This window comes from Oncorhynchus clarkii, chromosome 3 (genome assembly GCF_045791955.1).
Source record: "Oncorhynchus clarkii lewisi isolate Uvic-CL-2024 chromosome 3, UVic_Ocla_1.0, whole genome shotgun sequence".
Classification (NCBI taxonomy): Eukaryota; Metazoa; Chordata; class Actinopteri; order Salmoniformes; family Salmonidae; genus Oncorhynchus; species Oncorhynchus clarkii.
This window is the reverse complement of record NC_092149.1, coordinates 38,841,138-38,985,316: the sequence shown is the minus strand read 5'-3', so window position 1 is coordinate 38,985,316 and position 144,179 is coordinate 38,841,138. Positions and strand designations below refer to the sequence as shown.

Below are 144,179 nucleotides of genomic sequence, written 5' to 3'. Positions count from 1 at the left end.
CGGGAACAGTTAGCAACGCACAACGTCTCCCTCTCCCCACCAAATAAATGCCTCATCCTCTCCACCCCGCATTGAGTAAATAACACAGTTGCCCTCGTCCAGACCACAGTAAAAGAGGGGAGAAAAATAAAAATCAATAGCCCAGCCTACATATACCTCCCCAAGGGACATAGGGAACCCCAGGTAATAATAGCAACAACAACAAAAAACAGGGAAATAAAAGTAGGCTGAAACATTAGTAGGCCTAGGTTAGGCTATACAGCCCACCCCTCTCAGTTAAAGGACAATAAATATAAATTGGACGGCTATAATGACATTTAGGGGGTGGATCTCTGGATATCGGCTATATGTCGTCTTACCTCCTTTAGTAATGGCATTAATCGCATTTAGTCATTGGTCTGTTTCTCATTGGCCAGGATTGTCTTTCAAAAAACGTTTTGCCTCTTCGGGAGTTTTGAAGTGTCGCAAGGCTCCTTGGTGAAGAATCCTGAGCTCGTTTGGGTATTTGAATCCCCTGAAGATGCCTCGGTCAATGGAGTATTTCTTCACTTCGTCAAATTCTCGGCGCTTTCGGCGTATTCCAGCTGACAGGTCCTGGTGTAAAGCGAGTTTGGTGTTTCCCACTGTGATGGTGTTGTTTTTCGCCGCTTGTAGGACTCGTTCCTTGTCGGTGAATCTCAGGAAACGTATGGTGATTGGGCGCGGTGGTTGTCCGGCTGCTGGTGGGGGCCTCAGTGCTCGGTGAGCTCTCTCGAGTTCTATGGGCCTGTCGGTGGGCAGGTGGAGCCACTCGGGAAGTTTGTCTTGCAGGTAGCGGATCAGTGGCATGTTTCCCTCTTCTTTTTCGCCCAGATTGAATAGAACACAATTATTCCTTCGCCCACTGTTTTCCAGGTCCTCTGTTTTCTCTTCCAGATGCTCGATTTTCTTTTTAGCATATGCTATTGTTTCCATGGCATCTGTCAATAAGTTTTCCATGGATAGGATTCGCCCCTCTGCCTCGTCCAGGCGCCCCGCGTTTATGGTTATCTTGTTGTTGATGTCAGGCAAAGCGTTTTCCAGGATTGTCACCTTGCCCCCTATCGCACTGAGCTGAGAATTAATGGCATCTAATTTAGTGTTTAGTTCTGTACGTTGGGATCTCAACTCAGAAAGGATGTCTTCGACAGAGTGCGAGGTTGGCATTTGTTGTGCCTCGTGGCGGAGCGGGTTCTCTTGCTCCTGGCTAATGGCGCTAGTTTTTTCTGAAGCTAGCTTCTTCTTGGAGGCTTTTTCCGTCGCTAATACTCGAGTCCGGGTAAATATGTCACCTGTAGTGTCGCCTTTTGTAGCCGCCATGACTTTTTCTTGCTAAAGCTAAATGAGTGTGAACTTGGAGTGGAGGTAAGATTAGGGGGGCATAATTTTTAAGCATCAGGGTGGTGCATCATGTTATGGGTATGCTTGTCATCAGCAAGGACTAGGGAGTTTTTTAGGATAAAAAGAAATGGAACAGAGCTAAGCACAGGCAAAATCTTAGAGGAATACCTGGTTCAGTCTGCTTTCCTACAGACACTGGGAGACAAATTCACCTTTCAGCAGGACAAGGCCAAATCTACACTGGAGGTGCTTGCCAAGACGACATTGAATGTTCTTGAGTGGCCTAATTACAGTTTTGATTGAAATGTTTTTGAAAACCTATGGCAAGACTTAAAAATTGCTGTCTAGCAATGATCAACAACCAACTTGATGGCGCTTATAAATAATAATGTGCAACTATTGTACAGTCCAGGTGTGCAGAGCTCTTAGAGACTTACTTAGATAGACTTGCAGCTGTAATCTCTGCCAAAGGGGATTCTAACATGTATTGACTCAGGGGTGTGAATACTTATTTATGTAAATGAGATATGTCTGTATTTCATTTAACATTGTTTTACTAACATTGCCAGAAACATGTTTTCACTTTGTTGTTATGGGGTATTGTGTGTAGAATTCAGAATCCATTTTGAATTCAGGCTGTAACACAACATAATGTGGACTAAGTCAAGGGGTATTGTCACGGTCGTCCTCCTCTTCATCTGAAGAGGAGAGGCGAGATGGATCGGAGGACCAAAATGCGGCGTGGTATGTGTTCATCATTTATTTTAATACAGAAAACACTGAACACTGAAACCCTATACAAAAACAATAAACGAACTAACAACCGTGAAGCTAATGCAAACTGCGCTGAAACAAGCAATCAACATAGACAATCACCCACAAACAAACAGTGCAACCCAGGCTACCTAAGTATGATTCTCAATCAGAGACAACTAATGACACCTGCCTCTGATTGAGAACCATACTAGGCCGAAACATTGAAATCCCAAATCATAGAAAATCAAACATAGACTGCCCACCCAACTCACGCCCTGACCATACTAAATAAATACAAAACCAAGGAAATAAAAGGTCAGAGCGTGACAGTACCCCCCCCCCCCCCCCCCCCCCCAAAGGTGCGGACTCCGGCCGCAAAACCTTAACCTATAGGGGAGGGTCTGGGTGGGCGTCTGTCCGCGGTGGCGGCTCTGGCGCGGGACGCGGACCCCACTTTCCCATTTTCTTAGTCCGCCTCATTGTCTGCCTCCGTGGCTTCCTAACCATGGCAACTCTTCTCAATGGACAGAGGGGCAGCTCGGGACAGAGGGGCGGCAGCTCGGGACAGAGGGGCGGCAGCTCGGGACAGAGGGGCGGCAGCTCGGGACAGAGGGGCGGCAGCTCGGGACAGAGGGGCGGCTGCTCGGGACAGAGGGGCGGCAGCTCGGGACAGAGGGGCGGCAGCTCGGGACAGAGGGGCGGCTGCTCGGGACAGAGGGGCTCTGGCGCCTCTGGGCTGAGGGGCTCTGGCGCCTCTGGGCTGAGGGGCTCTGGCGCCTCTGGGCTGAGGGGCTCTGGCGCATTTGGGCTGAGGGGCTCTGGCGCCTCTGGGCTGAGGGGCTCTGGCGCCTCTGGGCTGAGGGGCTCTGGCGCCTCTGGGCTGAGGGGCTCTGGCAGCAGCGCCGGACAGGCGGGAGACTCCGGCAGCAGCGCCGGACAGGCGGGAGACTCCGGCAGCAGCGCCGGACAGGCGGGAGACTCCGGCAGCAGCGCCGGACAGACAGGACCACCTGCAGGGAGGAGACAGAGAGACAGCCTGGTGCGTGGGGCTGCCACAGGAACCACCAGGCTGGGGAGACCTTCAGGAGGCTTGGTGTTAGGAGGAGGCACCTGAAGGACCGGGCTGTGGGGGAGCACTGGAGCTCTGGTGCGCAACCTTGGCACCACTTCCCCAGGCTGGACAACCACTCTAGCCCGGACCCTCCAGAGTGCAGGCACAGGTTGAACCGGGCTGTGGGTAAGCACGGGAGATCTAGTGCTTACTACACGCACCTCTCCCTTAGGCTCCATTCCCACATTCGCCCGGCACGAGCGCAGCGCAGGCAGAGGACGCACTGCACCCTCCCAGCGCCCCGGAGACACAGCACGCAGAGCCGGCGCAGGATACGCTGGACCAAAACTGCGTACCGGCGACCAGACCCGCTGAGCAGGCACCATACGCCCTGGCTCGATGCCCGCACTCGCATGACACTCTCGGGGGGCTGTCCTATAGCGCACCGGGCTATGGGCACGTACTGGCGACCCCGTGCGCTTAACCGCATAACACGGTGCCTGACCAGTAACGCGCTGCTTATAATAAGCACGAGGAGTGAGCTCAGGTCTGCTACCTGGCTTAGCTCCACCCCTCGTGTGCCGCCCCCCAATTTTTTGGGGGGGCTGCCTCTCGTACCTGTCATACTACCGTGCTGCCTCCTCATATCGCCGCCGCTCAGCTTTCGCTGCCTCCAGCTCTGCTTTGGGGCGGCGATATTCCCCAGCCTGTGCCCAGGGTCCCTCTCCGTTCAGTATCTCCTCCCATGTCCAGGAGTCCTGTGATACCGGCCGCTGTTGTTGCTGCTGCTGCTGCCGTCGCTGTCTTTTACCACGCCGCTTGGTCCTTGGTTGGTGGGTGATTCTGTCACGGTCGTCCTCCTCTTCATCTGAAGAGGAGAGGCGAGATGGATCGGAGGACCAAAATGTGGCGTGGTATGTGTTCATCATTTATTTTAATACAGAAAACACTGAACACTGAAACCCTATACAAAAACAATAAACGAACTAACAACCGTGAAGCTAATGCAAACTGCGCTGAAACAAGCAATCAACAAAGACAATCACCCACAAACAAACAGTGCAACCCAGGCTACCTAAGTATGATTCTCAATCAGAGACAACTAATGACACCTGCCTCTGATTGAGAACCATACTAGGCCGAAACATAGAAATCCCAAATCATAGATAATCAAACATAGACTGCCCACCCAACTCACGCCCTGACCATACTAAATAAATACAAAACCAAGGAAATAAAAGGTCAGAACGTGACAGGTATGAATAGCACTGTATATAACTGCCCCTGAACAGGCAGTTAACCCACTGTTCCTAGGCCGTCATTGAAAATAAGAATTTGTTCTTAACTGACTTTCCTGGTTAAATAAAGGTAAAATAAAATAGGGCTGACCCTAGTTAGTCGACTGGTTGATTGTTTGGTCGATAGGCTATTGGTCGACCAAGATTTACTTAGTCGAGCTGTGGCAAATATACACTACATGGCCAAAACTATGTGAATACCTGCTCGTTGAACATCTCATTCAAAAATCATGGGTATTAATATGGAGTTGGTCCCCCCTTTGCTGCTATAACAGCCTCTTACACTTCTGGGAAGGCTTAGGGCTGGGTGATATGGCCTAAAACTCATATCTCGATTTTCTCAGCTTATGGGAGGTTCACAATATATACAGTTGAAGTCGGAAGTTTGCATACATCTTTGCCAAATACATTTAAACTCAGTCCTAGTAACAATTCCCTTTAAACTAATCCTAGTAACAATTCCCTGTCTTAGGTCAGTTAGGATCACCTCTATTTTAAGAATGTGAAATGTCGGAATAATAGTAGAGAGAAGGATTTATTTCAGCTTTTATTTCTTTCATCACATTCCCAGTGGGTTAGAAGTTTACATTCACTCAATTAGTATTTGGTATGTATGTGTATGTTAACTTCTGACCCACTGGAATTGTGATATGGTGAATTATAAATTAAATAATCTGTCTGTAAACAATTGTTAGACAAATTACTTGTGTCATGCACAAAGTAGATGTCCTAACCGACTTGCCAAAACTATAGTTTGTTGACAAGAAATTTGTGGAGTGGTTGAAAAACTAGTTTAATGACTCCAACCTAAGTGTATGTAAACTTCCGACTTCAACTGTATATATAGATTTTTTTTAAAATGTTTTCTCTAAATAAGCTTTGTTGTACAATTTAAAGAAAAATTACGCTGCATTTAAAACAGTCAGCAATAATCTAATGAATTCAGAGCTTGTGAAATTATACCTAGGCTAAATATATGCCTTCAACAGCCATAAGACCAGACCCACTAATAATTTAATTATTTTATCAAAATACTTGTACCTGCTTTTTTTTGTAATATTCACTGATCTGGCTTTCAGGCCTGTCTATGAAAATGATATTTTTGTTACAAATTTACCAGAACCATGCATAATGCACATCAACTAATAATGTATCAGGCATAGAAAATGAACACCGGTCTCATAAACAATCTCTCAAGCACAAGCACACGTGCTAGTAAGTAGCCAGCTAATGTTTATTTTTTAAGTTTAGCCAACTTGGATCTAGGTATAATTTCACAAGCTCTGAATTCAGCTAACAAAGCAAAACAGTTGCATTTTACCGAACACATTCTTTTGTCATTCTCCAACTGTTTGAACAGATGTTGAAATCAAGTGGCCTACCTTATTTCTCAGAATGAGAACGAGTTGCCAATTCCTTTATATAATTGTTTTATGCTTATTGCACATTTATAAAACACAGCCTAAACAGCTAGTATAACTATCTTTATTCAACAAAAATGCTGCCAACGATACATTGCGTGCACTACAAACTGATCATTCATTTTCCAGAATGAATGTTCATTGGGACATCCGTTTTAGTAGTGTCTGCTCTGCTTGAAATTTGAGGAGTTAAAACATAAACAGGGTATGGTTCGAAAGGTTAACTTCTCCTCTATTACAGTAAAATAATGTCTCCATGTGTTTCGGTGTCCATATGATCAATTCTGTTGGACCAAACCTCAAATGCAAATAGCAAATTGAAACCGTTTGTCAGAGAAGAAGAAGTGATCTCTCATCTTTTTTTTGTGAGTTGTAGGGGGAGGGTCTTGGGAGAAAGAGGCGGAGTGCGTTTCTATGTGCTTATTTTGAACCTAAGCTTGTTGCCTGCCTGCCCGCCTTTCGAACAACGACACCCGTTGTTATGGCGAAGACATGAGCACCTTGTCATTATATACAGATCTCTGGTGTAAATGGGAAGGTGCACAGCACAGAAGGAGCGAACGAGACGAGACCAAAAAGACAACATGAGAACAAGCAGACATACATGCGCATAAAAACGAACCTTGATTCTGCGATACAGGCATTTGGAATATTGTTCAAAAACATTCATTCAAATGAATTCTATATATCGCCCAGCCCTACTTTCCACTAGATGTTGGAACATTGCTGCAGGGACTTGCTTCCATTCAGCCACAAGAGCATTAGTGAGGTCGGGCGCTGATTTTGGGCGGTTAGGCCTGGCTCGCAGTCTGCATTCCAATTCATCCCAAAGGTGTTTACTGGGCTTGAGGTCAGGGCTCTGTTCAGGCCAGTAAAGTTATTCCAAACCGTTCTTAACCGACCGTTTCTGTATGGACCTTGGTTTGTGCATAGGGCATTGTCATGCTGAAACAGGGAATTGCCATCCCCAAACTGTTGCCACAAAGTTGGAAGCACATAATCATCTTGAACTGTATTGTATGCTGTAGCGTTAAGATTTCCCTTCACTGGAATTAAGGGGCCATTAAAAACAGCCCCAGACCATTATTCCTCCTCCACCGAACTTTACAGTTGGCACTATGCATTCGGGCAGGTAGCATTGTCCTGGCATCAGTCAAAACCAGATTCGTCTGTCGAACTGCCAGATGGTGAAGCATGATTCGTCACTCCAGAGTCCAATGGCAGCTAGCTTTACACTCCAGCCGATGCTTGGCATTGCGCATGGGGATCTTAAGCTTCTGTGCGGCTGCTCGGCCATGGAAACCCATTTACATGAAGCTCCCGATGAACAGTTCTGGTGCTGATGTTGCTTCCAGAGGCAGTTTGGAACTCGGTAGTGAGTGTTGCAACCCAAGACAGAGGATTTTTACGAGCTACGCACTTCAGCACTCAGCTGAGGCTTTGTTCACGGTTGTTCCTAGACATTTCCACTTCACTTACAGTTGACCGGGCAGCTCTAGCAGGGCAGAAATTTGACCAATTGACTTGTTGGAAAAGTGGCATGCTATAACGGTGCCACATTGAAAGTCACTGAGCTCTTCATTCTACTGTCAATGTTTATCTATGGAGATTGTATGGCTGTGTGCTCGATTTTATACACCTGTCAGCAACGGGTATGGCTGAAATAGCTGAATCCACTCATTTGAGGGGGTGTCCGCATACTATTGGCCATGTAGCGTGCATTAATAACTTATGTCACACAAGACACCTGTCTGATTCACGCTTGTCTGTGGACTAATCCATTGCGGAGGCCGCAGGGAAGGCACAGCAGTATCTCCAGTAGTACATTTAGTGTTAATTCCCATAAATTTGAATCTACAATGTTTGTTTGTTACGGTCATTTCTGTTAATGCACTCAATATATTATTATTACAGTCTTACTGTGTCACTGTAGGATCTGACACGTTTGCAGAGCACACAACCTAGGCTGTGAGAAAAAAAAGTTTTGGTTTATTTCATTCCATTTACAAGTTGTCAATTTATGAATTGTCTTTTGTTTGGAGCACTCCTGTCAATCTTGAGTAAAGGACACGCAACTGATTACGCATATAGAAGTAGGACTAGTCTACTTAGTCTGCGAGCAAATGTAGGCCTATAATTGTGCCCATTTGAGGATCTAATACTATTTATGATTGTCTTAATTTACCGTCACTGTGGAATTTCTGAAAGTTATTTTTTCTTCGCCTCAAGCAGCGAGTAGACAAAGTCTGTTTTTACATCCATTGAAAATGATAGTTGTTCCTCAACGGAGCCTATTTGAAAAATCTTTACAGCTCGCTCCCTTTTGATTAAACGCTCAGCATGAAAGGGGGAAGGAATGTCATGCGGGAAGGAATGTCATGCTCTGATCCGGTGGAAGCGTCATAAAATAGGTCTACCTGATTGCGTCTTATCCCTTGCAAAATAGCCTGCAGCTGTGTCTGTCTGTCTGTCTAGAGCTCACTGGAGCTGAAAACTCTGAGGATCCAGAATATTTTATACAATGTTGCAAGTTAGCTAGCAGGAGCTTCAGGCCAGACCAAGTTAATATAATAGTTTCTTGCAGACAGGTCATGCATAGACAATGTGATTTAGATTATATTTATTTTCTACCTGCAGGTTGCAATGTTCAAAATGTTTGGCTTTATGTAGTTATGTAGAGACTATTTTTACATATTGGCAATGAAAATAAAAGTTACTTTTAGATTTGTATAATTTTCATTTACATATCATTTAGATTTACCACATAACATTGATTTTGAGATATGAAGGCTTTATTATAAATTAAATTCAACTGTTCCATGAAAATGTGCATATGAAAATCATAACTGACATGCAGATCAGTAGAAATGGTATGATAACTTGGCACTCCAAATGGAAAAGGTTGCCATCCGCTGGTTTAGCCTATTACCTGCAAATTCAGGAGCTTAACAGCCGAGGCAAATCTGCGAAAGCCAGCAGCAGCGGGCAGCGGGATGAGGAAGGTCGGGAGCAGGTGTTTTTCTTCTGCTTAGGCTATATTGATCTCTGGCTCTCTCTTTAGTAATTTATGTGTCTTCATTTTTAATCGCAGTCCTTAAAGCATCAGACAAGCTCAGTAGCCTACATATAGGTGATTTTATTCAAACATAGGACGTGGAAAAATACAAGTACATTTTATGTGACCAATCAGAAGACTCTTGGTCAACTAAGATTAGTTTTATTCGGAGACAGCCCTACACTGTATGTAGAATAGATTTGTTTGTAGACCTACTGATAGCTAGCTTTAAGTCTAGCTAATAAATGAACTCTTTATTGCTAAAAGTACATTTCCTGAAGTAAATGTGGTTTGTTTGCTAACTTGTTTTAAAGTATGTATGGTTTTGAAATATGTTATAGTAGTGGTAGTGCCTGCAGTATTAATGGTGGTGACTGGTTATAGTTGAAAAAGTAGGTAGTTGAAAAGCTAAGATAGTCTGAAAATATGAAAGTTGGTTTGGAGTATCTAGCTTGAACGGTTCAAGAGTTACAATTATTGTTGGTGGGTATTATATGCTAACTTATGCTCATTTAAGTTTTTCAAATTTATAGTGCAGACCAAAGCTCGTGCGAACCAGAGTACACCCAGGGCCAGAGCTGTACCAGAGCTAGTGCAGACAAGAGCAGTAGTTGTGGTCAGTAGTTGTGTGGTTGTGGTCAGTGTCTAAACTACAGTTGTTGCATGTGAAAACTGAAAGAAGTGCAATGAGAAGCAGGGTTGCCAGGTCTAGCTTAAATTTCTAGCCCAATGACCTCTCAAAACCCGCCCAAAAGGCCTGAAAACTAGCCCAATTGTTTTTTTAAATCAGGCAAGAGAGGAGTTGCCATACATAGACAATAAAAAAAATTCCATAACGTTATCGAGACAAGAAGGAATATCATACTTACTTGTAAAATGCAGGTTTCCTCAAAATAATAATTATTGCAAGCTATGACATGACGTAATAAAGGAATAGGAATTTGTGACAAAAGAAAAGAAAAGTCTGTTAGCTGTGGTATAGTGGCCATATTGTCATTATAAACTGTTTACCAACGTAATTAGAACAGTACAAAGTAATGTTTTGTCATACCGTTGGTATATGGTCTGATATACCACGGCTTTCAGCCAATCAGCGTTCAGCCAATCAGCGTTCAGGGCTCAAATCAGGTTTATAATTGTAAATAAATCTCCTTTGTGCATGTGCATAACAATAGATAACTCCTACAGGAGAGTTTGAGTGATGAAAGTTGGACAGAGGATCTCGAAATCTCTGAGCAAGAAACACTTGGACAAACATGAAAAAACTAATGTTAGGCTCTTTTCCGGCAATTGGGCTGTTATTGTGTGACAGATGTTAAGACTACAATCTGTCATTGACTTGTCATTTCAATAGACATAGGCTTTAGACTAAAATCAGGGTTTTTGATTCTAATTCAATTTTACCATAGTTTGCTGAGATAAAGGCAGGTAGCCTATAGCACCTGATAGGCCTACATCTCATTTCAGATAGTCTACAGTATCCTAGACAAGATGTAGACAAGATGTAAACTGAATGATTGAGCAGCTCGCTTAGTTCAAATTAAGACACATTTATTCAACATGAATAGCGAGGCGATATCGCAATAAGAAGTAACTTGTTTCCCCAATAGCCGACTGGAATAAGGCTACTGAGAATGTGGTCATAATTTCCATCACTGAATTAAATATTAATAATATATATATGAACTTAATATGCTTGTCAACAACAGCCAGTGTTTATTTTTTTGAATGGGTTTTTACCTGTAGCCTAATCTGACGATAATAACACAAGGCTACACCAACAAAGTTATAGGCTATTTATTAAATTGGTTTGCCAGCTCCACACGCGGCACAAAGGCTATACAAGGCTACACAAGCGGCACAAATTAATTTGCAATGACTCCAGTGATATCGTCATTTCAACAACAATTATTGTATCAAATGGTAGCCTCCAATGTCATATACATGAATAGGTTTACTTGATGGCCAACAGAGGCACATGTATAATTCTCCACATTTAGCCTAATGTCAGTTTCATTGAGGACTTTTCCCCGTAAAAAAGAACCAGGCGAGGGAGTTCCATAACTTCCATTTAACATTTCTACTCGGGCAGCTCCTGAGACCCAAGAACTGGGCATGCATGAAGCACTTTGCTTGATACCTAAGCAGTCAACATTAGAATGCAGTTTAAACCACCTCCAAGCAGATTTATGTAATGCGTTCCAGTGCGTTCCCAAAGTCATTTTCCAGTGCTTTGTCTCAATTATTTATTGATGTGCATCAGTTCTAGAGTATTAATATGTTTTATGGAAAAAAATGTTTGGAAAAAGGTGTCTCCATAATGACATTCTAAATAGCCTACCTACAACTGGTGAAAAGTTGTCACAACGTACCCGTGTGCTGCTCTCGCTCCTCTCGCTCACCTGACTCAGCCAATAACTGTAGTGCTCTCTCAACACACACACACACACACACACACACACATACATACATACATACATACATACATACATACATACACCCCTCTGGCTCTCCCCACTACTCAATCACTCAGGACCAGTCTGTCTCACTGCCTGACAGTCAGGAGCAGGTCACAGTGAAATATATATGTTTTAAGAGAAATGCTATGGCGGTTGCGGTGCAACTTAGAAATAGCCCAAAAACCTGCAACCTGTGACCAGTACATTTTCACCCGCAACATCGTTTTCAAAGTAGCCCGATTTGGCCTGAAAACCGCGAACAGCAGGTGATGGGTTACTAAAACAGCTCTATCAATTGATTGGTAGAAGCTATTCATAATCCGTTGCCAGATTTGAATAGCAGAGAAGTAAACGAATATATCACACCCTCTTAACTTTTTGTCTAAAGTGGTACAAATTTCAGTTGTTTATAAAATGTTACAGAAAATGTTGTTGATGCTGTTACTAAAACAACTTTTCAGAACAAGATATTTTTGTTCCGCATTCAGATTTGAAAAGCAGAGAAGTAGAGGAAGATTTCATATGCTCTTTTTGTGATAGTTGTTGACCAAGTGGTTAAATTAGATGATTTGTGTAAAAAGTTGCATTGTTTCATTTACAGTGAATGGAATGTTGAGAAAATTGCCATGAAAGTGGATGGAGAACAAAAAAACATATTTAAAAAAGGTTGTCTACATGTAATGTTTCCACGGCGTTTCTAGCTTGAACGGTGCTAAATAATAATAACAACAAGTCTGAAGTATGACGAAGATTTAAAGTCTGGACTTTTGCTTTGCAAGTCCCACCTAAAAATGCTGATCCACCCAGCTTCACATTTCCATAAACTGAACAGAAATTACTTGCTGTCTTACCTCTCCATAGGATATGGCTACCAGTGAAGGTTTTCACACCCCTTGCACAGTTTTCTAAATGTTCTGCTGTAAAATGAAATGTAAATGCAAATTACATTAGATTTTTTCCCCCGACCAGTCTACACAACCTGCTACACAATTTCAATGTAAAGGAAAATTCTAGAAAATGTTCTTAATTAATTAGAACACAAAACAAAGATGCCTTGATTGCATATGTCTTCACACACCATAGTTAATACTTGGTGGAATAACTTTTTTGACAGCCATTGCATCTGTGAAAGGAGCATTTGTGTAAAGTTGGTAGGATCTCATTCAAAACGATTCACAGCTGTAATGGCTGCCAATGGTGGTTCCACCAGGTATTAACTATGGGGTGTGAAGACATATGCAATCAAGACTGTTTTTTTTATTAGTATTAATTTGTAAAATGTTCTATATTTCTTCTTTCACTTTGAAAATGTGGGATAGGCTGTGTAGATCAGTAGGAAAACAATATAACGTGTAATTGAATTAAGGCAGACAAATGTGAAAAAGTGTACAAGGGGTGTTTACACTATCACTAGGCACTGTACTTATACTCTCTCTCTTTTTCTCTGTTGTTTCTACCCCATGGTCTCTCTTAGTATCTGACCACAGTCATTCCATATGAGAAGAAAGGAGGCCCTCCATCGGTGGAAGATCTTCAGATCCTTACCCAAAGTAAGTGGCACCTTAGTAAGTGGCACCTCTCAGGTGCAGAGCATTTATCCCCCGCCCATCAAATGAGTCTTGAATAAATAAAAACATTTGTGCTACTTGAAGTACAGGGTACAGTTGTTTATCTGGTGTTATAGATGGTTGACATGCCGTGGTCAAATAAATTCCTGGAATAAATATATTTTTCTGATTGGTTTGTGTTTCTGTTGCAGTCCTGCAAGCTATGAGAGACGACAGTGACAAGGTGCCCAGGCTTCTGACAGACTACATTCTCAAAGGTGAATACACTCAGCCTCTCTCTATGTAAATTTTAACATTAGTAGGCTATATTACAGGGATGTATGTGTTATTGGCATACTGTTGTCTCTGCATTTTTGTAGAATTCAAGAGCACAACGGTTATTGATAACCGGCTATTTTAGGCTATTTTAAGCTAGGCTTTTCTACTGTTTAAGTTGTTGTGCCTTTTCTTTTGTGTGTATGGTACAGGACAATTTACAGTTGAGTGATCTCCTTTTTCATTTCTTTAAAAACATGTCTCTCCATTCTTCATTTTCTGTTCAATGTCTCGCTGCATTGTACTTGCCAGCTCTGGTGTGAGAGCTGTGGACAGAGAGGTTTGTGGCACACATTCACAGACACTGTACTGTGTAGTGTAGTTCACTCATTGCGGGGAGAGCTTTAGTGTAATGTAACCGTACCCTGCCTTTGTGTCCTGTTACTGCCCCCCCCCCACTGTCACACTGCTGCTGTTTAGGGTATGGTAGACCCCGTTGCTGCTCCCGTTGGTGTCACAAAGTTATCCCTGACCCATGACCTTGCATTGCGTATCCCTTCACATTCTCAAGTGATCCCAAATGGACCTGATGGGTTCCCCTGAAACGCTCCCTGGGAATCACTGCTCTTACAACCATTGGAACCTATCTCTCTTTCTGGGCTCACTGAATACTAAATGGCTGTATTGTCATATTGTGTATTTTTGCCGTTGCTGTTTCAAGTGTGTTTGGATTCCTTGAGACTGTTTTCCTGATCAAACCTAGATAGATACAGGTACTTGGTTATTTTAGTAGTTTTACTATTTCATTCCTTTTTCTCCACCCAAGCCTGTTCTATTTCTTACTTTGTATTTTCTCGTAGTTGCCTAACTGGCATTCACACATCGTCTCAGCCATACTCATTAATATGTGTTTTTTCCACAGTGCTTTGCCCAACATAGACTGGAAGGACGATAACGGACATTTTGGAAACGAGGTGAGGGATCTGGTTTCAATGTCAACAAGCAAAATGAAGAGGACTCACTCGGTGTATAAAAAGTAAAAACATAAGCACACTGAATTGATTCTTTAGGATGCATGGTATTTTACCTCAAGTTGCTCCTTTTTGTGTAACACCCCATAGATGTTTTATACCTCATTCAGTTTTATTTTCTCTGTGTTGAGCATGGTGATTTCACAAACCTTGTGTATTTGACAACTTCAGGTATTGTTTTATTGTTTTTACTTTAAGTGCAGTGTAAAATACAGTACTCAAAGTCATAAGAAATATACTCATACATTCTAGTGTAGCATCTACTATATGTGGCTGATTTCAACAGCCTTTTGGACGATAGGGGGCCTTACTTCTTTTGGCCCTGAAGTAAGATCGAAGCTACTCATATCCAAAGGGTTGTGTCTTAATATGATTAACCTAAATCTGAAGGTCTCAGAAACGACTGAGCACGTGTAATATCAGGGATATGAAACATTTTAGATTTGTTTAAAAGTGCTTAAATACATTTCATTAATAAAATAAACCTTGAACTAAATACTAACATTGACCTACACAACTCAGTCCACCATTTGGCCTCCCTAAAAGCGCTGCACATATATGTTTTAGTCATAGCTAAATACTGTAGTAGTACCATTGTTGTCATACTTAGAAGGAATTGCGAAGGTAATGTGAACAGAACTATAATTAATTACAGAGCACTGATGTGACTACTAGCTATGCATTTGAGTAAACAATGACTCACTGAATCAGAGGCACCATGCAGCCCAGACTTGGCCAGTCTATGAAGGCTGTGCACACAAGCTGGGCATTATTATATTTCTATAAACAAGAAATTAAGATGCCTTTTTATTTGCAAAAAACATTTGTACATTTGTAAATGACTTTTTATTTTTAACCAAATGTTATTATACTGAGCTACTTATCTGCTAAATGTATAAAGTCAATGGTAAACCCAATTTAATCTGTTTTTGTTTCATTACTGAGTCAACTCCCTTTTTTTCTCTCCTTGCTCACACAGCATACTCCAGCTATCCGTCAATGACAATGATATGGAACAACAACTTAATTAGTTATGCAAACTCAGCCCTGGTTTTAACAGGCAGCCATGCTCTGTCAATGCCACTTTACTCGAATCCTCATTGGAACATGGGGAAATCATGAAGCTATTGTTATATTGAACACAAAACATTGACAACTCATTTTTCCAACTCCAACTAGGAGAAAAACATTAGAGAGAGGAACAGCATATATGGATCCAATGGTTTGTGCAAATGTGAGAGAGATGGCTCCTTCGGTACCAGTGTCCTTCACTTCACCAGTAGGCTTATAGATATTTGAGGATAAGAGTAACTCGCACGTGCATATAATACACGTGAAATACAAAAACAAACACTCCAAAACACACTGTTGTTTTATAATCAGCTGACCACGTGTCAGCCGAACCATATCCAGCTAGGTGAGAGGAACCAGATGAACTAAATGAAAGGGTATTTTGGCAGCTAGGCCAAGCCAGTAGGTACATGTGGGAACAGTGGGAACATGATTGCATGATGAGTGAGATCATAAATGCCAAATCAGGCCATGTGACAACCAAACCAACACATGGCACCCCATGAAGAGCTTAGAGATACCACAAGAATATCACTCTTGTTTGGACTGAGAATGAAACACAAAGATCATGTCTAGAGATAATATCACTGCTTCATATTATATTCAAATGGAGTTACATTTCAAGATAGGAAACTGATATTGATATCTGAGATGATCAAATTCTCATCATGGACACACAACGTAAACTGAGATAAACTCATTCACCATTGCTAAATGGAGTATATAAATGGAGACATGTCAGGACAGAATATCTCATAGCGGCCTCATCTGCAAAAAGCATATGAAGAGTTTCATACCAAGATTATATACAGTTGAAGTCGGAAGTTTACATATACATAGGTTGGAGTCATTAAAACGAGTTTTTCAACCACTCCACAAATTTCTTGTTAACAAACTATAGTTTTGGCAAGTCGGTTAGGACATGTATTTTGTGCATGACACAAGTAATTTGTCCAACAATTGTTTACAGATGATTTCATTTATAATTCACTGTAACACAATTCCAGTGGGTCAGAAGTTTACATACACTAAATTGACTGTGCCTTTAAACAGCTTGGAAAACTCCAGAAAATGATGTCATGGCTTTAGAAGCTTCTGATAGGCTAATTGACATCATCTATCGTTGTCTCTGATTGAGAACCATGCTTAGGTACCTTTTTCCCCCACCTGTTTTGTGGGAAGTTAACTTTGTAGTTGTTCAGGGCACATAGCCCAAAGCTTCACGGTTTGTTTTTTTGTTCTTCGTTTTGTCGGCGTCATTTTTAAATAAAGTAAAAATGTACGCTTACCATGCTGCACCTTGGTCCAGTCCTTCAGCCAGCCGTGACAGAAGGTTTTCACACACCTTGACTTTTTCCACATTGTTGGTTTACAGCCTGAATTGACCTATACACAATACTCCATCGTGTCAAAGCGGAATAATGTTTTTATTTGATTTTTTACAAATCAATTCAAAATGACAAGCTGAAACGTCTTCGAGTCAATAAATATTCAACCACTGTTATGGAAAGCCTAAATAAGTTCAGGAGTGAAAATGTACTTAAACAAGTCACATAAGTTGCATGGACTCACTCTGTGTGCAATAATAGAGTTTAACAATACTTTTGAATGACTTCCTCATTTCTGTTCCCCACACACACAATTATCTGTAAGGTCCCTCAGTTGAGCAGTGAATTTCAAACACAGATACAACCACAAACACCAAGGAGGTTTTCCAATGCCTCGCAAAGAAGGGCACCTATTGATAGATGGGTACAAAAAAAACAACAAATATCCCTTTGAGCATGGTGAAGTTGTTAATTACACTTTGTATGGTGTAGAAATACACCCAGTCACTGTGGCTGTGATAGGATAAAACTGAGGATGTATCAACAACATTGTATTTACTCCACAATACTAGCCTAAGTGACAGAGTAAAAAGAAGGAAGCCTCTACAGAATATAAATATTCCTAACATGCATCCTTGTCCACATCAGACAAGAAGCCCTGCTGTTTCACCACTTCTGCAATGGCTGCATTCTTTGGTAATAACTGCTGTGTCACTGGTAGTAACCTTCTGAATGGTGTTCTGTGTAGATGTCAGTGCTTTGGGGGAAATGCAGGAAACGCCTCTCCTCAGTCTGAGTTAAACCTATAGTATATACTGCATGTCATTTATAAAAGGTAAAACAAATAGGATATACTATCATTCATACACTGTCAATAGAAAAAGTGTCAAACAATGTCCCAATCTAGTGTTCGTGAAATATGGATATGCATTTATATGCCATTATCCACCGCTCTCTCAGCTCATCTCTGTGCCGTGGTCCAGCTCCATGGTCTTTTGTCAGGGCAGTAGTCTCTGGTCATCACGCTCCACATACCTCTGCAGGGTGCTGTAGTACTGCTCACTCTTGGAGAAGGTGTAGAGGCCTGAGATCTCCTCCCAGGCCTTGTGGTTGGGGAAAGGGAATATTTCCGGTTCACGGTTCTCAAAAAAGCTCTTCAGGTTCCTCTCGGCCAGCTTGGATGCGTACTCCATAGAGAATGTGTCGAACTGCTCCTTCTCCTTTTCTACGTAGTGCTTCCAGAAGGTGAGCTGCAGGTAGCTGACCTTCGAGCGGCAGTTGGTGTAGCAGGTCCCGAGGAGCCCTAGAACGGCTGAAATGATGATGATACACCAGCCCAGTATCTGCGGATGTACAACCAGGAACCAAAACTCACGCTCACATAAAATGAATAAAGAATGCCAACAGTTTTTTTTAAAAATAATAATAATAATTGTTTAGAATAAACTTCAATAGTGTTGCTTACAACTGAATTACAGAGAGTAAAGTATATCAACGACTCGCACCAGGATTTGCAGCTGTACAATATGACATTGAAAAATATGACATTCCACCGTACAAAAGTCACAAACAGGGTCTGACTGCTGCTTGCACTCACCTGTGACTGAGCCCGGAACATAAGCAACAGTTCCATGTTCAAGTCGCTGGGCAGCTTGGACTTGCTGCAGGGCACACGGGCCAGCTCCTCCCGGCACATCAAAGTCCTGTTCTTACAGAACATATCCAGCACCAGGTTATTATCCAGCCCGCTGACGGCACACTCGTAGAAGGTCCCGTTCAACAGTGCCACACACAGCCACATGATAGGGGCCACACAGGCACCAAAGAAGATTTTGACAAACACTTTGAGGCAGGTGAAACAGTTGCCACCGGGGCAGAGCTTAACGGGGTTGAGGCAACAGCCAGTGTAGAGGCGCCACAGCCTGCTGCTGAAGAAAAGACCCAGCACCAGAAGCACCAGGCCTGGGCCCAACAGGAAGGTCAGGCCGTATGCAAAGTTCTGGTCGTGGTTGCAGGGGCACTGGAAGGAGACCATGGAAAAGATCCGCTCTCCCCCGATGGTCAGGATGGCCATGAAGCTGTAGCCAATGGTGGCCTTCTGGTTCATGAAAAAGCGCAGGACGGTCTGGAAGTTATCCATGGTGTCGACAAGGAGTTTTCACGCACGCTCAGCAAAAACCAAAATAACGCACAGAGAATGAAGATTTAGAAGAGGAAAAATAAGGCAGTGAAATAGTTGACGCAAAGGGTTGCGTCTCCAACACTCACTCCACTTCCTGTGCTGTCTGAGCACAAACACACTGAAGCTCTTCGGAGCCTATTTCTGCCCCTCCCTTTCCCTCCCTCCTGTTCTTTCTCTTTCAATCTTCCTCTCTCACCAACTCCTCCCTCTTTTCCTCACTTTATCTCTCTTTCCTACCCTTGTCCAAACTCTTAATCCAATGAGATTGTATTCTCCAACTCTCAAACCCCACCTTGATTCTTCCTTCTAAATTTCCTTCTCTCCCACTCCCCCCTCCTTTCCTAGGCGTAGGTAATAAAACAAAAGTGACTAAACTGGCTGAGATCCTGCAGATCTGGTTTTTTACTTCAGGCCATGCAGCTGCCTTTGTCCTCTCAGAGTGATGTCATATGACAAGCAGCCACAGGGTCATGCAGTCTGTCAAAAAAACAAAAACTTCACTTTAACCAGATTCCCTTGGATAGTTATTTGAGCAGTTCAGCACAGTGATTTCAGCACCATGATGTGTTGTCTGTATTAAATGCACATACAGCTTGACCCAGATACAACATTATACAGTATATGAAATCACTCTTTGCTCTCTCTCGCCCTCTTTTTCCCTTTCATGCACAAAACACCACACACGCCACGCAACGTGGTATTTCGGCACAAAAGCTGCAGTGCATTCATAAGCAGTTGCAAAAATGTTCATACTGAGCTATGCAAGCTCACGTAGATGCGTGTCGTGCAATACCCAAAAATATAACACGGAGCACGACAGTTTTATAGGCAATCATATAGCTAGCTAGACATTACATTAGACTTGCATAAGACCTACTAGTGTTTCAGAAAAAGGAGAAAAGGGCAGATCAAACATGTGTTCTGAGTTAGTGGTTGGTAAAGAGAAGGGTTTCCTCTCCCACTTCCTATAGAAGCCTGTGATGAGTTTCTGTGCTCTACAATTCACACAGGATGAAGCTATAGTCTCCTCACCCTAAAAGGCCTCTGAGTGCTATAAGGGCACAAGGCGAGACCCAAATGCAGGCGCAGGAGGCAAACGGCAGCGCTCCGATTTTTATTACAACAAAGGGTGTAGGCAAAGGCAGGTCGGGGACAGGCGGGTTCGGAGTCAGGACAGGCTAGGGTCGTAACCAGGAGGACTAGAAACAAACAGAGACGGGGGGGGGAATAGCAAGGAAAACCACTTGACAAACTTGACGAACTGGCACAGAGAGACAGGAAACACAGGGATATATACACCGGGGATAATAAGCGACAGCTGGAGGGGTGGTGGACACAATCACAAGGACAGGTGAACCAGATCAGGAAGTGCATTGATTTCTCCCACAGACAGGCTTGTAACAGGGCTGTACTAGCCACACCAGGCACATCAGGTACCTAATGACGTCAACTGCGTTTATTTTCAGCAAACTTAACAGGTGTAAATATGTGTACGAACATAACGAGATTCAACAACTGAGACATATAATTGAAGTTCCACAGACATGTGACTAACAGAAACTGAATAATATGTCCTCTTCATAGACTGCACCAGATTTGCCAGTTCTTGCTGTGAGATGTTACCCCACTCTTCCACCAAGGCATCTGCAAGTTCCCAGACATTTCTGGGGGGAATGGCCCTAGCCCTCACCCTCCGATCCAACAGGTCCCAGACGTGCTCAATGGGATTTAGATCCGGGCTCTTCGCTGGCCATGGCAGAACACTGACATTCCTGTCTTGCAGGAAATCACGCACAGAACGAGCAGTGAGGGAGGAGGATGTCTTCCCTGTAACGCACAGCGTTGAGATTGCCTGCAATGACAACAAGCTCAGTCCGATGATGCTGTGACACACCGCACCATGACGGACCCTCCACCTCCAAATCGATCCCGCTCCAGAGTACAGGCCTCGGCGTAACCTTTATTCCTTTGACGATAAACTCTAATCCGACCATCACCCCTGGTGAGACAAAACCGCGACTCGTCAGTGAAGAGCACTTTTTGCCAGTCCTGTCTGGTCCAGCGACAGTGGGTTTGTGCCCATAGGTGATGTTGTTGCCGGTGATGTTTGGGGGGGACCTGCCTTACAACAGGCCTACAAGCCCTCAGTCCAGCCTCTCTCAGCCCATTGCGGACAGTCTGAGCAACGACGGAGAGATTGTGCGTTCCTGGTGTAACTCGGCAGTTGTTGTTACCATCCTGTACCTGTCCCGCAGGTGTGATGTTCGGATGTAACAATCCTGTGCAGGTGTTGTTACACATGATCTGCCACTGCGAGGACAATCAGCTGTCCGCCCTGTCTCCCTGTAGCGCTGTCTTAAGCGTCTCACAGTACGGACATTGTAATTCATTGCCCTGGCCACATCTGCAGTCCTCATGACTCCTTGCAGCATACCTAAGGCCCGTTCACGCAGATGAGCAGGGACCCTGGGCATCTTTCTTCTGGTGTTTTTCAGAGTCAGTAGAAAGGCCTCTTTAGTGTCCTAAGTTTCATAACTGTAACCTTAATTGCATTTTGTCTGTAAGCTGTTAATGTCTTAACGACCGTTCCACAGGTGCATGTTCATTAATTGTTTATGGGTCATTGAACAAGCATGGGAAACAGTGTTTAAACCCTTTACAATGAAGATCTGAATCAAATCAAATCAAATTGTATTTGTCACATACACATGGTTAGCAGATGTTAATGCGAGTGTAGCGAAATGCTTGTGCCTCTAGTTCCGACAATGCAGTAATAACCAACAAGTAATCTAACTAACAATTCCAAAACTACTGTCTTATACACAGTGTAAGGGGATACAGAATATGTACATAAGGATATATGAATGAGTGATGGTACAGAGCAGCATAGGCAAGATACAGTAGATGGTATCGAGTACAGTATATACATATGAGATGAGTATGTAAACAAAGTGGCATAGTTAAAGTGGCTAGTGATACATGTATTACATAAAGATGCAGTAGATGATATAGAGTACAGTATATACGTATGCATATGAGATGAATAATGTAGGGTAAGTAACATTATATAAGGTAGCATTGTTTAAAGTGGCTAGTGATATATTTACATCATTTCCCATCAATTCCATTATTAAAGTGGCTGGAGTTGAGTCAGTGTCAGTGTGTTGGCAGCAGCCACTCAATGTTAGTGGTGGCTGTTTAACAGTCTGATGGCCTTGAGATAGAAGCTGTTTTTCAGTCTCTCGGTCCCAGCTTTGATGCACCTGTACTGACCTCGCCTTCTGGATGATAGCGGGGTGAACAGGCAGTGGCTCGGGTGGTTGATGTCCTTGATTATCTTTATGGCCTTCCTGTGACATCGGGTGGTGTAGGTGTCCTGGAGGGCAGGTAGTTTGCCCCCGGTGATGCGTTGTGCAGACCTCACTACCCTCTGGAGAGCCTTACGGTTGTGGGCGGAGCAGTTGCCGTACCAGGCGGTGATACAGCCCGCCAGGATGCTCTCGATTGTGCATCTGTAGAAGTTTGTGAGTGCTTTTGGTGACAAGCCGAATTTCTTCAGCCTCCTGAGGTTGAAGAGGCGCTGCTGCGCCTTCTTCACGATGCTGTCTGTGTGAGTGGACCAATTCAGTTTGTCTGTGATGTGTATGCCGAGGAACTTAAAACTTGCTACCCTCTCCACTACTGTTCCTATTCTGTGAAGTTATTTCAATTTTTCCGAATTATCTTCATAGTTTATATGTTTGTCTTCGGAACTTTGTGGCCCCGTTACCTCAATTACTGTGAGCGTGACGTAATCAGATGTGCTGGAGGAGGTGAAAAGGTGTTTGAAAGAAAGTCGAGACACAGGACCCACTTCCTGAATGAGAGTGAGTGCAGTGACAGTGTGGCAATAACATAGTGTGTTTGTTCCCTTTCAAAGTCAAGTTTACTATCCCCTTTTGGACCAAATTCACTGCATTATCCTCATACTTAAAGTGAATACTTGTGCTTCAACTTTCTTTCAAGTTCTTCCACTCATCCAACAACAGCTCCCATGGTCTCACACCATAAGACTTCTGATACCAATGCAGCAAATTTGGGGTGATATTGGGCCACAAAACTGTGAACCACTATAAAAAAAAAATTAGAAAAAAAAAAGTATTTGTATTATTTTGAAAATACAAAATACCATTCTATTAAGTATCTTGTTACAAATAAAAATGTATATACAGTGGGGCAAAAAAGTATTTAGTCAGCCACCAATTGTGCAAGTTCTCCAACTTAAAAAGATGAGAGAGGCCTGTAATTTTCATCATAGGTACACTTCAACTATGACAGACAAAATGAGATTTTTTTTCTCCAGAAAATCACATTGTAGGATTTTTTTATTAATTTATTTGCAAATTATGGTGGAAAATAAGTATTTGGTCACCTACAAACAAGCAAGATTTCTGGCTCTCACAGACCTGTAACTTCTTCTTTAAGAGGCTCCTCTGTCCTCCACTCGTTACCTGTATTAATGGCACCTGTTTGAACTTGTTATCAGTATAACAACAACCTCAAACAGTCACACTCCAAACTCCACTATGGCCAAGACCAAAGAGCTGTCAAAGGACACCAGAAACCAAAATTGTAGACCTGCACCAGGCTGGGAAGACTGAATCTGCAATAGGTAAGCAGCTTGGTTTGAAGAAATCAACTGTGGGAGCAATTATTAGGAAATGGAAGACATACAAGACCACTGATAATCTCCCTCAATCTGGGGCTCCACGCAAGATCTCACCCCGTGGGGTCAAAATTATCACAAGAACGGTGAGCAAAAATCCCAAAACCACACGGGGGGAATCTAGTGAATGACCTGCAGAGAGCTGGGACCAAAGTAACAAAGCCTACCATCAGTAACACACTACGCCGCCAGGGACTCAAATCCTACAGTGCCATACGTGTCCCCCTGCTTAAGCCAGTACATGTCCAGGCCCGTCTGAAGTTTGCTAGAGAGCATTTGGATGATCCAGAAGAAGATTGGGAGAATGTCATATGGTCAGATGAAACCAAAATAGAACTTTTGGTAAAAACTCAACTCTTCGTGTTTGGAGGACAAAGAATGCTGAGTTGCATCCAAAGAACACCATACCTAATGTGAAGCATGGGGGTGGAAACATCATGCTTTGGGGCTGTTTTTCTGCAAAGGGACCAGGACGACTGATCCGTGTAAAGGAAAGAATGAATGGGGCCATGTATCGTGAGATTTTGAGTGAAAACCTCCTTCCATCAACAATGGCATTGAAGATTAAACGTGGCTGTCAGGACCCGGTTACGAACCCGGGTCTCCGGTGTGAGAAACAGTCACTTAGCAAACTGAGCCACGAATAGTCGGCAGAACCCAGAAGCAGACACAGCAGTACTTGAGACAGTGTTTTAATAGAGTAAAAGGAAAGTTCTTCAGGCAAAAATAAAAATCCACAACATAAAAAGTAATTCCAAGAGAACAAAGGTAATCCTCCAAGTCAAAAAGGTAAATCCACAAGGTGGTAGGTACAGCAGAAAAAAGCCTCAAAAGCTAATCAACAAACAAACAAACAAACAAACAAACAAACAAACAAACAAACAAACAAACAAACAAACAAAAGAGCGTCCAACTGGAGCAACAAATGATCACAGCATCACTGGGCTGGGTGCTAACATTCAAACACAGAGCATAGAACTGAGGAAAACTAAGGGTTTAAATACAATCAAGGGAAACGAGGCACAGGTGCAAATAATAACTGGGAACAAGGGGAAAACAAAAGGGTCAAAAAGCACAATGGGGGCATCTAGTGACCAAAACCGGAACAACCCTGGCCAAATCCTGACAGTGGCTGGGTCTTTCAGCATGACAATGATCCCAAACACACTGCCCGGGCAACGAAGGAGTGGCTTCATAAGAAGCATTTCAAGGTCCTGGAGTGGCCTAGCCAGTCTCCTGATCTCAACCCCATAGAAAATCTTTGGAGGGAGTTGAAAGTCCGTGTTGCCCAGCAACAGCCCCAAAACATCATTGCTCTAGAGGAGATCTGCATGGAGAAATGGGCCAAAATACCAGCAACAGTGTGTGAAAACCTTGTGAAGACTACAGAAAACGTTTGACCTCTGTCATTGCCAACAAAGGGTATATAACAAAGTATTGAGATAAACTTTTGTTATTGACCAAATACTTACTTTCCAACATCATTTGCAAATAAATTACAATGTGATTTTCGGGATTTTTTTTTCTCATTTTGTCTGTCATAGTTGAAGTGTACCTATGATGAAAATTACAGGCCTCTCTCATCTTTTTAAGTGGGAGAACTTGCACAATTGGTGGCTGACTAAATACTTTTTTACCCCACTGTAATACACAAATGTAATTGAAATATGCATGTCAAATACATGAAACAGAAATACTGCCGATCTCTGACTAGTACTACTTAAGCTTTACACAGAGATACGAATCTAACAATTACGCTAAGTTTGCATTCAATTCAGAGCTGATGTTCATCGCAGTTCACTTGAGGCAACGGTCGGTCTACAGTGCAATAATATAAAGAACAATAACGCATAAATACTTTGGAGACCAAGCTTGTAAGGTCAAACTGAATATTATTGTGGGTTACCGTCATAAAGATGCTACATGTACACTGGTAACAGGCTTTTATTGAAAGTATTTTGCAGTGCACAAACTAGCTCCTTATTTAGTAGAACTAGACCATGCGTTTCCTGTCTAATGCCACAGACCACCTGTATGTCGGCCAAGTCTGAGGAGCATAAAAATACTAAACAGAAAAGTAAAAGAGAAAGAAAGTACGATCAACTATTTAAAAAATAAATAAAAATCCCTTCTGAGCACAATATAAAATTGGGAAGCATTTTTATTGAAGCAAAGACCTGAGAGTGGTTAATCAGATGTGATTGGTCTTTCTACTGAAAAATCCCCTGACGCACAGCGATAATCATGATGATGACGACGAAGAGCATAATCATGACAACAATCCTCTATAATGAGTCATAACTTTGACGCTAAAAGTAATGAGGATGGTTACAGATAGGGTCATGATAGTGATGCTGTCACCGCTGTTCCTATGATCATATGCATGCCCATTCACAGCATCATCTTGCCCTCATCCACAAAGGTGAGCACAGACGGATTAGCAGTGTCTGGACCGTCTGACCTGACAGATGACATCCTGTGGTCCCTGGCCTCTGCAGGGTCCTGGCACTTCTCCACGTACTTGTGCAGGATGCTGTAGTAGTGGTCTCTGGTGCTGAACCTGTAGAGGGACGAGATCTTCTCCCAGGCCTGGTTAGGTGGGGTCGTGACAGGCTCTGGAGGCATCTGCTGGAAGAAGCTCTTCAGGTTCCTCTCTGCAAGCTTTTCGGCGTGATCTGCCGTGCAGCTTTCCAGCAGGTCGCTCTCCCGCTGGGCATAGACCCTCCAGAACTTCAGCTGCAGGTAGCTGACTGGGGAGTTACACCGGGCAACACAGGTCAGCAGGAGGTTGAAGACCATGATGGAGGCGATCAGTAGCCAACCCAGGACCTGAAATCAAAACCAAAACATTCAACACAATATTCAACTATTCTGCTTAACCCCTTACCTGGAATACCTGAGTTAATGTCACAGTTATAATTGCCCACATACAGTATTCTGCTCAAACTCAAACCATATCTATAAATATAGCAGGAGAATGTATTTGGGAAGCATACTGGGGCGGCAGGGTAGCCTAGTGGTTAGAGTGTTGGACTGGAAGGTTGCAAGTTCAAACCCCCAAGCTGACAAGGTCACGACCCAGGCAGTTAACCTGCTGTTCCTAGGCTGTCATTGAAAATAAGAATTTGTTCTTAACTGACTTGCCTAGTTAAATAAAGGTCAAATAAAAAAATAAAAAATACTGTATAAGGAACGATAGATTCATTTCAGAGGTGTGTGTTGGTCAGCAATTCATCCATCACCTCTTTACATATAAGCAGTGTTTCGCTTAGGATTTTTTTCAGCAGCGGCAAAGTTAGCATAGGGGAGAGGGCGTGGTAGTGGGTGTGGCCAATGGTGAGATCTCCGACCATACATTTTAGAGGCCTCCTCTTGGCCACAGAGAAACAATTTAGCTGTTTTAAAGCTAATTTCGTGCAATTCTACACATTTTGTCATGGGGCTTGTGCCGTGTTCTTATGCTATCAGAGTGACTCAAACATTCTATCAAAATCAATGGGGGCTCCATTATCTTTTCTACATACTTTATATATGATTTACGCCTTTTGAATTTACACTGAAAACATTTTACCATGCCTGCCACTGCTAAATTAATATAGGGGAAACACTGGGAAGTTTTGTACATTAAGGAGAACAAGTCATACAGAAACTAAGTCAGACTGAAGAAGAACTGCTATTTTATAACAATGGAAGTAGCCTATGCTTTGGGGAACTTTTGCTTTGGGGAATTTTAATGTTGGAATTTCCAAATGAAATGTGATGCAACAAATGCCTTCAAAGCAAAAATGTGTACTTCATAATGTCAGAGGCTCAGTTTAAAAATAATAAACTCCCTTAGCTGGCAGAACACATCCAGGGGTGTCAATTACTGTTAGCAGAAACCTGATACCTGTCAGTCTAATCACCTACACTTCAACAGGCAGTCGACAAAAGCAAAGATAGCCCATTAAAACATATTGAAGTGTGTAAAGTGGGGCAAAGAAGATATGATCAAAAATGATAAATCAAACCATAACTTGGCTCTATTAGTGTGAATATTATCTCACCTGCGACTCAGCGTGGAGGGTTGCCAGCACATCATTGCTGTCAGATTGTGGCACGTGGGTGGCTCTCCCACAGGGGAATTTGTAAAGTTCATCCTGGCACTGCGGACTCTTCCCATCGCAAAGGTGGTTGGTGAAAACAGTTACATTGATACCAGTTATGGCGCATTCAAAGTAATTGCCATTGAGCAAAGCGACTGCAATCCAACTCACAGGTGCAACGACTGCTGTTGTGGTGATCTGAAAGAAGACCACCCCACAGGCGCAAAAATATTTAAAACGACACAATTTGGATTTGCGTAAACACAAACCTGTAAACAATTTCCATGTTTTATTGCTCATGACGTAACCTAACACCAACAGCGCCAGAGCAGGCACTAAGAGAAACACCATGCCGTAGGAAAAGTTCCAGCCACTGCAAGGACATTTGAACACCACTGACGAGAATATCTGTTCCCCGCCTGCAGTTAACAACGCAACTAAACCAAACCCGAGACTAGTCTGCTGTTTCTGAACAATTTTAAGAACAGTTTTGAACATATCCATCTTTCCAGACGCACAGGACTCACAGGCACTTCTGCTGATAGCAAGTCATGGGAACCATATAAATTGACGTGACAGCTATACTTTCAGTTCCCCTGTACTCTCTGGCGCGCCCCCAACTCAGGGTGTGACTCGCTTCACTAGGCTACAGTTTATTGATGGACGATACTGTTGCATCCTAAGATGGGGTCTTTTACTGAAGACTCCGAAGCGTACTTATAATAAACGGAACAGATTTACTTAATGTTCTCCTTAACACATTAGTCGACTACTCTCTACAGTGTCTTCAGCCCAACTCTCCAATACATCATTGAGTTTTTACCGTCCTTTCATCTCCTAATCCAAACACTTCAATGCAAGACCGGAAACCCCATTATCATTTGTTCATTCAAATAACTCAACCCCTGCATACAAATCCCATTGACTATTTGCAACCATTTTTACATCTAAACTCATTATTAAGCTATCAAAATAAAGAAATTCGCACACTCCACGTGCCATCTCCCAGCAATTTAATGGATATTTACCAACGTTTCAGGCATCACTGTGACTTCCTCTAAACTCATTAACACATTTCTCAATACACCACACTTCTCCACAAATTTTCACTTCCTCTGAAAACATCCTTGATGAACATCATGGGTTTTCTAAAACAGTTTTTCACTTATCAACTCATATACAACTTGTTTACAGATCCAAATTGGTCCGGAGGCCTTCTTACTCTTTTTGGCCTCTCGACGCTCTGGGCCCTCAGGCTCATGGCCTGGCACAATCGGTGTCTCTGTATGTGTTCCTGTCACAGTCGTAGTTCCCAAGTCCCAATCAGAAACGTTCCACTCTGACACATTCAGGTCTTATCTTTCATTGTGTTGCATCATCATTTGACCCACATGCGTCTTACACCGTTTCCCCTCAGTCTGCACTAAGTAGGTTACAGGACCAAGTACCCTTTTCACAACCCCGGGTACCCATTTCTCTCTACTCCCAAGTAATCTCGGACAAGCACTGTTTGTCCCAACAACTGCATGCCAGCTGAAAAACTGTGTTTAACCAGTGATAACCTTGTTCTAACCTGTCGTTTTAGGAACAACTCTGCTGGAATTTTTCCATTTGTGGCATGTGGCGTATTCCTGTAGGCAAACAGAAAGTTGTCCACACTATGCTGTACAGACCGTCCTGATGACTTGTCCTTCTCTAGAGCCTGTTTTAGACAAGTCTCACTGGGCGCCATCTGAAGCTGCATGATACAGAGCCTACTGGATGTGTTTCACCACATTCAACTGGAAGAATGTCTCCATCTCTTTTGAAACCAGCTGTGGCCCATTGTCTGAAACACACTCCTCAACTAACCCGTAGGTGAGAACATTCCCCGGAGTGTCTCTGCCGTGGCTGTAGCTGAAGTACCGTAATTTCGGAACTATTAAGTGCACCTGAATATAAGCTGCACCCACTGAACTTAAAAAATATGTGTTTTGTACATAAATAAGCCGCAGGTGCCTACTGTTAGTGTTTAAATACTGGAGAGTTGAGACCAAATCACGGACGCTGGACAGAGTGGATTTCAGTTGTAACAAAAGACAGTTTTAATGAGTCAGAGATATCTTGTCCCGCAGTTTTACGTGCACGGACCTAGTTCACATAACTCGGCAAGGAGCCAGGTGAAAAAGAGACCTTATACAACGGTTACATTCATTTTTATACATAGAATAAAGTAGGTGGAGTCTTGTCGTTTCGGTCTTCTTGACTGGTCGGAGGGTTGGAGGCGGGCCTTGCTCTAGCCAGAGCGGGCCCCATTGGTGCACAGCAAAAGTCCTTTGCTCTTGGGACCGGCCAGTTAGAGGGAGATGAGATGTGTGTTTATACAAGGAAGAGGGGGTCAGTCTTATGGCTGGGTGTATGTGTTCTTACGACGGAATGTCTTTGTTTATATGAGCTATGTGTATGAATATTTATATAACACTACCGGTACATTGAAACAAATTAACTTTACACAGCTTTTAAACGAAACACGGCTTGTTACAAAAATTAATAGGCCTTTAAACGAAACACGGCTTGTAACAAAAATTAATAGGCCTTTAAACGAAACACGGCTTGTTACAAAAATTAATAGGCCTTTAAAAGAAACGCGGCTTGTAACAAAAATAAATAGGCTTTTAAACGAAACACGGCTTGTAACAAAAATAAATAGGCTTTAACGAAACACGGTTTGTGACAAAAATAAATAGGCTTTTAAACGAAACACGGCTTGTAACAAAAATAAATAGGCTTTAACGAAACACGGCTTGTAACAAAAATGAAAAAAAATAGCAGTAAACAGTAGCCTACCAAGAAAGTCATTGGTCACTATCTTCCTACTCCTGTGCACTGAAACCACTGAAGTCATCTCCTTCGGTGTCGGAGTTGAATAGCCTCAGAATTTAAAATCCACCTTTAAAATCCTCAAACTTCATTGCGGTGTCGATTGTTTTGGCTTTCAGTCGGATCTGCACAGTTGAAACACCTCGGCCGTCTGCTCTCTGTGTGTTGACCCAGTCTTCAAGCTCATTTTCTAGTTCGGGCCATCTGCTTTTCTTCCCTCTGATAGCTTTTGTTATCAGAGGGAAGTCAGTTCCTCACGCTGCTGTTTCCAACGTCTTATCATCGACTCATTAAGGCCAAGCTCCCATGCAGCAGCTCTATTTCCTTTTCCAACAGCCAGATCGATCTCCTTCAACTTGAAAGCTGCATCATATGCATTTCTCTGTGTCTTTGCCATGATGAGGGTGACAAAATGACTACCGTAATCAAAATGATGGGAAGTTTGAGCGCGCTCGATTTACGTCACATTATGTGATGGTGCTCAGTTTTTTGGCGGCATGATTCTTGTGAAAGCGGGAAAAATCCATAAATTAGCCGTGTCATTGTATAAGCGTGGGAAAAAGTAGCGGCTTATAGTCCGGAAATTACGGTACTACTCATACACTTTACTTCTGGCCAGCGTGAGCATGCATCCGTAACTACTAAGAACGGGGTGGTTTTCCTTTTGAGAAAATATATATGGATGCGCTGCCAGGGCCCCTCTCAGGCCACTTCCAAGGATGCACTGGTGCAAAGTTCGGCATATGTCCATTAGACTGACACACCTGGCATCTCCTTACCATGTCTTCTATGTCGGAGTCTAACCTGGGCCACCAAAAGTGGCTCCTTGCAAGAGCTTTCATTTTGACCATGCACCAGTGGTTTTCATGTAGCTCCTTCAGTAGCTCCTTCAGTAGCCAGCACCACCTCTCTCATACCCCATAACCCACAATCTCTTTCTACAGTGAGCACATCCCTTCTCACCCAATAATGGTTAGGACACTCTGTAAGTGCGAAGTGCTTCACTTTTGCCAAACCCTTGTCCTTGGTAGTTTCCCTGGCTATGTCCTTAGCTAAAATGCAAAGTACATCTAAAAATGACACTTGATAGTTTGGATTGGTCTTATGACCATATAGGTAGTCAGGGAACTTCATTACCCCAAATATGATCCCTAAGGCCTTCTTCTCTATTTGGGCACACTTCAACTCTGTGTGTCGTGAACTTAGTGAGTGTCGTGTTCAACTTAGTGAGTGTCGTGAACATATGCAATAGGCCTCTCACACCGTCAGGCATTGTGTGTGAGATGACAGCACCCACCCCATATGGTGAGGCACCACAAGCCAATATTACTGGCATGTGTGGGTCGGAGTGCACTAACACTGGGGAGGAAGACAGCCGTGTCTTTGTTCTTTCAAATGCCTGCTGACATTGTTCTGATCACACCCAAGGTCTCTCTTTCTGTAAGAGCTCTGTCATAGGTTTGATGAGAGTAGAGAGATTCTCCTTGAACTTTCCATAGTGGGTAAGTAAAGGCAGATATGCTCTGAGCTGTGTCACGTTAGTTGGCACTAGGGATGAAACAGTTACCGGTTTCTAGATAAACCACAGAAAAATTCCCGACGATTAGTATTACCGTTTAAAATTTTAATTATCATTAAAATGTCATTAAAAGTCATGGTAAAAATACTGTCCAGCAGCAACCAAAGTTAGCAACAGTCTGATGCAGGCGCAGCATGCTACGTGCGTTTTGTTTTGTGTGAAAACATGGCAGTGACAGCGCTCAGGAGATTTTTCAGCCTTCTGAGAGGACCAAATCTGAAGTGTGGTCGTATTTTGGGTTTTACAAGAGTGCTGAGGGAAACTTAATCGAAGATGGTCACCCTGTCTGCAGAACATGCAAAAATACAAAAAATAATTTTCAAAAATCGCTGTGAAAGGGGGCAACACTTCAAATCTCTTGAGTCATCTTCGTGACCACCACCCACTACTTTATAGCGAATGCAAGGTAAGTGCATGATGTGGGAACTTCGGAATGGGGGAAAACGTCATGGTTTGACTGTCTTACTTGCTAATAGCTTGTCAGTAATGTAAACTGAGGCTTTCAGTGTTACCTACTCTTGTAAAAACACCACACGTTGTTCTGATGCTGTACTGTATGTGTCGTGTGTCTGCAGACTCTATTCGCCCATTGCACACGTTATGTAGTTTAGTCACACAACCAACATATTTTGTGTGTGTGTGTGTGTGTGTGTGTGTGTGAGTGAGAGAGAAATTATTCTAATGTAACACCACCAATAATAATAATAATAATAATACATTTGCTATTCCTTTGTTTACAGAGTGGGCGTGCAGCAGGCAAACCCAGTGATGCTACTGGTCCCTCCTCATCTACAGTTGTGACACAGACACTCCAGCAAGCATTTAAAAAGCCAGGCTACTTATGGACCCACATCAACACAAGCTGATGTAGGGGTGGACAACCCTACATCAGCTTCACTATCCATTTCCTCACCCCAAACTGGCAACTGGAATCAAACTGCTTGGAAACACAGTTCTTCCCAGAAGATCAATCGGCTCACAACATCAGAGAGTTTTTTGAGAATATGCTGGAAGAGTGGGGGATCAACAAGAAAGACCTGGTCTGCATAACCACAGACAACGCAACAAACATGATCAAGGCTTTTGAAGAGTTCCCAGATCTGTGCTTTGGCCATAATTTGATGATCGTACGGTATCCATTTATGTTTGTTGTATGCTATTTTAATATATGAGAATTAACCAATGATATCAGGCCACACCCGGCCATGATTACAGATACCTGTATGTGTCTTTGTTAAGGTTTTCTTCCGGTGAAGGAGAGGCGGACCAAAATGCAACGTGGTTATTTCGATACGTGTTTAATAAAAGATAAACATGAACAATACAAAACAAATAAACGTAACGTAAAAACCTAAACAGCCTTATCTTGTGCAAACAAACACTGAGACATGAACAATCACCCACGAAAAACTCAAAGAATATGGCTGCCTAAATATGGTTCCCAATCAGAGACAACGATAAACACCTGCCTCTTGATTGAGAACCACTCCAGGCAACCATAGACTTTTCTAGACAACTCTACTAACCACAATCCCATAACCTACAACAAACCCCTAGACAAAACACACCACATATATAACCCATGTCACACCCTGGCCTGACCAAAATAATAAAGAAAACACAAAATACTAAGACCAGGGCGTGACAGAACCCCCACCCCCCAAGGTGCGGACTCCCGGCCGCACACCCAAACCCATAGGGGAGGGTCCGGGTGGGCGTCTGTCCACGGTGGCGGCTCCGGCGCGGGACGTGGACCCCACTTCAACAAAGTCTTAGTCCGCTTAATACGCGTCCTTAGATATGCGACCCTCGCCGCCGACCTTGGCCTAGTAACCCTCACCAAGGGCCCCACTGGACTGAGGGGTAGCTCGGGACTGAGGGGTAGCTCGGGCCCGAGGGGTGGCTCGGGACTGAGACGAAGCTCAGGCAGGTTGATGGCTCTGGCAGATCCTGGCTGACTGGCGGATCCTGGCTGACTGGCGGCTCTGGCGGATCCTGGCAGACTGGCAGCTCTGGCGGATCCTGGCAGACTGGCGGATCCTGGCAGACTGGCGGATCCTGGCAGACTGGCGGCTCTGGCTGCTCCATGCTGACTGGCGGCTCTGGCTGCTCCATGCTGACTGGCGGCTCTGGCTGCTCCATGCAGACTGGCGGCTCTGGCTGCTCCATGCAGACTGGCGGCTCTGGCTGCTCCATGCAGACTGGCGGCTCTGGCTGCTCCATGCAGACGGGCGGCTCTGGCTGCTCCATGCAGACTGGCGGCTCTGGCTGCTCCATGCAGACTGGCGGCTCTGGCGGCTCCTTGCAGACTGGCGGCTCTGGCGGCTCCTTGCAGACTGGCGGCTCTGGCGGCTCCTTGCAGACTGGCGGCTCTGGCGGCTCCTTGCAGACTGGCGGCTCTGACGGCTCCTTGCAGACTGGCAGCTCTGGCGGCTCCTTGCAGACTGGCAGCTCTGGCGGCTCCTTGCAGCCTGGCAGCTCCTTGCAGACTGGCAGCTCCTTGCAGACTGGCAGCTCCTTGCAGACTGGCGGCTCCTTGCAGACTGGCAGCTCTGGCGGCTCCTTGCAGACTGGCAGCTCTGGCTGCTCCTTGCAGACTGGCAGCTCTGGCGGCTCCTTGCAGACTGGCAGCTCTGGCGGCTCCTTGCAGACTGGCAGCTCTGGCGGCTCCTTGCAGACTGGCAGCTCTGACAGCGCTGGACAGGCGGGAGACTCCGGCAGCGCTGAACAGGCGGGAGACTCCGGCAGCGTTGAACAGGCGGGAGACTCCAGCAGCGCTGAAGAGGAGGAAGGCTCTGACAGCGCTGGACAGGCGGGAGACTCCGGCAGCGCTGGAGATGAGGAAGGCTCTGGCAGCGCTGGATAGGCGAAGCGCACTGAAGGCCTGGTGCATGGTGCTGGCACTGGTGGTACTGGGCCGATGACACGCACAGGAAGCCTGGTGCGGGGAGCTGCCACCGGAGGGCTGGTGCGTGGAGGTGGTACTGGATAGACCGGACCGTGCAGGCGCACTGGAGCTCTTGAGCACCGAGCCTGCCCAACCTTACCTGGTTGAATACTCCCGGTCGCCCTGCCAGTGCGGCGAGGTGGAATAGCCCGCACTGGGCTATGCAGGCGAACCGGGGACACCATGCGCAAGGCTGGTGCCATGTAAGCCGGCCCAAGGAGACGCACTGGAGACCAGATGTGTAGAGCCGGCTTCATGACACTTGGCTCGATGCTTACTCTAGCCCGGCCGATACGAGGAGCTGGTATGTACCGCACCGGGCTATGCACCCGCACTGGAGACACCGTGCGCTCCACAGCATAACACGGTGCCTGCCCGGTCTCTCTAGCCCCCCGGTAAGCATAGCCGATATGTTCGTCAATAGAGAGATTAGGGTCCAGAGTAACGCCGAGGTCCTTCACAGTTTTATTTGAGACGACTGTACAACCATCAAGATTAATTGTCAGATTCAACAGAAGATCTCTTTGTTTCTTGGGACCTAAAACAAGCATCTCTGTTTTATCCGAGTTTAAAAGTAGAAAGTTTGCAGCCATCCACTTCCTTATGTCTGAAACACAGGCTTCTAGCGAGGGCAATTTTGGGGCTTCACCATGTTTCATTGAAATGTACAGCTGTGTGTCATCCGCATAGCAGTGAAAGTTAACATTATGTTTTCGAATGACATCCACAAGAGTTAAAATATATAGTGAAAACAATAGTGGTCCTAAAACAGAATCTTGAGGAACACCGAAATGTAGAGTTGATTTGTCAGAGGACAAACCATTCACAGAGACAAATTGATGTCTTTCCGACAGATGAGATCTAAACCAGGCCAGAACTTGTGTTCGTGTAGACCAATTTGAGTTTCCAATCTCTCCAAAAGAATGTGGTGATCAATGGTATCAAAAGCAGCACTAAGGTCTAGGAGCACGAGGACAGATGCAGAGCCTCTGTCTGACGCCATTAAAAGGTAATTTACCACCTTCACAAGTGCAGTCTCAGTGCTATGATGGGGTTTAAAACCAGACGGAAGCATTCCGTATCCATTGTTTAGCGCCCAGTATGCAGCTTGAAGGTTTAGAGGCCATGATTTTTTTCATCATTGTGTCAAGAGATATAGTACTAAAACACTTGAGTGTCTCTCTTGATCCTAGGTCCTGGCAGAGTTGTGCAGACTCAGGACAACTGAGCTTTGTAATTTGCTTTTTAATGATTATTATCTTTTCCTAAAAGAAGTTCATGAATTTATTACGGCTGAAGTGAAAGCCATCCTCACTTGGGGAATGCTGCTTTTTAGTTAGCTTTGCGACAGTATCAAAAATACATTTCGGATTGTTCTTATTTTCCTCAGCGAAGTTAGAAAAATAGGATGATCGAGCAGCAGTGAGGGCTCTTCGATACTGCACGGTATTGTCTTTCCAAGCTAGTCGGAAGACTTCCAGTTTGGTGTGGCGCCATTTCCGTTCCAATTTTCTGGAAGCTTGCTTCAGAGCTCGGGTATTTTCTGTATACCAGGGAGCTAGTTTCTTATGACAAATGTTTTTTGTTTTTTAGGGGTGCAACTGCATCTAGGGTATTGCGCAAGGTTAAATTGAGTTCCTCAGTTAGGTGGTTAACTGATTTTTGTCCTCTGACTTCCTTGGGTAGGCAGAGGGAGTCTGTAAGGGCATCAAGGAATCTTTGTGTTGCCTGAGAATTTATAGCACTTTTGATGCTCCTTGGTTGGGGTCTGAGCAGATTATGTGTTGCGATTGCAATCGTAATAAAATGGTGGTCCGATAGTCCAGGATTATGAGGAAAAACTTTAAGATCCACAAAATTCATTCCATGGGACAAAACTAGGTCCAGAGTATGACTGTGTCAGTGTGTAGGTCCAGAGACATGTTGGACAAAACCCACTGAGTCAGTGATGGCTCCGAAAGCCTTTTGGAGTGGGTCTGTGGACTTTTCCATGTGAATATTAAAATCACCAAAAATGTGAATATTATCTGCTATGATTAGAAGGTCCAATAGGATTTCATGCAACTCAGTGAGGAACGCTGTATATGGCCCAGGAGGCCTGTAAACAGCAGCTATAAAAAGTGATTGAGTAGGCTGCATAGATTTCATGACTAGAAGCACAAAAGACGGAAACGTCTTTTTTTTTTGTAAATTGAAATTTGCTATCGTAAATGTTAGCAACACCTCCGCTTTTGCGGGATGCACGGTGGATATGGTCACTAGTGTAACCAGGAGGTGAGGCCTCATTTAACACAGTAAATTCATCAGGCTTAAGCCATGTTTCAGTTAGGCCAATCACATCAAGATTATGATCAGTGATTAGTTCATCGACTATAACTGCCTTTGAAGTGAGGGATCTAACATTAAGTAGCCCTATTTTGAGGTGTGAGGTATCAAGACGGGGGCAGCAGGGTAGCCTAGTGGTTAGAGCGTTGGACTAGTAACCGGAAGGTTGCAAGTTCAAACCCCCGAGCTGAGAAGGTACAAATCTGTCGTTCTGCCCCTGAACAGGCAGCTAACCCACTGTTCCTAGGCCGTCATTGAAAATTGTTCTTAACTCTTAATCTCTTTCAATAATGTCAGGAATGGAGGAGGTCTTTATCCTAGTGAGATTGCTAAGGCGAGCACCGCCATGTTTAGTTTTAACCAACCTAGGTAAAAAATAAAATAAAATAAAAACATTTACACTGACAGCTGTGTCCAGGAGACCTTGAAGCTGGTAGCTGCACAAGTCAAGGAAGAACCACAAAGCACCAGCAGCACCTCCACCACCAACACCCCCACAGCGGCATCGGAAGGGAAAGGACTGGCTGGGTTGTTGAGAAAGATGACCTCAACAAGGCATCAGAGAGGTGAAGAGGGTCAGATTCCGACCACCCCAGAAGACAGAGTGAAAGAAGAGACAAGGTCTACCTGTCTCTGCCTCCCATTCCAGCAGAAGAGGATCCACTGGTGTGGTGGAGGGGCCATGCATCAGAGCTGCCTCACCTTGCCAGGGTTGCCAGGAAGCTTTTGTGCATCCCAGCAACCAGCGTGCCATCAGAGAGAGTGTTCAGTGCCAGCGGGCACATTGTCCCGCCTCGCAAATCACTACTTAAACCGGACAAAGTAAATATGATGACATTTTTACATTTATATCTCAAGTGAACAAAGATGCATCCATACAGGATGTTAGGCCAGCAGCACCTTGTTTCTTTATGAAGGAGAGAACGGACATACAATAAGTGCTGTTCATTTGATTTGTTTATATATTTAGTGTTGTTACTTTAATGGCAACACCTGCACTTTGGATTTGTTTACATATGGTTGGATTTAATTTTAATTTTTAATTTAATTTAATTTCACCTTTATTTAACCAGGTAGGCTGGTTGAGAACAAGTTCTCATTTGCAACTGCGACCTGGCCAAGATAAAGCAAAGCAGTTTGACACACAACAACACAGAGTTACACATAAACACATAAACAACAAACATACAGTCAATAACACAAAATAAAAAAATAGAAAAATCGATCTACAGTGTGTGCAAATGTATAAGAGCAGGGAGGTAGGCAATAAATAGGCCCTAGAGGCAAAAATAATTCCAATTTAGCATTAATACTGGAGTGATGTATGTGCAGATGATGATGTGCAAGTAGAGATACTGGGGTGCAAGAGGGTAAGTAATAATATGGGGATGAGGTAGTCGGTTGTGCTATTTACAGATAAGCTGTGTACAGGTACAGTGATCGGTAAGCTGCTCAGACAGCTAATGCTTAAAATTAGAGGGGGAGATATAAGACTCCAGCTTCAGAGATTTTTGCAATTCGTTCCAGTCATTGGCAGCAGAGAACTGGAAGGAAAGGAGGACAAAGGAAGTGTTGGCTTTGGGGATGACCAGTGCATTATACCTTTTGGAGTGAGTGCTACAGGTGGGTGTTGCTATGGTGACCAGTGAGCTGAGATAAGGCGGGGCTTTACCTAGCAAAGACATAGATGACCTGGAGCCAGTGGGTTTGGTGACGGACATGTAGTGAGGGCCAGCCAACGAGAGCATACAGGTCGCAGTGGTGGGTAATACAGTGCCTTGCGAAAGTATTCGGCCCCCTTGAACTTTGCAACCTTTTGCCACATTTCAGGCTTCAAACATAAAGATATAAAACTGTATTTTTTTGTGAAGAATCAACAACAAGTGGGACACAATCATGAAGTGGAACGACATTTATTGGATATTTCAAACTTTTTTAACAAATCAAAAACTGAAAAATTGGGCGTGCAAAATTATTCAGCCCCCTTAAGTTAATACTTTGTAGCGCCACCTTTTGCTGCGATTACAGCTGTAAGTCGCTTGGGGTATGTCTCTATCAGTTTTGCACATCGAGAGACATCGAATTTTTTCCCATTCCTCCTTGCAAAACACATCAAGCACATTGAGGTTGGATGGAGAGCATTTGTGAACAGCAGTTTTCAGTTCTTTCCACAGATTCTTGATTGGATTCAGGTCTGGACTTTGACTTGGCCATTCTAACACCTGGATATGTTTATTTTTGAACCATTCCATTGTAGATTTTGCTTTATGTTTTGGATCATTGTCTTGTTGGAAGACAAATCTCCGTCCCAGTCTCAGGTCTTTTGCAGACTCCATCAGGTTTTCTTCCAGAATGGTCCTGTATTTGGCTCCATCCATCTTCCCATAAATTTGAACCATCTTCCCTGTACCTGCTGAAGAAAAGCAGGCCCAAACCATGATGCTGCCACCACTATGTTTGACAGTGGGGATGGTGTGTTCAGCTGTGTTGCTTTTACGCCAAACATAACGTTTTGCATTGTTGCCAAAAAGTTCAATTTTGGCTTCATCTGACCAGAGCACCTTCTTCCACATGTTTGGTGTGTCTCCCAGGTGGCTTGTGACAAACTTTAAACAACACTTTTTATGGATATCTTTAAGAAATGGCTTTCTTCTTGCCACTCTTCCATAAAGGCCAGATTTGTGCAATATACGACTGATTGTTGTCCTATGGACAGAGTCTCCCACCTCAGCTGTAGATCTCTGCAGTTCATCCAGAGTGATCATGGGCCTCTTGGCTGCATCTCTGATCAGTCTTCTCCTTGTATGAGCTGAAAGTTTAGAGGGACGGCCAGGTCTTGGTAGATTTGCAGTGGTCTGATACTCCTTCCATTTCAATATTATCGCTTGCACAGTGCTCCTTGGGATGTTTAAAGCTTGGGAAATCTTTTTGTATCCCCAAATCCGGCTTTAAACTTCTTCACAACAGTATCTCGGACCTGCCTGGTGTGTTCCTTGTTCTTCATGATGCTCTCTGCGCTTTTAACGGACCTCTGAGACTATCACAGTGCAGGTGCATTTATACGGAGACTTGATTACACACAGGAGGATTGTATTTATCATCATTAGTCATTTAGGTCAACATTGGATCATTCAGAGATCCTCACTGAACTTCTGGAGAGAGTTTGCTGCACTGAAAGTAAAGGGGCTGAATAATTTTGCACGCCCAATTTTTCAGTTTTTGATTTGTTAAAAAAGTTTGAAATATCCAATAAATGTTGTTCCACTTCATGATTGTGTCCCACTTGTTGTTGATTCTTCACAAAAAAATACAGTTTTATATCTTTATGTTTGAAGCCTGAAATGTGGCAAAAGGTTGCAAAGTTCAAGGGGGCCGAATACTTTCGCAAGGCACTGTATATGGGGCTTTGGTGATAAAACAGATGGCACTGTGATAGACTACTTCCAGTTTGCTGAGTAGAGTGTTGGGGGCTATTTTGTAAATGACATTGCCGAAGTCAAGGATAGGTAGGATAGTCAGTTTTACGAGGGTATGTTTGGCAGCATGAGTGAAGGAGACTTTGTTGCAAAATAGGAAACTGATTCTAGATTTAACTTTGGATTGGAGATGCTTAATGTGAGTCTGGAAGGAGAGTTAACAGTCTAACCAGACACCTAGGTATTTGTAGCTGTCCACATATTCTAGGTCAGAACAGTCCAGAGTAGTGATGCTAGTCGGGCGGGAGGGTGTGGGCAGCAATCGGTTGAAGAGCATGCACTTAGTTTTAGCATTTAAAAGCAGTTGGAGGCCACGGAAGGAGTGTTGTATGGTGTTGAAGCTCATTTGGAGGTTTGTTAACACAGTGTCCAAAGAAGGGCCAGATGTATACAGAATGGTGTCGTCTGCATAGAGGTGGATCAGAGAATCACCAGCAGCAAGAGCAACATCATATTTATATACAAAGAAAAGAGTCGGCCCGAGAATTGAACCCTGTGGCACCCCCATAGAGACTGCTAGAGGTCCGGGCAACAGGCTTCCAATTTGACACACAACTCTATCTGAGAAGTAGTTGGTGAACCAGGTGAGGCAGTCATTTGAGAAGCCAAGGCTGTTGAGTCTGCCGATAAGAATGCGGTGATTGACAGAGTCGAAAGCTTTGGCTAGGTCGATGAAGACAACAGCACAGTGCTGTCTTTTATCGATGGCGGTTATGATATTGTTTAGGACTTTGAGCGTGGCTGAGGTGCACCCATGACCAGCTTGGAAACCAGATTGCATAGTGGAGAAGGTATGGTGGGATTCGAAATGGTCGGTGATCTGTTTATTAACTTGGCTTTAGAAGATTTTAGAAAGGCAGAGCAGGATGGATATAGGTCTACAACAGTTTGGGTCTAGAGTGTCTCCCCCTTCGAAGAGGCAGATGACCGCGGCAGTTCTCCAATCTTTGGGCATCTCAGACGATATGAGAGGTTGAATAGGCTAGTATTAGGGTTGCAACAATTTTGGCAGATAATTTCAGAAAGAGACGGTCCAGATTGTCTAGCCCAGCTGATTTGTAGGGTCCAGATTTTTTTTTGGGGGGGGTGATGAGATGTTGGCCAGGGTAGCCAGGTGGAAAGCATGGCCGGCCGTGGAAAAATGCTTATTGAATTGATCAATTATCGTAGATTTATCGGTGGTGACAGTGTTTCCTATCCTCAGTGCAGTGGGCAGCTGGGCGGAGGTGCTCTTATTCTCCATGGACTTTACAGTGTCCCAAAACATTTTGGAATTAGTGCTACAGGAAGCAAATTTCTGTTTGAAAAAGGTAGCCTTTGCTTTCCTAACTGACTGAGTATATTGGTTCCTGACTTTCCTGAAAAGTTGCATATCGCGGGGGCTATTCGATGCTAATGCAGAATGCCACAGGATGTTTTTGTGCTGGTCAAGGGCAGTCAAGTCTGGGGTGAACCAAGGGCTATATCCTTTTCCTAGTTCTACATTTTTTTAATGGGGCATGCTTATTTGGGAACCTATCTGAGTTAGCGAAAGCCAACTTCATAATATTGCTAGGTGGCTAGTAGTATTACAGAGAAACAAAACAATATATACAGTGTCTTCGGAAAGTATTCAGACCCCTTGACTTTTTCCACATCTTGTGGGAAAAAATTGACAATTCCTTCGACCTCTTTGTTTGGGTTTTGCTCTGACATGCACTGTCAACTGAGTAACCTTATATAGACAGGTGTGTGCCATTCAAATCATGTGGACTCATGGACTCATCAGACCAAAGGACAGATTTTTCCCCTGTTTAATGTCCATTCTTCGTGTTTCTTTGCCCAAGCAAGTCTCTTCTTATTATTGGTGTCCTTTAGTAGTTACTTCTTTGCAGCAATTCGCCCATGAAGGCCTGATTCCCCCTGTCTCCTCCGAACAGTTGATGTTGAGATGTGTCTGTTACTTGAACTCCGTGAAGCATTTATTTGGGCTGTAATTTCTGAGGCTGGTAACTCTTACGGACTTATCCTCTGCACCAGAGGTAACTCTGGGTCTTCCTTTTCCTGTGGTCATCCTCACAAGATGATGCGACTGAACTTGAAGAAACTTTCAAGTTCTTGAAATCTTCCGGATTGACTGACTTTCATGTCTTAAAGTAATGATGGGCTGTCGTTTCAATTTGCTTATTTGAGCTGTTCTTGCCATAATATGGACTTGGTCTTTTACCAAATAGGGATATCTTCTGTATACCACCCCTACCTTCTCGCAACACAAGCCAAACGCATTAAGAAGGAAAGAAATTCCACAAATTAACCTTTAACACGGTACACCTGTTAATTCAAATAACATTTTATTTGTCACATGCAAATAGTTAGCAGATGTTATTGTGAGTGGAGTGAAATGCTTATGCTTCAAGATCTGACAGTGCAGCAGTATCTAACAGGTAAGATCCTTATTATTCTCTGTTTGGTTAGATCAGAGTGTGACTCGGGTGGGAAAGTCTATGTGTTCTATTTCTTTGTTTTTGGCCGAGTATGGTTCCCAATCAGAGGCAGCTGCCTATCGTTGTCTCTGATTGGGGATCATATATAAGTTGTCATTTTCCTTTTGGGTTTTGTGGGATCTTGTTTTCTGTTTAGTGTTTTTCACCTGACAGAACTGTGCGCTTTCATTTTCACTTTTGTTATTTTGTTTAAGTGTTTTTGGATATTAAAATCATGAACACTTTCCACGCTGCGCCTTGGTATACTCATTCTACCACCAACGAGAGCCGTTACAGAAGATCCCACCAAAAACGGACCAAGCAGCGTGGCCAGGAGGAGTGGACATGGGAAGAAATCCTGGATGGAGAAGGACCCTGGACGCGGGCCGGGGAGAATCGCCGTTCAAGGAAGCAGATGGAGGCAGCGAGAGAGGAACAGCGACGATACGAGGAATTAAGTCATCGACGGAAGCCCGAGAGGCAGCTCCAAACATATTTTTGGGGGGAGGCACACGGGGAGATTAGCGGAGTCAGGGTTTAGACCTGAGCCAACTCCCCATGCTTACCGTGGGGAGCGTGTGACCGGTCATGCACCGTGATATGCGGTGATGCGGATATCCTGCGCCGGCTCTACGCACTATGCTTCCAGTGCGCCTTCATAGCCCAGTGCGTCCTTTGCCAGCTCTCCACACTCACCGAGCTAAAGTGGATATCCAGCCAGGATGCGTTGTTGCAGCTCCACGTACCAGGCTTCCAGTACGTCTTCTCAGTCCGGTGAGACCTGTTCCGGCTCCACGTACGAAGCCTCCAGTGATGATCCATGGCATGAAGCCTCCAGTGATGATCCATGGCACGAAGCCTCCAGTGATGATCCATGGCACAAAGCCTCCAGTGATGATCCATGGCACAAAGCCTTCAGTGATGATCCATGGCCCGGAGCCTGCAGTGATGATCCATGGCACGGAGCCTGCAGTGATGAGCCACGGAAAGAAGCCGCCAGCGACGGTCCCCAGTCCGGAGCCTCCAGCGACGGTCCCCAGTCTGGAGCCCCCAGCGACGGTCCCCAGTCCGGAGCCTCCAGCGACGGTCCCCAGTCAAGAGCCTCCAGCGACGATCTACAGTCCGGAGGTCCCGGAGACGATCACTGCACCAGAACGGGGTCTGCGTCCCGCACCGGAGCCCCCACCGAGAGTAGATGCCCACCCAGACCCTCCCCTACAGGTTCAGGTTTGTGGCCAGAGTTCGGGGGTACTGTCACACCCTGACATTAGAGATCCAACGAGAGCCGTTACACTAACAATTCCACAACAAAACCTGATATCTAACAAATTCCACAACAAAACCAAATACACACAATCTAGGGAATGGGATGAGAATATATATTGTATAAAATATATGGATGCGCAGTGATAGAGCGGCTAAGATGCAATAGATAGTGAAGGATACAGTATATGCATATGAGATGAGTAATGTGAGATATGTAAATGTTCTTTAAAGTAGCATTATTAAAGTGACTAGTGGTCCATTTATTAAAATGGCCAATGATCTTGTCATATCTGGAATATCATTAAATGTGAAGACTGTATATTATCAAATCAATAATCAATGTGTATTTTAATTACGCCATTAAACTAAACATGTAACTTTTATTAACTAGGAAGTCGGGGCACCACGGAAAATTTGTTTATAGTGACAATTTCCCAAAATATAACTCTTCAGATGTTCTTATCTTATCAAAACAGTTGCTTATTAATGAATTGTATTACCTCATCAGTGTCATTACTGAACGTCGCAAACCCTTGGATATCTGCACGAACCCTAGCATAAAATCATGAACCAGCAAAAAACAAATTGGCCTCATTTATTTATTTTCTAACTAACTTAATCAATCACGGAATTACTTAAAACGCACACAATTAGTTCATACATGGCTCACTTAACATGACGCAAAGAAAAAATCCCGTAGCGGACAAAACTGATATGACTGATATGACGACAAAGGAAAGGGGGTGTGGACCACTCAAGAGCGGGAAACTCATAGCCGATACAGTTGAAGTCGGAAGTTTACATACAGTTAGGTTGTAGTCATTAAAACTCGTTTTTCAACCACTCCACAAATTTCTTGTTAACAAACTATAGTTTTGGCAGGTCGGTTAGGACGTATACTTTGTGCATGACATGAGTAATTTTTTGAACAATTGTTTACAGACAGATTATTTCACTTACAATTCACTGTATCACAATTCCAGTGGGTCAGAAGTTTACATACACTAAGTTGATTGTACCTTTAAACATCTTGGAAAATTCCAGAAAATTATGTCATGGCTTTATAAGCTTCTGATAGGCTAACTGACATCATTTGAGTCAATTGGAGGTGTACCTGTGGATGTATTTCAAGGCCTACCTTCAAATTCAGTGCCTCTTTGCTTGACATCATGGGAAAATCAAAAGAAATCAGCCAAGACCTCAGACAAAAAATTGTAGACCTCCACAAGTCTGGTTCATCCTTGGGAGCAATTTCCAAACGCCTGAAGGTACCACGTTCATCTGTACAAACAATAGTACGCAAGTATAAACATTATGGGACGACACAGCCGTCATAACGCTCAGGAAGGAGATGTGTTCTGTCTCCTAGAGATGAATGTACTTTGGTGCGAAAAGTGCAAATCAATCCCAGAACAACAGCAAAGGACCTTGTGAAGAAGCTGGAGGAAACACCTGACAGCTGGGAAATGTACACATTAAGAGATATAGTTATGTGTGTTTCCTGTCCTTCATGAGATCACCAAATGAAACACACTCGACATGACTGTCCCTTAAGTGTCCACGGACCGTTCCCACATTCTCAAAAATATAAATATTGTTTAATTCTCCCATTTTTGGGGATTAGGAGACTCTCTCCCTCAATACTGCGACGAGACCCATAATCATCTGCGCAATACACTTGGCATGAAAGCCAAAACAACACAGCACCGGTACTCACACAACCAACGGGCATTGGAACAATAATCGACAACCCAATGGTGAAACAAAGGGCACATTTATGCAAATACATTCAGTGGGAATGGGGACCAGGTGTGCGTAATGACACAGTTCCGGAGGGATCCGTGATAGACATTTCTAAGTGACCCTAAACTTTTGAATGGTAGTGTATGTAAAGATGTGTAGTAAGCAAGGCTAGTATTACTAAAGCATAGTTTTAGGTGAACAAAAAAAACTCCATACCAGCAGTGTCCAACATGGCTCTATTGATGCCTGATCTACTGGGTGAGCAATCAATCAGTCAAATGTATTTATAAAGCCATTTCTTTAAATTTAACTAGACAAGTCAGTTAAGAACAAATTCTTGTTCACATCAGTAGATGTCACAAAGTGCTTTACAGAATCCCAGCCTAAAACCCAAACAGCAAGCAATGCAGATGTAGAAACACGGTGGCTAGAAAAAACTCCCTAGAAAGACAGGAACCTAGGAAGAAGCCTAGAGAGGAACCAGGCTCTGAGGGGTGGCCAGTCCTCTTCTGGCTGTGCCGGGTAGAGATTTAAAAGAGTACATAGCCATTAATTCCAGATTATTCTTCAATATGTTCAGAAGGTTAATAGATGACCAGCAGGGTCAATTAATAATCACAGTAGTTGTAGAGGATGCAACCTTAGTTGGCTTTTCATAGCCGAGCATGAAAGATGTTCGAGGCAGAAAGGAACGGTAGAGAGAGGGAGAGCGAGTCGAAAACAGCAGGTCAGGGACAAGGTAGCACGTCTGGTGAACAGGTCAGGGTTCCATAGCCGCAGGCAGACAATTGAAACTGGAGCAGCAGCACAAATGGGTGGACTGGGGACAGCCAGGAGTCATCAGGCCAGGTATTCATGAGGCATGGTCCTAGGTCTCAGGACCTCCGGGAGTGGAGGGAGAGAGGGAGAGAGAGAGAATTCAAGGGAGCATACTTACATTTACACAGGACACCAGATAAGACAGGAGAATTACACCAGATATAACAGACTGACTCTAGCCCCGGCACATAAACTATTGCAGCATAGTGGCTGAGACGGTGGCTGAGACGGGAGGATGGGGACACTGTGGCGCTATCCCGACGATACCCCCGTAAAGGGCCAACCAGGCATGATATAACCCCACCCACTTTGCCAAAGCACAGCCCCCATACCACTAGAGTGATATCAACAGACCACCAATTTACTACCTGAGACGAGGCTGAGAATAGCCCACAAAGATCTCCTCCACCGCACGAGCCCGATGGGTCGCAATACCAGACAGGAAGATCACATCAGTGACTCAACCCACTGAAGTGACGCACCCCTCCTAGGGACGGCATGGAAGAGCATTAGTAAGCCAGTGACTATGCCCTGTAATAGGGTCAGAGGCAGAGAATCCCAGTGGGGAGAGGGGCGCCAGCCAGTCAGAGACAGCAAGGGTGGTTTGTCACTCCAGTGCCTTGCCCTTCACCTTCGCACCCTAACAGGACAACGAGTCTCTCACATTGATGGGCAGACCATTCCATAAAAATGTAGCTCTATAGGAGAAAGCTCTGCCTCCAACTGTTTGCTTAGAAATTCTAGGGACAATAAGGAGCAGACTTATGTTCCACCCCAGCAATAGCACACTTGATTATAAACTCATTAGGTTTGATGAATTGAATCAGGTGTGTTATTGCTGGTCTAAAACAGAACCCTGCACACCCAGCAGATCTCCAGCAGGATTGGCCTGCTACAACTGTAATAGGTTTATACATTGTGTGATGTTTAACTGTATTTTTGTATACAACATGTGCTAACATGAAAGACTCAATCATGGACACTCTTACTGACAGTTGTGGCTGCTTCGCATGATCTATTGTTGTCTCTACCTTCTTGCCCTTGGTGCTGTTGTCTGTGCGCAATAATGTTTGTACCATGTTTTGTGCTGCTACCATATTGCAAAAGTATCTATATCCACAGTAAAATTAGTCCTATATCGACATAACCTGAAAGGCTGCTCAGCAAGGAAGAAGCCACTGCTCCAAAACCACCATAAAAAAGCCAGACTACGGTTTGCAACTGCACATGGGGACAAAGATCGTACTTTTTGGAGAAATGTCCTCTGTTCTGACGAAACAAAAATAGAACTGTTTGGCCATAATGACCATGGTTATGTTTGGAGGAAAAAGGGGGATGCTTGCAAGCTGAAGAACACCATCCCAACCATGAAGCACAGGGGTGGCAGCATCATGTTGTGGGGGTGCTTTGGTGCAGGAGGGACTGGTGCACTTCACAAAATAGATGGCATCATGAGGAATTGAAAAATTACGCTGATATATTGAAGCAACATCTCAAGACGTCAGTTAAAGTTAAAGCTTGGTCGCAAATGGGTCTTCCAAATGGACAATGACCCCAAGCATACTTCCAAAGTTGTGGCAAAATGGCTTAAGGACAACAAAGTCAAGGTATTGGAGTGGCCATCACAAAGCGCGTACCTCAAATCCTATAGAAAATATGTGGGCAGAACTGAAAAAGCGTGTGCGAGCAAGGAGGCTTACAAACCTGACTCAGTTACACCAGCTCTGTCAGGAGGAATGGGCCAAAATTCACCCAACTTATTGTAGGAAGCTTCTGGAAGTCTACCTGAAATGTTTGACCCAAGTTAAACTATTTAAAGGCAATGCTACCAACTACTAATTGAGTGTATGTAAACTTCTGACCCACTGGGAATGTGATGAAATAAATAAAAGCTGAAGTAAATCCTCCTCTCTACTATTATTCTGACATTTCACATTCTTAAAATAAAGTGGTGATCCTAACTGACTTAAGACAGGGAATTTTTACCAGGATTAAATGTCAGGAATTGTGAAAAACTGAGTTTAAATGTATTTGGCTAAGGTGTATGTAAACTTCCGACTTCAACTGTATGTACAAGAAATGTAATTAAATGCATTTCAAATGCAATGGAAAGTGGCAGGTTATGTTAATTAGGTTAGGGTAAAGCTACAATGCACACCGACCAAATCAGGTAGCCTAACCTATCAGGTCGTGACAAATAATCATGAAAATCAAATTGCTACTTACAATGCAGATTCCTTAACTTCCTGTGTCCAGACTCACAAATTGACAGTTACCCTGTGGATAATGCAGAGACAGAGTCAGTAAAACAATTCCACACCAGATGAAGAATAAGGTGTTAATGTTCAGGAACTAGCTAGCTAAATTATTTGAAAGACTAACTTACATTGGCTGGGGTCTGTCCATAGGGAGTTCATATTTTCCCTACTGTGGATCCTTATTATTTTTAACTATAAATAATCTAGCTAGCTAGCCTAGCTACAGTGCATTCTAAAAGTATTCAGACCACTTGACGTTTTCCATATTTTGTTAAGTTACAGCCTTATTTTAAAACGGATTAAATTGTTTTTCCCTCATCAATCTACACACAACACCCCATAATGACAAAGCAAAAACAGTTTTTTATACATTTTTGCAAATGTATTAAAATAAAAAAACTGATATCAGTTTACTTTGTTGAAGCACCTTTGGCAGGGATTACAGCCTTGAGTCTTCTTCGGTATGACTCTTCAAGCTTGGCACACCTGTATTTGGGGAGATTCTCCCATTCTTCTCTGCAGATCCTCTCAAGCTCTGTCAGGTTTAATGGGGAGCGTCGCTGCACAGCTATTTTCAGGTCTCTCCAGAGATGTCCAATCGGGTTCAAGTCCAGGCTCTGGCTGGGCCACTCAAGGACATTCAGAGGCTTGTCCCAAAGCCAAAGCCAATCCTGCATTGTCTTGGTTTTGTGCTTAGGGTTGTTATTTCCCCCCCTCTGAGGTCTTGAGCGCTCTGGAAAGGTTTTAATCAATGATCTCTCTGTACTTTGCTCTGTTCATCTTTCCCTCGATCCTGACTAGTCTCCCTGCTGCCACCACCGTGCTTTACTGTAGGAATGGTATTGGCCAGGTGATGAGTGGTGCCTGGTTTTCTCTGGACGTGACGCTTGGCATTTAGGCCAAAGAGTTCAATCTTGGTTTCATCAGACCAGGGAATCTTGTTTCTCATGGTCTGAGAGTCCAATAGGTGCCTTTTGGCAAACTCCAAGCAGGCTTTCATGTGCCTTTTACTGAGGGTGGCTTCCGTCTGGCCACTCTACCATAATGGCCTGATTGGTGGAGTGCTGCAGAGATGGTTGTCCTTCTGGAAGGTTCTTCCAACTCCACAGAGGAGCTTCGGAACTCTGTCAGAGTGACCATCAGGTTCTTGGTTACCTCCCTGACCAAGGCCCTTCTCCCCCGATTTCTCAGTTTGGCCAGGAGGCCAGTTCTAGGTTGGGCTGTCAGCTCATTCTCCAAACACAGAGTTCTAGGCTAAATAAGTAAATGGGTTGACATTATTTTGTAAACTGGTAATTAGCATAGGCCTTACTATTCAAACGCACTGCAGTGAATGTTGTATTGGACATAAAGACTTACCAATTTCGATAGGCCCCATTTCTTAGCCTGGTTTCCAGTCTGTTTCTGCTCTCTTGCCAACTCTGTATGGAATGTTTAGCTTCACAATGACAACAGAGTAGGCTAGAGGACCACAATGGAAACAACTTGACTAACCTGTTCCCCGCACATTGACTCGGTACCTGTACCCCCTGTACATAGCCTCCTTACTGTTATGTCATTTTCTTATTTTTTATTTTTTTTTGTTTATTTAGTAAATATTTTCTTAACTCTATTTCTTGAACTGCATTGTTGGTTAAGGGCTTGTAATGGGCATTCCACGGTAAGCTCTACTACACCTGTTGTATTCGGCACATTTGAAATGCCTGGTTTAACATTTTCATGTATTTTAAATGGTAAAATCAAATTAAAAAATCGATTCAAATCAAGAGCACAAACTGGGACCATTTCTCGATTGGGCCCATAGACTATCACTAGCCTATAAAATATAACGGCTAAACCCCATAACCTACTAGACGTACTCATACAGCAATTTCACCACTTGATGGCGCTGTATACCACATGACCGAATGCATGTGACCACATCAAGAGGAGGGGTTTGAATGTGACAATTTAGCTAATACAATGTAACCATCTCAAGTGTCCAAGACAACTGACTGTAAAACCGCAGACCAACTTGTTTACCAGCACTCGTTTCAACTGCTCACCACAAATGCAACACGAACGGATATCAAATGGGAGAAAACAGTTTGTCAACAAAACGGAACCGCTGAGGGGACAGGGCCAGAGAACAGTCGTATGAGGTGCGTAAACTCGTTGGGTGTGCATCATCAGGATAATCTTACTGCATACGTGGTTTGGGTGGTTATTAAATGCGAGAAGTGCATATTTATACCGGGAAATATGTTTTGGGTTCAATTCGGAGACTAGGTTTATGCGGTCTGGACACTTTGGTGAGACCGGGGTTTATCCCAAATACCCCGTGTTTTTTTCTTCTCTCTCGGCCGAACGATCCGCTGCCTTGTTGCTAGGAAACGTTTGACAGCTCTGATATTTAAGAGGGGATGACCAAGGCCTGCGGACTCCTCGGCTGAAACGGGCTCAAGCGGCACTGATTAAATACTCACCACCGCCGGCCTGCTTCTATTTAATCTACCAGCGCGTACTTTTCATGCGATGTCAATTGTAGGCTACGTTATCCATGTATAAACATGGCCATATCGTGTTAACCATCAAACATCGTTCAATTCGCGAGTCATGTATGGACATTATGTTTGGCAATAAAATATGGTACAGTAAAGTAGGTTAGCATATATCCAACCTAGGCTACTTGTCCAAAGCTTGAAAAACGAGAAGTGGCATTTTCACTGGAGCAGCATAAAAGGCAGGTATTGGACAGGACAGATGTGTAATGTGGTATCCCGTCACTCTCTCTCGTTCTCTTGATTCCTATGGTCATGCATCTGAAGGTCACTCCGTGAACCAGTGGTGTAGACAGAAATCTATTGGTGGCAGGGCCAGAAAAAAAATGTAGGTGGGCCAAAATTGAAGCACTCAGATAATCATTAAATTATCACAAATGTATAGCGTATCCTACCTTAATGTAATCGATCGCACACAACAAGCCATCTGACGTGATTTCACATTACAGGCCAAATAGTATTGTAGGCCTTTGTAAATCCATGACTCTTGCATTTTAACATGATTTATCAATGATTTGATGGCAATGCAAGGACATGTACCTCCTGCAATGCAGCATGTGGCAGCCAAAATTACTATGTCCACCCTGTTGCCACATGGAGATGTGCCCTTCCACATTATTCCGAGCAACAAAGCTGAGCTCTCTTTGACAATGTTTCCCTAAAGAACAATCCCTTTGATATTCACCCCCAGCTGATGTACGACCTAGTACACTTGAAAAAAACAGGTGTCAACATCTTTGCTAGGAAACTGAAAGAAACTGCTCTAGGACAAAGCAAAAACCAAAATAAGAGGAACTCTGCCATTATATGCTCCAAGATCATGACCATCAGCCACCCAGAGAGACCAGCACCACTCCACCCTACACCATTGGGCCCCTTCCAGAGTGGACAGCATTCCTTACCTCACTACCCACCCATGCTAACAGGAAAACACCCTAGTCAGAAGAGACCAACAGTCCAGCAAGACATCTATGCAGAAGTGTCACCCTGCTGCAGCTGAACTCAACCAGATAAGGCATCTGCTGAACATTATCTGCAATAAAAATCAGAAATATAATTTGTTATTATGAGAAATACAATGATTAGAAATACAGCGTATTATAATGATTTCAGTTTTATATAAGCTACCCAGGAAAGGGTTTTATATATATATATATATATATATATTACTACACAAACAACATAAGAGGATTAAAAACAAAAGAATAACAAGAAAAACGAGCAAACTGAATAATACAAATAAATAAAAAAGTACCCTAAGTATAAGCAAAGCTAAAAAGGTGTCTCTTTTAAATGTGTCCACAGTTTCAGCCCCCATCAGATTCTCTGGCAGGCTATTCCAGAGGCTGGGGGCATAGTAACTAAGGCCTACCTTTCCATGCCTCTTGGTCCTAGGCTTTCGGATAGCTAAAATGCCAGTGCCAGAGGACCTGAGCTACCTACTGGGTACATAACTCAAAAGCATGACTGATATGTATTGGGGTGCACAATTGTGGGATGATTTAAAAACCAATAGAATAATCTTAAAATGTATTCTAAAATGCACAGGCAGCCAGTGCAGAGACTTTGAAACCAGTGTAATGTGTGTAGCATTCTGTATGTTTTGCAGTTAACCAATGGCTTTCTTGGTTAGACCAGACAGGAAAGCATTAACGTAGTCAAGCCTGCTTGTAATAAAATCATGGATGGGTCAGAAATGGCTCTGGTGATACAGAAATGTAAAGCTGTGTATCGTCTAGGTGGCAGTGAAAATCAATGCCATGCTTTCTGATAACGCTGCCAAGGGGTAACATACAGTTGAAGTCAGAAGTTTACATACAGCTTAGCCAAATACATTTAAACTCAGTTTTTCTCAATTCCTGACATTTAATCCTAGTAAAAATTCCCTGTCTTAGGTCAGTTAGGATCACCACTTTATTTTAAGAAAGTGAAATGTCAGAATAATAGCAGATTGAATTATTTATTTCAGCTTTTATTTCATTCATCACATTCCCAGTGGGTCAGAAGTTTACAGACACTCAATTAGTATTTGGTAGAATTGCCTACAAATAGTTTGACTCAAACGTTTCAGGTAGCCTTCCACAAGCTTCCCACAATAAGTTGGGTGAATTTTGGCCCATTCCTCCTGATAGAGCTGGTGTAACTGAGTCAGGTTTGTAGGCCTCCTTGCTCGCTCACACTTTCTCAGTTCTGCCCACATATTTTCTATAGGATTGAGGTAAGCGCTTTGTGATGGCCACTCCAATAACTTGACTTTGTTGTCCTTAAGCCATTTTGCCACAACTTTGGAAGTATGCTTGGGGTCATTGTCCATTTGGAAGACCCATTTGCAACCAAGCTTTAACTTGTGCAGCTGGTTTCTGGGATTAGCGAGCAGGTGTTAAGAAGCGCAGTTTGGCAGGTCATATTTCGGAGGACGCATCACTCGACTTTCGCCTGTCCCGAGCCCATTGGGGAGTTGCAGCGACGTAATCGTAATCACGAAATTCCGATGGCGTCGGAAACACCAGGAAGGTTGAAGCAACCTCCTGAACTGTGGTGGCAATGGGGGAAGGGTGCCACTAGGTGGCCACGGGCTGGTGGTATACTCCCAGGATCTGTGCTGACTCCCGGGGCTGGTAGGTCCGTCTCAAGTGGGCCAAAACTTTGATAGCTAGATTGGATCTTCTCGGATAGATGAAGGGTGGCCAGACTGCCTTTACCTATCTCCTATGCCTTGAGTGTCCAGTCTCACATGAGCTGCAGAGTTGAGCTTAACATCTGTCCGTTGGATTGGGGCAGATCAACTCCACCCGACTCATGCTTGCTTGCTTTTACCCGCAAGCATTTATAACTGAGATTCGGTTTGCCTGGGCTCTCAAGGTTGTGTACTTAGAAAGCAGGTTATCCTTTTCTCGCAGCCCAGCGAGCAGTCGGAGGATCTCTTCCTTAAGCTGCTTGATGGTGGTGCATTTACCATCACCATTAATTTTGCTGATGACACAACAGTGGTAGGCCTGATTACCGACAACAATGAGACGGCCTATAGGGAGGAGGTCAGAGAACTGGCAGTGGGGTGCCAGGACAACAACCTCTCCCTCAACTTGATCAAGACAAAGGAGATGATTATGGACTACAGGAAAAAGAGGACCGAGCACGCCCCCATTCTCATCGACGAGGCTGCAGTGGAGCAGGTTGAGAGCTTCAAGTTCCTTGGTGTCCACATAACCAACAAACTAACATGGTCCAAGCACACCATGACAGTTGTGAAGAGGGCATGACAAAACCTTTTCCCCCTCAGGAGACTGAAAAGATTTGGCATGGGTCCTCAGATCCTCAAAAGGTTCTACAGCTGCACCATCGAGAGCATCTGGTTGCATCACCGACTGGTATGGCAACTGCTCGGCCTCAGACTGCAAAGCACCACAGAGGGTAATGTGTATGGCCCAGTACATAACTGGAGCTAAGCTTCCTGTCATCCAGGACCTCTATACCAGGTGGTGTCAGAGAAAGGCCCAAAAAATTGTCAGTCTCGAGCCACCCTAGTTATAGACTGTTCTTTCTGCTACCACACGGCAAGAGGTATCGTAGTGCCAAGTCTAGGTCCAAGAGGCTTCTAAACAGCTTTTACCCGCAAGCAATAAGATTCCTGAACAGCTAATCAAATGGCTACTATTTGCATTCCCCCCCCCCCCCCCTTCTACGCTGGTGCTACTCTCTGTTATTATCTATGCATAGTCACTTGAATAACTCTACCTACATGTACATATTACCTCAATTACATTGACTTTGTACCGGTACCCCCTGTATATAGCCCCGCTAGTGTTATTTACTGCTGCTCTTTAATTATTTGTTATTCTTATCTCTTACTTTTTTTGTGTTGGTTTTTTCTTAAAACTGCATTGTTGGTTAAGGGCTTGTAAGTAAGCATTTCACTGTTCACTGTTGTATTCAGCGCATGTGACAAATACAATTTGATTTGATTTAGTGCTGACAAATCCCTGTCCAGTTTTCAGTTACACCTCATCTCCATCTTGTGATTGTGTGGAAATCATCTCACACTAAAGCATTTGTGCCCAGCCGTGGATAAAAACACCAGTGGGCTAGCACTGCTAGCGTTAGCCTGCTTCGTTTTCATGATGGCTAGCAACTACCTGCTACTTAACAGGAATCCGGAACACAAACATGCAGTCCCAGCCTTAAAGGCTAACCGTGTCTCAGAATCCATAGCAATAACTTTAGCTATGATTTAAAAGAGAACTATTTCATAAAAACTACAAACCGAGTGTAGACAGTACACTGTTCTGTTGCGTGCACTGATTATGTATGTAGCCTCAAACAAAGTTAATGAAATTAGTCATTTGCTAATCTTAGATAATATCGATAATTAGTATGAGACATTTCCGGAACTCACTTTTACAGCACCTTCGATGATACAGCAGTAGGAATACAAGGATATAACATCTATAAAATCTCTACGGGGGAGGTGTTGCTGTATATATTCCGAGCCATATTCCTGTAAAGCTCAGAGGATCTCATGACAAAATTTAAGTAGAAGTGCTGTGGTTGCAGGTTCACCTGCCTCATCTGAAGCCTCTTCTTTCAGGGTGCTGCTATAGGCCACCAAGTGCACCAAGCGCTCAAGAGGAACTGTGACTAATACCTGTAACATGACCCAGGTTAATCACTCAACCAACTAGAGTCTATTCTAATATTGTTTTATCTGTGATGTGATCAAGCGGATATCTTCACCAATGCTACAGAGCTTTGCTCCAAAGTGTGTGATAGTGCACAAGTTCAAACACCACAGGGAACTGTTTCTGAGGAACAGGGGCATTCAGCAGCTCCAAGAGAGGGTGATGTACTCTCTTTCAAACACCCGACCCACTCCTGTGCCCTCAGAGCCAGCTCCACTGGGACACGCCTCACCTGTGTCTCGTGGGACACCAGGAGTACGGCGCAGATCCCAGCGTAGTCACATGGCTCCTGACAGACCGACGCTGTAGTTGAGACTCGGCGACTCATGGTGTTTTTGAAAAGCAGACATAGTTGAAAGAAAAAGGTCTTGTCTTTGTTTGTTTACAGTTGCAGTCAAACTAGCACAAGTTCTAAAGTATTGTGAGGAAAAGAAAAGGAAACACTGTTGTTGTTGACTTGTATGCTTAATTTCAATCCCCCTGCGAGTAAAAAATACATTAAGGGGAGAGTAGTGTTATGGTGTGGACACTATATAAATAATTCCTACTGAATAGGTGGTGTACTTAACTGAAGTATAGTAGTATTACTATTCATGGGAGCATGGCTATTATGGACATTGGTGTTTACCTGGCTGTGATGTCATCACCCAGAGTTGGCACAGCATTAACCTCATGTTGAGTTGGGTATATCGCTCTCCCGTTTTCTACCGTTTGTACACGGCTGTACCCCTTTATTTTGTAGTTTGCAAGAAAAGGCAATGAACATTGAAATGCGTGTGGATAATCCTTGCAATTTACCACAATTACTATCGGTTGGTTATATGGTCAGGTGCAGCAAAGGAAGACCTAGCAAAGATGCAGCTGTCTCAAAACAAAGCAGCACACCCTGCCCTTAATGGCACACACAGAACTAACATCAACTGCACACACAGAACTAACATCAACTGCACACACAGAACTAACATCAACATGCATGATAGTCTTTCATGGTTGTAGAGAAATTGACTACTTCTATTCTAGTCTTTTTAAGAAACATTTGTGAGTTCAAAATGCCTAACCACTTGTATAATCTATTTACGTACACTTCAAACATATTTACGTTGCATTCGGAAAGCATTTGTTACGTTACAGCCGTATTCTGAAATGTACTAAAACACTATTTTTCCCTTATCAATCTTCACACAATACCCCATAATGACAAAGCAAAACAAATGTTTGCTAATTTATTTAATAAAAAAAAAATGAAATATCACATTTACATAAGTATTCAGATCCTTTACTCAGTACTTTGTTGAAGCACCTTTACCAGTGATTACAGCCTCAAGTCTTCTTGGGTATGACGCTACAAGCTTGGCACACCTGTATTTGGGGAGTTTCTCTCATTCTTCTCATCAGATCCTCTCAAGCTCTGTCAGGTTGGATGGGGAGCATTGCTGCACAGCTATTTTCCGGTCTCTCCAGAGGTGTTCAAGTCCAGGCTCTGGCTGAGCCACTCAATGACATTCAGAGACTTGTACCAAAGCCACTCCTGCATTGTCTTGGCTGTGTGCTTAGGGTCATTGTCCTGTTGGAAGGTGAACCTTCACCCCCAGTCTGAGATCCTGCTTCAGAGAACTCAGGACTTCATCATAGATCTCTCTCTACTTTGCTCCGTTCATCTTTTCCTCGATCCTGACTAGACCCCCCGTCCCCGTCCCTGTCGCTGAAAAACATTCCCACAGCATGAATCTGCCACCACCATGCTTCATGGTGCCAGGTTTCCTCCAGATGTGACGCTTGGCATTCAGGCCAAAGAGCTCAATCTTGGTTTCATCAGACCAAATAATCTTGTTTCTCATGTTCTGAGTCCTTTAGGTGCATTTTGGCGATCTCCAAGCGGGCTGTCATGTGCTTTTTTTTCCCTGAGGAGTGGCTTCCGTCTGGCCACTCTACCATAAAGTTCTGATTGGTGGAGTGCTGCAGAGATAGTTGTTCTCCCATCTCCACAGAGGAACTCTGGAGCTCTGTCAGTGACCATCGGGTTCTTAGTCACCTCCCTGACCAAGGCCCTTCTCCCCCAATTGCTCAGTTTGGTAATGCGGCCAGCTCTAGGAAGATTCTTGGTGGTTCCAAACTTCTTCCATTTAAGAATGATGGAGGCCACTATGTTCTTGGGGACCTTCAATGCTGCAGACATTTTTTAGTGCCAATCCCCAGATCGGTAACCTTAAGCATTTTTTTGCTGATGATGATAGGTTATACTCTAAGGCTGGATTTATGTATTTTTTTCCAGTGCTATATTAATTTGTCAGACCTAACTTGATTGACCCTCTTTCTACAAGGCCTAGTCTGAGAGGCCTAATCATATTTGTATGAACATTTTGTTAACGCCTAGGCTATAGAGATGCATTCAGGTAATGAACTCTTTATTATGCGTCAACATTTGAATTTGATTACAATTATTTGTCAATCATTCTTGAATTTGTTAGGTTATACAATTTAAGTAGATTAATGAACTGATACATTCATACATTACTTTTATTTTCTAAATGTTTTAATATGATAGGATGTATAATAGAATGCAATTTCTATGTGAATGTTTATGACTGTTCATTTGTGTATTAATAATAATAAAAAATAATCTGAAAATCAGTCTGAAATCAAATATTTATCCTATTGTTCATGTCCATATAGCCTAGGACAATGTGGTAATGTACTGTTATTCCTTATCCACTTAATGTATTATTATTATTCATTTTTTTCGCCTCACTTTTCTGGGGGGGAAATACGTTAAACAGTGAATCAATTTTGTCTGGCCTTATTTAACTAGGCAAGTCACTTAAGAACAAATTCTTATTTACAAAGACTGCCTCCTCCGGCCAAACCCTAGTCCGGACGACGCTGGGGTAATTCTGTGCCCCCCTATGGTACTCCCAATCATGGACGGTGGTGATACAGCTTGGAATTGAACCAGGTTATGTAGTGACATAAGTCTCCGTATAAATGCACCTGCACTGTGATAGTCTCCGAGGTCCGTTAAAAGCGCAGAGAGCATAATGAAGAACAAGGAACACACCAGGCAGGTCCGAGATACTGTTGTGAAGAAGTTTAAAGCCGGATTTGGATACAAAAATATTTCCCAAGCTTTAAACATCCCAAGAAGCACTGTGCAAGCGATAATATTGAAATGGAAGGAGTATCAGACCACTGCAAATCTACCAAGACCTGGCCGTCCCTCTAAACTTTCAGCTCATACAAGGAGAAGACTGATCAGAGATGCAGCCAAGAGGCCCATGATCACTCTGGATGAACTGCAGAGATCTACAGCTGAGGTGGGAGACTCTGTCCATAGGACAACAATCAGTCGTATATTGCACAAATCTGGCCTTTATGGAAGAGTGGAAAGAAAGCCATTTCTTAAAGATATCCATAAAAAGTGTCGTTTAAAGTTTGCCACAAGCCACCTGGGAGACACACCAAACATGTGGAAGAAGGTGCTCTGGTCAGATGAAACCAAAATTTAACTTTTTGGCAACAATGCAAAACGTTATGTTTGGCGTAAAAGCAACACAGCTCATCACCCTGAACACACCATCCCCACTGTCAAACATGGTGGTGGCAGCATCATGGTTTGGGCCTGCTTTTCTTCAGCAGGGACAGGGAAGATGGTTCAAATTGATGGGAAGATGGATGGAGCCAAATACAGGACCATTCTGGAAGAACCTGATGGAGTCTGCAAAAGACCTGAGACTGGGACGGAGATTTGTCTTCCAACAAGACAATGATCCAAAACATAAAGCAAAATCTACAATGGAATGGTTCAAAAATAAACATATCCAGGTGTTAGAATGGCCAAGTCAAAGTCCAGACCTGAATCCAATCGAGAATCTGTGGAAAGAACTGAAAACTGCTGTTCACAAATGCTCTCCATCCAACCTCACTGAGCTCGAGCTGTTTTGCAAGGAGGAATGGGAAAAAAATTCAGTCTCTCGATGTGCAAAACTGATAGAGACATACCCCAAGCGACTTACAGCTGTAATCGCAGCAAAAGGTGGCGCTACAAAGTATTAACTTAAGGGGGCTGAATAATTTTGCACGCCCAATTTTTCAGTTTTTGATTTGTTAAAAAAGTTTGAAATATCCAATAAATGTCGTTCCACTTCATGATTGTGTCCCACTTGTTGTTGATTCTTCACAAAAAAATACAGTTTTATATCTTTATGTTTGAAGCCTGAAATGTGGCAAAAGGTCGCAAAGTTCAAGGGGGCCGAATACTTTCGCAAGGCACTGTATATACTGCTCAAAAAAATAAAGGGAACACTAAAATAACACATCCTAGATCTGAATGAATGAAATATTCTTATTAAATACTTTTTTCTTTACATAGTTGAATGTGCTGACAACAAAATCACACAAATTATCAATGGAAATCAAATTCATCAACCCATGGAGGTCTGGATTTGGAGTCACACTCAAAATTAAAGTGGAAAACCACACTACAGGCTGATCCAACTTTGACGTAATGTCCTTAAAACAAGTCAAAATGAGGCTCAGTAGTGTGTGTGTGGCCTCCACATGCCTGTATGACCTCCCTACAATGCCTGGGCATGCTCCTGATGAGGTGGTGGATGGTCTCCTGAGGGACCTCCTCCCAGACCTGGACTAAAGCATTCGCCAACTCCTGGACAGTCTGTGGTGCAACGTGGCGTTGGTGGATGGAGCGAGACATGATGTCCCAGATGTGCTCAATTGGATTCAGGTCTGGGGAACGGGAGGGCCAGTCCATAGCATCAATGCCTTCCTCTTGCAGGAACTGCTGACACACTCCAGCCACATGAGGTCTAGCATTGTCTTGCATTAGGAGGAACCCAGGGCCAACCGCACCAGCATATGGTCTCACAAGGGGTCTGAGGATCACATCTCGGTACCTAATGGCAGTCAGGATACCTCTGGCGAGCACATGGAGGGCCGTGCGGCCCCCCAAAGAAATGCCACCCCACACCATGACTGACCCACCGCCAAACCGTCATGCTGGAGGATGTTGCAGGCAGCAGAACGTTCTCCATGGCGTCTCCAGACTCTGTCACGTCTGTCACATGTGCTCAGTGTGAACCTGCTTTCATCTGTGAAGAGCACAGGGCGCCAGTGGCGAATTTGCAAATCTTGGTGTTCTCTGGCAAATGCCAAACGTCCTGCACGGTGTTGGGCTGTAAGCACAACCCCCACATGTGGACGTCGGGCCCTCATACCACCCTCATGGAGTCTGTTTCTGACAGTTTGAGCAGACACATGCACATTTGTGGCCTGCTGGAGGTCATTTTGCAGGGCTCTGGCAGTGCTCCTCCTGCTCATCCTTGCACAAAGGCGGAGGTAGCGGTCCTGCTGCTGGGTTGTTGCCCTCCTACGGCCTCCCCCACGTCTCCTGATGTACTGGCCTGTCTCCTGGTAGCGCCTCCATGCTCTGGACACTACGCTGACAGACACAGCAAACCTTCTTGCCACAGCTCGCATTGATGTGCCATCCTGGATGAGCTGCACTACCTAAGCCACTTGTGTGGGTTGTAGACTCCCTCTCATGCTACCACTAGAGTGAAAGCACTGCCAGCATTCAAAAGTGACCAAAACATCAGCCAGGAAGCATAGGAACTGAGAAGTGGTCTGTGGTCACCACCTGCAGAACCACTCCTTTATTGGGGGTGTCTTGCTAATTGCCTATAATTTCCACCTGTTGTCTATTCCATTTGCACAACAGCATGTGAAATTTATTGTCAATCAGTGTTGCTTCCTAAGTGGACAGTTTGATTTCACAGAAGTGTGATTGACTTGGAGTTACATTGTGTTGCTTAAGTGTTCCCTTTTATTTTTTTGAGTAGTGTGTGTTTATATATATATATATATATATATATATACATGAGACAGGTGGACTCCAAGTTGTAGAAACATCTCAAGGATGATCAATGGAAACAGGATGCACCTGAGCTCAATTTCGAGACTCATAGGAAAGTGTCTGAATACTTATTGTAAATAAGGTATTTCTGTTTTTTATTTTTGATAAATTTGGAAACATTTAAAAAAAAAATGTGCTTTGTCATTATGGGGTATTGTGTGTAGAATGCTTAGGATTTTTATTTAATCTATTTTAGAAAAGGGCTGTAAACGTAACAAAATGTGGAAAAAGTCTAGGGGTCTGAATACTTTCCGAAGGCACTGTACATACCTCACCAGACACGCCACTACAGGTTTCTTCACGGTCTCCAAAACAAAAACTGATATAATGCATCGCTTAGTTATGTATTGAGCCATATCATCGTGGAATGCTCTGTCACAAGAGGTTACTTGGGCAAAAAGCAAGTTTAGCTTAAAAACACTGATAAAAACATGTATCACAGTGCCTTTTTCTAAAGATCTAATTTAACTGTACTGCATATAAGAATGTGTGTATACACTGAGTGGACAAAATATTAAGACACCTTCCTAATTTTGAGTTTTTCCCTCAGAACAGCCTACATTCTTCGGAGCATGTACTCAACAAGGTGTCGAAACCATTCCACAGGGAATGGGATACTGGCCCATGTTGACTCCAATGCTTCCTACAGTTGTGCCAAGTTGGCTGGATGTCCTTTGGGTCGTGAACCATTCTTGATACACACAGGAAACTGTTGAGCATGAAAAACCTAGCAGCGTTGAAGTTCTTGACACAATCAAACAGGTGTGCCTGGCATTTTCTACCATACCTTGTTTAAAGGCAGTTAAATCTTTTGTCTTACCCATTCACCCTCTGAATGGCACACACACAATCCATGTCTCAATTGTCTCAAGGCTTAAAAATCCTTCTTTACCCTGTCTTCTCCCCTTCACCTACACTGATTGAAGTGTATTTAACAAGGGACATTAATAAGGGCTCATAGCTTTCACCTGGATTCACCTGGTCAGTCTAAGTCATGGTAAGAGCAGGTGTTCATAATGTTTTGCACACTCAGTGTATATGAGTAGTGTGTACATTGTATTTTTGTTGCCTCTTGGTGACTTTCTTGTAACTCTTTTTTTAAATTTAAATGTTTATCTCTTTTGTTCTTGTCCATTACTGCTCTGTAGTTTGTCATGTATTTGTATGTTTTATGTGGACCCCAGGAAGAGTAGCTGCTGCATGTGCAAGTAGCTCATGGGAGTCTTACTAAACTAATCTAAACATGCAACTAGACACATAATAAACCATAGGCCTAGTTTAATTAATGAGACTGAGACTAGAACATAATGCCCTGATATGACTTGGCAACCTATCAGATCACTGGCTCGGCGACCAGGAGATAGCAGGCTAGACGGCCACAAACGTAACCATTTAATCACTGTCACGGAGGCCAATCAAAGTAGATCAGGTTTGCGTTAGGTTACATGCTGCATATTAAACAACATCAAATGAACCCCTAATTAATATGTATAATAGGTCATACTGTATAGACTACAACAGTGGCCAACAACCTTTCCTTAGTTAAGATCACTTTCTTAGTCAAAATGCAAGACCAGTGCAATTCTCTGCTGGGCGCAGGAGATCAAGTGCGCCTACAATGTATTGTGTGATATCAATTAAATGATCAATGGCCTAACTATGGTGCATGGGCAGAGAACCACAGGGAAAAGTTATATTTCCAATCAAATTTGCTGTGGGCTTGTGGTAGCTGCTGTAGACACGGCGATCTAAGCTATCTGATTGGCCAGCGATATGCCTACAGGTGCACCTGATTTAGCTCTCTGGGGAGATGAAATGATTTTAAAAGAGATTTAAAGAGTTTGTATCTTCAGACAAAGAAAATGGTTCAAAATGGGAACACTTCACCTCCCCGGGATGCAGGGAAACTGAATCAAGTGCATCACATCGCATTTGGCGAATAGGCTACTAAAAACATTGTTTTATTTATTTTGAATCTAAAATAGCCCCGCCAGGCCCTGCAGTGGCTTTATTGGGACAGTAAATCATTTTAAAAATCCTTTGGCTCTATACTTGAAATCAAACAATGACTAAGTTAAAGTTCAGACTGTCAACTTTAATTTGAGGGTATTTTCATCCATTTCGTGTGAACCGTCTAGAAATTATAGTCCCCTCAAAGTAGTAAAAAGTGAAGTATTTGGTCCCATATTCTTAGCACCCATTGACTACATCAAGCTTGTGACCACACATTTGTTGGATGCATTTTCTGTTTGTTTTGGTTGTGTTTCAGATAATTTTGTACCCAATGGAAATGAATGGTAAATGATATATTGTGTGATTTTTGGAGTCACTTTTATTGTAAATAAGAATAGAATATGTTTGTAAACCCTTCTACATGAATGTGGACGCTACCATTGTTACAGGTAATGCTGAATGAATTGAATTGAAGTGAATAATGAGAAAGTTGGACAGCACAAATATTATACTGGCACACAGCTCGAACACCCATGCATACCCCACAAGACATGCCACAAGAGGTCTCTTCACTGTCCCCAAGTCCAGGACAGACTATGGGAGTCACGCAGTACTACATGGAACTCTATTCCATATCAAGTAACTGATGCAAGCAGTAAAATTTAGTAAAAAACTGATTTAAAAAACTCCTTATGGAACAGCGGGGACTGTGAAACAACACAAATATTGGCACAGACACACACACACACACATACGATAACATTCGCACTATACATAAACATGGATTTAGTAATGTAGATATGTGGTAGTGGATGGAGTAGGGGCCTGAGGGCACACAGTGTGTTGTGAAATCTGAATGTATTGTAATGTTTTAAAATTGTATAAACTGCCTTAATTTTGCTGGAACCCAGGAAGAGTAGCTGGGGATCCATAATAAATACAAATACAAAAACCTCTCACCATTGATATTTGTGCGTCTAACTTTCTCACTCATCCTTATTTACGATTCATTCAGGACTATCCGTAATCGTGGTAGCATCCACATTAACGTAGAAGTGTTTAGAAACATATTATATTCTTAGCCACAGAGTGTCAGTTGGAAGCCCAGGTTGTGGTCTTTCTTGGCCGATGGCTAATTCACGAAGCGTCTTCGTCAATCTATTCATTATGCTGAAGTGCCTCTCAGTTTCAGGTGGATTTTCAGTCTGCTTTGTATTAGGGGTTAGCAGTTAGTTGATTGAAATGTGCCTTCTCTGTTTCTCTTTCCAGGCTAATGCAGGAAGTAACTGCAGCCCTCAGGAATCACAGAATACTGTTCCACCTCTTCTCTCCTTTTCCGGGAGCATGCCATCTGAACCTTGTGTCAGGTAAATCTGTAAGCTGGTGAATCTGTACACACACATGACCACAAGTGAAACATACACACACACACGCACACACACAGCTCTACAACTGTTTCCAGCATTTTGTAATCGGGTGTGAGACTCATTTTGCCCTTCGAGAGTTTGCAATGCCATCTGCAGTGTTAGCTCACCCCATATACTACAGTTAACTAACCACTGACCAACCTTAGTTTGGCATGGCTGGTCTAAGCTTCAGTGGGGCAGCATGTTGGCAGGTGTGGTAAGAGCAGTCAACCCCCCCCCCCTCCCGCACACACACACACACTTCTCTGGCAGATTAGAATCGTGACTCTGCCTCTACCTGTTCCTCATTCCTGGGCTATTACTCTGTCAGGCCACACACACTGTAGGTAGAAGGGCAGGCTGTTCCTCTGGGCCTTGTCCAGCCTGGACAGAGAGTTAGGGAGGAGCAGCCCGTTGACAATCTTGAACTACAGCTGCTGGGCCTTAGAGGTGGCCAGCAGGGGGCTCCAGTGCTTCACCACGAACCCTGATAACACACACACACACACACACACACACACACACACACCAGACTTGTGTTTGCATACCTTCAGTAGTATTTAGTTATTTGTAGTGACAGACCAAACTGCAGACAGGCAGAAAAAAGGACTGACAGCTAGTTGACTAATAAACAGACATATGAAATGGATAGCTAGGAGAACAAGAGACACAAACAAGGAGATGCGGCAGGTAGCCTAGCGATTAAGAGTGTTGGGCCAGTAACGAAAGGTCGCTGGTTTGAATCCCTCACTTGAATAGGTGAAAAATCTGCCCATGTTCCCTTGAGCAAGGCACTTAACCCTAATTGCTCCTGTAAGTCGCTCTGGATAAGAGCATCTGCTAAATGACTAAAATGAGATGACCAGAGAGACGAGAGACAGAGATATTCCCACAGCCTTGACTGATATCCCTCCCTTTCCCTCACTCTCTCTCCCGCTCCTTTCTTCCCTCTGTCCCTCCCTCCCAGTGGGCAGGAGCTGGTAACAGACCAGAGGCTATGCCAGTCCAAGTCTCACCAGGACTCCGTCCTCTCCGCCCTCAACCAGCAGAGGAAGGATGGCCTACTCTGTGATGTCACCCTGGTCGCCGGCGACCAGAAGTTCCACGCCCATAAAGCAGTGCTGGCGGCGTGCAGCGATTACTTCCGGGTGAGTTTGGGCCTGGGGAGGACACTTCTCTCTTAGAAAAAAATGTTATTTGTCTGTCCCCATAGGGGAACCCTTTGAAGAACTCTTTAGCTTCTAGGTAGAACCTTTCCACAGAGGGTTCTACATGGAACCAAAAAGTGTTCTACCTGGAACCAAAAAGGGTTCTCCTATGGGGACAGACGAATAACCCTTTCTGGAACCCTGTTTTCTAAGAGTGTAGTTTCAAGTTGTATTGTCACGTGAACAAGTACAGTGAAATGCCTGTCTTGCAAGCTCTTTCGCAACAAAGAAATAATCAATATCACTAGTACTATAAATTAGAACAAAAACACACAAGAAATATAAATAATAAGAACAGGAGAAAGTGAGTAAGCTATATACAGGCTCAGTTCCAGGGTCAGTGCCAATACCATACAATGTACTGGATACTGGAGTTGTAGGGGTAGATATGTATAGTGTGTCAGGTGACTAGGCATCAGGATATATGATAAACAGAGTAGCAGCGGCGTATTTGATGATTGTTTGTGTGTGTAATGTGCACGTGTGTATGTGTGTGTGTGTGTGTGAGCAAATGAAGCGTGTGTGAGCAAATGAAGCGTGTGTGTGTGTGTGTGTGTGTGTGTGTGTGTGTGTGCATAGAGTCAGTGCAAAAATAAAAGGGTCAATGCAGAAAGTCCGTGTAGCCATTTTGTTAGCTATTTAGCAGTCTTATTGCTTGGAGATAGAAGCTGGTCAGGAGCCTGTTGAGGTCAGACTTCTTGCTCCAGTACCGATTGCCGTGCTGAAGCAGAGTGAACAGTCTATTGCTTGGGTATCTGGAGTCTCTATCAGTTTTCCGGGCCTCCCTTTCACACACCGCCTGATATAGAGGTCCTGAATCTCAGGGAGCTCGGCCCCTGAGTGATGTACTGGGTGTTCTGAACCACCCTATATAGCACCATGCGATCGAGGGTGGTGCAGTTGCCATAACAAGCAGTGATGCAGCCAGTCAAGATGCTCTCAGTTTCGCAGCTGTATAACTCTTTAAGGATTTGAGGGCCCACGCCAAACCTTTTCAACCTCCGGAGGGGGAGGTGGCACAGTCGTTCCATCTTCTTGACTGTGTGTGTGGACCATTTTAAGTCCTTTTGGACACAGAGGAACTTGTAGCTCTCGACCTGCTCCACTAGTGCCCTGTTGATGTGGATAGGAGCGTACTCGCTCCCTGTTTTCTGTAGTCCACGATCAACTCCTTGGTCTTACTGTCATTGAGGGAGAGGTTGTTCTGGCACCACACTGATCAGGCCTAACCCCGTCATGTCGTCAACCAACTTGATGTTGGAGTTGTGCATGACCACGCAGTTGTGGGTGAACATGGCGTACAGGAGGGGAGTAAGCACACACCCCCTCCTCTACTCCGTGTTCACCCACAACTGTTGTGGGTCAGCATGGCAGAGGTGATGTTGCCTACCCTCACCACCTGGGGTCAGCCCGTCAGAAAGTCCAGGATCCAGTTGCAGAGGGAGGTGTTCAGTCCTAGGGTCCCATGCTTGGTGATGAGCTTGAAGGGGACTATGGTGTTGAACGCTGTAGTCAATGAACAGCATTCTCACGTATTACTCTTATCTAGGTGGGTGTTGGCAGTGTGGAGTGCAGTTGAGGTTGTTGGGGCTTTATGCAAATTGGAGTGGGTTAGGGGTGTCTGGGATGATGGAGTTGATGCGTGCCATAACCAGCCTTTAAAAGTACTTAAATCAAATTGTATTGGTCACATACAAGTCTTTAGCAGATGTTATTGCAGGTGGTGATTGTGATACAGGGTGGTAGTCTTTGTGGCAGGTAGCCTTAGAGTTCTTAAGAACAGGAATATTGGCGGTCAGCTTGAGATGTGGGGGTTACAGACTGGGACAAGGAGAGGTTGAACATGACCGTAAATATGCCTGCCAGCTGTTCTGTGCATGCTCTGAGAACACGTCCTGCAATACTGTCTGGCCTGCGATCTCGGTGATCGAGATCACCTAGTCCTCTGGGTGGGCGGGGGCCCTCATGCACGGCTTGGTGTTTTGGTCGAAGTATGTATAATATGCATTGTGCTCGTCTGGTAAAGAGGCATCGTTGGGCAGATCCGTAATCCGTAATGGACTGTACAGTCGTGGCCAAAAGTTTTGAGAATGACAAATATAAATATACACAAATATACATTTTCACAAAGTCTGCTGCCTCAGTTTGGATGATGGCAATTTGCATATACTCCAGAATGTTATGAAGAGTGATCAGATGAATTGCAATTAATTGCAAAGTCCCTCTATGCCATGCAAATGAACTGTATCCCAAAAAAACATTTCCACTGCATTTCAACCCTGCCACAAAAGGACCAGCTGACATCATGTCAGTGATTCTCTCGTTAACACAGGTGTGAGTGTTAACGAGGACAAAGCTGGAGATCACCCTGTCATGCTGATTGAGTTCGAATAACAGACTGGAAGCTTCAAATGGAGGGTGGTGCATGGAATCATTGTTCTTCCTCTGTCAAACATGGTTACCTGCAAGGAAACACGTGCCGTCATCATTGCTTTGCACAAAAAGGGCTTCGTGTGCCGTAGAATTGGCGCCGATCCCTATGTTCAGTGTGCATAATAGCAAAATGAACCAGCATATTTGAATTGAGGACAATGGCAGAGGCGTCAGAGACGAGGAAACAGCCCTTGCCTTAAAGCCTATTCATATGGGATTAGTTTTACTGGGGGTGGTCGGGTAATGTAATTATGTACACAAGCACAAAACACCACATCTGTCATTTTCTTTGGTCTACAATAACTGATTTGATCAATTGAACAAAGTTGCTCTGCATAGCCTATATATGAAGGGCCCACATGTATCAACTTTCTCAGTGAATGCTTTTGTTAATATATTTTTTGTGCGTATGAATTGAATACTGCATCAATAAAAAAGATATAGCGCCTGTAGCGCCTATTTAATATCCTAATGATTATGCTGTTAATAGATCACAAATCAGCATACAACTGACTTAAACATTTGGAAATGATGAAAGTTCACTTTTGCATCCATAGCCTTAAAGCTCATCTCAAGTGCAAGTGCACTGTTTAGCTCACATCTGAAGGCTGGGGGGCATTTAGGACATCTACTGGGGGTCGCTAAAATATTTGAATGATTATCACATTTCCTCAATTCAAATATTTAGGCCACACTATACCGAAGATGGTTTGGTAGGGTTTAGATACTTGGGAACCAAGCTCGAGTTATCACTGTAGCTCTGTTATCGCCTGGACTTGTTGAAATATCTTAGTCTAGAAAAAAACCCTCCAGGGTATAATAATATGTAATGTCATTATCAATAGTAGGCTATGTATAGTAGCCTTGTATAACCACCATCGAGCTGTAGGCCTAAGAGCACGTCCTGTTTAGACGAAATACCGTAACTTACTTATTACTCTTATATTTCAATATATATAGGCTACTGTATTAATCAATCAGTAATTCGTTCATGGCATCACACAGCATAGGAGACATTCATGCTTTGAAATGCAATCGAGCATTTTAGTTTTCAATTTTAATATCAAAGGGAGCTTTGGATAATTAGCCTAGACAATGAATACTTTGCAATTCACGAATGCATGCAACTGTTTTTAGTCTACTGTAATAAAGCCGCACATATGCCCAGGCCTTGAGCAGAGCAACAGGCCCAACCCCCACTAATACACCCGCCCAAGCCCCATCCTAAGAGATATATATCAGATGCTCAACATGCTCTGCTCACACCTACTGTAATGGTCCGTGCCTAAACCACACGAAAACAACACTAGACACTGTTGAACACAAAGCTTTTACTATCTCATCCTGGAATATACAAGGTCTGAGGTCATCTCTTTTTGGCCTAAAGAGCAGGAACCCAGACTTCATCAAAGAAAATGGAAATACAGACATTGTCATCCTAAAAGAAACATGGTATTTTACATCTGGCTAAAAGAAAATTATCTCAACAGAGAAAAATCTCCTTGTGTGCTACCTATATCCCCCCAATAGAATCCCCATACTTTAACGACAACAGCTTCTCCATTTGCAGGCCCAGGTACTAGTCTGTGGCGACCTAAATACCAGAACTGGACAAGAGCCTGACACCCTCAACACACGGGGACAAACACCTCTCTCATATGCCCCCCTAGACACAACGACAACAACAAAAACGGGTCGCAACTCCTGCAGCTCTTTCAGACTCTGGGTATATACATAGTCAAAGGTAGGCTTCGAAGGGACTCCTATGGTAGGTACACATATAGCTCATCTCTTGGCAGTAGTACTGTAGACTACTTTATCACTGACCTCAGCCCAGAGTCTCTGACTGAACGCTCTCAGGTCACAGCAAAATCATACTCTACTTGAACAGAGCTTTGCTCAATCATGAGGCATCAAAGCCAAAGGAACTGAATAATATTAAGAAATGCTATAGATGGAAGGAAAGTTAGGCAACAACAAATTCAATCCCTTCTAGACAATTTCCTGGACAAAATGTTTTACTGTAATAGTGAAGGTGTTGACTTGGCAGTAGAAAATCTAAACAGTATGTTTGACCTCTCAGCTTTCCTATCAAATCTAAAAATGTCAAGCAGACATCCTGAGAAAATTAACAACAATGACAAATGGTTTGATGAAGAATGCAAAATCATAAGAAAGAAATTGAGAAACCTATCCAACCAAAAACAGAGACCCAGAAAAACTGAGCCTAGGCCTTCACTATGGTGAATCACTAAAACAATACAGAAATATACTACGGAAAAAGAAGGAACAGCACGTCAGAAATCAGCTCAACGTAATTGAAGAATCCATATAATCTAACCACCTCTGGGGAAAACTCTAAACAAAGAGTTATCTGTCTAAAACGGAGATGTATGGATAAACCACTTCTCCAATCTTTTTGGCTCTATAACAAAGAGCAAACATCAAACACATATACATGAACAAATACAAATCTTAGAATCAACTATTAAAGACTACCAGAACCAACTGGATTCTTCAATTACATGTTATGAACTACAGGACAAAATACCCTCCAACCCAAAAAGGCCTGTGGGGTGGATGGTATCCTGAATTAAATGATAAAACATAGAGACCACAAATTCCAATTGGCTATACTTAAACTCTCTAACATCAGCCTCAGCTCTGGCATATTTTGGAACCAAAGACTAATCATCCCAATCCACACAAGTGGAGACAAATTTGACCCCAATAACTTCTGTGGGATATGCGTCAACAGCAACCTTGGGAAAATCCATTGCATTATCATGAACAGCAGACTCGTACATTTCCTCAGCAAGAACAATGTAATGATCAAATGTCAAATTGGCTTTTTACCAAATTACCGTACAACAGACCACGTAGTCACCCTGTTCAACCTAATTGACAAACTAACAAAGCAAAACAAAGGCAAAGTCTTCTCATGCTTTGTTGATTTAAAAAAAGCTTTCAACTCAATTTGGCACGAGGGCCTGCTGTACAAATTGATGGAAAGTGGTGTTGGGGGAAAAACATACCTCACCCTACTAGAATCTGAAGTCAAATGTCTACTGTTTGCTAATGATCTGGTGCTTCTGTCTCCAACCAAGGAGGGCCTACAGAAGCACCTAGATCTTCTGCACAGATTCTGTCAGAACTGGGCAATGACAGTAAATATCAGTAAGACAAAAATAATAATGGTCTTCCAAAAAAGGTCCAGTTCCCAGAATCACAAATACAAATTCCATCTAGACACCGTTGCCCTAGAGCACATAAAAAACAAAACATACTGTCGCGGAAATTTCCTCTATTTACCAAATCATGAGAGCAAACCACAAGTCAGAGTTAGTTATCAAAGTCCATCTTTAATTATATGAGCTCTATCACAACCCTGTGACTCTCAGATCAGTTCAGTGTCTATCAATGAATTCTCTGAGAGCCCCCTACACATTGCAGCTGAGATCCTTTAATAGCAAAAAACACACATAGGCAGACAGCATAGACATAATAAATCGTTCAGCTTTGTCTCCTTACTCAAACCCAGAACCATAAACCAATCCTCCATATCAACAGGCATATATCAAATCCATCCTATCTTGACAAGATCACAGAGACACACTGACTGGCACACAGACATTATGGAGCCAAGAGATACACGCTTGACCTCTCCCCTCTCTCCAGCCCAAACAACTTAGTCTTGACATAGAACAGATACTGCAAACCCTGCCACAGTATTATACAAAAATAACATTCTGATGAGAAGTAATTTACAAACATATGATGAATATAAAACATCTTACCTATGTTACCACCTAATTCTGATTATTCCCCAACAATACCTCGGCCTAAACATCAGAGCCTCAGGTAACTTCCACAAAGCTGTGAATGATCTGAGAGACAAGGCAAGAACGGCCTTCTATGCCATCAAACGGAACATAAAATTTGACATGCCAATTAGGCTAAAGATACTTTTGAATCAGTTATAGAACCCATTGCCCTGTATGGTTATGAGGTCTGGGGTCTGCTCACCAACCAAGAATTCACAAAATGGGACAAACCCCACATTGACACTCTGCATGCAGAATTCTGCAAAAATATCCTCTGTATAACGTAAAACACCAAATAATACATGCAGATCAGAATTAGGCCGATACCCGCTAATTATCAAAATCCAGAAAAGAGCTGTTCAATTCTACAACCACCTAAAAGGAAGCAATTCCCAAAACTTCCATAACAAAGCAAACACCTACAGAGAAATACACCTGGAGAAGAGCAAGCAAGCTGGTCTTGGGGCTCTGTTCACAAATGGACCCTACAGAGCCCCGGGACAACAACACAATTATACTCAACCAAATCATAAGAAAACGCATAGATTTTCACAAAATGAAATCAACTCAAATCAAACTTTGTCACGTGCCGAATAAAACAAGTGTAGAATGTACCTTGAAATGCTTACTTACAAGCCCTTAACTCTTCTTGAACTGCACTGTTGGTTAAGATATTTACCAAGTAGACTAAAATAAAAAGTAACATAATAAAAATAACAATAAAGAGGCTATATACAGGGGGCACCAGTACAGAGTCAGTGTTTGGGGGTACAGGTTAGTTGAGGTAATTTGTACATGTAGATGGGGGTGAAGTGACTATGTAAATTGTCCGGCGGCGATTTTATTAATTGTTCAGCAGTCTTACAGCTTGGGGGTAGAAGCTGTTGAGGAGACTTTTGGGCCTAGACTTGGCACTCCGGTACCGCTTGCCGTGCGGTAGCAGAGAAAACAGTCTATATACTGAAGTCTCTGACAATTTTATGGGCTTTCATCTGACACCGCCTATTATATAGGTCCTGGATGTGAGGAAGCTTGGCCCCAGTGATGGGCCATTCACACCACTCTCTGTAGCGCCTTAGTCAGATTCCGAGCAGTTGCCGTACCAGGCGGTGATACAAACGTTCAGGATGCTCTCGATGGTGCAGCTGTAGAAACATTTGAGGATCTGGAAACCCATGCCAAGTCTTTTCTGTCCCCCGAGGGGGAAAAGGTTTTGTCGTGCCCTCTTCACGACTGTCTTGGTATGTTTGGACCATGACAGTTTGTTGGTGATGGACACCAAGTAACTTGAAACTCTCGACCCGCTCCACTACAGCCCCGTCGATGTTAATGGGGGCCTGTTCGGCCCACCTTTTCCTGTAGTCCACGATCAGCTCCTTTCTTTTGCTCACATTGAGGGAGAGGTTGTTGTCCTGGCACCACACTGCCAGTTCTCTGACCTCCTCCCTATATGAGCCTCGTTGTCGGTTATCAGCAAACTTAATGATGGTGTTGGAGTCGTGTTTGCCACTCAGTCGTGGGTGAACAGGGAATACAGGAGGGTCTACTGAGGGGCCCCAGTGTTAAGGATCAGCTTGGCAGATGTGTTGTTGCCTACTCTTACCACCTGGGGGCGGCCCATCAGGAAGTCCAGGATCCAGTTTGAGGGAGGTGTTTAGTCCCAGAGTCCTTAGCCTAGTGATGAGCTTCGTGGGCACTATGGTGTTGAACGCTGAGCTGTAGTCAATGAACAGCATTTTCACATAGATGTTCCTTTTGTCCAGGTTAGAAAGGGCAGTGTGGAGTGCGATTGAGATTGCTTCATCTGTTGGGGCGGTATGCGAATTGGAGTGGGCCTAGGGTGTCCAGGAGGATGCTGTTGATGTGAGCCATGACCAGCCTTTCAAGCACTTCATAGCTACCGACGTGAGTGCCACGGGGCGGTAATCATTTAGGCAGGTTACCTTCGCTTCTTTGGGCACAGGGACTATGGTGGTCTGCTTGAAACATGTAGATATTACAGACTCGGTCAGGGAGAGGTTGAAAATGTCAGTGAAGACACTTGACAGTTGTTCCGCGCATGCTTTGACGACACGTCCTGGTAATCCGTCTGGCCCAGCGGCTTTTGTACATGACAAGTGGTTGTCCCAATCCCCTATAGAGTAGAGACTGCGTTAGCTATGGAAACACAATTTACCTAGAACAACACTAGTGCTTACAACCAAAAAATACCAGTCCTAATAAAAAAAAGGGTCAGGAGTATCCTCTGCTCTGAGGTTGTAGTGGTGATGACTGTAGCCTGGTCCCATCATGTCAACTCCTTCGCATGACAAGATGTGGCATGAAGGTGCAAACAAATTGGTACCCAGGTTAGTGTGATTTAGGAGTCCTTGATTATTTTAGTTGTGAATTAAAGACATGACTAATCCACCACCCTGCCGCTTCCCCTGTTCCTCCATCCCTGATCAATTGCTCTGCCAACATCTCATACTGTGACACCAATCAATTGCTTTGATTGGGGAGCACCCGGCATCAGGCACAGCACAGCAGGCTCAGGGCCAGGCAACTGCTCTCTCTGGGGCTTCGATTTCACTTTGCCTTTGCCTTTGTGTGTGTGTTTGTGTGTGTGTGTGTGTGTGTGTGTTAATGCAGTGTTTCCCAGAAAAATATCAGGACCAGGAAGTAACCAGTCTGTGTGTCGGATAGTGATAAATATAGCTTGTAAAATGGGTGTCAAAGAAACACATGTTCTCTACGTAATCTCTATGTCCAATGAACTCTATGGATAGGCCAAGAGTGAGCTTTCAACTGGAGGGCAGTTGCTGTGTGAAATCACATGGTAGTCCTTGTGCTTTCAACCCCTTGGGGGGGGGTTGTCTCCTGTCTGTGTAACGGATGTGAAACGGCTAGCTTAGTAAATAGCATTTCAATCGGTGACGCCACTTGCTCTGAGACCTTGAAGTAGTAGTTCTCCTTGCTCTGCAAGGGCCGCGGCTTTTGTGGAGCGATGGGTAACGATGCTTCTTGGGTGACTGTTGTTGATGTGTGCATAGGGTCCCTGGTTCGCACCCGGGTATGGGCGAGGGGACGGTCTAAAGTTATACTGTTACATTGATGCTGTTGACCCGGATCACTGGTTGCTGCGGAAAAGGAGGAGGTCAAAAGGGGGGTGAGTGTAACGGATGTGAAACGGCTAGCTTAGTTAGCGGTGGTGCGCGCTAAATAGCGTTTCAATCGGTGACGCCACTTGCTCTGAGACCTTGAAGTAGTAGTTCCCCTTGCTCTGCAAGGGCCGCGGCTTTTGTGGAGCGATGGGTAACGATGCTTCGAGGGTGACTGTTGTTGATGTGTGCAGAGGGTCCCTGGTTCGCGCCCGGGTATGGGCGAGGGGACGGTCTAAAGTTATACTGTTACATCTGTCTCTCTGTTTGTTTGTGTGTGCTGATCAAGCAAAATAACTTCTGTTCTCTCTAAGACAATTGGCAATAAAAATTTTTTTTTTGCGGAACAGATGGGGGTGGTTCAGCACCCCTACTTCCCGCATCTATTTAGGCTGTTTTTGTAATTCCGTTGTGCTGTAGCCTATTTATAGCTCAGGTTTGCTGTGCCTATGTCTCAGAGGTGTGTGTGTGTGTGTCTCTCTCTCTCTGTCTGTCTGTGTGTGTTCTCAGGCCATGTTCAGTCTGTGCATGGTGGAGAGTGAGGCAGATGAGGTGACTCTTCAGGGAGTGACCAGTGTGGGACTGAAACATGCACTAGACTTCGCCTACACAGGACAGGTGAGTCTACAGTTGCACCTTCATCTACAGCTAGCCACCCCACACATGTCCTCAAGTCACACACAGGCACTGTACACACTGTACACACAAACATAACTGTACACACAAACATATCTCACAACTATCCAGGCTTACACTAACTAAGAGTGACAGTTTCCAGCTTTTCGTTAGCTGATTAAAGCTATAGCCCAGCCATACTGGAGGATCGCGGTCCTGATAATTGACCCCTAGGGTGCCCCCATTTTGATTTTGTTGAGTCACTCAGGTATCATATGAACGCGCATAAAACATGACAAAATGTGTAGAATTGCAGGAAATTTGCTTTAAAATGCTGAAGTTTTCTGTCCGCCAAGGAAAGTTGAGCATTTTGGGGTCATGTGAGTGGCGATGTGGGGGTTTGTTACTTATGCCGATAAATGACAATATCCTCCCGAACCGTTGCCATCTAGTACATTTGTGTGACTGGACCTTCTTAAATAGTGGTTGAGTCCACCTGCTATAGCCTATACATGGATGTGATATCTAACCTAGCCTGATCCTACAGTATGCCAGTGACCCCCCCCCCCCCCCCTCCACTCTTTCTCCCTCTCTCTCTTGCCTATCTCTCTTCCCCCCCCCCCCCCCATCTTTCTCTCCCTCTCTCTCTTTCTCTGCGGTGAGGAGTCAGGAGATCTATGCCCTGTGGCCCAGCAGTGAAAGGCTGGCTAGCTCGTAATTATTCCTAATTGCATTTCCACAGAGGAAATGAGCAGGGGGGAGTTGTGTTGATGTAGGTCAGCAGCCGGCTGCCGGTCCGTTTCAGTCTGCTGAGATGATGAGACGTGAGCAATATGCTTATTTCAGTAAACAACCACAGAGCTAGTTGCTGAAATCCACGGGCCACATATCAGGGACCATGGGGTTAGCAGACATGCTGTTGCTATATAGTCTACACTGAGAGGACGCACGCACGCATATTATAAATATTAGTCTTACTTTTTTATTTGATGTTGCTAAAATCATGTATTTTGCATGGCAATTACATGGAAATGTGGTATGTATCACAACTGTAAGAAGAATAACTGTGTGTGTGTGAATAACAATGTACCACTCTAACTGCAATGTAATGACCCTTTTTAAATTCATGTTTTATAGACATGGAATATAAAGTGGGACACACACATGTAGTCTATTGAAGAGCACACAGCGCAAAGAATGCCTCTCAAATTCTTTCAGTAGCACATGAGTGAAATCACATTAGTATGAAATGCTATTGCACACAAAAAAAACACGCCTGGCCCGAGACCACAGTCACACACCCACACACATGAATCAGCAGCATTATATAAAGTGACCACTGGTCCCTGAGGGCTTCTGTCATTTGGTTGCGTCCCAAATGGCACCCTATTCCATACATAGTGCACTACTTTTGACCAGAACCCTATGGGCACTATACAGGGAATATGGTGTCATTTGGGATGGGAACCTGTCTGTCTGGGGAGGTGAGCAGTGTGTGAGGTGGACAGGACGTGGTCTCACTCAGGTCCTCTCCTCAGATAATGCTGGAGCCAGGGGTGATTCAGGATGTTCTGTCGGCAGGAAGTCACCTTCAGCTGCTGGAGCTGCTCAGTCTTTGCTCACACTACCTCGTCCAGGTGAGGAGTCAAGACAGACATGGACACACACACACTCACATATATTACATACTCGCACATAGTCATATACAGTAGTACAGTCAAATAAGCACATACGTATCACACACCCACACCCACACTGGAATTTCTTGTGTATATGGAGGGTCTACTCTCCACATGTCCAAGGTACTTCCTAACAACACAAGACCACACATTAACCCCCCCCTGTCACTACCAGTAAGATACATTAGCATGGCAGTGGGCAAACTGTTACATCACCTTATGGTCAACAGTGCTCTCATACACCGTCTGCTGGTAGAGAGAGAAATGGACACTGTGTTGCACACCATTGATTTCACTGCACTGTCCCTATAGACATACTCCCTGCTCACTGTAAACACTGTATTATACAATTAGATAGCAGCTGAAGATGCAGAGAAAAGACCCAGGTTAACATAAAATATAGATTCACTAGCTTTCTATATGTATTTTGTCTGTATGAAATTGGGTATTGAACAGGTAATTTTTTTTGTGCGCGAGTGTTTGTTTGAGGCGATTACTCAGAGCCATGCAGTATATTGCACGTGGTCCTGCTTACTGCCAGCAGATGGCAGTCTTATTCCACTCTCGATCTCCATGTTCTGTTCTCTTGCCTCCTCTCCTGTTCTCTCTCTTACTCTCTTACTCTGTGTTCTGCTTGAATAGCAATGTGGTCTCATCTCCAATAGATTCAGTGGTATATAAACTGCAGTTCAAAAACACCCCAAGGAAAGTGTGTGACCCAGAGTGTGTGTGTGTGTGTGTGTGTGTGTGTGTGTGTGTGTGTGTGTGTGTGTGTGTGTGTGTGTGTGTGTGTGTGTGTGTGTGTGTGCGTGTGTGCGTGTGAGGGATACTCAACTGTATGTCTGTGTGTGTTACTGTATGTATTAACTTAAACTCTACACCCCAACCTCTGGTCTCTTGGCCCTCCCACCACTACTGGATGTCAGCTCCTGCTCAAAGCTCTTCTCTGTCCTGGCACCCCAACGGTGGAACATACTTCCACCTAATGTCAGGACAGCGGAGTCCCTGCTCATCTTCTGAAATCTTTTCAAACCCTTCCTCCTCAAAGAGTATCTTAAATATATCCCACGCCCCCCCCCAAAAAAATGTATAAATAAGTGAACAAAAAACCTGCACTTGTCTTTCCTGCTACTTTATTGTGGGAAGATCACGGTCCCACGGCTGCGATATGTTGTTGTCTCACCTAGCTATCCTTACAAAATTGTAAGTCGCTCTGGATAAGAGCGTCTGCTAAAATGACTAGCTGGGTTTCTCAACTCCACGACATGGAGATCTCGGAGTTGGGCTGCGCCGACTGTCAGTTGATACGAGGAAACAGTCGGTGGTTGTATTTGAAAAAAAGTTTTATTGAAAAGTATGGATTTCAGCAAAGAAAAGGCCCGCTTTTACACAGGACAAACATATGTTTAAGAAAAGTGTCGACTGACAGTGACTCGATGTAGTTGGAGGTTCAGTCCGCCCGCAGTCGTCTCTGCTCAACTCCACTGAGGTGGTATATATCTTGGCGTTTTAGAAACTCTGCTACGAAATGACTCAAATGTAAATGTATTTACCTTGTGAGTCTGTGCCTGCCGATGTGTCCACAACAGGAGCTGAACAGTGTTAACTACCTGGACCTGTACCGTGTGGCCGATCTGTTCCACCTCCCTGCTCTGGAGGAGGCTGTGGTCAGCTTCCTGGTAGAACACCTGTGTGAGCTGCAGCAGAGCCGCCAGGAGGAGGTGCTGCTGCTCCCCTACCGCCTCCTTAGGGAGGTGCTGAAGAGCGACCGCCTCACCTCCCTCAACGAGGAGGAGATCTGGCAGGTACACTGCACTGGCTCCTCACAGTCACACACGCGCGCACACAATGGAAGAAACACACATGTTCGCAAATGCATGCACATATACAGACACATGCACGCACGCACACACACACACTATATATGCACACCATAAACCCACGCAGACTTTGATATACTACATCACACAGTGTGTCGTAAAACGTCAACTGGGCAACCTTCATTGCTTTCACCAAAATACACTCTTTATATTTATGTATAGGAGTGAATAGGAAAGGAAGGCGTGTGTGTGTGTGTGTATATATATGGAGGGGGGGGGGGGGGGCGCTATGCGTTTTGACTGTTCATTTGCACCAATCAGGCCCCCCTCTCCACCTCTTCTCTCTCTCCCCCCTCTCTGATTAGGCCCACCGCGGCTTCATCAGCGCCCCAATCACCCAGCTGTCACTCCGGCCGCCCGTCTGATTGAAAACAATCAGGCCTCTGATGGCACAATTACCCTGACCCTTTAGCCGGGCGATGCTGCCATAATCAGACCCCGATTAGGCTGCTTTGGGCCTCCTTCACTCTGCCGAGGAAGGTTAATTTGGACATCCGCCCGAAAAAACGCGAGGGCGCCAATACACAGCCGATATAGTTTGCCCGTCAATCATCGTCACACCGACTTCTCTCCGAGTCTCACGCTCTGGAAATCACATTTTCTTGGGTCTTTGTTTTTTTTCTTCTCCCCCTTCTTTGCGCATTTGTCTTTTCTCTGGTTGCTCTCTCCCTCTCTCTCTATCTGTCTCCCTCTTTGGGGAAGAGGGGAGGGAGGGGAAGTTGATTTATTCTCTGCCCCGAGGAAGTTCTCTGATCCAGCGTGACCTTCACAGTCAGCCTACCGGAGCGCACACACACACCCCTCTGCCACTTCAGAGGTGGGAGGAGGAGGAGGGAGAGAGCGGAAGGAGGAGAGGGGTGTAGATAGCAAGACCGAGAATAGGACAAAGCAGAGAGTGGAAAGGTGGGGGGGGGGGGGGGGGGTGTAAATACTGTTGTGTTAATACTGTTGTGTTGGCATAATTTTAGGATGTATTTAAGAAGGAAGAGAAAAAGGAGTGGCATTGACAGTAGTAGGACAATATATACAGTGCATGTGGGAATATGTCTGCGTCTATGTAAATGGTGTTCTGGTGTGCTGTTTGTACAGAATATGGTTTGAACGCATCTACGAGCCAGTGTAATGTTTGAATAGGATTTCAGTGTGTATCCAGTGTGCCTGCGAGTCAGGAGGAGGTGCTGACAGTGAACCGCTCCAGCTCAGTAATCTTGCTGTGCTGTAATAAGTTCCCTGTCTCTGTACTGATTGTGTTGAAAGCCACTTTGTTTCCCTGATAATGGTATCAGTGATCTTCAGCCATCTCGCCCACATTCACACGCCACCGCCGCAGCTAAACAGCCTCCGATTGCTCTCAAGTTCAATTAAATCCCCCCTCTGCTTCTCTCCTCTCCCGGTCCTCAACAAAGGAATGTACCGGTGGATATTCATGATGTGTGTGCATTTGTATAAGTGTTTGTGTGTGTATGCGTTTTGTATACGTGTGTTTGTGTATACAGTAACACACTCGTCTTGATCTTGCAACACTGCTCTGTAGGCATTTAGAATACTAATAAGTATGAATCGCTTCCCTCTGTCTTCCTCTTCCCCCTCTCCTCTTTAGCTGGTGGTGTGCTGGTTAGAGCATGACTGTCGGTACCAGTACACCGAGGACCTGATACAGCACGTTCGTTACGGCCTTATGGACGTGGCCACCCTGCACCACGTGGCACAGTGCCACCCGCTGGTCCAGTCCAGTGCCACCGCCGCCGCCCTAGTGGACGAGGCTCTAGAGTACCACCATGCCACCTACGCCCAACCCCTCCGCCAGACCGCCCACACCAAGCCCCGCTTCCAGTCTCTCACCCTCTACATCGCCGGCGGGCGCAAGCGCGAGGTGAGCCGCGTACGGGAGCTGCGCTACTTCAACCCGGCCGCCCAGGAGACCGTGCGCGTGGCCGGGTGCTCCAACTGGAGCGAGCTGGCGCCCATGCCCGCCGGGCGCAGCCACCACTGCGTGGCCGTCATGGGTCACTTCCTGTTTGTGGCAGGCGGCGAGGTGGAGCATTCCACGGGGAGAACGTGTGCGGTGAGGACCGCTTGTCGGTACGACCCCCGGGGGAACCGCTGGACGGAGATAGCCTCCATGAAGGCGTGCAGGGAACACTTTGTCCTGGGGGCTCTGGGCCAGTACCTGTACGCGGTGGGGGGGAGGAACGAGCTGAGACAGGTGCTGCCCACCGTGGAACGCTACTGTCCGAAGAGGAACAAGTGGACCTTCGTCCAGTCCTTTGACCGCTCGCTGTCCTGCCACGCCGGCTGTGTGGCTGACGACCTGCTCTGGGTCTCAGGTACACACACACCCAGATGGAGAATAGAGCATAACAGATTGAACACACACACACACGCCCGCCCGCCACCTGTGTGTAATACTCTTCTCTGTTACAGGTGGAGTCACAAACACAGCTCAGTACCAGAATAGACTGATGGTGTACGACCCAGAACAGGTAACTGAAGAACAGATAGTACAGAGAAATAAGCCAAAAGCCAGACAAATGCCATCAAAACATTTAAAAGCGTGGTTTCAGAACAGTTTCTGTGATAGCTGAGTAATACGCTTGTTTACGGCAACTTTGAGGATGTGTGTTTGCGTGCACGCGAGACAGGGGGCCCGCACGCAAGGGGGAAGAGAAGGAGAGCAAGAGGGAGAGAAGGAGAGCGAGAGGGAGAGAAGGAGAGCGAGAGGGAGAGAAGGAGAGCGAGAGGGAGAGAAGGAGAGCGAGAGGGAGAGAAGGAGAGCGAGAAGGAGAGAGAGAAGGAGAGAGAGAAGGAGAGCGAGAAGGAGAGCGAGAAGGAGAGAGAGAAGGAGAGCAAGAGGGAGAGAAGGAGAGAAAGAGGGAGAGAAGGAGAGAAAGAGGGAGAGAAGGAGAGAGACGGAGAGGAGGAGAGGGAGAGAAGGAGAGCAAGAGGGAGAGAAGGAGAGCAAGAAGGAGAGCAAGAGGGAGAGAAGGAGAGAAAGAGTGAGGAAGGAAGGAAGGAAGGGAGAGCAAGAGAGAGTGAGCAGGAGACCGAGAAAGTCTCATTTGTATTCACCGTGGAGCTACATTCACCTGCCAGGAACACCAACCCCCCCACCCACACTACCCTCCTACCCTCAACAGATGGCCACCCGTCAGCTCCTACCAGACATACGCAACCGCGCACACACACACACACACGCACAATCGCTCACGTACACACACAAACATGGTCACGTATGCTCTCACCCCCCCACCCCCCACACACACACACACACACACACACACACATACATACAAAACAACCAGACACACTTAGTCAAATGTGCACAGTCGGATACATCCGCGTAAAATGGAGAGGGTGAAGTATATTATTAGGAAGGGGGGCGAAATCATGAGGAGAAATCATAGCCCTGGTGTCACATTATTTATCCAGCACTGAACATACATCAATTACCCAAGCAGGGATACGCTAAAATATTAATCCATCTATTCAACATCTTCCCACTGTCCTTTTCCCTCCCCACCTTCTCTTTCTCTCACTCTCTGCCCCCCCCCCCCCCCCCTCCCTTCCCCTCTCTCTCTGACAGAACCAGTGGCTGGCCCGCAGTCCCATGCTACAGAGGCGAGTGTACCATGTCATGGCCGTGGCGAGAAGGCAGCTGTATGTGCTGGGAGGAAATGACCTGGACTACAACAACGACCGCATTCTGGTCCGCCACATCGACTCCTACGACATAGACATGGACCAGTGGACCCGCTGCACCTTCAGCCTACTCACGGGTGGGTGGGCTGCGCATACACACGCTCATGCATACGCATGCACGTGCACATGCAGGCAGGCAGACACACACACACGTACTAGATAAGATCACTGTCCTCCTTTTTTTCCCTTGTGACTCTCCACCCCTCCCGACTTGATTCCCCGTGAAGTTGTCAAATAAGTTTAAGGTGAAGTCGGAAGTTATTTTCTGAACTTTCCCAACGCACCCTGTGTCTCAGATGACATCGAGTCATCTGGCCTCTCTTTGGCACAGTGAATCATTGTTTTCGCTCTCTCCTCTCTATCCTCCGCAGGTCAGAATGAATCTGGAGTGGCAGTCCATGATGACCGAATCTATGTTGTCGGTGGATATTCTATCTGGACCAATGAGCCCCTAGCGTGTATTCAGGTGAGTGACCTTGACCGATTTAAGTAACCTGAAAAATTGTCTTGTTAAACTGTTGTACATAAATCATTTATACATCATTTTTTAAAGGTATTTTGAATGCTCTTATAATCCATAGCAAATGTTATCTTACTAAAATCTCTTATTATTTCATGTATTTGACTTTTTTTTTTAAATTTCACTTCCTGTTGTCCAGGTGTTGGATGTGAGCACGGAGGGGAAGGAGGAAGTGTTCTATGGACCAACTCTACCGTTCGCCTCCAATGGAATAGCAACGTGTTTCCTCCCTGCCCCATACTTCACCTGCCCCAACCTCCAGACTCTACAAGTGCCCCATCACAGGATAGGGCCTGTCTAACACACTAATATAGACTACAGTAAATGTCTACATAGATATATCATGCAGCTCTTATGGACATACAACTATGTAACACAAAATAACTCATTTACAACACACCCCCCCCCCCCCCCCCCCTCTCTTCCTTCCTCTAAATTAATTCACACACTATTGCCACCCAGATAAGATTACCCACGTCTTCCCCAGTTTCAGGATCCCAACCTAACCACTCCCAAGTGCAGGTGTCACTGCCCATCCTTGACATTACCCATAAACTGAACAAAAACGTGGCCCTGTATGAAAGGAGGGTCCTCGAGGACATTGAGGAGGTTCCCTATTCAGCTACCCTGTGATGATGGACTGATCTTCCATCAGCTGCAGGGTTTGGGTCAATTCCATTTCAATTCAGTCAATTCAGGAAGTAAAACAGAAATTCTGATGACAATTTTGCTCCTTGAAAAGCATTGAGAATAATAGATATTCGATTGGAATAATATATCCCGAACTGCCATAGAATTGACCCCAAACCCTGCTCAGATGACTGGTTGAAATAAAGGGGCTGCACTAGTCAATGGTGCAGAACAGGAGATCGCAATGCTGGAGCACTCAAGGGGAGCAGAGCTCTCTACAGAGTGAAATGGCTCCCTCTTTTACTAATGCACTCTAGGGCTATTGGCACTCTAACTAGCTGTACTTACTTACTACTTACCATAACCCATCTACTCCATACAAAGCCAATGGACCCATCCAAGGTCATTTCAACTGAAACCGGTTATGTGTGAACTGTGGACCCAATCTTACTCTTTCTTGAGCGTGTGTTTTCTATTCAAGCTCAGGATTTAAGACTGTTTAACAGTTCAATGAATGTCTGACCACTGTTATCATACAGTGCATATACTCAACATACTGTGTGTAGGAGAACCTAAGCTATGTGTTGCCACTGTCTTATGCCATTTTCAAAACGTCTTGTTTTACTTTGAGCAAAAAAAATAGGACAAAAGTAATTCTGTAACTCCACCAGCCTCCAGCAGTGAGAGGAAGTGTGAGAAAAAAAAACATGTCTTGTTTTCAGAATAAAGAGGTACAGTACTGTATCAATAAAGCCCATAAATTGAATCGAGCAAGTTAATCCGCTGTATTTTCTTAGTATGAAATAGGGGAGTGTTGTCTAAAAAAATGTTTTGCTTTTGGGAGGGTTGTTTTTCTTTCTATTGGGCACAGGGGAGGGTAGTGTGCTTTTTCCCTGGTTTACATTCTCCCCTTTGCAGGATTTACTATATCATTTATTCTATCCTTAGGAAATTGTCTCATCTGCTTGCATGCACATCCCCTATTTCGAGATGTTTTGGTACTTCCCTTAAGCAGTACGCTTTTCCACACACTAACTATTATTATAAACTGGGTGGTTTGAGCCCTGAGTCTGTTTGACTGACAGCCATGGTATATCAGACCCTATACCACGAGTATGACAAAACATGTATTTGTATTGCTCTAATTACTTGGAAAGCGGTGTATAATAGCAGTACGGCACTTCGGGGTTTGTGGTATATGGCAAATATACCACGGCTAAGGGCTGTGTATCCAGGCACTCTGCGTTGTTGTGCGTAAGAACAGCCCTTAGCCGTGGTATATTTGCCATTTACCACACCCCTTATTGCTTAACTATACCACAGGTATACAAAACACTAAAGATACCTGCTCTTTCCATGACAGACTGACCATGTGAATCCAGGTGAAAGCTAGGATCTCTTATTGATGTCACTTGTTAAATCTACTTCAATCAGTGTACAGTGCCTTGCGAAAGTATTCGGCCCCCTTGAACTTTGCGACCTTTTGCCACATTTCAGGCTTCAAACATAAAGATATAAAACTGTATTTTTTTGTGAAGAATCAACAAGTGGGACACAATCATGAAGTGGAACGACATTTATTGGATATTTCAAACTTTTTTAACAAATCAAAAACTGAAAAATTGGGCGTGCAAAATTATTCAGCCCCCTTAAGTTAATACTTTGTAGCGCCACCTTTTGCTGCGATTACAGCTGTAAGTCGCTTGGGGTATGTCTCTATCAGTTTTGCACATCGAGAGACTGACATTTTTTCCCATTCCTCCTTGCAAAACAGCTCGAGCTCAGTGAGGTTGGATGGAGAGCATTTGTGAACAGCAGTTTTCAGTTCTTTCCACAGATTCTCGATTGGATTCAGGTCTGGACTTTGACTCATTGACTCATTCTAACACCTGGATATGTTTATTTTTGAACCATTCCATTGTAGATTTTGCTTTATGTTTTGGATCATTGTCTTGTTGGAAGACAAATCTCCATCCCAGTCTCAGGTCTTTTGCAGACTCCATCAGGTTTTCTTCCAGAATGGTCCTGTATTTGGCTCCATCCATCTTCCCATCAATTTTAACCATCTTCCTTGTCCCTGCTGAAGAAAAGCAGGCCCAAACCATGATGCTGCCACCACCATGTTTGACAGTGGGGATGGTGTGTTCAGCTGTGTTGCTTTTACGCCAAACATAACGTTTTGCATTTGACCAGAGCACCTTCTTCCACACTTTGGTGTGTCTCCCAGGTGGCTTGTGGCAAACTTTAAACAACACTTTTTATGGATATCTTTAAGAAATGGCTTTCTTCTTGCCACTCTTCCATAAAGGCCAGATTTGTGCAATATACGACTGATTGTTGTCCTATGGACAGAGTCTCCCACCTCAGCTGTAGATCTCTGCAGTTCATCCAGAGTGATCATGGGCCTCTTGGCTGCATCTCTGATCAGTCTTCTCCTTGTATGAGCTGAAAGTTGAGGGACGGCCAGGTCTTGGTAGATTTGCAGTGGTCTGATACTCCTTCCATTTCAATATTATCGCTTGCACAGTGCTCCTTGGGATGTTTAAAGCTTGGGAAATCTTTTTGTATCCAAATCTGGCTTTAAACTTCTTCACAACAGTATCTCGGACCTGCCTGGTGTGTTCCTTGTTCTTCATGATGCTCTCTGCGCTTTTAACGGACCTCTGAGACTATCACAGTGCAGGTGCATTTATACAGAGACTTGATTACACACAGGTGGATTGTATTTATCATCATTAGTCATTTAGGTCAACATTGGATCATTCAGAGATCCTCACTGAACTTCTGGAGAGAGTTTGCTGCACTGAAAGTAAAGGGGCTGAATAATTTTGCACGCCCAATTTTTCAGTTTTTGATTTGTTAAAAAAGTTTGAAATATCCAATAAATGTCGTTCCACTTCATGATTGTGTCCCACTTGTTGATTCTTCACAAAAAAATACAGTTTTATATCTTTATGTTTGAAGCCTGAAATGTGGCAAAAGGTCGCAAAGTTCAAGGGGGCCGAATACTTTCGCAAGGCACTGTAGATGAAGGGGAGGAGACAGGTTAAATAAGGATATTTAAGCCTTGAGACATGGATTATGTATGTGTGCGATTCAGATGGTGAATGGGCAAGACAAAAGATTTAAGTGCCTGTGAACGGGTTAGGTGCCAGGCGCAGCGGTTTGTGTCAAGAACTGTGATGCTGCTGGGTATGAACAATGGTCCCCTACCCAACTTGACAACTGTGAGAAGCACATAATACCCATTAAAAATGGAAACGTTTATTCCGCCATTTATTTGTCATATCGTGAAGTTTACAATTAAATGCAATTAATTGTGAGGTTTTGAGAGCCGTATAATTATCGGACAAGGAGAGATTTATCAATATATTCGCCTCAATCTAATTATTGATTAACGTGACCTCGGTCCGAGATTTGCGCGGTTATCAAAACGCCACGCCACGTCACGTCACGTAAGCCTACACGAAACAAAGACCTTATATGAAGTAGTTCTAAAATCCCAGATGGAAAAAGGGATGGTGAAAAAAACGATTGGAACCATTTCCTGGGATTTATGACTCATACTGTGGTACACAATAGGCTAACTAGCCATCATGGCACACATATAATCATTCAAAGCTGCACCAATATCCAATATAAATCCACATGAAGAGGAAGAGCTGATAGGAAGTGGATAGGCCAGGTGCATCAATAAGCATGAAAGACGAGACACGCAGCTCAAAAAGCACCCCTATTGATCTTGTTAAGGGACAATACAATTAGCCTACAACACCACAATGCAATGAATATTTGTTTTCAGGTAGGTACAAAATTCTACCCTAGGCTGCGGTGAAAATGTCATTTGAATAATGGCGCAAAAGCCCTGTGATTTGAATGTTTCATTCCATTTGGATAAGTTGTGAGTCTACTCTCGACAGTTTATAAGGTCGAAAGAGACTGACCTGCTACTTACTGTACGTCTGTATTTCTAATTCTGATACTGAGATGCGCTGTCTTGTTGCGGATCATCGTTCTCGCATATCGTCCTATAATAATGGGACTCTCAGCAGGCCCAGTTATTCAGGAAGGCTCAACACATGCTCTGCCTCCTCTCTGATCTGAGCAGCTATTCTAGGCTCGTCTAGAATCTTAACGCTTCAGTATAGCCTAAATGTTTGTCATTTTACTTTTAAAATTAATTAAATTACCTTTTATATGTGGCATGAACACACAACCACTGACAATGTTTCAATTTGATTACTTCAACGTGGTGCATTGGCACAGAAACCTGTTGGTGGATCATTCGTTGCATATATTTAATAGAATAATAGCATCACAATTTTTAAAAATCAGATTTCCAGGCCTCTCGAATGGCGCAGCGGTCTAAGCAGCGATCTTCGCAGTGCTTGAGGTGTCACTACAGACCCGGGTTTGATCACAGGATGTGTCACAGCCGAGCGTGACCGGGACACTCATGGAGGCAACGCACAATTGGCCCAGCGTCGCTCGGGTTAGGGAAGGGTTTGGCCCGTCGGAATTTCCTTCTCCCATCACGCTCTAGCGACTCCTCTGTTGGCGGACCGGGCGCCTGCAAGATGATTTAGATCGCCAGCTTGACAGTGTACAACAGACAGGGAGAATGAGTGGTCGGCGAACCCTCAACCTTCTGTCCCGTAGCCCTGCGTGGCATCAACTGTGCCACAAAAGCATGCTGAAATGGAAAAAGTCAATATGCACATTTATAAACACATGGTTGTTATAGTTATTTGATTTGTGGTTTCTAAACATTATTTTGAGTTAATTCTATGAGGGGGGAGGGTATCCAACAAGTAACCTACAGTACAAGGGGAGGGTCATGTGAAACTACAGTGCCTTGCGAAAGTATTCGGCCCCCTTGAACTTTGCGACCTTTTGCCACATTTCAGGCTTCAAACATAAAGATATAAAACTGTATTTTTTTGTGAAGAATCAACAACAAGTGGGACACAATCATGAAGTGGAACGACATTTATTGGATATTTCAAACTTTAACAAATCAAAAACTGAAATATTGGGCGTGCAAAATTATTCAGCCCCCTTAAGTTAATACTTTGTAGCGCCACCTTTTGCTGCGATTACAGCTGTAAGTCGCTTGGGGTATGTCTCTATCAGTTTTGCACATCGAGAGACTGAATTTTTTTCCCATTCCTCCTTGCAAAACAGCTCGAGCTCAGTGAGGTTGGATGGAGAGCATTTGTGAACAGCAGTTTTCAGTTCTTTCCACAGATTCTCAATTGGATTCAGGTCTGGACTTTGACTTGGCCATTCTAACACCTGGATATGTTTATTTTTGAACCATTCCATTGTAGATTTTGCTTTATGTTTTGGATCATTGTCTTGTTGGAAGACAAATCTCCGTCCCAGTCTCAGGTCTTTTGCAGACTCCATCAGGTTTTCTTCCAGAATGGTCCTGTATTTGGCTCCATCCATCTTCCCATCAATTTTAACCATCTTCCCTGTCCCTGCTGAAGAAAAGCAGGCCCAAACCATGATGCTGCCACCACCATGTTTGACAGTGGGGATGGTGTGTTCAAGGTGATGAGCTATGTTGCTTTTACGCCAAACATAACGTCTTGCATTGTTGCCAAAAAGTTCAATTTTGGTTTCATCTGACCAGAGCACCTTCTTCCACATGTTTGGCGTGTCTCCCAGGTGGCTTGTGGCAAACACTTTTTATGGATATCTTTAAGAAATGGCTTTCTTCTTGCCACTCTTCCATAAAGGACAGATTTGTGCAATATACGACTGATTGTTGTCCTATGGACAGTCTCCCACCTCAGCTGTAGATCTCTGTAGTTCATCCAGAGTGATCATTGGCCTCTTGGCTGCATCTCTGATCAGTCTTCTCCTTGTATGAGCTGAAAGTTTAGAGGGACGGCCAGGTCTTGGTAGATTTGCAGTGGTCTGATACTCCTTCCATTTCAATATTATCGCTTGCACAGTGCTCCTTGGGATGTTTAAAGCTTGGGAAATCTTTTTGTATCCAAATCCGGCTTTAAACTTCTTCACAACAGTATCTCGGACCTGCCTGGTGTGTTCCTTGTTCTTCATGATGCTCTCTGCGCTTTTAACGGACCTCTGAGACTATCATAGGGCAGGTGCATTTATACGGAGACTTGATTACACACAGGTGGATTGTATTTATCATCATTAGTCATTTAGGTCAACATTGGATCATTCAGAGATCCTCACTGAACTTCTGGAGAGTTTGCTGCACTGAAAGTAAAGGGGCTGAATAATTTTGCACGCCCAATTTTTCAGTTTTTGATTTGTTAAAAAAGTTAATATCCAATAAATGTCGTTCCACTTCATGATTGTGTCCCACTTGTTGTTGATTCTTCACAAAAAAATACAGTTTTATATCTTTATGTTTGAAGCCTGAAATGTGGCAAAAGGTCGCAAAGTTCAAGGGGGCCGAATACTTTCGCAAGGCACTGTATGTTTTATGTTGGGGGAGTGCATTTTTTTTGACAAGATCGACCAGGCGTGAAATTCTGACTGACAAAATGAAGCCTGATTGCATGAAGATTGCAAAGGAAAAAGGGAATGGAAAGAGCAGAAGTAATCTTTCGGACTCTGGCTGTATCTTGACGAGGGATACAGTGTCAGGAAAGGAGGCGGGTTTCTGCCTGTAAAGTTGGGCCAACAAAAGAGTGCATGAGCATAAAGAGATCCTATTTGTCTACTATCGGTAGTTACTATCACAACATGGAAGAACAAAATATTATACATTTATCTATATGCATCACACACTCGTTCCATGCCTGTGAAATTAGGAAACAGAAATACAACACTAGCACTTCCACATTATCTTATTTCATTACATTTACTTTATTTCGTAACACCTTTTTTGAAAAATATTTCAACATGAAGATGGAAACTTGACCATAAATTATGATCTCTATCACCAACAGGACAATTTCTATACATGATGTATATCTATCTATACATGAAGCCCAGTGGTGTTGAGGTCAACAGCATGGTGACCTGGTCCTGGGGGTCAACAGTCAGTCCTCCTCCAGGCTGATGATCTCCGCCTGACCACCGTCCCCCAGCAGAGTCAGCAAATTCCTGTATGCATTCCTGTCACACATGCAGAGACATTGAGTGAGTGATGTCACAGCACAAGATCTAGTATATTTCATACAGAGTTGACTGTGTCACTGAACACTGTATAAATACAGTGCATTCAGAAAGTATTCAGACCCCTTGACTTCTCCCCCCCAAAAATTACATTACAACCTTATTCTAAAATGGATTAAATCATTTTTTTTCCCTCATCAATGTACACACAATTCCCCGTAATGACTAAACAAAAACAGGTTTAGACATTTTTGTAGATAAAAAAAAGAAAAATATGAGTACTTTGTTGACACACCTGAGTGGGAGGCCCCGTGCACAATTGAGCAAGAGGACAAGTACAGTAGTGTCTAGTTTGAGAAACAGACGCCTCAAGTCCTCACAAGTGGCTTTTTCTTTGCAACTCTGCCTAGAAGGCCAGCATTCCGGAGTCGCCTCTTCACAGTTGACAAAACACAGAGACTGGTGTTTTGCTAGTACTATTTAATGAAGCTGCCAGTTGAGGACTTGTGAGGTGTCTTTCTCAAACTAGACTTTCTAATGTACATGTCCTCTTGCTCAGTTGTGCACCCACTCATCTTTCTATTCTGGTTAGGGACAGTTTGTGCTGTTCTGTGAAGGGAGAAGTACACAGCGTTGTACGAGATCTTCAGTTTCTTTGGCAATTTCTCACATGGAATATCCTTCATTTCTCAGAACAAGAACAGAAGAAACCCACAAATGCTGATGCTCCAGATACTCAACTAGTCTAAAGAAGGACAGTTTTGCTGCTTCTTTAATCAGACAACAATTGCAAAAGGGTTTTCTAATGATCAATTAGCCTTTTAAAATGATAAAATTGGATTAGCTAACACAATGTGCCATTGGAACACAGGAGTGATGGTTGCTGATAATGGGCCTATGTAGATATTCCATTTAAAAAATCTGCTGTTTCCAGCTACAATAGACATTTACAACATTAACACTATTTCTGACCAATTTGATGTTATTATAAAAATGGACAAAAAAAAGTTTCTTTCAAAAACAAGGACATTTCTAAGTGACCCCAAACTTTTGAATGGTACACACACACACACACACACACACACACACACACACTGCATTCAGAAAGTATCCAGACCCTTTCCCTTTTTCGACATTGTTACGTTACAGCCTTACTCTAAAATGGACTAAATTATTTTTGTGTTGGGGGGGGGGGGAGGTTTATTAGTGATGTGGTTTTATATCTGGCATGTCACACACTGGCTTCATGGTTTTATGACTACTGTAAAGCATTTCAATAGAATCAACATTTGGACGAAAGTCCCATTCCCTATACTTCAGATGTTTTCCCCACGTAGGCCAACACGCAATTTATACCGTGCGATAAAGATTCCTCGTGGTGTGTGTAGACGTAGCGTTATATCAGGTCGGGTGACAAGATTCTCTGAGGGGAAACTGATTTTTTTTAAAGGCATCCAAAAAAAGGCAACAGTACTTAGTTGTTCCGCATCTCTCCAAATATAAATGAACCTTAACAAATAGGATTATGTCTAGGTTAGGTTAGACTAGAGACTGGGATTACGGTGAGGTTTAAAACTCTACCTCAGTGTGGTGTTCTTGCCCAGTCCTCTCTTGTGTTCTGTGTTCCTCAGACTCAGCGACAGAACAGGGATCAGGACCTGGACCACATGACTGTCCAGAACAGCTATCGTCTCCAGAACACTGTACACCTGTCTGTCATACAACCCCTCGTTCTCCTCCACAAAGGACCTGAACACACAGAACACAGTAAGACAGAGATACTGTAACACCAATGTACATGCTTTATACACACAAAGCGTCGCAGGATATGTACATTTCTAACCGTGACGGTTCAAAAAAAGCATGGCTGCCCTAGAACAGCGTCGCGTTCAGCCGACACGAAGCGGAAGGAAATGTTCTGAACAGAGTGAAACAATGAAGCATTCCACGAACTTGTCCGACGTCTGAAAAACGGTTTTGCTACGGTGTACATTAATAGACACCACCCCAAGCGCTGAATGCAGAGAAAAGGAAGAGTAAAGACCACGGCAGTTGGTGTCGCTCACCGTAGGACAGTGACGGTCTGGTCACATGGTGCACCCCCTGCGGCGGCCGAACATCTCTCCACCACCAGCTGCAGGGCCTCTGTACTGGTCCTCCTCACTGTGAACACACAGCTGCTTTTAGACTGGTTACCACACGCACATTGCACACACGAAAAACCTAGAAGAACCCCCCCCCCCCATAGCAGCAAGCTCGTTCGGCATATTGTTCACAAATAGGATTACTGCGCGTACGCGTCTTTCTGTGTGTGGACTCTCACCGTGAGGCTCGTTGACCAGCTTCAGGCAGCGGAGCAGAGAGGGGAGGGGCATGGTGAGCAGGGCGGGGTCACTGTCATTGTTCCGTCTCAGCAGCTCCAATAGGAAGGCCAGGACCGTGACCAGGCGGGGAGGAGGGGCGTTGCCTTTGAAATGCAAGAAGTTCTCACTATGGAGACAGAGACAGACGAAGGTATGACACAGAGCCATATCATGTCTGGCCATTTGGTAGATGTTCTTAGGAGGCTGTCAAGGTGGATTAGGATGAAGTTATCCTGAGACACTGCTCCAAGGTCAGTTTGGCTTCGCATTCCCTTACCTAATTATGTGGGCAGGGTTAACTCCTCCTGGATCTGTGCCTAAGAGCAATCTCTACCCAGAGCGTCAGAACCCTACCTGATCACCTGCAGGATGCTCCTTCTCAGTGCCGCCCCACGCGGGGTGGGCGTGGCCTCGCAGGCCGCCAGCAGCACCGGGTGATTAGCTATGGCTCCAACCGATGGCGTGGCAGGCAGGAAATGGTCGAGGTACTTGGAGATGACATCCCGGAGCTGCTTCTTCAGGTAGGCACCCTGAGACTGAGACATACTGGTTGCTATAGACAGACCCTGGAGGGGAGGAAAGGAGAGACAGAGAGAGGTCAGTTCGTATACTTTTCTTTCTTCCCCTCCAACCCTGCTAGTACGTTCAGAAGTATCAAAACAATTATTTTTGTCAGAAGTATCAAAAGTGGAAGTGTGTGTGTGGGTGTCTGTGCATGCGGCCCACCTGCAGGTAGAGGGGCAGGCTGTCCCTCAAGGCCTTGTCCAGCCCGGACAGAGAGTTAGGGAGGAGCAGCCCGTTGACAATGTTGAAGAGCAGATGCTGGGCCTTGGAGGTGGCCAGCAGGGGACTCCAGTGCTTCACAATGTACCCTGAGAACACACACACACACACACACACACACACACACACACACACACACGTTTGAGGCGATAGGCTCGAAGCAAGTCGCTGGGCAGAATTGCTAACCCTGATCATATCCTGATCCTCGTAAACACGCCGATTCCTTCTCACCCAATACCAAATTGACCTCTAGCAAATATATCTTCTATGCACTTGTAGAGATCTGAAATGACTGCATAGATATAAGCAATATGGCCATAGCTCCACCTTACACCTATCCAGTCCTTAGAGATTCACACAACAGCCTAAGGGGATAGGGGCAGACCTCAGTGATGCAAACACCCACCCACAGCCCAGTAGGCCAGCAGCAGCCCCTCCTGAGGACTCTTATTGACCAGGTAGTGTTTGATATACTTCATGATGTCCCCTGTGTAGTCCAGAGCACGGGTGACCATGGCAGAACGCTCAGACAACACCTGCAGCCCACTGTACACACGCCCCACAGCCTGAGAGAGGAAAATAAAAAACGACAACGTATTTAAGCTGTATTTGTATGGAAATGCGGACTTGCCTTTCAGCGTATGCTGTTGATATACATGTTAATGCCAAAATAAAGGAAACACCAACATAAAATGTCTTAATAGGGCATTGGGCCACCACAAGCCAGAACAGCTTCAATACTTCTTGGCATAGATTCTACAAGTGTCTGGAATTCTATTGCAAGGATGCGACATCATTCTTCCATGAGAAATTCCATTTTGGAAAACGCTGTATCAAGCACCGCTCCAGAATCTCCAAAAAGTGTTCAAATGGATTGAGATCTGGTGAGTGAGACACACACACACCCTTTAAACCTCCTTCGCTCATTTGAGACCCCTCTTTCAAAGTCACTGAGATCTCTTCTAGACATGGTTGCCAAAATAATGGGCAACTGGGAATGTTTTATACATGGGATGAATTGCTTAAATAACTCCGGAACCACACAAGTGTGGAAGCACCTACTTTCAATATACAGTGGGGCAAAAAAGTATTTAGTCAGCCACCAACTGTGCAAGTTCTCCCACTTAAAAAGATGAGAGGCCTGTAATTTTCATCATAGGTACACTTCAACTATGACAGACAAAATGAGAAAAAAAAATCCAGAAAATCACATTGTAGGATTTTTAATGAATTTATTTGCAAATGATGGTGGAAAGTAAGTATTTGGTCACCTACAAACAAGCAAGATTTCTGGCTCTCACAGACCTGTAACTTCTTCTTTAAGAGGCTCCTCTGTCCTCCACTCGTTACCTGTATTAATGGCACCGGTTTGAACTTGTTATCAGTATAAAAGACCTGTCCACAACCTTAAACAGTCACACTGTCAAAGGACACCAGAAACAAAATTGTAGACCTGCACCAGGCTGGGAAGACTGAATCTGCAATAGGTAAGCAGCTTGGTTTGAAGAAATCAACTGTGGGAGCAATTATTAGGAAATGGAAGACATACAAGACCACTGATAATCTCCCTCGATCTGGGGATCCACGCAAGATCTCACCCGTGGGGTCAAAATTATCACAAGAGCGGTGAGCAAAAATCCCAGAACCACATGGGGGAACCTAGTGAATGACCTGCAGAGAGCTGGGACCAAAGTAACAAAGTCTACCATCAGTAACACACTACGCCGCCAGGGACTCAAATCCTGCAGTGCCAGACGTGTCCCCCTGCTTAAGCCAGTACATGTCCAGGCCCGTCTGAAGTTTGCTAGAGAGCATTTGGATGATCCAGAAGAAGATTGGGAGAATGTCATATGGTCAGATGAAACCAAAATATTACTTTTTGGTAAAAACTCAACTCGTCGTGTTTGGAGGACAAAGAATGCTTAGTTGCATCCAAATAACACCATATCTACTGTGAAGCATGGGGGTGGAAACATCATGCTTTGGGGCTGTTTTTCTGCAAAGGGACCAGGACGACTGATCCGTGTAAAGGAAAACATGAATGGGGCCATGTATCGTGAGATTTTGAGTGAAAACCTCCTTCCATCAGCAAGGGCATTGAAGATGAAACGTGGCTGGGTCTTTCAGTATGACAATGATCCCAAACACACCGCCCGGGCAACGAAGGAGTGGCTTCATAAGAAGCATTTCAAGGTCCTGGAGTGGCCTAGCCAGTCTCCAGATCTCAACCCCATAGAAAATATTTGGAGGGAGTTGAAACACTTATTTTCCACCATAATTTTGCAAATAAATTCATTAAAAATCCTACATTTTGATTTTCTGGATTTTTTTTCTCATTTTGTCTGTCATAGTTGAGATGAGGCCTGTAATTTAAGTGGGAGAACTTGCACAATTGGTGGCTGACTAAATACTTTTTTGCCCCACTGTACTTTCTATCCCTCATTTACTAAAGTGTTTCCTTTATTTTGGCAGTTACCTGTATGTATCGTGCATGTTGCAAATATCTTTGTGCACATGCGTGTGTGAGATGACAAGCTACCCTGTGTGTGTGACGAGGTGTGTGTAGTACCTTGATGAACATCTCCAGAGCAGACCTGGGCACTAGCTTGCTGCCGGCTCCAGGCTGCAGCCCGGCCTTCTGCAGTAGGGAGTCCACCTCAGGGAGCCTTAATACGAGCCTAGTGAGCTCCGACAACTGCTCCTCCAGAGCCCTGCCTGGAAAAAGTCATAAATAATCATAAATAATCACACATGCCACTTAGCAGACGTGTAAATGCAGTCTTTGGATAAACATGTTTCCCAATTCTGATCTTTTGCCCGATTTATTGGCAAAATATCTGATCTGATTGGGCAAAATATCAAAATTGGGCTGCCTGTGTAAATGCTGGCCATTTTTAGAATGTGTATTAGTTCCTTATGGGAACTGAACCCACGACCTTAAGTGTTTCTAGCGCCACTCTTTCCAACTGAGCCACACATATACACACTTACATCTCCATAACAAAACACATAACAAAACACTGAAATAAACTTACAGAAAAACACATACTTAAAGGGGAAACTAATGGGAAATTATCATAATATGGTAATAGACAAGAAGTGTAAGTGTAGTGTTTTAATGTGGCCTAACTTACTGAGGATGTCTTTCCATTGCTGACTGCTGAACAGAAACCAGTGAGGCCTGGCCAGTGTGTGCACGCATGACTACGTATCTTCGCATAAGAACGTTTGATAAATGGTTGGATGTCCAGGGTTCTAGGTTGAGGTTCTGTACCTGCTCTGCTGTCCGTGCCATCTGGGTTCTTGTGGATGTGCTGCTGCAGAACACAGCGGAACCAGGCTCTCACAGACAGGGTCTGGGCTGAGCCCGACACGGAACCTCCACAGCCGGAGCTCACTGAATACACCAGCTCACTGTGGAAGAGAGGTCAGCTTGACATAGACATATTTGTTGTTTGTTCTAAGGGAATCACAAGTTAGAGAAAGGTGAGGCACAGAATTTATAATCTTGATTGAATAATTAGTTATTGTTTGGGATGCGAGGTGATTTGAGGATCAGTGATTCTGTGCAGTCTGACCGCAATGTAGCGGATCTCAATCTCTACAGTCGTGGCCAAAAGTTGAATTACACAAATATTAATTTTCACAAAGTCTGCTGCCTCAATTTGTATGATGGCAATTTGCATATACTCCAAATGTTATCAAGAGTGATCAGATGAACTGCAATGCAATTAATTGCAAAGTCCCTCTTTGCCATGCAAATGAAATGAATCCCCAAAAAACATTTCCACTGCATTTCAGCCCTGCCACAAAAGGACCAGCTGACATGTCAGTGATTATCTCGTTAACACAGGTGTAAGTGTTGACGAGGACAAGGCTGGAGATCACTCTGTCATGCTGATTTGAGTTCAAATAACAGACTGGAAGCTTCAAAAGGAGGGTGGTGCTTGGAATCATTGTTCTTCCTCTGTCAAACATGGTTATCTGCAAGGAAACACGTGCCGTCATCAGTGCTTTGCACAAAAAGGGCTTCCCAGGCAAGGATATTGCTGCCAGTGAGATTGCACCTAAATCAACCATTTATCGGATCATCAAGAACTTCAAGGAGAGCGGTTCAATTGTTGTGAAGGCGGCTTCAGGGCACCCAAGAAAGTCCAGCAAGCGCAAGGACCGTCTCCTAAAGTTGATTCAGCTGCGGGATCGGGGCACCACCAATACAGAGCTTGCTCAGGAATGGCTGCAGGCAGGTGTGCGTTCATCTGCACGCACAGTGAGGCGAAGACTTTTGGAGGATGGCCTGGTGTAAAGAAGGGCAGCAGAGAAGCCACTTCTCTCTAGGAAAAACATAAGGGACAGACTGATATTCTGCAAAAGGTACAGGGATTGGACTGCTGAGGACTGGGGTAAAGTCATTTTCTCTGGTGAATCCCCTTTCCGATTGTTTGGGGCATCCGGAAAAAAGCTTGTCCGGAGAAAATAAGGTCAGCGCTAGCCTCAGTCCTGTGTCATGCCAACAGTAAAGAATCCTGAGACCATTCATGTGTGGGGTTGCTTCGCAGCCAAGGGAGTGGGCTCACTCACAATTTTGCCTAAGGACACAGAATGGTATCAACACATCCTCTGAGAGCAACTTCTCCCAACCTTCCAGGAACAGTTTGGTGACAAACAATGCATTTTCCAGCATGATGGAACACCTTGCCATAAGGCAAAAGTGATAACTAAGTGGCTCGGGGAACAAAACATCGATATTTTGGGTCCATGGCCAGGAAACTCCACAGACCTTAATCCCATTGAGAATTTGTGATCAACCCTCAAGGAGGCGGGTGGACAAACAAAAACCCACAAATTCTGACAAACTCCAAGCATTGATTGTGCAAGAATGGGCTGCCATCAGTCAGGATGTGGCCCAGAAGTTAATTGACAGCATGCCAGGGCGGATTGCAGAGGTATTGAAAAAGAAGGGTCAACACTGCAAATATTGACTCTTTGCATCAACTTCATGTAATTGTCAATAAAAGCCTTTGATACTTATGAAATGCTTGTAATTATACTTCAATATTCCATAGTAACATCTGACAAAAATATCTAAAGACACCGAAGCAGCAAACTTTGTGAAAATGTATATTTGTGTCATTCTCAAAACTTTTGGCCACGACTGTATGTTCCACCGGAGCAAGGCTCTGCACAGATGTGCTAATCTGAATAAAGGGAGGCTCACATGATGGATAGTAGCTTGGAATGCAAAGGTGATTTGTAGATCCATGATTTTGTGCAGCACCTTGCTCAGAATGATCCTTTCGGATGTGCCACCACACATGGTTCATATTCATTAGTGCACTCCGTAGCAAAGTGTTTTGCAACAGAAAATAAAAACAAGCATTCCTATTGGACAAGTTCAGACCCTGCTTACTAGGGTAATGTACTGGAGTAATGTTACCTGTTCTGGAGCAGGTGGGGTAGGTAGCGAGTCACTAGCAGGGGGTGAAGCATGTCGTCCCAGCTGAAGCACTGCATGATGGACTGGATGGGGTTGGGCTGGAGGTCTTGGGGGGCAGAGCTAGGAAGGTCAAAGGCCAGCAGTGTAAATCCTGGAAAAGAGAGTCAACATTCATACCATGTTACGGTAACTACCATGGAAAATACATTTGAGAGAGTCATACTATAATGGAAAGATTTTTCACTGCATGCTCAAGACAAAGCAAAGATGCAAGATTTTGAGAGTAAAAGAGCTGACAAGAGGAGCGCGAGAGAGAGAAACAGTGAGACAAAGGCAGACAGTGTAGATTATCTTATGAGAAAGACAACTGTTCGTGTGTGCAACCCACAGTGTGAAATTGTTGTACACAGTGAACATTTATCCTCCTCCCTCCCACTCTCTCCCTCTCTGTGTGAGCCTCTGACCTGCGGCAGCATCAGCCAGTTGGGCAGGAGGGGTGTTGGAAAGGCGCAGGCTGCGGAGGAAGGGGAAAAAGTGGGCCCAGAGAGCTGCTGCAACCGCTAGGTGGCGGTCTTTACCCATGCTGGCACTGGGAGGAGGCAGCCAGACACCGGGGGGACATGCCGAGTGGCCAGGCTGGACATTGCGCTGATGGACCCTCCTGTAGGACATACATACACCAATAACATCATTATTCAACAGAACCACAGCATCTCCCTCTCTTTCACACCACCTCTCCACCTCCATCCCTATCTATACTCCACTTCCTTCCTCTTTCACATTCTCTCCTCCCTCTTCTTCGCTCTCTCACTCTTCCCATCTCTGGGGGGATTAGGTCATGCGGTGCAGTGCCGGGTAGAGAGGAGCAGGGCAGGGCAGATCCCCTGTACACAGACTGGGCTCTGGCTGCTGTGTCTGCCTGGCCCCACGGCGGCTGGCATTAGCCCAGATAAGCAGCTGAAGGAGCTGTAATCTCATTTAGACTGAAGATGATCCTCCTGTCCCCTCATTCGCCCGGATGGAGCGAGGGAGAGAGGGATGGAGGGGAGGGAGGCAGGGGTGAGTACTGGCACTCCCTCAGCTCCCCACTCGTCTCTCTCACACACACAGACACACACCTCTGCCTGCGCCTTCCAGCAAGGTTGTATCTAATCCAGAGAGAGCCGAGACAATCGATTAGAGTCTGAATTCATTAGCCTCGTTACTACGGCGGAATGGGCCTTTCACACCCATCAAGGCTCATTGTACAAGACATAGTCAGAGACCCCACTTAATCCTCCCCACTGCCGCTTCTTATAGCTGTACACACACACCATTAGAGACCCCACTTAACCCCTCTCCCAAATGCAGCCACTATCACACACACACAGACTGACTTGCCACTCGGACAGCTGATGAAACTGTGGGTTTGCACAACCAATGAATGTCTGCACAAACTCTCAGAAACCGTCTCAGGGAAGCCCATCTACATGCTCGTCGTCCTCACCAGGGTCTTGACCCGACTACAGTTTGGAGTCGTAACCGACTTCAGTGGGCAAATGCTCACCTTCGATGGCCACTGGCACGCTGGAGTGTTCTTCACGGATGAATCCCGGTTTCAACTGTACCGGGCAGATGGCAAACAGCGTGTATGGCGTCGTGCAGGCGAGCGGTTTGCTGATGTCAATGTTGTAAACAGATTGCCACATGGTGGCGGTGGGGTTATGGTATGGGGTTATGGCAATTTGAATGCACAGAGATACCGTGTCGAGATCCTATGGCCCGTTGTTGTGCCATTACTTCATATTTCAGCATGATAAAGCACGCCCCTATGTCGCAAGGATCTGTACACAATTCCTGGAAACGGAAAATGTCCCAGTTCTTCCATGGCCTGCAAACTCAGACATTGAGCATGTTTGGGATGCTCTGGATCAACGTTTATCACAGCGTATTCCAGTTCCCGACAACAACCTCTGGCAGTCTATGGGGGTGCCACAGGGTTCAATTCTTGGGCCGACTTTTCTCTGTATATATCAATGATGTCGCTCTTGCTGCGGGTGATTCTTTGATTAACCTCTACGCAGACGACACCATTCTGTATACATCTGGCCCTTCTTTGGACACTGTGTTAACAAACTTCCAAACGAGCTTCAATGCCATACAACACTCCTTCCGTGGCCTCTAACTGCTCTTAAATGCTAGTAGAATGAAATGCATGCTCTTCAACCAATCACTGCCCGCACCCGTCCGCCCGACTAACATCACTACTCTGGAAGGTTCCGACTTAGAATATGCGGACAACTATAAATACCTAGGTGTCTGGCTAGACTGTAAACTCTCCTTCCAGACTCACATTAAGCATCTCCAATCCAAAGTTAAATCTAGAATCGGCTTGAATATTTCGCAACAAAGCCTCCTTCACTCATGCTGCCAAACATACCCTCATAAAACTGACTATCCTACCGATCCTTAACTTCAGCAATGTCATTAAAAAATAGCCTCCAACACTCTACTCAGCAAATTGGATGCAGTCTAACACAGTGCCATCCGTTTTGTCTCCAAAGCCCCATATACTACCCAACACTGCGACCTGTATGCTCTCATTGGATGGTCCTCGCTACATATTTGTCGCCAAACCCACTGGCTTCAGGTCATCTTTAAGTCTTTGCAAGGTAAAGCTCCGCCTTATCTCAGCTCACTGGTCACAATAGCAACACCCACCCGTAGCACGCGCTCCAGCAGGTATATTTCACTGGTCATCCCCAAAGCCGCCTTTCCTTCCAGGTCTCTGCTACCAATGACTGAATCACTGAAGTTGGAGACTTATATCTCCCTCACTAACTTTAAGAGTCAGCTGTCAGAGCAGCTTACCGATCGCTGCAGCTGTACACAGCCAATCTGTAAATAGCCCATGCAACCAACCACCTACCTACCTCATCCCCATATTTGTTTTTCTGCACACCAGTATTTCTACTTGCACATCCTCATCTGCACATATACAGTTGAAGTCAGAACTTTACATACACCTTAGCCAAATACATTTAAACTCAGTTTATCACAATTCCTGACATTTAATCCTAGTAATAATTGCCTGTCTTAGGTCAGTTAGGATCACCACTATATTTTAAGAATATAAAATGTCAGAATAATAGTAGAGAGAATTACTTATTTCAGCTTTAATTTCTTTCATCACATTCCCAGTGGGTCAGAAGTTTAGATACACTCAATTAGTATTTGGTAGCATTGCCTTTAATTTGTTTAACTTGGGTCAAACGTTTCAGGTAGCCTTCCACAAGCTTCCCACAATAAGTTGGGTGAATTTTGGCCCATTCCTCCTGACAGAGCTGGTGTAACTGAGTCAGGTTTGTAGGCCTCCTTGCTCACACACGCATTTTCAGTTCTGTAGGATTGAGGTCAGGGCTTTGTGATGGCCACTCCAATACCTTGACTTTGTTGTGCTTAAGCCTTTTTGCCACAACGTTGGAAATATGCTTCAGGTCATTGTCCATTTAGAAGACCCATTTGCAACCAAGCTGATGTCTTGAGATGTTGCTTCAATATATCCACATCATTTTCCTTTCATCTCTAGGAGACAGAACGTGTCTCCTTACTGAGCTGTATGAGATCAGGTCTTGGCTGATTTCTCTTGATTTTCCCATGATGTCAAGCAAAAAGGCGCTGAGTTTGAAGGTAGGCCTTGAAATACATCCACAGGTACATCTTCAATTGACTCAAATGATCTCAATTAGCCTAACAGAAGCTTCTAAAACCATTACATCATTTTCTGGATTTTTCAAGCTGTTTAAAGGCCCACTCAACTTAGTGTATGTAAACTTCTGACCCACTGGAATTGTGATACAGTGAAATAAGTGAAATAATCTGTATGCAAACAATTGTTGGAAAAATGACTTGTGTCATGCACAAAGTAGATGTCCTTACAGACTTGCCAAAACTATAGTTTGTTAACAAGACATTTGTGGAGTGGTTGAAAAAAATAGTTTTAATGACTCCAACCTAAGTGTATGTAAACTTCCGACTTCAACCGTATCACTCCAGTGTAAATTGCTAAATTGTAATTACTTTGCCACTATTGGCCTATTTATTGCTTTACCTCCTTACTTCATTTGCACACACTGTATACAGATTTTTCAATTGTGTTATTGACTGTAAGAATGTTTATCCCATGTGTAACTCTGTTGTTTTTGTCGCACTGCTTTGCTTCGTCTTCACCAGATCGCAGTTGTAAATGAGAACTTGTTCTCAACTGGCCTACCTGGTTAAATAAAGGTGAAATAAATAAAAAAAACATAAAAAAAATATCCAGCAACTTTGCACAGCCATTGAATGAGAGTAGGACAACATTTCACAGCCTGATCAACTATATGTGAAGGAGATGTGTTGCACTGCATGAGGCAAATGGTGGTCACACCAGATACTGACTGGTTTTCTGATCCAGCCCCCACTTTTTTAAAGACATCCGTGAGAAACACATGCATATCTGTATTCCCAGTCATGTGAAATCCATAGATTAGGGTCTAATGAATTTAAATAAATTAACTGATTTCCTTATTTGAACTGTAACTCAGTAAAAATCCTTTAAAATGTTTGCATGTCGCGTTTCTATTTTTGTTCGGTGTAGTTCAGGCATACCGTAACCTACACCGGTTGAATGTGTTTGTTGTTATTGTCGGCTAATCAAAGGGGCACTGTCTACACTGGCTCCATGTGTAGCAAACAACGCAGATCTTTAAATCAATGCAAAGTTGAATTAAAATGATGGAATTAAGTTAGTTAAATGATAAGGAGTAGGCTACAATGAGGAACCATCAGGTAGGCTGTTGTTTAATCTAAATGGAGTTGAAGACAGCAAGCCAGTTCAAGTTTTTTCTCCCCAATTCCGTGGTATCCAATTGGTAGTTATAGTCTTGTCCCATCGCTGCAACTCCCGTACGGATTCGGGAGAGGCGAACGTCGAGAGCCGCACATCCTACGAAACCCAACCCAGCCAAGCCACACTGCTTCGACACAATTCCCGCTTAACGCGGAAGCCAGTCGCACCAATGTGTCAGAGGGTACACCTGACGACCGTGTCAGTGTGCATCGCGCCCAGCCGGCCACAAGAGTCGCTAGTGCGCGATGGGACAAGAACATCCCTGCCGGCCAAACCCTCCTCTAACCCGGACGACGCTGGGCCAATTGTACGCCGCCCCATGGGTCTCCCGGTCGCGGCCGGCAGCGACAGACTCGAACCAGGATCTCTAGTGGCACAGCTAGCACTGTGATACAGTGCCTTAGACCACTGCACCACTTGGGAGGCCCAGTTAACAAGTGTTTTAAACATTTTTAGATATTTTAAATACTATACTATACTAATACTAAAAAAATGTCATATTATTGTAATAGTGAAAATATTTAAAATACCCATCCATAAAAATAAACAAAAATTGCTTCTCAGCAAAGAGCTATTTCTCAAGCAACAATTTTGCAAGGACTGTCTGAGTGGGTCTGAGTGAAGAGGGAAAAACTGAAAACTAGCAGTTATTGCCTGAGAGGTTTGGAACTCTCTTTCTTATTGGTCTATTAACTAAATGTAATTAGGCAGGCCAAAACGGGCTGAAATTTCAGGTGGTATCTTCAAACAGCTCTTACACTAAACGGGCATTTTCATTCTTTTCACAATGACACAGTATTTTCAAACCTCGGTGTGGAAATACATATAAAACACAGGAAAATGATGTTTATGATTGCACTGGGCCTTAAATAATGACAAGGGGAAAACAACTATTGCCTCCCACCACCTCCATAATGCCCATCCACTGCTCCTTAAAAGAGCAACTCAAGGTCCAATGGAGGGCCAAGGTGTAGGGGCGTAGGGTCTAGATACGGAGGAGAGCACTTCATTAAGATCTCAGATAATTGTCCACCACCCGCCCCCCAATATAATACTGAATGTGTACCACTGAGACCTCACACACCCCCTCTGGCGACACAGGGGTCTCAAGCTCCCACGCGCAGGATCATGGGAAGGAATGAAATGTGAGGAATTAGCCTCCTGATTGGCTGTTGGGCGGGCGGCTGGCCTTGGCGATGGCCATCCGAGTCAGTGGTTGTCACACACACACCTCTCTCGGTCGCAGCCTCTGGGAGGATAATTCTCTTAATGTGTGCAGATTCCACTCTGCTCTTAATAAACATAATGACGGCGAGGCACAATTTGCCGGACTACATAATTACCTGTTAATTGTGTCACTGAAAACGCATTAAATCACAGAGATACCAAGTACTGCCAGGAAGTAGAATTAAGCTTCATTTGGCAGGACGAATTCGAGAAAGCGCTTTTTTATTTAGTTAAATGGGTCAGCATGATCTCAGCCATAACACTGTCCCCTTTGGGATTTTGTGCAAATGAGTGCCCTCCAACCCCGAGATATGAGATGGGGAAGTTTTTTGAATTAGTGAAGCTAACAAGATATGCCGCGTTACGGGAGCCTGGACTGAAATAAGAGAAGAGCACACTTTAGTGATGGTGGAATAATCTAGTTACATATCAGGATTTTTAAAAACGATATATATCGCATCGACAATATCGCAATATTACTTATACATCGTATATGCACTTAATTATCGTGAAACCGTATCGTGAGGCCCCTGGCAATTCCCAGCACTAGTGCACTTAGTGTTTATGGGAATGTGTGCATGCATACACAGGAGAGTCAAAGCAAGCACACACTCATATAAGTTATGAGTGAGGATTGTTGCAGGCTGGCAGCTTACTGCTACATTAGCGCTGACTCAGGGTAATCCAACCTCAACACTAACACAACACTGTAGTGGTCCGGTCCATTCAGACAGCACCAGACACCCTCTCCCTCCTGACGCCACTGTCCTACCCTTTCACTTCTTCTCTCACCAGACAGACACCTGTTACACCTGTGCCTTTCTCTCTAAACCTTTGACCTCTGATCGGGTTGTCCGTGTAACACACACCCGTGTCCCGCTGATGAACTCACCCAGACTCGTCTCCACTCCACAAACTCACGACCTGCCGCTATACCCATGGTGACCGCACTGGGGCCCCTAGAGGCCGTAACTATACTCAAGCCTCTGCCAACACCTGCTGAAGGTGACCTGGGGGCCACGGGGTCCCAAGAGACAGAGAGGGGCCTCCATACACAATGGATGGGCTGGGTTTACCATAGGGATGGAGGGGGGACAGAGGACCGCACAATCCTGCCTTTGTAGGTGTCAGTACAGGGGCCTGACTGGCCCGTTTACTGCTTCTAGATCTCAGCATTGATAGGTAGGGCCAGGAGTTTTTTCACGTGATCATGCCAGCAAAAACTCCAGGCTCTAGTTGTAGGGTCTAAGGCCAATGCCTGAAAACATGTCAGTCTGTCCGTCACTCCATCTGTCTGCTCGTCAATGTGTAGAGTGTGGGCATTTGTGTTAAGGGTGTCTCAGTGAGTTGCTGAGTGTTTGTCCCCCCTCCCTTACCGTAACTCCCTCAGCACGATCTGCAGAAAGCCCAGGGTAGAGCTCAGCTCCGACTGGCGGCAGGCAGGCAGCAGCAGACCGAACCCCTCGTTGAGTAGCTTCTCCTCCGACAGACCGAGACTTGCGCTCGTCTCAAAAACCTCGGCCACGCCCTCTAGGTAGGACCCCAGGGGGCCCCAGAGGGCCAGGCGGCGAGACGGTTCTGTGGTCTTCAGGTAGAACTCCCTGGCTGTCTGAGAGAAGGAGGCGGCCAGCCAGCTAGCTTGGGCCCCCACGTCAAGGCCCCTCTCCTGGAAGAGCATTAAGAGAGCCAGTTGGCCCCTCCACACCAGGCTCCGCTGGGCAGGGGGGGAGTCCGGAGGGAGCAGGCCCAGCAACTCACAGGCCCGGCCGGCCACGTCCTCCAGCTCGGCCTGCCGGGCCACCACTACGAACAGCAGCAGGAAGTTCATCAGCCCAGCCTCGGATAGTTCCTGCATCCGCCGCTGGTGGAACTTGGAGTACACCCTGGAGAGGCGCGAGAGAGATGGATGAGAAATAAGGGACATGAGTTCCCATTGGTCATAGTAAGATGAAGAGATAGTAGTGTCACAGTTCAAATTGAGTGTGTGACATATTATTAATCTTTCACTGAGACTTTGCATTGCTCTAGACAAAATCAGACTGCACCGCCCAAACCAAAATTCAAGTCTTCAAATGTTTATTGGTAGATCTCCCCACCCGCACCTTTCTCCATCACTCCTTCTCTGGTGCTGATGAGAGGCATGCCAGGTGTGTGTGTGTGTATGAGGAAAAACACCCAGCGCATAGTTGTTAGATCCTACAGGCACCGTGAACAAATGCCTTTAGAGATCATGTTAAATGTCAGACACTCAGCAGTAGGCACGCAGTCACCCACTCTGCAGTCAAACCAATCTACTGCAACACCAGTTAGAGATCAATAACTATCACACACACACCACCCGGGGCTGTGGCGGTCATGAAATTTTGGCAGCCGGTGGTTGTCAAGCAAATAACTGCCGGGCTCACGGTAATTGACCGTTAATTTAAATAAACACATTTAGCATCTCCTGGCTTTCATGCATAGCCTACAAGCCACTGATGCAGACCTTTGGAAAATCTACAGTACCAGTCAAAAGTGTGGACACACCTACTCATTCATTTCTACATTGTAGAATAATAGTGAAAACATCAAAACTATGAAATAACACATATGGAATCATGTAGTAACCAAAAAAAGTGTTAAACAAATCAAAATGTATTTTATATTTGAGATTCTTCAAAGTAGCCACCCTTTGCCTTGATGACAGCTCTGCAAACTCTTGGCATTCTCTCAACCAGCATTTAAAAAAATGTATTGTACCTTTATTTAACTAGGCAAGTCAGTTACAACCTGTTTGGGATAGGAGGCAGTATTTTCATGTTCGGATGAAAAGCGTGCCCAGAGTAAACTGCCTGCTACTCAGGCCCAGAAGCTAATATATGCATATTATTAGTAGATTTGGATAGAAAACACTGAAGTTTCTAAAACTGTTTGAATGTCTGTGAGTATAACAGAACTCATATGGCAGGTGAAAACCTGAGAAAAGTTTTTCCAAGTCATTGCCTTTCGAATATACAGTGTAAATGGGGTCATTTTGCACTTCCTAAGGCTACCACTAGATGTCAACAGTATTTGGAACCTTGTTTCAGGCTTCTACTATGACGGGGGAGCAAAAAAGAGCTGTTTGACTAAGAGGTCTGGCAGAATGCCTTGAGCTAAGTCACGCTCGCAGCCGTGAGCGGCGTTCCTTTTCATTTCTAAAGACAAAGGAATTGTCCGGTTGAAACATGATTGAAGATTTATGACAAAAAGATCCTAAAGAAAGATTGATTCTATACATCGTTTGACATGTTTCTACGAACTGTAATAGAACCTTTTTGACTTTTCGTCTGGACTTTCGTCTTGCCCGCGCCTTGTGAATTTCGATTGGTGAACTAAACGCGCTAACAAAAGGGAGGTTTTTGGACTTAAAGATTAACTTTATCGAACAAAAACATTTATTGTGGAACTGGGATACTTGGGAGTGCATTCTGATGAAGATCATCAAAGGGAAGTGAATATTTATAACGCTATTTCTGACTTTTACTGACTCCATAACATGGCGGGTATCTGTATGGCTTGTTTTTGTGGCTTAGCGCTGTACTCAGATTATTGCATGATGTGCCTTTTCCGTAAAGCTTTTTTGAAATCTGACACAGCGGTTGCATTAAGGAGAAGTATATCTTTAATTCTATGCATAACACATATCTTTTATCAAAGTTTATGAGTATTTCTGTAAATTGATGTTTTCGAGGCACAACATTACTGAACAGAATTCGCCAATGTAAACAGATTTTTGGATATAAATATGAACTTTATCGAACAAAACATACATGTACTGTGTAACATGAAGTCCTATGAGTGCCATCTGATAAAGATCAAAGTTTAGTGATTCATTTTAATCTCTATTTCTGCCTTTGTGACTCCTCTCTTTGGCTGGAAAATGGCTGTATAATTTTCTGTGACTAGGCACTGACCTAACATAATCGTATGGTGTGCTTTTGCTGTAAAGCCTTTTAGAAATCGGACACGATGGCTAGATTAACAAGAAGTTAAGCTTTAATTTGGTGTATTGCACTTGTGGAAAATAAGTATTTGGTCACCTACAAACAAGCAAGATTTCTGGCTCTCACAGACCTGTAACTTCTTCTTTAAGAGGCTCCTCTGTCCTCCATTCGTTACCTGTATTAACGGCACCTGTTTGAACTTGTTATCAGTATAAAAGACACCTGTCCACAACCTCAAACAGTCACACTCCAAACTCCACTATGGACCTAGTGAATGACCTGCAGAGAGCTAACAGTGCCAGACGTGTCCCCCTGCTTAAGCCAGTACATGTCCAGGCCCGTCTGAAGTTTGCTAGAGAGCATTTGGATGATCCAGAAGAAGATTGGGAGAATGTCATATGGTCAGATGAAACCAAAATATAACTTTTTGGTAAAAACTCAACTCGTTGTGTTTGGAGGACAAAGAATGCTGAGTTGCATCCAAAGAATACCATACCTACTGTGAAGCATGGGGTGGAAACATCATGCTTGGGGGCTGTTTTTCTGCAAAGGGACCAGGACGACTGATCCGTGTAAGGAAAAAATGAATGGGGCCATGTATCGTGAGATTTTGAGTGAAAACCTCCTTCCGTCAGCAAGGGCATTGAAGATGAAACGTGGAAACGTGGGTCTTTCAGCATGACAATGATCCCAAACACACCGCCCGGGCAACGAAGGAGTGGCTTCGTAAGAAGCATTTCAAGGTCCTGGAGTGGCCTAGCCAGTCTCCAGATCTCAACCCCATAGAAATGTTTTGGAGGGAGTTGAAAGTCCGTGTTGCCCAGCAACAGCCCCAAAACATCACTGCTCTAGAGGAGATCTGCATGGAGGAATGGGCCAAAATACCAGCAACAGTGTGTGAAAACCTTGTGAAGACTTACAGAAAACAAAGGGTATATAACAAAGTATTGAGATAAACTTTTGTTATTGACCAAATACTTATTTTCCACCATAATTTGCAAATAAATTCATTAAAAATCCTACAATGTGATTTTCTGGATTTTTTTTCTTATTTTGTCTGTCGTAGTTGAAGTGTACCTATGATGAAAATTACAGGCCTCTCTCATCCTTTTAAGTGGGAGAACTTGCACAATTGGTGGCTGACTAAATACTTTGTGTTATTTCAAAGTTTTGATGTCTTCACTATTATTCTACAATGTAGAAAATAGCAAAAATAAATAAAACGCTTGAATGAGTAGGTGTGTACAAACTTGACTGGTACTGTACATTTAAAAAAAAAGTCTAATAAATTCATGGAATATAGCCTACACCATCACAAGTATCCATTATTTATTTTAGACAGGTCTAACACGATATGAAGAAAATTTAGTCTATTTCAGAACAGAATAGCATACTCCGAATTGTCCTTATGTTAGGCCCTGATATGGCTGTGTGCTACACTAGTTTATTTAGCAGACATGATTTGCTTAGAATTCCGTGGCATTATTTTATAGTATGAAGAATAAAATGTAACATATCCTTACTATTTTATTCAGCTATTTACATAAGTATTCAGACCCTTTACTTAGTACTTTGTTGAAGCACCTTTGGCAGCAATTGACAGCCTAGAGTCTTCTTGGGGATGATACTACAAGCTTGGCACACCTGTATTTGAGGAGTTTTCCCATTCTTCTCTGCAGATCGTTGTCCTGTTGGAAGGTGAACCTTCGCCCCAGTCTGAGGTTGTTAGCACTCTAGAGCAAGTTTTCATCAAGGATCTCTCTGTACATTGCTCTGTCCATCTTCCCGTTGATCCCTTCTAGTCTCTCAGTCCCTACAGCTGAAAAACATCCCCAAAGCATGATGCTGCCACCACCATGCTTCACCATTGGGATGGTGCCAAGTTTCCTCCAGAAGTGATGCTTGGCATTCAGGCCAAAGAGTTCAATCTTGGTTTCATCAGGCCAGAGAATCTTGTTTCTCATGGTCTGAGAGTCCTTTAAGTGCCTTTTGGCAAACTCCAAGCAGGCTGTCATGTGCCTTTTACTGAGGAGTGGCTTCCAAACTACCATAAAAGGCCTGATTGGTGGAGTGCTGCAGAGATGGTTGTTCTTCTGGAAGGTTCTCCCATCTCCACAGAGGAACTCTGGAGCTCTGTAAGAGTGACCATCGGGTTCTTGGTCACCTCCCTGACCAAGGCCCTTCTCCCACGATTGTTCAGTTTGGCTGGGCGGCCAGCTCTAGGAAGAGTCTTGGTGGTTCCAAACTTCTTGCATTTAAGAATGATGGAGTCCACTGTGTTCCTGGGGACCTTCAATGCTACAGAAATGTTTTACAGACAACTCTATGCTACATAAATGTTTTATAGACAACTCTATGCTACAGAAATGTTTTATAGACAACTCCTTCGACCTCACGGCTTTGTTTTTGCTCTGACATGACTTGCTTGGGCCAAGAAACGCGAGCAATGGACATTAGACCAGTGGAAATCTGTCCTTTGGTCTCATGAGTCCAAATTTTAGATTTTTGGTTCCAAAAATGAGATGGGATGAGTTGGACCGCAGAGTGAAGGAAAAGCAGCCAACAAGTGCTCAGCATATGTGGGAACTCCTTCAAGACTGGTGGAAAAGCATTCCTCATGAAGCTGGTTGAGAGAATGCCAAGAGTGTGCAAAGCTGTCATCAAGGCAAATGGTGACTATGTTGAAGGAGACTGGTACTGTATAAGTTTGATTTGTTTGACACTTTTCTGGTTACTACATGATTCCATGTGTGTTATTTCATAGTTTTGATGTCTTCACTATAATTCTACAGTGTAGAAAATAGTAAGAATAAAGAAAATCCTTGAATGAGTAGGTGTGTCCAAACCTTTGACTGGTACTGTATGTGTGAAATTAGTTTTGAATGACTATTATCACGCACCGGTCATCTATGCACTTAAATAGCGAATGGAGGACGCTTTTCCCATGGTTCATTTTCATGCCAGCAAGGTTGGCTATATTCCTGTTGTAAAGTGAAGCGATGTGCTAAATATTAGGATAAGTTGAGAAATAAATAGAGGCCAAGCCTATAGAAAGCTGATGAGATCCTCCTTTTAAGAGGCCATCAAAACAATGTCCTCACGCAATTGCATAGCCTATTTTGAGCAACATGAGCTCTCATTAAGTGTTTGATTTGATTTTCAATCACTTTTGCATTGATGTCAGAGTGAATCGAGGTACAATAGAGTGCTGACGACCAGGCTGTTAGTAGCCTACCAAACTTGCTAATGACCATCAGAGCTTGGAGAAGCTTAGTTACCGTGACCGGAATTTGACTGCGGTCATGACTCGTGACGGTAATATGGTCACCGTAACAGCCCTAACCATGACTGGTTCTAAAGTTCTGCTACATGTTACACGGAGAGAGAGTGAGAGGAGAAGGAAAAAGGTGAGGAAGAGAGGTGTATGGATGGTATACATGTGGCAAAAACCTAAGGCAGGAAGAGAGTGAGAAGAAGGGAAAGATGAGAAAGAGACAGAAGGTACATTTCAAATTTTTTATTTAACTAGGCAAGTCAGTTAAGATCAATTTCCTATTTACAACGATGACCTAGGAACAGTGGGTTAACTGCCTTGGAGCAGCACGACAGATTTTTACCGTGTCAGCTCGGGGATTCGATCTAGCAACCTTTTGGTTTACTGGCCCAACGCTCTAACCACTAGCCTAGTGGTTAGAGAAAAGAAAAACAGCAGTGGGAAATGGATTTATAGTTTGTCTGTAACAGGTTGGGAGGCTTTTTCCTGTGTTTTCTGTCTGTCAGACAAACAGTCCGTCTGTGTGTTTGTTTATCCTGGACAGCTTTTTCCGGAGGCGAGCAGATGCTCAAGACTCCCGGCATAAGAGATCAGCGCTCTCCCAGTCGATCCCATTAATGCAGCCACCACAGGCCTCCCATGGAGCCAGCGGGAACGCTGCCGGAACGCCGTAAGCACGCCCGGCTCTTCTCGAGGGAACTGGAGCAGAGAGAGAGGGAGAGGGGGTGTTCTAATCTGGACCAGGCCCAGCCCAGTCCGGTCCCTGCCAGCAACCTTCCTGCCGCTGCCCACCCCCATCCGTGCTGGAAACCAACACGGCTTCGTTAAGGGGAATTAACCGCCATGCTCGTTAGCTAATTAGCCTTCATGTCTGCGGAGCGGCTGAGCACGTTCCAGACAGAGGGAAGTCATTAGGCGGACTTATCCTCCTCGCTAGTGCCCAGCCGGGCTCGTCCCAGGCCACGTTCTGATGTTGGGACCATGGGCTTGGATGGGCTTATTGTCTTTGGTCTCCCCCAGAAAGAGGAGCCATAACTGGGGGAGTTTGGGAAACAGCTGTGGGTTTTATGTGGGGCTCAGTGGGACTAGGCTGGTCTCCACTGGGAGGAGAGGCAGGTGGAGGTTCCTCCTGAGACACCTGCTCTCCCTGGGAGTCTGAGCAAATAGCAAAGCCTCAGAGAGGGGCTGTGCCACACCTGGCAGGCACACACACATGCACAGACACGTCAAGATCAAGGCACAGAGAGTCGTGTCTGTGAATGTGGACTCACCTGTATTTCATATCAACATAATATTGAAGTAAACTAATTTAGCTCCATTTAAAGAGTACCTTAGGGGTTTAACTGGCCTCCTTTTCTGTACCCCATCCCTACAAACACACGCGCGCCTCACCTGCCCTTGATCTGCCTCCAAGGGGCGCCGCCTGCGTTCTCCTGGGCCAGGTAGAGAGCCAGCACTCTGAGGAAGATCTGAAAGGAGTTGGCTGAGCGGTACAGCTGGGTGTGGCCGGAGGAACGAAGGGGGGAGGGGGAGCAGCAGCTTCGGGCCTGGTCCAACAGGGCCAGGGGGGTTCTGCTCACGCTGCCGAGCCCCGACACCCCTAACCAGGGCACTGTGAACAAACCGCTCTGAAGGGAAGGGGAGACAGAGGGGAGAATGTAATTGGGATATTTGGGGGGGATTAATGGGCACATAACTCTGCTGTATATAATAGACATAACATCTCATAACATCAAACATACTGTACATGACATATAGTCCATGTTTTAGAGTGGTGTGTTAGAGGTATTCTTTACCAGGTTTTTGCTGTAGTACTCCCAGAGTGTGGCGACAGTGCCATTGTTAGGTTTCCATAGCAGAGACAGACTCAGGCAGCAGTGGACGTGCATTCTGATCTGGTCCTCCTGTAGCGCTCTCTGCAACACACACAGATCAATCAACAAAACAAATGATAACTGTACACAGAAACCATGCGCCCGTCCATAACCCATATCCCCTTTGCGCGAGAGCCTACCTTGGGGTTACAGGTGGACTTGAGCAGCTCACACACAAAACTCCAGTTGTCCTCCAGCTGTTTCTGTGAGACCAGAGCATACATTATATTACCAACAAAAACATACAGTCTAATACGCTTGGGCAAGAAGTTTATATTGCAAGGGGATACGATCGGGACAAATCAGGATTTTGACCATTTCAACTATAAATGGAAGACACATTTCAGAAATTCAGCCATATCTGATTAATCAGGGGGGGGGGGGGGGGGGGGGGGAAATCACACGCCTTTACAGTTTAGGACATCCCTCCTTATAGCCCCCTAATCTCAGGTAGATTACCCCGTTTTGGAAGGCCCCGTTGCGGCTGTATTGTCCCAGCTCAGCCAAGTGAGTGACAAGCCACCAGGTGAAGCCCAGAGGGTCTTTACAATGTGTAGGGAGCACACCGTACTGCTCTGCTGCAGGCTGGCCACTGATCAGAGACTGCAGCAGTGTGTTCATGTAGTTCCAGAAAGACTGGGGGAAACACACACACGTGCACACACATACAGTTGTAAATACAAACACTATGTCAAATTTGATTAATTGCAGATAAAATCCAAATGGTCACCGAATCATAGAGTTACACCAAGTGTGAACGTGTGTATGTTCACCTGTGTGTGTAACACTTTGCTCCTGTGTTCCAGTAAGTGTATAAGTAGTATCCACAGCTCTTTGGTGCAGGTGCAGTAGTAGTGATGGCTGGTCAGGGCCTCAGTAGGCCTTACCTAGAACAGAGGAAAGAGTTAGGAATACCATCGGAAGAGGCTACCAACTCTTACGGAGATGTAAAATGCTGCCTGTAGGTTTTAAATTACCTGTAGGTTTTAAATTACCTATCGATTTCACCCTTTCCAGGCAGTATTATAACCATATGAAAAGTTGTTAGGAATTTTCTTTTTTTGTTTTTCTTCACACCCAACTCTTAGACACAACCACATTGCTTACATCCGCCATGACAGGCTCATTGTCCACCCTTCCTCACAGAAGCCTGGAAGGGATGAGAGAGCCAAGCCTATGGGTTCGTAGCTTCAACCCCGCAGCACCCACACCAATTGATTAATGGACTGCTGAATGTATTTTTATTTTTTTGTACCTTGCTTTGTTTGCTCTTTTCACTATTATGTCCATCTCTGATAAGCTACCAAGGAAAGGGCTGAAAATAGCCTATATTATTATATGTAGCCTTAGGAATAAGGTTCAAGAAATCAATAACTTGCTAACATCAGATAACATTCATATACTAGCTATTTCTGAGAGTCACTTGGATAATTCATTTGATGATACAACAGTAGCAATACAGGATATAATATCTATAGAAGAGGCAGAAATGCTTATGGGGGAGGTGTTGCTGTATATTCAGAGCCATATCCCTGTAATGCTTACATATCTCATGTCAAGTGTTATTGAAGTGTTGTGCCAAGTGAACCTGCAACCACATCTAAAACCTTTTACTTTGGGGTGTTGCTATAGGCCACCAAGTGTGAACAGTCAGTATCTAAATAATATGTGTGAAATTCTTGATCGTGTATGTCATGGGTGTCAAACTCTGGCCCGTGGGCCAAATTTGGCCCGCGGGGTAATTATATTTGGCCCGCGAGACAATACCAAATTACTACTAGAGCTGGCCCGCCGGTATTATACAGCGCATTCACCACTAATACTACGAATCCCATAATGCTCTGCTGTTTTCGCGCGCCAATCAGGACAGGACCCAGAAACGCTCTCTCCTCTGTGACAGTAGTCATAGCAACATAGACGCTACAACTGTCAGCGAGCTAACCCTTCCCAAAAATGGCGAAAAGAAAGGCAGAAAACAGGAGCTTTCTGGACAAGTGGGAGGCAGAATATCTGTTTACATATGTAAAAGACAAACCTGTTTGTCTTGTTTGTGGAGTCAACGTGGCTGTAAGTAATGAGTACAACATTAGACGACACTATGAAACGAAACACCATGACAAATACAAGGACCTGGACATGACTCAAAGGAGCCAGAAAGTAGAGGAGATGAAAAGAAGTTTGGTTTCACAACAGAATATGTTTAAAAAAGCCACATCACAAAGCGAGGCTGCTGTAAAGGCTAGTTATATAGTGGCAGCAGAGATCGCAAAATCAGCCCGGCCCTTTAATGAGGGAGAGTTCATGAAAAAGTGCATGATGAAGGTTTGTGACCTCGTATGCCCAGAGAAAAAACAAGCATTTTCAAACGTGAGCCTGAGCAGGAACACAGTAGCTGATCGCACATGTGATCTTGCCACCAATCTGTATGACCAGCTGATGGAAAAGGGAAAAGATTTTGTTGCGTTCTCCCTCGCTGTGGATGAGAGCTGCGACGCATCTGATACTGCTCAGCTGTCAGTCTTCATCCGTGGAGTGGACTCAAATCTGTGTGTTACGGAGGAGCTATTAGGATTCAAATCAATGCATGGCACAACCACAGGAAAGGAAATCTTTGAGGAGGTTTCCAAATGTGTAACTGAAATAAAGCTGCCGTGGGATAAACTCGTTGGATTAACGACAGATGGTGCGCCAGCGATGTGCGGTAAAAAGAGTGGACTGGTGGGCATGGTTCGGGAGAAGATGCGGAAAGAGAACTGTGCAGGTGAGCTAACTGTTTGTGTGGTTCGGAATACGCAGACGTGCCGTATCACACAGAGGTGAGATGGCCAAGCAGAGGAAAAGTACTGAACAGATGTTTCGAGCTGCGTGAGGAAATATGTCAATTCCTGGAAACCAAAGGGAAGGATACAGCAGAGCTCCGGGAGCAAAAGTTCCTGTGTGAGCTGGCCTTTCTCTGTGACATCTCGAGCCATCTCGATGCGCTGAACCTGCAGCTTCAGGGGCGGATCATCACAGACATGTACGCTGCAGTGAGGGCCTTCAAAACTAAACTGTGCCTGTGGGAGAATCAGATGCTGCAAGGAAACCCTTGCCATTTTCCCTGCTGCCAATCCATAAAAGCGCAGATCTCTACCGCCGTGTTCCCATGCGCACAGTTTGCTGAAAAACTCAGTGTTCTCGCCGCTGAGTTTAGCCGGCGATTTGCCGACTTCGATGCCCAGAAATGCAAGTTTGAACTGCTTAGTAATCCCTTCGCAGTTGATGTGGAAAATGCACCAACCAACATCCAAATGGAGCTGATTGAACTCCAGTGCAACGACACGCTGAAGTCAAAGTATGATGCTGTGGGCGCCGCACAGTTTCCACGGTTCATCCCTGACACAATGCCTCAGCTCCGCACCCAAGCTGCTCAGATGCTCTCCATGTTCGGCAGCACTTATCTATGCGAGCAACTTTTCTCCTCGATGAAGATGACCAAAACAACTCACAGGAGACGTCTGACTGATGAACATCTTCGCTCGATACTGAGGATTTCTTCAGCTCAGAGCTTGAGCCCAGACATTGATGAACTAGCATCCAAGAAGAGATGCCAGGTATCTGGCTTGGGCACATCAGATTAGACCAGTGTGCAATAATTAACATTTTCTTTATGCACTTTTTCTTGCTACAAGGCATGGGCTTGAATGGTTGATTGATTTATTATCATTTTACTTGTAAAATTATTAGCCAGTGGAAAAAGTTTATTTTGGTATTTAAATCAGAAGGCTGCAAATAGAAAAGAGGCATACAATTTTTATTTAAATTTTATTTATTTAATAAATGAATGCCATTGATGTGTTTTTTCATTTGAAATTCGATTTTGCATGTCTCCACTATTAAATTATATATTGTATGGTAATAAGCGATGCTTGTTCCATATTCAATGTTAAAGCAAAACTTGTTTGGGTCCATATTAAAAGGTTAATTTGTTCAATGTTGGCCCGTGACTTTGTTCAGGTTTTACATTTTGGCCCACTGGGTATTTGAGTTTGACACCCCTGGTGTATGTGATGTACACAGAGTGGTCTACCTTCTTGGGGACTTGAGTATTGACTGGTTTTCATCAAGCTGTCCGCTCAAGAGGAAGCTTCTTACTGTAACCAGTGCCTGTAATTTAGTTCAGGTTGTTAATCAACCTACCAGGGTGTTTACAAACACTACAGGAACAAGATCATCCACATGTATCGATCACATCTTTACTAATACCGTAGAACTTTGTTCTAAAGTTGTATCCGTACCCATTGGATGCAGTGATCACAGTATAGTAGCTATATTCAGGAAGCCAAAGTTCCAACAGCTGGGCCTAAAATAGTGTATAAGAGATCATACAAAAGATTTTGCTGTGACTCTTATGTGGATGATGTTAAAAAATAGTTGTTGGTCTGATGTGATTAATAAGGAGCATCCAGACCCTGCACTTGATGAATTTATGAAATGTCTTCTTCCAATTATTGATAAACAGGCACATGTTAAAAAACTGACTGTTAGAACTGTTAAGGCTCCGTAGATTGATGAGGAATTGGTTCAAAGAGATGGGGCAAAAGGAGTGGCTAATAAGTCTGGATATACATCCGACTGGCAGACTTACTGCATATTGAATACTTAATTGGCAAAGTGGTCAACAACGAACTGTGAGCCAAGAAAACAATTAATGAAAGAAAATAATTGCATGTTTTAATTTTGTAAAGTTAGTGTGGGAGAGGTGGACAAATTATTGTTATCGATCAATAATGACAAAACCTGGCATTGACAACTTAGATGGAAAGCTCCTGAGGATGGTAGCTGACTCTATAGACACTGTCTGTCATGTATTTAATCTGAACCTAGAGGAAAGTCTGTCCTCAGGCCTGGAGGGAAGCCAAAGTAATTCAACTACCCAAGAGTAGTAAAGCAGCCTTTACTGGTTCTAACAGCAGACCTATAAACTTTCTGCCAGCTCTTAGCAAACTGTTGGAAAAAATTGTGTTTGACCAAATACAGTGCTATTTCTCTGTAAACAAATTAACAACAGACTTTGAGAATGCTTATAGAGAAGAAGGGCACTCAACATGTACTGCACTGACACAAATGACGATTGAAAGAAATTGATAATAAGAAGATTATGGGAGCTGCACTGTTAGATTTCAAGCAGCCTTTGATATTATTGACCATAACCTGTTGTTGAAAAAAAAACTTAAGTTATGGCTTTTCAACCTCTGTCATATCGTGGATTCAGAGCTATCTATCTAACAGAACTCAAATGGAAGCTTATCTAATGTCAAACATGTAACGTGTGGTGTACTGCAGGGCAGCTCTCTAAGCCCTCTACTCTTTTCTATTTCTACAAATGACCTGCCACTAAACAAAGCATGCATGTCCATGTATGCTGATGATCCAACCATATAAGCATCAGCAACCCCAGCTAATAAAGTCACTGAAACCCTTAAAGAGTTGCAGTCTGTTTTGGAATGGGTGGCCAGTAATGAACTGGTCTTGAACACTTCTAAAACTAAGAGTATTGTATTTGGTAAAAAAATAATTCCCTACGTTCTAGACCTCAGCTGAATCTGGTAATGAATGGTGTGGCTGTTGAACAAGATAAGGAAACTAAATTACTTGGCATTAACTGTCATGGTCAAAACATATAGATGCAATGGTTGTAAAGATGGGGTGAGGTCTGTCCGAAAAAAAGAGATGCTCTGCTTTTTTGACACCACACAGAAAAAAGAAAGTTCTGAGGCTCTAGTTTTGTCTAATCTTGATTATTGTCCAGTCGTGTGGTCCAGTGCTGCACGGAAATACCTAGTTAAGCTGCAGCTGGCCCAGAACAGAGCGGTACGTCTTGCTCGTAATCATTGTAATCAGAGGGCACAGTCCCCAAATCCAGAACAATATAAGAAAGCATACAGTATTATAGAGAGCCATTATTGCATGGAACTCTGTTCAATCTCATATTGCTCAAATAAACAGAAAACATGGTTTCAAAAAACAGATGAAGCAACACTTCACGGCACAACGCCTCTCCCCTACTTGACCTAGATAGCTTGCGTGTATGCATTGATATGTAGGCTACATGTGCCTTAAACATTTTTTTTTTTACGTAGTTTTGTCCTTGAGCTGCTCTTGTCTATTAATGTTCTGTATTATGTCATGTTTCATGTGTACCCCAGGAAGAGCAGCTGCTGCTTTTGTAACAGCTAATGGGGATCCTAATAAAATACAACAATACACCACCCACCCACAGAGAGATGGGAGCACAGCGTCAGCCATAGTGTGGTGCCCCTGTAACATTCTTAAGGGGTTTGCCTCAAGGCTTACTCAATGGTTAGTGTTGTTAAGGAACACAACACACACGTATAACCCCATGCACAGTACCTTGCTGTATTTGCCCATGGCCATGCCCGTGAGGTCAGAGAGCAGGTTGCAGAGATGCTCCTCAAACAGGCTGTTGTTGGTCAGGTTCTCCCCTGTCAGGTTCACAAACTGGTGGGCGTACACCACCTGACCTGCAAAGGTCAAACAGACAAATAAGAATGCAGTAGACCTACAATACACTGACAATACCAGCCTGACAACACCAGCCTCAACTTATTTTATTTTTCTCTCTCTTCATATTGTGTATTTCAGATCCGTTTTCGATTTTTACAGTACTGCATATGCAATTTGTTTTGCCTTGGAAGATTACCCTACGATAGGTTAGACGAGATCCTAAATAACAACAAGAAAATCAACACATACCTTGCATCCTCTGCCCCAGCAGGTGGAGAATCTCCAATACTGACCAGTGGATGTCCAGGTGGAGGTGTAACAAATGCCAGGAGGGAGGAAACAGCTGAGGGGAGATATACAGTAAAAGCATACCAGGGTGTATTCACCAGACCTGGGTTCAAATACTTTCAAATATCTAAATGACTTTCACATACTTACGAAATGTAAAGGAACATTTTATGTATGTGCTTTTCTAATAATGTAACTAATTGAATGAATCCTCACTATCTGCAAGTTGGCAGTACGCCCAGGCCCTTGATTTGAGAACGAAAGATATCTCAGTTTCAAGGTTTCCGCCTAGACAAGAAGCCTCCTGGTGTGTTGGGTGTTGCCTCGTAGGGTCTGTCACATGCATGACCCAGTATTGGTCAGTCACATGAATGAAGCAAATGTTAATGATGAATTCATTATGAATGATGAATAAGCTAAATCATGCAAATATAACTTGTCTGCAGTATATTAGAGAACTAACGGGACTTCCCCAGGTAGAGCTCCTGATCGACATGTATACTTGGTGAATTGAGTTGGTTGGAACCTCTCCAGGGCGCTGATGATAAAAAATTATTAATTTAAGATTGACTTTGAGTGCCCCTGTGTAGAATTTCCACAACAGAAGTAAGTATTGAGATATATTTTCTTTGACAAGACAAGTAGTTGAATATTTTCATGTATTTGGAAATACACTTGGAAAGTATTTAAAAAACTTAAATCCACTGACTCAAATACACTCTCACGCATTTAACCCAGGTATTTGAAAATAGCCTTTGAAATAAGTATTTGAACATACTGTCAAATACAATTTGGCAGACTATTTGTTTTTTACATTCAAATACTCAAATAAAAATAATTGTTTTTTTGGCTGTGTATTTGAATATTCTGTGTATTTGAATATTGAAACACACAGAAAAAGTATATTAAATACCAGATACTCAAATACACATATTTGAACCCAGGTCTGGTATTCACTCACAATATTCATGCTTTTTGTGTGTGTGTGTGTGGGGGGGGGGGGGGGGCTACCTTGCCCTGGTGCTGTATGGTGAGGGCACTCTGGATGTTGGCTGGCAGGTCTTTGAGACGCCCTATGAGGAGGGTGACCCCAAAGAGCTCCTCCAGCAGAGCAGAGGGTAGTTGAGCCTCCAGCTCCACATAGGGGTGACAGGGGCCCTCCTCCAGGGAACAGGTGGGCTCCAGGTACCTGCAGGGTGCAGAGGTCACATAGGGAATCACAGAAAAGTCAGGTGTCAGACCTGAATGCTGATCCTTTGACCTTTTAAACAAAAAACAAATCCTTACACTGTTTTACTGGAACTAGATATGTATATGCCTAGTAAATATAGCCTATGCCCTAGGCCAGGAACAGTCAGTGAGAATCAGTAATAACTGACCAGCAGCATTACCTGTATAGGAAGACTTTGACATATTGGAGAAACAGCACACATTGTTGCCTAAGGTCTTCTGCCTCATAATGGAGGCTGCTGGCTTGGCCTGAAACATAGCATTGTCAAGTACATACAGTACAATGAAAACAGTAAAAGATTTCCCCATTACAACAACCCAGAAAAAAAAAATCCAACCACCACCATACCAAATCTAATCACTTCATACTTGGTTATCACCACAAAGCTTTATCAAATGTCAACTTATGAACTCCTCACAAAACCATGAGCAGCAAGGTACACATTAAGTTAGCTTACCAAAGTCATGAGAGCTGGACTGCACCAGGGTCTCTAATTTAAGAAGCTTTTGCCTGAAAGGTGACAACAAATTGTGACATACTGACCTCAAAACCCTAAGAATGAGAGACAGTGAGGCAGTTCTACATAGTCTGAAATAAATGAATGACACTCCACACTATCTGGCTGTATTCCCACCTGAACAGGCCAAACAAAAGCTTGGTCGATTCCACCAGAGCGGTCTCTGTCACCCATGGGAAACCAAAGATATCCACTGTGTCATCTTCGTAGTCTGCAGGGGCTGGGGCCAGACGTAACAGCAGCCTATGGAAGACAATAGTAACTTAGATCTGCTGCAGCCTAAAAGACACTGAAGACAGGGAGTTTTCCCTCAAACAATATTGTTGGTAATGATTCTGTTGTATTATAACAAGGTCAACATGTTATTATTTCTGTCCACTGTTGTCAGCTGTCCAATCTGACGATCGTTTGAGTTACTATGCGTCACATTCGGTATGCAAGTCCCACCTATTTCCTGGATCATGTCCTGTTATTGAATGGCCTTCAAGATTATATTGTCAAATTCATGAAAACGCAGTAATTTAAGATATATATTATATTTGTATTCTTGGAATAATTTACTCAATCAATCACAAATCTTCATGAAAGGCATCAGGTAGAAGTCAATTAATCCACAAATACTAATATAATTTTACATATCTTAAATTACTGTGTTTTCATGAATTTGACAATATAATCTTGACAATATAAATGCAACATGCAACAATTTCAAATATTTTACTGGGTACCAGTTCATACAGTGCCTTGCGAAAGTATTCGGCCCCCTTGAACTTTGCGACCTTTTGCCACATTTCAGGCTTCAAACATAAAGATATAAAACTGTATTTTTTTGAGAAGAATCAACAACAAGTGGGACACAATCATGAAGTGGAACGACATTTATTGGATATTTCAATTTCAAATTGGGCGTGCACAATTATTCAGCCCCTTTACTTTCAGTGCAGCAAACTCTCTCCAGAAGTTCAGTGAGGATCTCTGAATGATCCAATGTTGACCTAAATGACTAATGATGATAAATACAATCCACCTGTGTGTAATCAAGTCTCCGTATAAATGCACCTGCACTGTGATAGTCTCAGAGGTCCGTTAAAAGCGCAGAGAGCATCATGAAGAACAAGGAACACACCAGGCAGGTCCGAGATACTGTTGTGAAGAAGTTTAAAGCCGGATTTGGATACAAAAAGATTTCCCAAGCTTTAACATCCCAAGGAGCACTGTGCAAGCGATAATATTGAAATGGAAGGAGTATCAGACCACTGCAAATCTACCAAGACCTGGCCGTCCCTCTAAACTTTCAGCTCATACAAGGAGAAGACTGATCAGAGATGCAGCCAAGAGGCCCATGATCACTCTGGATGAACTGCAGAGATCTACAGCTGAGGTGGGAGACTCTGTCCATAGGACAACAATCAGTCGTATATTGCACAAATCTGGCCTTTATGGAAGAGTGGCAAGAAGAAAGCCATTTCTTAAAGATATCCATAAAAAGTGTTGTTTAAAGTTTGCCACAAGCCACCTGGGAGACACCCCAAACATGTGGAAGAAGGTGCTCTGGTCAGATGAAACCAAAATTGAACTTTTTGGCAACAATGCAAAACGTTATGTTTGGCGTAAAAGCAACACAGCTGTACACACCATCCCCACTGTCAAACATGGTGGTGGCAGCATCATGGTTTGGGCCTGCTTTTCTTCAGCAGGGACAGGGAAGATGGTTAAAATTGATGGGAAGATGGATGGAGCCAAATACAGGACCATTCTGGAAGAAAACCTGATGGAGTCTGCAAAAGACCTGAGACTGGGACGGAGATTTGTCTTCCAACAAGACAATGATCCAAAACATAAAGCAAAATCTACAATGGAATGGTTCAAAAATAAACATATCCAGGTGTTAGAATGGCCAAGTCAAAGTCCAGACCTGAATCCAATCGAGAATCTGTGGAAAGAACTGAAAACTGCTGTTCACATATGCTCTCCATCCAACCTCACTGAGCTCGAGCTGTTTTGCAAGGAGGAATGGGAAAACATTTCAGTCTCTCGATGTGCAAAACTGATAGACATACCCCAAGCGACTTACAGCTGTAATCGCAGCAAAAGGTGGCGCTACAAAGTATTAACTTAAGGGGGCTGAATCATTTTGCACGCCCAATTTTTCAGTTTTTGATTTGTTAAAAAAGTTTGAAATATCCAATAAATGTCGTTCCACTTCATGATTGTGTCCCACTTGTTGATTCTTCACAAAAAAATACAGTTTTATATCTTTATGTTTGAAGCCTGAAATGTGGCAAAAGGTCGCAAAGTTCAAGGGGGCCAAATACTTTCGCAAGGCACTGTATAAGGAAATCAGTCAATTTAAATAAATTATTACAGACAGAAATACTACTCAGTACTTTTTTTATTCAGTGTATAATCCACTCTACTGTATAAGAGTAGAGACATTACATTAGGCACTTGCCATGACACATGACAAAACACCGATCGCCATGGTAAATACAGTATGAAAGTCCCGCATAATTCATGTATCATGTCCCAGTGTTTTTGAATGGCCTTCAAGAATACATAATACATTTTTAAAAAGCAGTCATTTAAGATATGTAAAAAATTATATTTGTATTAGTGGATTAATTTACTCAATCAAACATAAATCTTCATAAAAGGCATCAGGTAGAAAGAAGTCAATTAATCCACAAATACTAATATAATTTTACATACATCTTAAACAACCACTTTTTTATTAATTCGATTTTATATTCTTGAAGTCCATTCAAAAACACTGTGGGACACAATCCATGAAGTAGGCGGGACTTTCCTTCTGTATTTACCATGACAAGTACCTAATGTAATGTCTCTGTACTCTTATACAGTAGATTATACACTGAATAAAGGAGTACTGAGGAGTATTTCTGAATGTAATAATTCATTTAAATTGACTGATTTCCTTATATGAACTGGTACTCTGTAAAATATTTTAAATTGTTGCATGTTGCATTTATATTTTTGTTCAGTATAATATTAGCCTGCCAAGATATGCCTTAGCAGTGTGCTCATTGAGACGTTACCGTTTCAGGGAGCCCCTGCCAATATAACCGTCAGATGACAGTGGCCAGGTGTCATCCCGACCCGGGTCAGATGCACAGGAGAAACAGGGTGGCAGGGCTGGGGTCAGCTCACACTGGCTTTCCCCTGCGAAGGGTGACACCGGCGGGGTCAGCGACTGGCTGATGTCCTCTTCCATTGTCTTCACTTTAGAGAAGCGACATTAAAGACACAATCTGTCATTTCAACAGTCTGGCCATGGCACTTTGGTTGGGAAGATGAGAAATAGGGCTGGGGAAGTGTACAATTCATAGTTAGAGCTTACTGTTAGTAAGTTACGTGCAGGGAATGACAATCAATGTTTTATCAATATAATCGTTTTTGAAACGATACAAATGACAACATAAACAATTAAACAACACATCTATAAAAACGTACACGTAGTTAGCCAAGTTAACCTTGTAATCTTACAGGGCTAATGTTGGCCAACTTCTAACGTTACTTAGCTAGCTAGCTAACGTTACAGTTCCCTGAAATACTAACGTTTGATTTGTATAACTAACTCCTTGTTCTATCTGCGCCGTGGTTCACTACCAGTAGCAGTTACTCTGAGTCTTGACTTTATGCCCTGCCGAGAATAACATCGTCAAAAACACCTACATTAGCAGCACTGTTGAATAAACTGCAGTTACACCATTAAATGAAACGCCAAGTAAAAAAAAACAGCTTGGTGTGGTTAACGAGCTAGCTTAAATCCAGATGAAATCCTGGAATCCTTTCTGAACGCTCTGTCTGGTGTTTTCACTTCCGCCTGTCTCTCCCGCGCAAAAGGAGCACACGAGCTACGCATGCGCAAAGTCGGCACTGCGACCGAAATCTCCGGGATAATTGGTCCGAAGTTCTGTCGAGAGGAGTGACGTAGCTGTTAAATTGTAGCAAATACGTTACAGTTATCATTCAATTGTTTTAAAAAAACAAGATTACAAAATAATGATACGCCTTTATTTTTTTACATTTTATTTCACCTTTATTTAACCAGGTAGGCAAGTTGAGGACAAGTTCTCGTTTACAATTGCGACCTGGCCAAGATAAAGCAAAGCAGTTCGACACATACAACAACACAGAGTTACACATGGAGTAAAACAAACATGCATTAGAAAACTAAGTCTATATACAATGTGAGCAAATAAGGTGAGATAAGGGAGGTAAAGGCAAAAAAAGGCCATGGTGGCGAAGTAAATACAATATAGCAAGTAAAACAATGGTAGATTTGCAGTGGAAGAATGTGCAAGGTAGAGATAGAAATAATGGGGTGCAAAGGGGCAAGATAAATTAATACATTATGGGGGGAGGTAGTTGTTTGGGCAAAATTATAGATGGGCTATGTACAGGTGCAGTAATCTGTGAGCTGCTCTGACAGCTGGTGCTTAAAGCTAGTGAGGGAGATGTGTTTCCAGTTTAAGAGATTTTTGTAGTTCGTTCCAGTCATTGGCAGCAGAGAACTGGAAGGAGAGGCGGCCAAAGGAAGAATTGGCTTTTGGGGGTGACCAGAGAGATATACCTGCTGGAGCATGTGTCACAGGTGGGTGCTGCTATGGTGACCAGCGAGCTGAGATAAGGGGGGACTTTACCTCGCAGGGTCTTGTAGATGACCTGGAGCCAGTGGGTTTGGCGACGAGTATGAAGCGAGGGCCAGCCAACGAGAGCATACAGGTCGCAGTAGTATATGGGGCTTTGGTGACAAAATGGATGGCACTGTGATAGACTGCATCCAATTTATTGAGTAGGGTATTTGAGGCTATTTTGTGAATGACATTGCTGAAGTTGAGGATTGGTAGGATCGTCAGTTTTACAAGGGTATGTTTGGCAGCATGCGTGAAGGATGCTTTGTTGCGACATGGGAAGCTAATTCTAGATTTATCTTTGGATTGGAGATGTTTGATGTGAGTCTGTGTAACAGTATAACTTTAAACCGTCCCCTCGCCCATACCCGGCCGCGAACCAGGGACCCTCTGCACACATCAACAACAGTCACCCACGATGCATCGTTACCCATCGCTCCACAAAAGCAACGGCCCTTACAGAGCAAGGGGAACCACTACTTCAAGGTCTCAGAGCAAGTGACGTCACCGATTGAAACGCTATTTAGCGCGCACCACCGCTAACTAGCTAGCCAAGAGTTTACAGTCTGTCAGCTCAGATTTAAATTTGCAACCTTTCAGTTACTAGTCTAACGCTCTAACCACTAGGCTGCCCTGCTGCCCCAGCACTGAATTAGCCCATGTCATCTAACATTTTTATATTGGTAAATTAGTATAGTGGCCAGCTATCTAAATGTAGTAATCATGGTCGAATTACCATCCGAGGACCCCCATTGATTTTGTTAGTCAAACTCACTCAGATATCATTTTAAAAACAACAAATATTTCTCTCCACCCTATGACAAAATGTGTAGAATTGCAGAGAAATGGCAAAAACATATCTGTCCCATGGCAAAATGAGTAGAATTGCACAAAATTAACTAAAACTTAAAAAACAACAACAGGGGGATGGTAATTGTTTTCTCACAATGTGGTTTGGTGTGGTGGGGTCGGGGGTTATGCAGATGTGGATACACACATCCTCGAGCAACTGCGGCCCCTCATGATGAGTTCATGTTTTTCTGGCCCCCACCTCCATCAAAGTTGACAATATCCCTGGTATAGTTGATGTAATGCATTTTATTTGTATGTCATTTGTAGCCTTGTATGAAAGTCACGTCCTATGCCCTTCCTTCCCCGACAGTCCGTCTCTTGGTGTCCCCATCTCATTAAAAACAGTACAACAGTGAAATAAAACTGGACCCAGGTTAACCCTAATTTCCATATGCAGATCTGCCTGTGCGAAATGGTGTCTCGCCATCTCACCACGCTTGCATTCAAATGCATATTCACATATTTTCTAAAATAATTTTTGACAGGAGCAGAATGTTGTTGTTTGCTGGAGTAGTTTGTGACGGGATTTAATTCGCTTTCGTTTGGATACATGCTCGAGAACTAGGGAATCTATAGGCTAGATAAATCTACATACAACCGTGTGTTTATACCACTGGGCGAATTTGTATGAATATCCCCCTATACACCACAGGTAGAGACAATAAAGAAGACCGAGAGACATTGAATTGGTTTTGTTTGCTTTGTGAGGCAACGAATATGTTTTACATAACATCAAGAGATCCAGACCCAAAAGCAAGCACACAGAGTTGTCTTGGATGTGAAGGTAGGTTCCATCATTTCTGCTAACCTTTCTTTGGAGAGAGGGGAGGGCAATTTCAACGTGTGTATATTAATAAATCCCCTTCCTACAAGGGAGTGGGTAACTTAAGTCTTTCCAAATGGTCCATTATGTTGTGAGATGCTCAGTTGTGAGATGAATTCTGTAGTTTTATTGTGAGATCAATTCTGTCATTTTATTCAGGAACATTTCTGGCTATTTTTGTTAAGGGAAGCCAAATTTGTTAAGGGGGGCCCACTTTCCGGGAAAAACATTTGGCAGCAAAAGGAACATTTTACAGTTTTATTAAAGCAAATGTATGCAATTCCACACCTTTTTCCATGGGACAGAGAGAAAATGTTGCAGTTTTAATACTAATTTCCTGCAATTCTACACATTTTTTTCTATGGGGTTGAGATAATTCTTTTCAGTTTTTCATCAAATGTCTTGCAGTTCTATACGTTTTGCCATTGGATGGAGAAAACATGTTGCCATTTTAAAGCTAATTTCCTGCAGTTCTACATATTTTGCCATGACTTATGCCATGTTCATATGATGTCTGAGTGAGAATAACTAACACAATCAATGGGGGCCCCCTTGAGTTCAGGGCTCCTGGGCACATGCGTGCCTTGCGTGCCCAGACAGTAATTTGGCGATGATTACTACAAGATTTTCATAGCTGGCTAGACTAACTTACCTAGCAATCTATCAAATGTTAGCTGACATGGACTAATTGAGTGACAGTGACTGACATAACTGCCCCCTAGCTGCCTCTTATTAACCCACCATAATATTGGCCTGGAAACGGCATTGATTTGATTATTATTAGTTATTATTATTGCATTATGTAGTGCAATTTATTATATAGGGCTACTGTATTGCCCCCTTGGTGCAGGTCAGGGGAAGCTGGGAGGGTTGCTGGAGGCCTGGTGATGAGGCTGAGGCTGGAGCGAGAGGGGTTGAGACAGGGTAAGCAGGTCCGGAGGGAATCCAAGGGAGTAGTAGAGTGGGGAATCCAGGACAGAGTAGCAGGATGATGAGACATGGGACAGGAGACAGGGACCAGAGTCAGATCGGGCAGAACTGTAGCGGAGAAGATATCAGCGTCAGGAAGGGAAACAGGATCTGAAAAGTAACAAATAGCTAGAAGCGTATACTGACTGAGCAGAGATTACGATCTGGCAGCGTGGAAGTGGCAGGGCTGAGTATTTGTAGAGGTCTTGATTATGGAACAGGTTGCAGCTGGTGGGTGTCTGCTCTGACTCCAGCACACCTGTCTCTGCCCACACAATCACACACACACACACAGAGAGAGAGGGAGAGGGAGAGAGTACTGGGGGATGCATAGAGAAAATGCGTATTGATGTGGAAATTAGTTGAGGCAACTGATAAGAGTGTCTCCTGAGTGGAGGAAGCTAAACTGTTAGCAGCACGCTGACCCCCATTACGGCGCTGCTAACAGCTTAGCTTCCTCCACTGTTTAACTACCCTATGCTGGACTCGAACCAAGTAGCCTCTGTTTTACAAAACAGGTAACCGTCCTCCTTGACACTGTGCAAACCAATTGAGCCATACAAAAGGGACCCCTTGGATGGCTCCATTGACGACATTTCAAGACAGGTGTGGAGGGAGCTTACGGTACATTCTTAACTCCGTTACATTCACACCTTCTAAACTCGCTAGACAGCGAGCAACCCCGACCGTTGAGAGAAGGCCAACTGTCGATCCGGGTCATGTCACCACCGTAACGGGGCTCAGCGTGCTGCTAAAAGCATAGCTGCCGCCACTGTCTGACTGCCCCATACTGGGCTCGGTATCAGGTTTAAAGGTAAGACCCAGATGCAGACTGTGTCGGAGTAACAATGTTTATTACAGCAACAGGGCAGGCAAACAACTGGTCAAGGCAGGCAGAGGTCAGTAACCAGAGTAATGGGGGAAAGGTACTGGATGTGATGAGGCCTGGGTCCAGGATGTTCCTGGCGGGCCATAACCCTCCCAGTCAACCAGGTACTGGAACCCCCTGCCCCGAGGTCGAACCTTCAAGGGACGCCTCACCGTGTAAGCCGGTTGGCCCTCGATGAGATGAAAGAGAGGGGTGGACCTGGAAACAGGAGACAAAGGGCTGTGAGACATGGGTTTAACTCTGGACACATGAAAGGTGGGATGTATACAAAGGGTACGGGGCAACAGAAGATGAACAGCAGAGGGGCTAATCATTTTGGCAATGGGCAATGGGCCGATAAACCTGGGGAAGAGCTTGCGGGATTCCACCCGGAGGGGCAGATCCTGGGTGGATAGCCATACCATCTGCCCTTGTCGTCGATACCAGGAGGTGGTCTTGAGGAGGGCCGACCGGGCTCCTGGGCAAAAGGAACATCTGGGCAGAAGGAATGCCAACCTCTTCCTCCTGCTCGGGGAAGAGCAGGGGCTGGTACCCCAGGGAACACCCAAAAGGAGACAGGCCCGTGGCAGATCAGGGAAGGGTGTTGCGGGAGTATTCCGACCCACACTAGCGTTCCATAGATCCAGCTTGGAAAACACAGTGTCCCCCTGGAGCAGCTCGGAGGCCGAGGAGATGAGTGAGAACGGGTAGCGGTTCTTCACCGTTATGTCATTGAGTCCCTGGTAGTCGATGCACGGGCGCAGGGTCTTGTCCTTCTTCTCCACAAAGATGAACCCTGCGCCGGAGGGAGAGGACAAAGGACGTATAAATCCTGCAGCTAAGGAGTCCACAATGTAGGTGTCCATGGCCTTGGTCTCCGGTCCTGACAGCAAGTACAGTCGTCCCCGGTCGGAGTGTTGAACACCTCCTGAAGGTCCTGGTACTCCGCGGGAATGGCGGAGAGGTCCGGGGCACCTTCCGAGCCCCCAGGAAGACGCCCCAGGGCAGGTTGAGCTGACTTCAGACACTGGGCGTGGCAGAACGGCCTCCAGCCCATGATGGCACCAGTAGACCAGTTGATGAGGGGACTTGATGAGCAGGAATTGAATAGTCTCACTGTGATTCCCTGACATCGTAGTTTGATGGGAGTGGTAATATGAGTGACCAGGCATATTGAGCGCCTGTCCAGTGCTCTAACATCCATGGGAGTGGAGAGGTGCCAAGTGGGGATGTTCAGCTCGGAAGCCAGGATAGCATCCAAAAAACTCTCATCGGCCCCAGAGTCAATGAGAACCCAGAGAGATTTAGACTGGCTTCCCCACAGCAGAATGGCATGAACAGGGGTGTGAGCAAGGGAAGCATATGGCCCACCAGAGTACTCGCTCCTACCAGTGAGCCTGATCTCTTTAAAGGACAAGAGGACACAAAATGACCAAGAGTCCCGCAATACAGACAACTCTTTGTGTTGATCCTGTATTGCCATTCCCCTGGCAATAGCACAGCTCTACCTAGTTGCATAGGCTCCGGAAGCGGTGACTCAGCCGTCTTCGGCGACTCTCAGGGAAGGTCGGGAAGCCTCGGGTTCTCTTGGCAACTGGGACTTCCCGGGATGACTCCTTGGGAGGAGATGGCGTCGCGTATCTGGCCCGGGTCTGCTGGGTCAGGCATGGCTCATACTATCAGGTTTGAAGGTAAGACCCAGATGCAGACTGTGTCGGAGTAACAATGTTTATTACGGCAAAAGGGCCGTAATACAGATACTGTTTGTCATGCTCAAGGAATGAGCAGCATTGTTTTTTTTAAATGTTTACAGCAACAAGTCTGATGTCTACAGTAACAAGTCTGGTCTACAAGTTAACACCCTGGCAGTGCTGTGTGACCTATAGCCTGACCTGTGAAAATCATGTCCAATTCTACCATGAACTCTCTTTTTAAAAAAATGCTTTAAAAAAAGAGAGTCCCGTGTAGTTCGTACCTTATAATGAATGACTTAGCATAATGAGCTATATTTTCCTTAATTTGGTCTCCTCCAAAGAATATCTCCTCATTGTGTTGAGCATAGTGGTAGTCACTTTTATCTCTACTTGATCAATTAACCTGGAATTTTGTGGAACTCTGCTTGATCAACTAACCTGGAATTGTGTCATGTTAAAGGGAAACAGTAACTGTTTCTTGGAAATAAAGTACTTTTTCACTTGTTAGTGAACTGACGTCATCCTGCAACCAACATGGGAGACATGTGGACGCAAACGCATGTTGACGGAGAAATGAGTTGGGGCAACTGATGAGTGCGTTCTAATATAACCCTGTTTGTCTGCGTGACACATCTTACACAGGCTATGAAAACAACCTCATGCTATAGATAGAACTGTGTGGGTGTGAGTGTGAATCCCAATATCCACAGTCATTTATGTGATCAGCATAAGCATAAAATAGAAAATTAACCCACCATCATTTTGGCTTAATCCTCACCTTACCAAACAGTTATGTCAAACTGATGTGTAACAACACAACACCCCTGCCAAATACTCTCTCTTCTACTTTCAACGGAGAAGGAAGTGTTTGCAATGGAAGTCTGATTTAAATATCATGCCCAAATCATCTCAAAAATATTTTTGGGCATGAAAGCAATTTTAATGAATCAATCAAGCCTATTTATAAAGCTCTTTTTACATCAGCCCGATGTCACAAAGTGCTATACAGAAACCCAGCCTAAAACCTCAAACAGCAAGCAATGCAGATGTAGAAACACGGTGGCTAGGAAAAACTCCCTAGAAAGGTAGGAACCTAGGAAGAAACCTAGAGAGGAACCAGGCTCTGAGAGGTGGCCAGTCCTCTTCTGGCTGTGCCGGGTGGAGATTATAACAGAACATGGCCAAGATATTGAAACGTTCATAGATGACCTGCAGGGTCAAATAATAATAATCACATTGGTTGTAGAGGGTGCAACAGGTCAGCACTTCAGGAGTAAATGTCAGTTGGTTTTTCACAGCCGATCATTCAGAGTTAGAGACAGCAGGTGCGGTAGAGAGAGAGAGTCGAAACAGCAGGTCTGGGACAAGGTAGCACGTCCGGTGAACAGGTCAGGGTTCCATAGCCGGAGGCAGAACAGTTGAAACTGGAGCAGCAGCACGACCAAGTGGACTGGGGACAGCCAGGAGTCATCAGGCCAGGTAGTCCTGATGCATGGTCCTAGGGCTCAGGTACTCTGAGAGAAGAGAAAGAGAAAGAGAATGAGAGAGATAATTAGGAGCCTACTTAAATTCACACAGGACACCGGATAAGACAGGTGAAATACTCCAGATATAACAGACTGACACTAGCCCCCTGACACAAACTATTGCAGCATAATTACTGGAGGCTGAGACAGGATGGGTCGGGAGACACTGTGGCCCCGTCCGACTATACCTACTTTGCCAAAGCACAGCCCCCACACCACTAGAGAGATATCTTCAACCACCAACTTATTACCCTTCAACAAGGCCGAGTATAGCCCACGAAGATCTTCCCCACGGCACGAACCAGAGGGGGGCGCCAACCCGGACAGGAAGATCACGTCAGAGACTCAAGTGACGCATCCCTCCTAGGGATGGAATGGAAGAGCACCAGTCAGCCAGAATCCCAGTGGAGAGAGGGGAACAGGCCAGGCAGAGACAGCAAGGGTGATTCGTTGCTCCAGTGCCTTTCCGTTCACCTTCACACCCCTGGGCCAGACTACACTCAATCATAGGACCTACCGAAGAGATGAGTCTTCAATAAAGACTTAAAGGTCGAGACCGAGTCTGCTTCTCTGACATAGATAGGCAGACCATTCCATAAAAATGTAGCTCTATAGGAGAAAGCCCTGCCTCCAGCTGTTTGCCTAGGAGGCCTGCGTCTTGTGACCGTAGCGTACGTGTACTGTAGGTACGTACGACAGGACCAAATATTAATATATTTAAACATGATTTTAAGCTTTACAAAAACATAAACAATGCGTACATGTCCTTTGTTTTCTGGGGTGGTTATTGTAATTTAGTACTGTTGTGCTAATCTCAATAAGGTATTTATATGTCAGATTTGCCTTATCAAGGGGAATATTTCAATAGTTGAAATTACTAATGAGTGACCTGAAATCTTACAGATTGTGACTACTCTTGGTCACTACCTGACTGTCACTTCTCTGTGCTCTCTGGGTGTTTCTGGGGGCAAAGGCATAGAGGAATGGATCCAAGCTGCTGTTGATGAAGACCAGAGATCCATCAATCCTACAATTGTCCTCCCAGAACACTCTCAGAGCCTTATTCTTTGCCAAGATGGCCGTCACTCCCAGCACATTCATGACACGGTGAGGAGTCCATAGAACGATGAAGGACCCATCGATGAGGCTCACTAATCGGGTCGTCCTGGGGCTTCTGAAGAAAGCAGTTTGGTTCCCCCTTTGCCGGAGGCGGATATAGGCTGTGGCCATGATGAAGAAAGGAACTACAAACGCCAGGAGAGTCTACAGGAGCAACACAGCCACCAGCTCAGCGTCTGATGCAAAATCATACTTGCATCGGACCCATCCATTTATCACCCTCCTTCTCATCCTGCACCATTACCCCATAAGGGATGGACCCCAGCTGCCCCAACACAGTACAACCAGTAGCCCCCTCTCCTTTGCCACTCCCAGTCTGGCCCAGCTGTAGAAATGCACTACCTGGAGGTAGCGCTGGATGCTCAGAAGTGTGACAGTCAGCAGACCGGTACAGATACTGCAGTAGGAAAAGTACATGTTGAGCTGACAGAGCACTAGACCCAGGCTCCAGGTGAAGACTAGGTTGTAGATTTGCAAAGGTAGGGTAAAGATGCAGCCGAGTTCAACATCAGTTTCCGGCTCAAACTGGATAGATCTTGGTCCGACGGAGGATGACTATAACTGCTGTTTCTGGGAATACCGAGCAGGCAGTACAAAGACAAGGCCACGCCAGGAGGCAGACCCCAGAAGGAGGCATTAGAGGTGGAGTTAAAGGTGGAAGAGTTAACTTGTTCCATTTCAACCAGTAGGGCAAGCTGACCGGTCAACTGGCTCTCAGTAAAGTGAAACCCAGATATGTCACATGGGGTAAAAACCTAGCAATATTTTCTGAAAGTTCGCTAATTGTAATTGCAGAAGCTTGCTCGTCATGTTACAAGGAAAATAAGGAAGGAGGTCCTTAGAGGTTTACGGAACTCAACATTTTACTATGAAATACAAAATTATTTTAAGGATGGAAGAACTGAATGTGGCACATTCAGAATTGATCAAACCACAGCTCCATGGGTTAAGGTTCTCCAACCCTATTTTCCATTAAGTACGTAAGATTCAGTGTTTTTAAATCTACCCACTGGTTCTGAAACGGTACAAAAATGCAAATGATTTGCTAATGCATAGGTCCCATCCCAGTATTTTCAGAGCAATAAACAATGTAAGAATTCCCCCCTATTTACCATGTTTTAAATGTCATGCCCTATCATCTAAAAATGATTGTATACTAAGTCAATCCATTTAAGAGATGATTTCGGAAAGAAAGCACGCTTAACAGGGGAGCTACAGATATGTTGTGCTCAAGGAATGAGCAGCATTGTTTTCTAAAGTATTTTAATTGTACTGAGCACAGTAACAAGTCTGGTCTACAAGTTAACATCCTGGCAGTGTTGCGTGACCTATAGCCTGACCTCTGGAAATCATGTTCAATTCTACCACAAACTCTCTTTAAAAACGCTCTTTAAAAAATGAGTCCCATATAGTTAGTGCCTCATAATGACTTTGCATAATGAGCTATATTCTCCTTCTTCATTGGGTCTCCTCCAAAATAGATCTCCTCATTGTGCTGAGCATAGTGGTAGTCACTTTTATCTCTGGTAAAGCCCTGTGGCCTCTGCTTGATCAATTAAACGCCTGAAAGGCCTTTCTCCCCGGGCCCTTTCATCCTTCCGCCTAGGAGGGATAGAAAGTTATCAGTCTTTCCAAGCCGATATGCAGGACGGAAATAAGTAGTTTGCCTCTAAAAATGTACAGGTGCTTTACCAGCGTCGCAGTAGGCCCCCAGGCCGCATCTGCATTCGGTTTGCTGCTGCCGGTACGCCATTTGCTCCACGACCTATCTGGCCCCTTGTTCAGCCTGCCTGTGCCTGGGGCCTGCTGACATAGGGGGCGTACTGTACGGCTCGGCTCCTCCAGCTCCACACAGGGATTGACTAGGGCTAAGTCCCCTGGCGATGTTATTGATTTCAGCTAGGGTATTCTTACTGTAGATTGGGCCTGAGTGATGGTGTAGATTTGAACCACGATGGTCCTATTGCTGGGGTAGTTTGGCAGTGTGGGTAGCCGTTTTCATATGGCTGACTGTTGAGTGTTTTGAAGGGAGCTGATGTGAAAGAGGATGTGAAGGAGGAAGAGCATAACCCGAGCGATGTGTTCATCATTGCTCAGTGAATATAGAGGGATACATCGAAATGGCAGCGATAAAGAACGAACATTTAAAAAAAATGTAATAGTCTAAGTAAGCTACTCTTTTAGGAAATGTAAAGCTAAATTATTCATTTAGGTAACCATTTCTTTCTAAGATTTTTTGTTTGTTAACGTGAGCCAGCAACAGTTCAGACTCAGTCAGAGGTTCAGATTCAGTCAGGTGCGAAACATCTGTATATATTTTACCGTGCAGGCGGTGAAGAAGGCTGGATCCAGATGGGTTATTTACAAAATATACAGTATGGACAGTATATGAAAAATAATCACTTTTCTTGTTACCTCAAACACAGGGAAAAATGGGGAAAATGCCCATAAACACACATCTGAATTGTATATGGCAGAGCTGTCTGTATACATGCATGTTACCTGACAAGCAGCTCTCCCAAAATAAGGAGAACGAGGAAAGGACCTGCCTAACCTGGCATAAACCATTCACGCCTTTACAGGTGTATTCTCAATGAACAGGGCAGAAATTTGATGAACTGACTTGTTGGAAAGGTGGCATCCTATGACGGAGCCACGTTGAAAGTCACTGAGCTCTTCAGTAAGGCCATTCTACTGTCAATGGTTGATTGCATGGCTATGTGCTTGATTTTATAGCCGAATCCACTCATTTGAAGGGGTGTCCACATATTTTTGTATATATAGTTTATCATTCTTCCCTGGGAAGTCCTTATGGCTTCCCTGCAGTCAATAAGTCTAAAGTCTCCTATACATCCTTTAAAGGCCTAGTGCAGTTAAAACACGTGAATATCCTGTGTTTTATATATATTTCCCCTCTATGAGGTTGTAATAATACTGTGAAATTGTGAAAATTATTATAATGCCCTTCTTGTAAGAGCTGTTTGAAAAGGCTACGTGAAATTTCAGCCTGTTTAGGTGGGATGGAGTTTTGGCCTGCCTGGTGACAAAGGAGTTAATAGACCGATAAGAAAGAGAGTTCTTAATCTCTCTGCCAATAACAGCTAGTTTTCAGTTTTCCTCTCCCCACTCAGACCACTCCCAGACAGTCCTAGGGAAATTCTTGCTTGAGAAATTGCTCTTTGCTAAAAAAGCGAGTTTCAAACAGTCACAGAAATGATTTGACATTGAAATAAAAATGTCTGCATTGGACCTTTTAGGCTCTGTGAACAGGTATGGGCCGGTTATAGCAGTAACTCCATGTGAGAACGTGAGCCCCACACAATGGTGGCGCAAGTAACGAGGATAGATAGAGGGATGGCATAAAAAGGCCGATAAAGAGCTGGTTTTGCATGAAGATTAAAGTTCACGTAAGGAGAGTGCTGTGTTTCTGCATTCGAATACATTTGCATTAAGGCCAAGAGATTAAATGTGTGGGAAGAGTGTGTGTGTGAAAGTGTGTGTTTTCATGCTCTGGGCTCTAACCCGATGCAGCATACGGGGAGAGACCAGTGAAGGATCAGACTCGGACACTTTCTGCAGCAGCAGGTGGGGGGGTATATATACTGTACGCTACGCTACATCCACTCTTTGCATGTGAATTTGGGAAGTATTTGGGTCTATGTTGAAGGTTTGCTATCATTAAATGTTCCAGTATAATGTTATAAACGTAGGGAGAGGTTGCTGGATCCTGTTACTAACCGTGCTCCTGCATTGTCACAAAGCCATAGACATTGTCACATAATATGACAACTTGCGGACTATGGTACTCCGCAAAAGGAATTCGCTGAAGGGGAACTTACATCTACACTATATGCTTGTGCTTGAATTAGGTTGGGTTGTTTCAGTACATTTACAGCAATAATTTGGCTAGTGGATTATTTAAATCTACACCACGCCTCTGAGAGAGGATTTATACCTTGTTATAAGTATGTATGAGCCTTTATTATGTCTTATAACAACACTTATGTGTTAGGTCTCGCTACGCATAACATTTTCAACTGTCTCAAATGGGCTGTTCTTTAGTCCGAGAGGACTATAAGCCATTATAAAGGGGTATTGCTCATGACAAGTCTAATAATGCATTATAATGTTATTCTCACTTAATAACTCATTAAGTTGAGCCGGTCAGGCTCAGGCAGGCATCTTCTTTTGCTTGTAAAGCAACAAATAGGAAGGACTTCACTTTCAGTTCTATCGGTCCTATCGGTCTATTTCTGTTTCTGTAGCTGGATGGCCCTCAGGCCTGCATTTCCCCAGTCACACCCTCTCTGAAAGCGGGCATTATCATGCAGTGGTTCCCCTATTTATCTATTTCATCATGCTGGAAAGTGATTGTTGAATTGCAATACATAACTGATCATGTAATTATTTATTGACCTCGACATTTTCCTGTCAAACTTTAATTACTGTTTTTACCCTTTGACCTTTTGATTTTGTTACAACATTTTGTTATTCTTTGGCTATGCAGTATCATAGCGAGTTAAAATGTTAATGCACGGTGCTGGTTAACAAACCATAATGATGTGTAACTTGTAAACACTATTGATTTGTAATTGAGGATTTAGAAATTTAAGCTAAAATGCCGTAGTTGCTCTCTCACAGTAACTCGCCTCAGGCTTTAACTTGGCATGAGTTAAACCATGTTTCTGTGTATCTGTATGTTTGCAGGGCCTTGATGGACAGGGCAGTGATTGTGCTGCTGACTGTATGCTGCCTGCTGCAGGGGCATCTAGCGACCACAGGGAGGCAGCCCGGCACCAAGCACCACTTCTTCTATGCTGTGGAGATGGACGGAGGCACCAGAGCTGCACAAGCCCTGGCCGAGCAGCACGGACTACAGTTCATATCACGGGTCAGTGCATATTTAAAACCTGCCTTTATTACTTCATCCTATGGACCTGCAATTTTCATTCTTTAAATCAGTTTACTGAGGGGCTTTTTGTCGGGAGATGTATGAAAGTGCTGACTTCCATTTCCATTTGAGGATATCTGACTTTCATCAAATTACAGCGGCCTTTCTGAATATTTCATATCTGATCACAGACTCCCTCTCACCCGCACGCCCACACGCACACACGCACGCACGCCCACACACACACACGCACGCACACACACACACACACACACACTCACTTTAACTCTTACCTCTTACCGTCACTGGCCAACCTTGGAATCCTATACTAAAATTTGACAGAAGAAATCCAGTTGAATGTCTTTAGAAATTATTAGGCCTATATTGGCTTCCATTTTATCTCTTGTCTTGTCGTCCGTCCATCCGTCTGTCTGTATGACTGATTCATACCATATCAGTACTGCCTTCTGTAAAGTGTCTAGGCCTATTCAGAGTGTTTGTGTAGCTGATGTAACGGATGTTTAGGGGACGTGAGATTGAGTCAAGTTTTGTAATTGTGTGGCTCAGTAGATTCTGTATGTCACTGCGCCAAGAGATTCCGTTTTTTTGTTGTTGTAGTTTGAGGTACAGTGTTAGTGTTGTACAGTATATGTTGTTTCCAAGTTCTGGTTTTGCCTGGTCAAACTATTGAAGGAGAGGGTGAGAGAGTGCGAGGTTATTGATAAGTGATCAGAGACGTGTCCTTTGCCCTGGTGGTCGACTCCCTAATGGTCACCCTGAGGACGTAAGCACATCTCAGCCTTGGCTCTGGCCGCTGCTGCCTGGACCATGAATAATACATTGAGTTGACCTTTATCAGGAGTTTATTGGACAGTGCCCCTCCATCTTGAGCTCATACACACACACGGGCGCATACACACACACATACACACACACAAACGTACATGCACGCACGCACGCACACACACACACACACACACACACACACACACACACACACACACACACACACACACACACACACACACACACACACACACACACACACACACACACACACACACACACACACAGACACACACACACACACACACAGACACACACACACACACACGCACACACACACGCACACGCACACGTGTATATGTAGCCTCTCTTCTCAGGTATTAATGAGAGTGGGATCGGTCTTGAATCACCTCTCTTTCGCTCTCTCTCTCTCTCTCTCTCTCTCTCTCTCTCTCTCTCTCTCTCTCTCTCTCTCTATTTGTGTATATTATAGTCTCAGCAATTTTGGACTCAGCAGCAGAGGAACGCCAAGCCAACCATGTCAGGTTCCTGTAGCTCCTCCAATCTGCTGACTGGCCTGTTTTACCTGTCGCCACAGGCTGATGCTAAATGTCAATGACATTAAATCCCTTTGTTAAGTCAAATCCAATTTAATTGTGTCACCGGTGATTTGCTCATTGCATGCATACAATATTGTGTATCAAGACCGGCACTTCACAGTTGACTGTGATATTTTTGAAAAACATTGAAGTGAAATGAAAAGTTTGACAGCACGGCAGGCTTTTGGAGGGGGAGATCTGCTTCTGGCATTCCAGTGGTAATATTGTATGAACGGAAAGGGAATCAAATGTCTCTTGACGCTAGCACTCAACATATTGGTGGTCTCTTTGATTTTAGTAGTGCTCCTAGGAGAATGTCATCAGGTTTCTGTGCATTGTATTGTACTGGCTTGACATATTCATTTCAACTGGGATATAACAAAAAAAAAGAAGCAGAGAGGTAAAAACAGAGACAGCATTTTTGACATGATATATTTTACAACAATGCACTATAGGTCTCTTTATTTTGT

General features: G+C 44.2%; 6 protein-coding genes and 1 pseudogene across 9 annotated transcripts in view; 3 read left to right on the top strand and 4 right to left on the bottom strand.

Annotated features, from left to right (window-relative positions):
• The window catches only part of LOC139394870 (fasciculation and elongation protein zeta-2-like), a 23,802-nt gene extending 8,157 nt beyond the window's left edge, over positions 1 to 15,645 (top strand). Inside the window, exons 7-9 of the mRNA XM_071142829.1 lie at positions 12,874 to 12,949; positions 13,159 to 13,224; positions 14,145 to 15,645. Of these exons, the coding sequence (XP_070998930.1) occupies positions 12,874 to 12,949; positions 13,159 to 13,224; positions 14,145 to 14,161 (159 nt within the window). The 3' untranslated portion in view covers positions 14,162 to 15,645. The remainder of the gene's footprint in view (positions 1 to 12,873; positions 12,950 to 13,158; positions 13,225 to 14,144) is intronic.
• A 1,087-nt stretch (positions 15,646 to 16,732) lies between these two features.
• On the bottom strand, positions 16,733 to 19,028 carry LOC139394886 (calcium homeostasis modulator protein 5-like). The gene is made up of 2 exons (XM_071142831.1): positions 18,250 to 19,028; positions 16,733 to 17,995 (listed from the first exon to the last, which is right to left on the bottom strand). The coding sequence occupies exons 1-2, from the start codon at positions 18,790 to 18,792 to the stop codon at positions 17,651 to 17,653; spliced, it is 888 nt and encodes a 295-aa protein (XP_070998932.1). The 5' UTR covers positions 18,793 to 19,028; the 3' UTR covers positions 16,733 to 17,650.
• A 6,439-nt stretch (positions 19,029 to 25,467) lies between these two features.
• LOC139405970 (calcium homeostasis modulator protein 6-like) lies at positions 25,468 to 30,702 on the bottom strand. Of its 2 annotated transcripts, XM_071148430.1 has the most exons (3): positions 30,451 to 30,702; positions 27,586 to 27,822; positions 25,468 to 26,368 (listed from the first exon to the last, which is right to left on the bottom strand). In XM_071148430.1, the coding sequence occupies exons 1-3, from the start codon at positions 30,460 to 30,462 to the stop codon at positions 25,931 to 25,933; spliced, it is 687 nt and encodes a 228-aa protein (XP_071004531.1). In that variant the 5' UTR covers positions 30,463 to 30,702; the 3' UTR covers positions 25,468 to 25,930. The 2 variants fall into 2 exon arrangements, with proteins under 2 accessions (XP_071004531.1, XP_071004530.1); XM_071148429.1 differs by lacking the exon at positions 30,451 to 30,702 and having other exon boundaries at positions 27,586 to 28,965.
• A 20,652-nt stretch (positions 30,703 to 51,354) lies between these two features.
• On the top strand, positions 51,355 to 85,222 carry LOC139405969 (kelch-like protein 32). Its single transcript, XM_071148428.1, has 11 exons — positions 51,355 to 51,499; positions 65,723 to 65,820; positions 66,827 to 67,007; positions 76,975 to 77,082; positions 78,618 to 78,716; positions 80,348 to 80,563; positions 82,239 to 82,965; positions 83,063 to 83,121; positions 84,222 to 84,414; positions 84,709 to 84,803; positions 84,997 to 85,222. Exons 2-11 carry the CDS (start codon positions 65,798 to 65,800, stop codon positions 85,156 to 85,158), a joined length of 1,863 nt encoding a protein of 620 aa, XP_071004529.1. The 5' UTR covers positions 51,355 to 51,499; positions 65,723 to 65,797; the 3' UTR covers positions 85,159 to 85,222.
• Positions 85,223 to 92,315: 7,093 nt separating this feature from the next.
• LOC139405968 (MMS22-like, DNA repair protein) lies at positions 92,316 to 128,764 on the bottom strand. Of its 3 annotated transcripts, none has more exons than XM_071148425.1 (25): positions 128,621 to 128,764; positions 127,984 to 128,167; positions 125,045 to 125,170; positions 124,868 to 124,920; positions 124,571 to 124,658; positions 124,191 to 124,368; positions 123,141 to 123,234; positions 122,778 to 122,908; positions 117,158 to 117,271; positions 116,844 to 117,020; positions 116,525 to 116,587; positions 116,307 to 116,426; positions 115,903 to 116,138; positions 108,648 to 109,154; positions 101,639 to 101,835; positions 101,175 to 101,325; positions 99,012 to 99,151; positions 98,307 to 98,452; positions 96,144 to 96,303; positions 95,681 to 95,826; positions 95,309 to 95,520; positions 94,915 to 95,081; positions 94,658 to 94,754; positions 94,173 to 94,340; positions 92,316 to 92,591 (listed from the first exon to the last, which is right to left on the bottom strand). In XM_071148425.1, the coding sequence occupies exons 2-25, from the start codon at positions 128,157 to 128,159 to the stop codon at positions 92,516 to 92,518; spliced, it is 3,723 nt and encodes a 1,240-aa protein (XP_071004526.1). In that variant the 5' UTR covers positions 128,160 to 128,167; positions 128,621 to 128,764; the 3' UTR covers positions 92,316 to 92,515. The 3 variants fall into 3 exon arrangements, with proteins under 3 accessions (XP_071004526.1, XP_071004527.1, XP_071004528.1); XM_071148426.1 differs by having other exon boundaries at positions 127,984 to 128,251; positions 128,504 to 128,628; XM_071148427.1 differs by lacking the exon at positions 128,621 to 128,764 and adding an exon at positions 128,504 to 128,573.
• Positions 128,765 to 137,211: 8,447 nt separating this feature from the next.
• Positions 137,212 to 138,110, bottom strand: LOC139405967 (delta-type opioid receptor-like; annotated as a pseudogene).
• A 3,941-nt stretch (positions 138,111 to 142,051) lies between these two features.
• The window catches only part of LOC139385550 (PC3-like endoprotease variant B), a 151,724-nt gene continuing 149,596 nt past the window's right edge, over positions 142,052 to 144,179 (top strand). The window contains exons 1-2 of the mRNA XM_071130706.1: positions 142,052 to 142,056; positions 142,141 to 142,324. Coding sequence (XP_070986807.1) covers positions 142,052 to 142,056; positions 142,141 to 142,324 — 189 coding nt within the window. The remainder of the gene's footprint in view (positions 142,057 to 142,140; positions 142,325 to 144,179) is intronic.

Coding starts and splice junctions, on each gene's coding strand:
- LOC139405968 (XM_071148425.1), bottom strand. CDS start 128,159: ATGGAAGAGGACATCAGCCAGTCGCTGACCCCGCCGGTGTCACCCTTC. Junction 123,235..124,190: donor CCATACAGCACCAGGGCAAG/GTAGCCCCCCCC, acceptor ATCTCCCCTCAG/CTGTTTCCTCCCTCCTGGCA. Junction 99,152..101,174: donor CCCCACCTGCTCCAGAACAG/GTAACATTACTC, acceptor TCTCTTCCACAG/TGAGCTGGTGTATTCAGTGA.
- LOC139405969 (XM_071148428.1), top strand. CDS start 65,798: ATGCCATCTGAACCTTGTGTCAG. Junction 65,821..66,826: donor CCATCTGAACCTTGTGTCAG/GTAAATCTGTAA, acceptor CCTCCCTCCCAG/TGGGCAGGAGCTGGTAACAG. Junction 67,008..76,974: donor CGTGCAGCGATTACTTCCGG/GTGAGTTTGGGC, acceptor GTGTGTTCTCAG/GCCATGTTCAGTCTGTGCAT.
- LOC139405970 (XM_071148429.1), bottom strand. CDS start 28,128: ATGGATATGTTCAAAACTGTTCTTAAAATTGTTCAGAAACAGCAGACT. Junction 26,369..27,585: donor CCCTCCACGCTGAGTCGCAG/GTGAGATAATAT, acceptor TTTTGATTTCAG/GTCCTGGGTTGGCTACTGAT.
- LOC139394886 (XM_071142831.1), bottom strand. CDS start 18,792: ATGGATAACTTCCAGACCGTCCTGCGCTTTTTCATGAACCAGAAGGCC. Junction 17,996..18,249: donor TGTTCCGGGCTCAGTCACAG/GTGAGTGCAAGC, acceptor GTACATCCGCAG/ATACTGGGCTGGTGTATCAT.